Raw genomic sequence first — 144,179 nt, 5'->3', positions numbered from 1 at the left:
CCGCATCTACGCGCACAACAAAGCCTTTGAGAATCAAAACATGCGTGTTTTGTAAGGGAAATCACTACACAAGTGATTGCCAAGTTGTCACCGACCCGAAACGTCGCTTAGACATTGTCAAACGCGATCGTCTCTGTTACAATTGCCTTGGAAAGCATCGCGTGAGCGATTGCAAGTCTCGTTACACTTGCAAGATCTGCAAGCGTAAACATCACTCTACCCTTCATGACACCAAATCAGCTACAACGTCTGAGAAAAAGGGAACTTCTGAAGTTCATGTGGCATTGGCGAAGACAGACGACACAAAGGGGAAATCTACACCCAACGGATCGGTTCTCCTCAAGACGGCAGTCATTCCTATGTCGGTCGGCGATAGGAAACCTATCAACGCTACCGTGCTGTTCGACGATGGGTCCAACAGAACTTTTATCACGCAGCGATTTGCTGACAAACTCAACTTGAAATCGGACACTCATGAGAACGTGAGCCTGTCAACATTCGGGGACAATTCGAAACAAATTCATTCCATGAAAGTGCAATGGTAACTTTGCACGAACAGAATGGGCATACCAATACTGTCAACGCCCTGATAATTCCCGAGATTTCGTCCAACCTATTCAACCACGTGTCAGCAGAAATACTCAACTCAGACCATCTACGGGGATTAAAGCTTGCCCACCCAGTTTCCAATGTTAAACTATGGAAATTGATGTACTCATCGGAGCTGATCAATATTGGAACTTTGTTGGAAACCATATCGTGCGCGGGGCAGGTCCAACTGCAATATCATCTAAGTTCGGCTACTTGTTGTCCGGTCCTACTGGAAAGCGTGGGAAATTGGACTCTGACATTAATATTCATCACGTGAACGTAGAAACACACACCGACGATGACATACGAAACGGTGGAATTTAGAGCTCATCGGAGTGAAGGCAGACTCGCAAATGATGAAAATACCGACTTCGAAACATATCGGGACACTCATCTACGTGTTGAAATGGTAAATACATTGCCCGTTTACCATGGAAAACTGATCATCCCCCACTGCCTTCAAACTATGCGGCAACTGAAAATCGCACGCGCGCTATGGTTCGCCGTTTGACCCCTGACTTAACGAAGAGATATGACGATATCATCACCGATCAACTGCGCCGAGACTTCGTCGAGAAGATTCAAGATGACAACAAAACTGAAGGACATTATTTGCCGCATCGAGCTGTCAAGAAGGACTCAGTTACCACTCCGATACGTATTGTATACGACTGCAGTAGCAAACAAAATGCTGACTCGGCAAGTCTAAACGACTGTCTTCAAACTGGGCCGTCATTAATCAATGATTTACCTGCCATTTTGCTACGATTTCGCGCTAACCGAGTCGCTTTCGTCAGTGACATTGAAAAGGCATTCTTAAACATACGTCTAGAGGAAGACGAGCGTCAATACACCAAATTTCTTTGGTTATCGGACATTCGTGATCCCGAAAGTCCATTTGATGTTTATCAATTCAAGTCTGTTCTGTTTGGGGCGGCTTGTTCCCCATTCATGCTCAACGCTGTAATCAAGACCCACTTGGAAAGTAACGCCTCCATACCGATTGCTGATGACCTCAAACATAATATTTATGTTGACAATGTGATAGACGGTGCAGAGTCTGATGAGAAGGCCGTGTCATATTACAACGACGCAAACCACCTCATGCAGTCGTGTGGGTTCAAGCTACGCTCATGGACGTCCAACAGTGAACGACTATGTGAACTCGCAAAACAGGACGATATCTACGAACCCTCTCGTGATGTACCAGTACTCGGCCTGCGTTGGGAACCAGAAAGCGACACGATGACCTACTCAGAAAATAATAGCGAGCCTATTCCAAATGAATTGATAACGAAACGAGATGTTCTCAGTTCCTCCGCTACACTGTACGACCCACTGGGCTTCGTAGCTCCAGTTCACATCAAAGCTAAACTCTTTGTGCAGTCACTATGGAAACGCGGGCTCCCTTGGGACGAACCGCTCGATGCTGAATTGAACTCTCAATGGATACAGATCGCAGCGGACTTGAATGCTACACGCAAGACGACAATAAACCGCCAATACTTCTCAGGGAATAAGATAACGACGACTGCGAAGTTCATGTTTTCGCTGACGCCACAGCACTACCGCCTACGGAGCTGTAGTTTATCTCCGCAGTTCAAGTGAAACTTCTATCGTTATGGCCAAGGCACGCGTCGCCCCAACGTCCGATTTGTCACTGCCTCGGTTAGAACTGATGGCCGCCCTGATTGGCACTCGACTCAGCAAATTCGTAATAAATGCTCTCTCCGGCAAGATAAACATTACACAGCGGTATCTCTGGTCGGACAGTCAAATTGCGTTGTATTGGATCAACAGTGTCAAGAAGCTGCCGATCTTCGTAAGCAATCGCGTCAGAGAGATCAATGGTTTTCGTCACATCTACAAATATTGCCCCTCCGCTGACAACCCAGCTGATTTGTTAACTCGAGGCATTACTTCTGATCAACTAGCCAATTCTACTCTATGGTGGAACGGCCCTACTTGGTTGAAAGAAAATGGAGACTGGCCAATCTGTGAACTGTTTGATAGCGCAGTGCACCATATCGCTACAACGGACGACTTCATGATCGAGCCTCACACACAAATCGATGCTGAGGTTGCCGATAAAATGCAACACGTTGAGGATCTTTCTCGCCGATCCACTGAGAACATCGGCTCATCAAACACGGAAATCGACCCCGCAGTTGACGTTGGCATACAATACGCGGTGGACATTACTCGTTTCAGCTCGTTAGACAAACTATTCCGCGTTACTTCGTATGTATTTCGTTTCAAATCTCGACTGCAGCGAAAGAGAGACACGCCATCAGGAGCAGTCTCACCGGACGAGATACGACATGCTGAACAGATCTGGATTAAAGACGTACAATCTGAGATATATACAGACACTATTCATTCCATAATGATGAATGTGAAGAGGTTCGGACCGTTGGTTCAACAACTCAACCTATTTCTCGATAACGAGGGCACACTTCGATGTGGCAGCCGTGTACACAATGCAGCATTGGACTATGTCACGAAATTTCCAGCGTTGCTGCCTCCTCACCATGAATTCACTAAACTGGTCGTTCTGAAAGCACACGAACGCGTATTCCATGGAGGAGTCCAGTCGACTGTAACACAAATTCGTCAACAGTACTGGATACCGAAAATACGACGTATCGTTAGCAAGATTCTTCACAACTGTGTTACCTGTCTGAAAGTTGAAGGAAAGCCGTACACTAACCCAGTCCAAGCTCCGCTGCCTACATATCGCGTGAACATCACCCCTCCATTCAGTGTGACGGGGGTCGACTTCACGGGGGCTCTCCTCACCAAGGCTATTGATGGTAAACAAAACAAGGCATACGTGTGCCTGTTTACCTGTGCGGTTACACGGGCCATACACTTGGAATTGGTACCGGATTTGACGACTAAAACATTTCTACTCGCGTTTCGCCGTTTTGCTGCAAGACGATCCCTGCCTAGCCGAATGTTATCCGACAACGCCTCGACGTACATCTCTGGAGCCGAGGAGATACGCTCCTTGCTCGACACGCCTGATGTTCGAGATTATCTCTCATCTCAGCGAGTGAAATGGACTTTCATACCCAAACGTGCGCCGTGGTTTGGCGGCTTTTGGGAGCGGCTCATAGGTCTCACGAAGAATGCGATTAAAAAGGTTCTCGGTCGATCATTCATCACGTATGATGAGCTTGCTACCGTCGTCACCGAAATGAGACTGTATTAAATGATCGCCCACTCACCTTCGTTTCATCCAGTGCGGACGATGACGTTAGCCTGACCCCAAATCACCTGTTACATGGTAGAAGCTTAACCTCACTACCATACATCACAGTCTCCGATGAAGAAATCGAAGACCCGACTTTTGGAAACCACAATGATGTTAACAGACGTTACGCACATTTGTCAAATCTCCAACAACAGTTCTGGAAGCGGTGGTCAACCGAGTATTTGACAGCTTTGAGAGAACGTCACTCCGGTTCCGGAAACAAGCACAATGTAATTAAAGTGGGAGATGTGGTACTGATCCATAGTGATATCGATCGTAGGATGAAATGGCAGCTCGGGACTGTGAAGAGACTTGTTTATGGACGTGACAAGTTGGTGCGATCAGCTGAAATCTCCACCGCCAGGGGACACACCAACCGCCCTATACACAAGTTATACCCCCTTGAGGTAGCCTCTCAAGAATTATCATCATCTGAAGACAAAGATGTGAACGAGCGGGAAGACATCCATCGGCAAGAAATTTCTACTGAGAAAACCAATGACCCGCCAGAGTCGGGGAGACCGTCCAGAGATGCAGCCATTGCAGCCAGGATGAGAATATCCGAACTTTCATAAATTGTTGTAACTGTTGAGACAATTAACTCTTTGAAATTTCTAAGTTTTTTGTTCAAACGAATCATTTATTGATAATTCATATTGAAAGTGTTCAAGATTATCTTTCGTCGCCGGGAGAATGTCGGAGAACAAATGACACATCATTTGAACATTATTAATAGGACTAAGCAGAGCCTATGTGTTATCTTTCTACCAATCAGACTCTTTGGTAACTTTCATCCAATGACTGTGGACTATAATCTCCCGCCAAAAAAATGTTTATCCTTTGGTGTTCTATTACATTCGGTGCATGCGCTTTGGCGCCTTTATATGTAATTGCTACAGTTGTGTTCCGGTTGGCGCCTTTTTTATCTCACGGCGTGTTCAAGTAATAAAGCTTGTGTTCTCAGCATGAACTGGTGTCGTTCGCAGTTCTGTGTATAAGTCAGACAAGAACCTTGATCATAAAACCCCATCACGACAAAGTCGTTCGGACAAACAAATGTCCGTCAATCAGTTTCGCAGCGGGAAGGACTTTTTTCTCCTTCCAGTGGGTATACGGAAACGCTATTTTTGTTGTTCAGAGGGTTATTTGAAAAGTCCAATATGCTGGGATATAGAGTATGGAATTCAGTCATTTCGGGAAGGGTAAAATGGCGTGTTAGGGTGAGGGATCGGTGTCGATGCCGGCAAAGGAACGAATGGCAAGATTTTTATTTGCTCAGATACAGGGGCCGTGGTTGTGACTCTTTCAATGTATTTTGTATGTAATTAGCAAACACATGGCTTTGTCGTACATATAAAGTAATATTCGATCGACACAGACGGGCAGTTAATAAACCTAGTCTCGAAAACATCTTCCCAGCGGGCGAGGCGGGCTTTATTCGGCAGGCAGTGAACTTGGCCGGATGAACAACATAAATTGTTTGGTCTTTCAGGGATGAGTTCACCATAAGGAGAGTAAAATTGCGGCGGGAGAAGTACACTGATGAACGTTTGTCATGGCGAAGTAGCATTCCGGGTGAACATCCAAAAAGGGGCAGGGACCAACTGGGCGGTTTTACTGGTTGAGAAAGGGGTTTGGCGGCTAGGACTGTAAACTTCTAACAACTTTCACCCTTCCTGTCAAATTTAGTTTTCTCCCAAAATGCCTTAGAATAGTACAATTTTATAAAAAAGCTCCGTAAACAATTTTTCGTTAGACGACCGACTGACTGTCCCTGATATCGTTTTCAGTATGGTTTGGACTAGTTGAGCAAGTAAGGTGTATTCAAACATAAATATATTTTAGCAAAGATAAAAGTACATATTGTGGCACTTGAGTCAAGGTCATGTACAGGTTGTCAGATATTCTTTAGGTGGGAGATCAGCGCGAAGAAATCACGGTTTGTAATACACGTTACAAATATATTAGGCCGCGTTCAAAAAATTGCTTAGGGGGACGGGGCCGGAGGAATTGCGATTGAAATTTTTTTTTTCAGACCCCCACACCTCAACACCCTAAAAGAATTTCAAGTCCCACCGTCTATATGATCAAAAATTTTCAAGTCCCCCCATTATCATACAGCCTCATATTTATTAGGAATGCACGCAGAGTAAAAATAAACATGTATTGCGTACTTCTGCACGCAAATGTTCGACACTACCTCTTTTCGGCAGGTTGTAGAGCCATACATGTATTCCTAAAGGCAAGTTCTTAAATTGATTCATTTTTAAATGCATCAGTAGACATTTTGCAATTATGATCTGTCTAAGCCGACTTGAGTATATCCAACTCTGGCTAGGTGAATGGCACCAGCCGAACAGCACACAAAATGACAATCATGAGAGAGTATGCAAATTATGAATTCCTGGCTACATTTTAGCAAAGTGTGAAAAACTGAGAAAAGTGACCTACCGATAAAATATTTTTTATCAAAAGTGCAAGACATATACAACTTAGATGCTACTTATAAATATTTTACAAAATTGACAATACTGGAAGGTTTAAATATCCCATCAAATAAATGTTTTAATCTCAGAAATTTGGGTGTAATAATGGTAAATTTGGTAAAAAAATAAATAATTCCGTTCAGTCACGCGTTTTTTCATTTAAATTAGAGTCTGATTGTTCAAAAGTTTACTTTTGTGTTATTGTACGATGAGATGAGAACATTTCATTCACTGCATGAACTTGAAATGAATGGTTTTATATATTGATTTTAAGTGATTTGAGAAAAACCCTGGCTTTTCACCGTACATTTATATGAAATCAAGCATGGTGACCCATTTTTTTCTCCAACATTTGATTATTGTCTAATTCTCATGGGTCGAAATTCAAAAGTCCATGGTACCTGTCAAGTCTCCTAGTCTTCTATGTGTTGCTCTCTGGCCTGATCTTGTGTACAAGTACATGTATGTTTCACTGTCAATTGAGTGTCCTATGACCTATAATCTTCTTAAACTACATCAGAGTCAGAGCTACATGTATCACTATCACTGCTGGTGTGCAGTGACAGTGACACTGTTCATAGGCAGTAGCAGGGCAGTAGCTGTATTAACTTTGCATTTTGACAATTTTTTTGTTCAGTTTTATAAACTGCGTTCCTGATCTACTCCCTGCAGCGTGTTGAACTGTCCAGTATTCAGCTTGCAAACACAGCCTGTGAATATATTGTATATACCCCGCATTTGTATCATTGACAAATAACTCTTAGTTCGAACTTTAATTCAACTATTACCGATATTTGGACAGACGGGCTTTGTTGACAAACTGAATATTGTGTATGTCAGCATGCTGTTGAGAGACACCAAGAAACTGTATTTGATACATTGCATAGAAATATTGAAAAAAATTATCAACAGTTGCAGTTCCTGCCCCGTAACAAGGCCAACTTGTTGTTTTTGCGAAAATCAAATGGCATTCATACATTTTTAGATTTTTTCGACATTAAAGTAATAAAATTCACCAAAAGCCTTTTAGATTTTGTTCAGTTATTGCTAATATTAGAACCTTTGGACGACATCAAAATGTTAGGAACCGAAATATTTTCAGGTCCCCCTAGAGGCAGAGCAAAACTTTCAAGTTCCCCCTCGGCAACCCCCAGAATTTTCGATCCTTCCTGAATTCCTCCAGCCCCCCCCCCCCCCCACCAATTATTTTGAACGTAGCCTTACAATGTCGATGTTTGGGAGTTAACCTGAAATTTCCTCATCTCGATCTCATCTTTTCATTTTGCAGGAAATGCTCATTCCTACAGCGGAAAACTCGACGGACATGCAACAAACATCGTCAACAAGTCATCAATCATTGACGGCCGCAAGAGCTTGTCTTACAAACTCGAGTTTGACGTCACTAAGCCGGTCAAGGAGCCCCCAACCTACCTGAGTCTGCTGAAACGTAAACCAGTGATGCCACTCACGGCTTACGCCCTCAACGCTAAAATCAAGAGAGCGGAGGAGAGGCGAAGAAAGGCCGAGGAAAAGAAGAGTGCTAAGGCAGCGGCCATGAGCAAACGACTTGGTGCTGATGTCGTTGAAGAGGATGGAGAAACGGCTATTCCGAGAGCAGAAGTGGAGAGGAAGAAGATGGAAGCTGAGAAGGAGCGACGAGATTACTGCGAGCAACTAAGAAACCGAATCCAACAACAGAAGAGAACGCAGGAGATCAAGAACGAGGACGACTTCTTTTCATAAGACGTTAACGTCGCGTGCGAGAGAGAATGGATGATACTGAAGAAGGTACACAGGAGCGATTAAAATATCAACAAATGAAAATATACAAAAAAATTGTAAAAGATAAAATGGCAAAAAACACATGAAACGGCGACGGGGCGCCAGTGTTTCAGTCTGGAGTGAGTAAGACTCTGTGTTTATATGATCCACTTCTCTTGCAGAAGATTGTGAGTCAGACAAAGAGATGATGTTCGGGAGCGATGTGAAAGAAACAGAGAGAAGCCTTGGGGAACCTATCATGGAATAGAGGAAACGGCACAGCAGTGTCACTGTTCCAGTCTATAGTGAATGAGACTAATTGTTAGTACCATCCACCTGTCTTAGACAGGATAATGAATCGTCGAAGTACATGATAATTTGGAGAGATGCTGAAGAAACTAAGCAAAGTTGAGAGGATACTGGTCTAAGAAAATACGCAACGGCACACAGTGCCCCGTTCTCAGTTTGAAGTTAATAAGAATCATATTTACACCGTCGTGAAGAAGATTGTGACCAGATGCAGAAGAAATGGGGAGAAGCTGAAAGAAAGCTTATTTAGTGAGAGAGGAAACAGCGCAGCAGTGCGTATATCCCTGTCTGTAGTGAATGAGCCTCAGTGTTAGTACCGTCCACGTATTTAGGAGGATGGTGAATTAGAGAAGGAGACGATTTTGAGGGTAGGATGCGACAGAAACAGAGCGAAGCTACCAGAAAGGTGATCTAAGGAAAGGGGAACAGCGCAACGTTAACAGTGCCACTGTTTTAGCTTATAGTGAATGAGATTCAGTGTTTGTACCATCAACTCCGAGAGGATTGTGAATCAGAGGAGATGACGCTGTGCGAAAGATGCAGAACAGAGAGAAAGAAGTTATAAGTAAGCCAATCTAATAAGATAAACACGGCGCAGCAGTGCCATTGTCCCAGTCAGTAGTGAATGAGACGCAGTGTTAGTACCGTCCACTGAAGGAGGATAGTGAATCAGAGAAGATGTAAGAAGACAGCAACCAGGAGTTCATCAAAAAATATAATAAGCAAAGTTAACAACAAAATTTCAAACACATAATCAAAAATATTGAAATGGCGCAGCAGTGCTACTGTCTCAGTCTTTTGTGAGTGAGATTCAGTGTTTGTACCATCAACTTGTCCTGGAAAAATGGTGAATCCGAGGGAAAGATGAAGGAGAGATGAAAAAGAAACAAAAAGAAGCTGGAAGAAAGCTGGTCTAAGCAGAGAAACAACGGCGCAGCAGTGCCACTGTCTCAGTACGAAGTGAATGAGATTCTATGTATACTGTCTTCTCCAAGAGGACTGTGAATCAGAGAAGGAGATGACGATGTGTGGGAGGTGTAAAAGAAAAGAAAGAAGCTGAAAGAAAGCCGATCTAATAAGAGGGACGGCACGGCAGTGCTATTGTCCCAGTCTATAGTGAATGAGACTCAGTGTTAGTACCGTCCACTGGAGGAGGATAGTGAATCAGAGGAGGAAATTATATTGAGGAAGGGATGCAGGAGAAGCAGAAAAGAGCTGAAGTATCGAATGAGACAGGAAATACCGCGGCAATGCCTATGTCCCAGTCTGTGGTGAATGAGACTCAGTAGTGTCCAGGGGAGGAGGATAGTGAATCAGAGAAGGAAATTATATTGAGGGAGAGATGCAGAAGATACAGAAAAGAGCTGAAGTAAAGCAAATTTAAGGAAAATTATAACTAAAAATATAAAATATAAAATGAAAAAAATTGAAATGGTGTGAATGAGACTCAGTATTTGTACCCTCCACTGGTCTTGAAGAGGATGGTTAATCGGTGAAGGAGATGACGTTGAGGGAGAGATGCACAAGGAACAGAGAGAAGTTAGAAGAAAGCTGATCTAAGGAAAAAGGAAACAGCGCAGCAGTGCTACTGTCTCAGTATGTAGTGAATGACACTCAGTATTTGTACCATCCACTGGCCTTGAAAAGGTTTTTAATCGGTGAAGGAGATGATGTTAAGGGAGAGATGCACAAAGAACAGAGCAAAGGGGAAAGAAAATGGTTCTAAGAAGAGCGGAAAAGACGCAGCAGAGCCACTGTCTCAGTATGAAGTGAATTAGACTCAGTATTTGTACCCTCCACTTGCCTTGCAGAGGATGGTAAACCAGGAAAAGGGGATGAAGTTGAAGGAGTGATGTACCAGAAACGGATTGAAGCTGATAGAAAACTCTTTATAGAAGGGCGGAAAAGGCGCAGCAGTGCCTCTGTCTCAGTCTATACTGAAAGTGATTCTATGTGAATAGTGAATCAGATAAGGAGATGACGATGTGTGGGAGATGCACAAAAACAGAAAGAAGCTTTAAGAAAGCCGATCTAATAAGGGAGATAGCGCAGCAGTGCCATTGTTCCAGTCTGTAGTGAATTAGACTCAGTGTTAGTACCGTACACTAGAGGAGGATAGTGAATCAGAGAAGGATATTACATTGAGGGAGAGATGAAGAAGAAACAGAGAGGAACTATAAAAGCTGATCTACGAAGAGAGGAAGCTCCACACAGTGCTACTGTCTCAGTCTCGTTCTGTGTTTGTACTTGCCACTTGTCTGAAGAGGATAGTGCATGAGATAAGGAGATGATGTTGAGGGAAAGATGCCGAAGAAACATAGCGAAGTTGGAAGAGATATTCTCCTACAAGAGAGAAAACGGCACATAGTACCAGTGTCTCGGTTTGAAGTGAATGAGAGTAAGTGTTTGTACCATCCACTTGTTTTGCAGGAAGTCGTGAGGAGATGCAGAGGAAACAAAAAGAAGCTAGAAAAAAGCTCATCTAAGAAGAGAGGAAACGCGTACCGGCGTAGCAGTGCTACTGTCTCAGTATGTAGTGAACGAGACTCAGTATTCATACCCTCCACTGGTCTTGAAGAGGGTTTTTAATCGGTGAAGGAGATGAAGTCGAGGGAGAGATGCTCAAGGAACAGAACAAAACGGTAAGAAAACTGATCTAAGAAGAGCGGAAATGGTGCAGCAGAGCCACTGTCTCTGTATGAAGTGAATGAGATTCTTTGCTTGTACTGTCTTCTCTCCTAGAGGATTGTGAATCAGAGGAGATGACGCTGTGCGGGACGTGTAGAAGAAACAGAAAGAAGCTGAAAGATTGCTAGAGTAATGAGAGAGGAAGCAGCGCAGCAGTGCCATTGTCCCAGTATGTAGTGAATGAGACTCAGTGTTAGTAGCGTCCACTGGAGGAGTATAGTAAATCAGAGAAGGAAATTATATTGAGGGAGAGATGTGAAGAAGCAGAGAGGAGCTGAATAAAAGCAAATGTAAGGAAAATTATCAAAAAAGCCTCTAAAACTATAAAATGAAAAAAGAAATGGCACGTCAGTGCCACTATCTCAGTCTGTAGTGAATGTGACTCAGTACTCGTACCGTCCATTTGTCGTGAAAAGATGGTGAATCCGAGGAGATGGTGTTTAGGGAGAAATACAGAAGAAAAGAGGAGAAGCTGAAGAAAGCTAATCGAAGAAGAGAAGAAAGTGTACACGGTGGCACGTACTGTCCCAGTGTGTTGTGAATGCGACTCAGTGTTCGTCCTGTCCATTTTTTAAGAAGACGGTGAATTGGAGAAGGAGATGAAGCTCAGGGAGAGATGCACCAGAAATGAAAAGAAGCTGAAAGAAACTATTCTAAGAAGAGCGGAAACGGCACAGCAGTGCCTTTGTCTCAGTCTATAGTGAAAGTGATTCTGTGTTTGCACCATCTACTCCAAGAGGATTGTGAATCTGGTCAGAGAAGGAGATGACAATGTGCGGGAGATGCAGAAGAAACAGAAAGAAGCTTGAAGAAAGTCAATCTAATAAGAGGGATGGCGCAGCAGTGCCATTGTCCCAGTCTGTAGTGAATGAGACCCAGTGTTAGTACCGTCCACTAGAGGAGGATAGTGAATCAGAGAAGGAAATTATATTGAGGGAAAGATGCAAACTGTCTCAGTCTATAGTGAAAGTGATTCTATGTTTGTACTATCTACTCCAAGAGGATTTTTGAATCAGAGAAGGAGATGACGATGTGCGGGAGATGCAGAAAAAACAGAAAGAAGCTTGAAGAAAACCGATATAATAAGGGAGATAGCGCAGCAGTGCCATTGTTCCAGTCTGTAGTGAATGAGACTCAGTGTTAGGACCGTCCACTGGAGGAGGATAGTGAATCAGAGAAGGGAATTATATTGAGGGAAAGATGAAGAAGAAGGAGAGAGGAGCTGAATAAAAGCACATGTAAGAAGGGAGGACAGAGGAGTTGATCAAAAACATATAAAGGAAAATTAAAAAAATTAAATACAAAATGACAAAAATGGAAATGGCGTGGCAGTGCTACTGTTTCTGCTTGTAGTGAATGAGACTCCATGCTGCTATCATCAACTTGTCGTACAAAACGGCGAATCAGAGGAGATGATATAGAGGGAGAGATACAGCAGAAACAGAATGAAGCTGAAAAAACTGAACTAAGAAGAGAGGAAGTGCCACACAATGTCACTGTCTCAGTCTCCAGCGAATGAGACTCAGTGTTCGTACCGTCCACATGCCCTGAAGAGGCTGGTAAATCAGAGAAGGGGATGGTGTTGATGGAGAGATGCCGAAAAAACAGAGCAAAGCTGCAAGAAAGATGATCAGAAGACAGGAAATAGCCCAGGGGTGCCGCTGTCTGAAAGAAACAGAGCAAAGATAGTGTCTCATTCTATTTCTCTTTGACTTTGGTTTGAAGTGAATGAAATTCAGTGTCGAAGCTGTCCACTTGTCTTGAAGAAGATGGTGAATCAGTGAAGAAGGTGTTGTTGAGGGAGGGATGGGGAGATAAAGAGAGAAGCTGAAAGGAAGCTGATCTAAGAAGAGAAGAAACGGCGCAGCAGTGTCATTGTCTTAGTTTCGTGATCAATCGTGAGGAGATGCTGAAGAAACAGAGAGAAGCTAGAAGAAAGCTGATCTTAGAAGAGAGGAAATGGCGCAGCAGTGCCACTGTCTCAGTGTGTAGAAAATGGAACTCAGAATTTGTACAGTTACAGTCTACTGGTCTTGAGGAGGATGGTTAATCGGTGAAAGGGAAGAAGTTGAGAGAGATGCACAACAAATAGAGCTAAGTTGACAGAAAACTGATCTAAGAATAGCGGAAATGCGGCAGCAGTGCCACTGGCTTAGTTTTAAGTGAATGAGATTCAGTGTTTGTACAGTCTACTCCAAGAGAAAGAGATGAAAATATGCGGGAGATGCAGAAGAAACAGAGAGATGCTCAAAAAAGCTGATCTACGGAGAGAGGAAACGGCAGACAGAGCCAATGTCTCAGAGTGTAGTTAATGAGACTTGGTGTTCGTACAGTCAACTCGTCCTGAAGAAGATGGTGAATGAGAGAAGAAGGTGATGTTGAGGGAAAGATGCGGGAGATACAGAGAAAAGCTGTAAAAAAGCTGATCTGAGAAGAAAGGAAACGGCGCAGCAGTGCCAGTGTCTCAGGCTGTAGTGAATGAGGGCCAGTGTTCGTATCGTTGTCTTGCAGACGATGGTAAATCAGAGAAGAAGGTGATGTTGAGGGAGAGATGCGCGCGGGAGATACAGAGAGAAGATGAAGGAAAACTGATCAAAGAAGAGAGGAAACGTTGCAGCAGTGCCCCATTTTCAGTCGGTGGTGAATGAGACTCAGTGTTCGTACTATCCATTGGTTGAAGAGGGTTGTGAAGCAGAGAAGGAGAAGATGTTGAGGGACAGATGTAGAAAAAACAGAGTGAAGCTGAAAGAATGCTGATCTAAGAAGAGAAGTCATACAAAATCTCTAAGAAACATTCATATATAATCAAAAATATGGAATCAAAAGGTGCAAAATAAAATTTGAAAAAAAAAGAAGAATGAAAAAATATCACAAAAATACGACAGGACGATTGCGATCTGATGAGATAATTTATACTAAGTGGACGTGCAGTAAAAACACATTACAAATTGAGTGTGTATTTGTGTTATAGAATAAGAATAAATTAATAAGGAAATTGTTTCAAACTAAAGCTTGTTTCTCTTTAACATTCAGAATGTTCATGGTTGTCGGACTAGAAATTGCATTTTACAAATAGAACGCAGCAGTCCGTCATAAAAATGTTAGTGGAACTTTTCGACACTATCATTGAAAGCGCACTTGAAATCGCGTCGATATAATGGTACTTTATTGCCAATCCCTTTTGCGCTGTTTATAAATTCAGTTTTCGGTTCTGCTCCTAAAATCCTGTGGAAAATGTATTTTTCAACGTGTCTTCAATGCATGTTGTATCTGTGAAATGTCTAATATTAATGTTTACAACTACATGTTAGTTGATTAGTACCTCCTTCGTCGACAAGAAAAATTACAGAATGCAGTATGCTGGCAAGGTCGATATTCCGTACTTCAACAGTCTGTAAGGAGAAAGAAAAAATATACTTGTTTTATAAAGCCAACATTTTGAAAATATTGGAAGCAGCTACGTACAGCTACTATCCCTCTAAAATCACATAAAAAGCATTCTAGTGCGGCTTACTGAGGCTTCCCGACAGTAGCGGCCATTAAAAACTATGGCAGTCTACTGTAATTTAGAAAGAATAGACGACGCCCTGACCATTAACGTTTATTTATGGGCAAGGGTGAGAGGAAAGACAAATATTAACGGGCGATGCCTGTCGAGCCCGTTAATTTGGCTTTCCTCTCGCCCGCGTCCACAAATAAACGTCAATGGTCAGGGCGGAGTCTGTTATTTCCATTATGTTAGCAACGAACCCAGGAAAACTGTCAAATTTAGGAAAACTTCCCTCGCAAAAGACAATGGGGCCTCAGAACTTGTGCACTACGCAGCACACTGTCACGCGCGCTGTAAAATTTTACACATCGGGAGATTTTTGGAAAAAAGTATCAAACTTGGCCCATAAGTGCTTCATTTTGTTTTGTGATTGATTATGATCTTTGTATAATAAATCACGATGTACGTTTTAACTGTAAAGTTACGATGTTAGCATTATTATTCACATTCACGGACATGTAAACAAACTATTACTGTGTAATTGTGGTTCAGCTTGACAAACTATAAAATGCGACGGACAGGGCGTGGTAATATACTAGTAATGTCAAGCAAAAGGTCGAAAGAACTCGAAGGCGAGGTTTTCGAGAGTTTATGTGCAATCTTGTTCGATACGTATACGTTGTGACTTACCAATCAAATATCATTTGCTTTGTCGTAAGGACCTCTATTGACAAGTGTATTTGCATGGGTAAGTTCATTTTCCTACAAGGGCACCCTGACTTCATTCGTATTTGTTTGATTGCGTGGCCAAGAACATGTAGTCGATCCGAACAAAACTCGAACCTCTGTGTTGAATATCACGAGCGTTGAAGTACAGTACAGTTTCCTCTCGTATAAATGTAGCCCGTTGTGCATTCGTATGCGCATGCCATTCTGTAATGTTGGTTCAAGCCCTTGCCGATGAGAAAAGAGCTCCAGAGCAGACTAACTCTGAAAACAGGGTTCACGTGAAGATTATAAACAATGAGTGTTATATTTAAGGGGGAAATCGAGGGAGGCATGCCAGAAGTATAGACCGCGAAGCTGAAAATAAAATCTGCAAGGTAGAGCCAGAGGTGCATTTGACGTACGCACGGTAGTCTGAGATCAGTGTAAAAGCCCAAGGAAATCTAGCGGGTATACCGAAAAATTCATGGATCATATTTATGTCGATACAGATTTAGCATGTACATATGATCTGCAGGGTAGTTACGGTGCTCTAATCAAAGTCTAGGATGATTCTCCGACATCGAAATGTCATGAACTAGGCCGTACACAACAAGGAATACTTCTCATCGTCATCGTTGCCTCATCTAATCTAAAATGGCATCTGATAAACCATCATTGGGATATACAGTTAGCTATGATAACTTGGTAATGTGTAAATAGTTTTGCCCCTTCATATTTATCGACTGATTTTCAATAGCTTATTTTTTACAAGATCTGCTGTCAGTAACATCACTGGTGCCCGTTTCCCGTCTACAAAAGGGTAGAATCACTTTTCTGAGTAGAGGCACTAGTCTATGGAATACTCTACCCTCTGATATAAAATCCCACAAAGAAATTTGTAATTTTAAATCTTTAGTGACGAAATGTGTTTAATTTGTACGTATTGATATTGTGATTTTGTGATTTGTCAATTTTATATGTACATTTTTTTCAATTTTTTGTTATACTTGTCAATTTTATTTATATTTATTTGTTGTGTACATTTATAGTTTTTATACAGGAGGTAATGGGAGATCATAGAACACCTTTTGTGTGGGAAATGAATTAACTTTATCCTGTTAAATAAAGTAAAATAGATAAATGAATAAATAAATAAATAAATAAATAAAATTGAAATGGGTGAAAAAAGTAAGATGCTGAGTATTATATAGTGATGACCGCTGAGAACATTGGCTACATCAGTTATTTTTTTTATTCTGTGATAATCAAACATAAAACATATCCGCCGATAAATAAGTAAAATTTAAAATTGGACGTCTTGAAAAAGTTAAGACTAACTAGCTATCACTGCCCTGATATTTGAGACTTAATACTTCTGCGATGAAATCTGAAAATCGTCGACGGGTTCACCTGAAGAACTTACGGCTCAAGGATCATGATGAAGAGAATCGGATTTTCTCAAGAGACCCTGTTACAACCGATAACGTAGTAACTAACCGATAACGTATCAAACCCGATAACGTAGTAAAAAATTACCGATAACGTAGTAAATCAACCGATAACGTAGTAACGAACCGATAACGTAGTAATTTTTTCTAACCGATAACGTAGTAAAAATTTACCGATAACGTAGTAATTTCTCCTAACCGATAACGTATCAATAAATTTACCGATAACGTATCAAATTGAAGTATACTCTTTTCGTGATATTACTCAGACATCACGAATCGAATTTCATCAATTTGGGAAATGCGAACTAATTGATAAGTATTCCTGCAGAATGAATTAAAGATACAACACATATGAGAGTGTCTTTATCGACACACTTTCTAAGTTGGGAGGACTTGGAAAAGTTTTCAATATGACCGATTATAAAATTTCGTTACTTACAACGTCAGTTTATCAAAATGACAATAAGCCTTTACAAAATAATCGTAATCATACCCATCCGTAATCTGATAACACTAGGTAAAAATTCGTAATACACTAGTCATAAACATAGACACAAAACAGAACAGACAGTAAAGCACCGGTACACACTCATGTAACTCCTATTCTGGGACTGAATTACAGGTAAATCTGGACTCATTGCTCAATTGAATTCCTTATAATCACTATTTGCAAATTACTCCTGTAAGCAAGCCGAGTCAACAGATTTTGTAGACAACGTATTGCTTTTTCTTTCCTTTTATCCTTTCTGTTGTGATTCACGTCGATTCACATCTTATTACGAAGACATCTCAAAATTATTGAGTAGTCATACATAGTACAGTACTGATAGAAAAAAATCGCTTAGGCCAAGAAAAATCAAAAAGTTGTTTCTCATCCTCGCGCGTGTCAATTGAGACCCGCCACGTCAACTTTTTTTTCTGCTCATGAGGAATATGTATAAAACAGAACTGTAAACAAAATAACTGACACTAACATTCCATTCAGAACAGTACACATATGTCACTGTTATATTAAGCTGGCAAAACTGTGCATTGCTGCTCTAAAAGTCAAACCGCAGAACTGTTGCTGTACAAAAATACTAAACAACACTACTGTGCATTTATCTCTGCGTGCATTCCTGTGTCGTTTTCATGTTTTTCGCGCATTCTTGTTGGTTGAAGAGTAAAAGAAATGAGAAGAAAAAAACTGCGTCACCGCATCAGTTTTGCAATATGTCTAGGATGAGAAACAAATATATTTATAACAATTTACGCTAAATGGAAAAAAATAATAGAAGAAAAATAAATTGAGTAAGAGACAATGTGATGACAAATCGGTCTATAGATCTATCTATTCACCTATCTATTGACCATTTAATCGAATTGATCGATCGATCTATCGATTAATTGATATATCTTTCTATCGAATTGATAGATCCTTCGTTCTATCGATCGATCTGCCCATCAATTTATCTATCGATCGATTGATCGATCGATCGGCCGACCATCTATCAAACATCGATAGATAGATCGGTCGATCTATCGATTGAGTGATTGATTTATCTATCGATAAATTGATCGACCTATCTATCTATCTATCAATCTATCTATCTATCTATCAATCGATCGATCTATTGCTCCCCATGATTCGCTTAATCAGATATTATCAACTAATTGATACGTTATTGGTCGTTTTGATGTGGTATTGGTTGACTACTCTATATTGTCAGTTGGTTTAATCCGTTATTGTTCATTGATACGTTATCGGTAAATTTGTTGATACGTTATCGGTTAGGAAAAATTACTACGTTATCGGTAAATTTTTACTACGTTATCGGTTAGAAAAAATTACTACGTTATCGGTTCGTTACTACGTTATCGGTTGATTTACTACGTTATCGGTAAATTTTTACTACGTTATCGGGTTTGATACGTTATCGGTTAGTTACTACGTTATCGGTTGTTCTCAAGAGACCCTTAAATAGCTTTGGGAATCAACTGGATTTTCCAGGATTACGCTGATTTGTAAAAATTAATCAGCATGGGCCCGGTGCTGTTCAGTAATTGCCGGTCGACGTCGAGCGATGGCGATGTGACGGCAAAACGATTCCCAAGTAGTTCTTGTTAAACCATCACTGCCACAAAACTGCCCTGCCCTCTATGGGCCATGTCCTGGACCAGAGAAGTAATGCGTGCATTGCTGCGGGACTGTGGGTTTGTTGGTCCGAGTCGCCTGCAAATAAACCGTTTGGAGCGACTCACATGTGGCCTGGCGCGACAAACAAAGCAATGCTGTTGCACAAATTTATTTAGGGACTGGTCAGTTTCTTTGGCCGGGGGGGCCCGGTGGATTCATGGCGGGGGTCACCCTGTTTTGACTTTGGTGATAGGGGGGGTCACCATGTTTTTGAAATGCCCAATAGGGGGGGTCAGTGTGTTTTTGAATTTCGACTCAGGCTCATCATTGCCTAAAATGCATCATGTCAGCCATAAATTTTTCGGCGCGCCCTTCGGGCGCGTAATTTTAATAATCAGACATATTTTTCAGCACGCCCAACTTTAACATATCAGGCATACATATATCAGAGATATATGTATGTTCAATATTTTTTAGCGTGCTCTTTGAGCGCATTACTTTAATACATCTGACATTTTTCAGCACACCCTTCCTGTGCATTATTTTAATTGTACAAGACATATATATCTGAGATATCAGGATGTTTCATATTTTTTTACGCGCCCTTCGGGCGCCATACTTTAATAAATCAGAGATATATGCCAGAGATATCTTGATGTTTGCTAAGTGAAAGTGTACTATTATGAAATCTGCATTTCATATGAAAAGCATGACAAATTCCTGATACTTTTCTGTTCTCTCTATGAGAATTCAGTATGAGAAAGCAACATGCACAAATATCAATGTTACAAAAAAAGGTCATCTCAGACTCTGCACACATCAGATTTGGATAAAATGCCTCTCTATGGTTCCTCAGGAGATTTAATTGGATGGCTGGCAAGTCTTAACACCCATCAAAGTTTTTGATTTACTGCTTTTTCCTGTTTGATATTAATGATTGACATCCATTTCTGTACAACAGTTCAGGACATCTGGTTAAGCATAGAAAGTGTGAAATACATTCACAGCTCATTCAAAATGTACTGTATTCAAACTTTAAGATTGACACTTTGAAATTCCTATCTTACAACTGACATGCCAACAATTTCATTAAAACACAGAATGACTGTTGAAATATAAATGTATGTAAAATATAATATATATATATATATATATATATATATATATATTACAGTATTATATAATTACATATAACAGTTGTCGCGTGCAGGGGGGGGTCACCCTGTTTTCAAAATTTGGAATAGGGGGGGGTCACCCTGTTTTCAAAATTTGGAATAGGGGGGTCAGCCACTTTTGACATCGGCAAAAAATAATCCACCGGCCCCCCCAGGCCGAAGAAACTGACCAGTCCCTTACGTATGTTTACATTTGTATGAAATTATTCCTCTGTTTTACTTTCATTTATTTTATTACGTAATGGCATTATTAGACCAGATATATGCTACATGAATAATGTACTTCCTGACACTTTACACCACGAGAGGGCGCACTGGGCTCCCGATAATTCCACCCAACTGAAGCCAATCGTCCACGAGCTGATCAGAAAATGGTTGGTTAGATAGATATCCATATGAAACTGAAAAAAAGGCAAGTAAGGAAATGTTTTGAAGGATCTAGTGTTGAAAAATATTTCAATGCATAAAATCTACACTAGTTCTAACAATTCATGCAATATTTGCAATCAAGTTGATTAAAAATGGACTCATGTCTTTTGAACAAACAGATTTCAAGGTAAATGGTTGGAAGTTAATTGTTTGCAGCATTTAGTTCGCTGTCAGACATTTACAGTGGCTTTCTGAATGAAATGAAAGGAGAATGAAACGAGAATGCTTCATATATATATATATATATATATATATATATATATATATATATACACACACACACACACACACAATTTCAGTGAACATCAATCTCTTACATTTCATGCGTAAATTAAAACAAAGTAGCCAAAACTTAACCCGTCGGGGAGTTGCATCACCATATATATGTTACTTATGTAGAAATTATAGATTTTGCTTCGGTTATTTAATTATACAAGTCAAATTGAATGTCATCATTCACATATTGAGCGTAAACGAATGACGTGACATTTTAAATCTTACGATATTGTTAAGAAAACACGATTTGAACTAATTTGGGAAAATTGGTTTAATCTGCCAATGTAAGCTCATTCGCTTTTCTCTTTAAGAGATGCATTTGTTTTTATTTGTAATATTGCAACATTCAGCTATAGAGCACCAAACACTTTTGAGAAATTTGAAAAATATAAAGATCCAATTCTCCCAAATTAGTTCCAATCGTGTTAGAAGCAGATTTGAAATATTACAGGTACGATGTGCTCGTTTGAGTTCACGATGCACCTAAATATTATTCTGTTACATTTTACTCATAGTATTGTCGTTGTCCAACTTGTCTTGGACCTACAGTCTATAGCTTAGTGGATTCTTCTCTGGAATGACAACACCCATCTGTATTCTCGAGTTTCTTTCGAATCTTTCGAGCAACGTGCCTGGTCTTTTCCACCGAGAGAGCGAAGCAGGCGGAAAATATTATTAAACCGACGTAGGTGAACAGAGTGTAGACAATAGGGCCCAGCACTCTCTTTTCTCTCAGTACGCCGGCTCCGGGAATCAGGTCTCCAAATCCAATCGTTGCCAGAGATATGAAGGTACAGTAGATCGCATCAATAAAAGTCCAGTCGTACTCGGTGTAGTACATAAACACGGCGCCGAGAGCTGTATACAGGACATAAATCACCGACAGCGTTCCAAGGGCCTTGCCCTTGGCGATTGGGTCTGAGTCGATTATCGGCTCATTATCGAGATTATTATCATCGCCACCTTTGGTGGCTTGTTTCTCAACGTCCTTACAGTTAGGCGCTTTTTCGGAGAGAGGTCCCACTGAAAGTTTCTTCTGCACCGGTGCGGTCGCTTTGTAAGAGCTCCGACCGTTCGAGAATGTGCCGTGTGGTTTCTCGTTCTTCCACTCCTTTGAGCCATCCACTGCAAACTTATAACTGTTTCGCCGAATGGTGTTCCTTGCTTTCTTCACGACTTTCTTGAATTTGTGGGAAGTAAAGGCCGCAAGTAGGACGCCGAAATTTGACAGAAAGAGTATGTTTAGAGGTACGCCAAAGACCGAGTATATGAACATCAGTAAGCGACCACTTTGGGTTATTGGTGCAATATCACCATATCCTGAAATTATAAGGAAAGCCGTGTTAGTGGACAACGATATAAATACTGATATAAAAACTCGATTGGTGCAGTTCCGGTGAAGGGTTTCACGTAGCTTCAAATCGGAGTCGTGCAACTACATCTCTTAGATGTATATTGTGATTAAGGTATATGCGCCTCGAAAGTGAAAGTTTTAAAGCTTTGCTCAAACATTGCTCAATGAAACTTTCAACGATACACTTACAAACTCAAGAACAAAAATCAGGGATTACTGTGCACATTTTTGAACTGCAGAAACGAATTATCTGACATTTACCGGTATTCAAAAATTCAAAATGGCCGCCATCCCTTTGTTAAGTCTCCCGAGGCGCATACTACCTTAACCCGAATGCGTGTGCGCGTACGGAACGCGTAAACCAAACCGTGTTATTACGTTCTCGCTACTTGTGAAATCTTACCCTCTTTAGTTAACAGCATTCTTGGACTCTATGGGGTAAAATAAAATTTTCGATTTTCGAAAAGCTAAGACATTTCTCAACTTGAGCCTCCACAAGTGGCAGGTCCGAAAAAAGTTGCAACAATTTGAGAGTCCGAATATCTGTCCCCGAGGCGCAGTCTATCTTAATACTAAATGGATTGAAGCCTCCTAAGTCAAAATAATATATTGAGATTTGTGTCTGTTGTGGATACGACTATGTAGGTAGATACATGGGTATATGTAAGTAAGGGCCTGGAAAGAATTGCTGTCGGGGAGGGGGGGGGGGCATTGTGCGATTCAAAAAATGGGTGCATGGAAAATGGTGACCCTCCCTGAATCTTTTGCATGAGAAATAGTGACCTCGCCCAAAATTCCTGCACGAACACGCATCATCTTCCCTGTCTTCATTTCAATGCCAGCACATATGTAAGAGTGATAATTATTATTTTCTAAAAATTATTTTTATTATTATTATTATTATTTAACAACTAAAATTGTGAAACGGAACTAAACCTTTCCGCAACACAGGAAAAAGAGATTTTTTATAATACGAAGTGGTACAATGCAATCATGCAGTGTTCATCTTGGGGAGGTTCCCTTCCTGACGTAGAAACTTCTGAAAATTTAGCTATTTAAATAATGTCATTTAGTGGCATTTTCGGTGAATTTTGAGACGTGCTGGCCATAAACATGCAGTACAACATTAACTTTCGTGCAACAGAATAAAGAGAGATATATTGTGGCAAAAAGTGGTGCAGTGCAACCGTGCAGTGGTCATGTGTTTGTGTGTGGGGGGAGTCAAAATGGGGTGTCCCCCAGTTAAATAATTTTTGAAAAACTAGTAATTGAAATGAAATCATTTTGTGATATTTTGGGTGAACGTTTAGACATGTACCGGCCATGTGTCCAACAATTGTGACAAAACGATTAGCCTTAAAGCGGGTAATACATAAGATCTTATCATTTTGTCTAGGAACACAGACAAATTAGCTTTGTCTGTGATATAAATGCAAAATGATTGTGGGAGAGATTTAGTCATCTTTGATAACAATAAAAGATGAAGGCTAATATTCTATTACCTGTTTTAAATCATATCACGTATGAACGGCAATACATGTAGTGGTGTTCTTTTAGGACAAGATAAATGTCATATATGCCATCATAAATGACACATAAAAAATTTTACATACTAATACTTCTTTGTCATGTTATAGAGTCTCCTAAACAATGGTGTTATCGGAACATTAACGCGGGCCTGAGAAGATTATTAACGGTTAGACTGTGAGGATTATGCCCCATTACAATTGAGTTTTTTGCAATTATGGTGACTAACAGACGTTTGTAAATTTGACCATCTTAATGATATCTTTTCAACACAAAGAAAGGGAAATCTTCTGATTTTTTGTGAGCTAAAAGCCATATTTTGATATTTGGGTGGCTGTCTCCAAAATGCTTGCGCAAATTGTAAAAGTGCGCCAAACACTTGCTTGAAAATTAGTGACCCCACCCAACAAATTGCACCTGCCCTCCTGGTGTTAATTCTGCGCAGGCCCTAATTATGCTTATGGTTGGGTGAAAATGTCTTTGTGAGCTTTTGTTGTAATGCTTGTACCTCAAGGTGATGTAGACGTGAATTTCAAGAACTAGCACTATTATAGCATAATCATTCTTCATGCAATACCACTCCAGATTATGAAGCAGCTCTTAGAGACCGTGCGGTTATGTTGTTTAACTGGAACTGTACAGTAATATGCCAAAATAGAACTAACACTGAAGTAAACAACATCAATCCCAGCAGTCAGATACGAAAACTGAACACGGGAGCCGTACACTTGAAAGGTATACGCATCATCGACAATGTGCGAAAATTTGTTGTACAGTAGTATCCAGCCAGAGTGGGCCGCAAATCTATTAACTATTGCCCAGACAAAAAGAAAGAACTAACTCATCCACCGCCATGTTTACCGATAGCGCAAAGGTGATCGGAGCAGGGGAGGAGGGAGGACGGCTGTGAAAAGGAATGACCAAACTGGGGAAAATATTTCCCACACAGATGTTTTGTGGGTCTTCAATTTTATTCAAAAAGTGTGCAAAACATTGCACTAAACTTGCAAACATAATCTTCGTCAAGAATGTTAAAATTTGGCGAGTTCGTAGTGGTGTCGGTCGATGGCCCATAATCGTAGCCGTGTATGTACAGTAGCAAACGTTTGTACGTTTTGTCGACACGTATCAACAGCTAGGAAGGCAAGTTACCAGTTCACAGAGTAGCAGTGCAACTCTTGTGATCAGTCAACACACCTTAGGCTCACGTGGTATCTACAGGCAACAATCACAAATACTGTAGAGTTTTGTGTGAAATATGGCTTGAAATTATGAGTTCGTTACACTATCTTTCATGATATGGCCTGGCTACCAGGCTGTTCCATTTAGCAGGGTAATTGTGTGTGGTCATTGGCCTAACGCAGTCAGGTCGACTTTATATTATCTGATTTGTATGACATCTTGAACTTTTCGTTTTGTTCCCTCTGTAATACCCCTGTCGTCTACACTGCTTTCTCACCAGTAAATGTATGAATAAATGGAGTAGTTTTACAAATATCTCTTTAAATGTAGTAGAGGTCTCATTGCTTTGGTATTTTAATGTGTGTACATCTTTCCTCCCTAATAATCCTTTCTTACTGACATTGCTGTGTCACGAGCCGTTCTACCAATGAATAGAACCTCCTCAGCAACACAACAATTTAACGGATTAAGCAGACAACCTTTACTGCTCTGAGCGTTTCAAGTATCCCTTCAACGGGGGTTTTAAAACATGTTGGCCTGGTCTGACGAGAGGTCGGCTCGATTTGGTGTCGTAAACGTGCTGTGAAGCGAAGGCCATCTGTACTCGAGGTCGTTCACAAAAAACCACAAACAAACAAACAAACAAACAAACAAACAAACAAACAGAAAAAAACGGCTTAGGTAAACCATGGTTCTTCCATCGCCGTTGGTAAACAATCAAACCAGGTTGAGTTTATGAGGTTGTTCTACGAAACTAAATGAAGTTTTGTCTGAAAGCCGAATATAGCTAGATTAGCGTACTTCAAAATAGATTTTGAAAACAAGCCAAATGCAAAAAGGGAAAGTGTCCTGAAAAACTTCAGACAATCCGAACTACATTGACAGTAAAATACACAATTTTACACCATCGCAGCAACTCCGTTAATTTGGGTTCCTGACAGATTTCTTCGGAAACTTTCCTTGAGGATATAAGTTGGCCATATAATTCATATTTTTCAAAGAAAACTTCCATGTTTAAAGGTGCCCTTGAGTCTTCTGAGTCTCTTGTTCTCGCAAATGTATGAGTGAAAGGCAAGTTAACAGGTAATCAATCTTTTCCTCTTCATGGAAAACTTAGTCTAGTCTTAGGCTAGTCTTAGTCTAGTCTTAGTCTAGTCTTAGGCTAGGCTTTTGCTAATCAATAAATTTCCCGTCACATCTGATAGGGGTCTTGAAAGACGACCAAGCATAATGTAGCAACTATTCAGGGAAAAGTCATCATCTTTCATAAAATATATTGTTGGTTATTTTATGTAGTTTCTGTGACATGTGATTTACATTATTGTGCTCACAAAGTAACGCTGCACCCGCGTCCCTCCTCAACGACCGTAAGTTCTCCGGCGCGGCGTACCAGGGTTCGAGTTCGGGACAGGATGCACAAAACACGTCAGTGAACTCACGAAACGGATATATAATCATAAACCATCGTCTGTGCCTAGAACTTCTTCCCAGTTTTAGTATGGTTGCAACCATACCAAAACTGCGAAGACGTTTTAGACTACCATCGTTTTTACTTCTACACTTTCAAAACGTATCAAGTACTAGGTATCAGCGAGGTACATAGCTGACAATAAAGACTTTGTATTGCTTGTAGCCAGGCTGTAAGTGCCCAGCAGAAGAATCTGGCTTCATGCTGACCTATGCTATAGCTTGACTCAAAAGGTTAAATCCTTGTCCAATGATATATAAAAGTATTTTCGGTTAGATATCTCGAGGGCGACTGGCATTTCATAAAGGAACTCTACAAGAGCTACGTGACAGCACAGCTATATGAAAAGATGCCAGTACCAAGTGTGTGCTTGCACAAATATACATCTCTGCCATTCATGCGGTTATTTCAATCTACGCCGCGGTGCTCTTTCGCCACCTTTGACCCGACATTGCACTATTGTGTATGTGGTGAAGGTAATTTAATGATGGATAAGATAAGAGTAGTCTTTTCATATAACTCACCTATAGTCGTTATTGCCATCACTGTCATATAAAGACAAGTTGGGAAATCCCAAGGACGCCACGAAGACGTGGCTTCGTAGTCAGCGATGACGGCTACTTCATATTCGCCAATGGCAGCATCGACCTCCCGAGTCCAGTTGTCATGGTCTGCGTCCTTTAAATTGTGAAGTTTGCTGAGAAGCTGGATTTGTGATTCAGTCTTGTTACCCGTCATACCTTCCCTGTACTCGGCCTCGAGGACCAAGAACATGTAAGCACCGCCGCAGAGATAGACAGCAACAGACAAGGTAAGGAGGAGGTTGACCTTGCACGTGGTGGAGAATCCACAACTTTTCCCGGACGCCTTCATTTTGCCTGATGTTGTTGGCGATGAATGATGCAAGCTCCAGAAGTTTGCTGCCTCTTTTTTCTGAAACAAAATTCCAACGGTAGAGTTACTAAGTTTTATCAATACATAATAGTCATCGACAGTAACATTCTTAAAGATAGTTAACGGCGGAATGCCACGGATGGAAATTTATTTCAAAAAAAATTGACAATCCATTTAGTTTATCTTCCCTAGTTCACCGTACAGAGAAAAGAAACGAATAAACTTGAATGAATGAAGCCATGTAAAATGGCAAAAACCATATGACATTGCATCGACTCAAGTTCTCATTGCTGACGGCTAAGATGCCGTTGCCAGTTAAAATTAAAAACTTCTAAAAGCTATTTGGGAAGTGTAACCGAACGTGTAAAGACGCCAACATTTATCTCAGCCCTTACAATCTTCCACATTAAAGGTAGTATGCGCCTCGAAAGTGAAAGACTTAAACGTTTGCTCAAACTTTCCTCAAGGTATCTTTCAATCATCCTCTTTCAAAATGAAGAATAATAATCTGGGGTCACCGTGCAAATTTTGGAACCAGAGAAACAAAGTACTCAAGATATTTGAAATTCAAAATGGCCGCCATCATTGGGTTTATTCTATGGAGAGAAAAAAAAATTTTTTTTCGATTTTCAAAAAACTAAGGCGGTGAAAAGTTTTCTTACACCAAGAGCTTTAAAATGAACCTCCACAAGAGGTAGATCAGAAGATAATTGAAAAAGTTTTAGAGTTTGAATATCTGTCCCCGAGTCGCATTCTACCTTAAACTTTTGCTGGACCCTATCTCAAAATCTATCTCAATGAAATTTTCAACACCTCTCATTCCATGACACCACAAGCATTGGATCAGAAAAGTTTTAGAGCAATTTAAGTCCAAATATCGGTCCCCGAAGCGAACTCTACCGTCAGTAACTACTCGACCTTGAGCCATCTTGGGGCCGCAGGCTACAAATAGAAGTTATTGAAACTCTTGAATCAACCTATATATTTCCTCGTTGACAGCAGCCAAAAAAAGCAATTTTCCCATTTGATTGATATAATGGCCATGCGACGAAAAGTTGGGGAGAATTTTTTGTCTTACTTCCTCCATGAAGATTATTTTGTGGATCCGCCATCGGTACTTTTATTGGATACAACTTACAGACACAGAATCATAAAGTTTTTTTTTAGCAATATAAGTTCACTTTAATGGGGGATATAAAAATGCCCAGGAGTCAATGGATTAGAAGTTAAAGTGACCTGGTTGGAGAGTCCAAAGTTTAAGGACGACTATGATTTCATAATCGCTCGAAATAATACTCAAACACAAACACACATACACACACATACACTCACGTCGCCGAACATCCTGATATCACCCCCTCCCACACACACACACACAATATTGATATCAGGTAATCAGTGATATATTTATATATATATATATATATATATATATATATATATATATATATATATATATATATATATATGACATATATATATATATGTCATTGATATCAGGTAATCAGTGATATATTGATATATATATATATATATATATATATATATATATATATATATATAATAACATTCGTAATCCAAACATCTTGAATCTAATATAATTCGTAATCCAAACATCTTGAATTCTAATTTAATAGTTGTCGTATACGACAAACACAGCACATGAGAGAGAGAGAGAGAGAGAGAGAGAGAGAGAGAGAGAGAGAGAGAGAGAGAGAGAGAGAGAGAGAGAGACTTTTAATGTAACTCTCAGTGGGAAGGCTTAGCTTACTTCTACGAACAGTGAACCAATTAATTTCCCTCTAAACTTATCAGGAGTGGGTGAATTGTTCCCTTTGATTGCCCATGAAATTGTTCACAATACTCTTTGGACTGCAAGAAGAGAATGTCCCTGATCCAGTTTTAAGGTCACTTGCACAAAGGTGCAAAAAATGAAGTCGTCAAAGTCCAGATAGGGTCGTCCCCTCGGTAAGGCTGGAAAATTTATCTACTTTTACCAAACAAAAGAATATACAATGATGTCTTTATGACAGCATAAAATCATTGCGGTCAGTACCGGCCAACTTGTACAGTTACCTATTCAAAGTACAAGTGTCATATTAATCAAAACAATAACCAATCGATGTGATGTTTTTAGGAGAAAGGCCAGAAATAACAATCTAGAGAAAAAAAAATGTCGGCATCGAAATTACAAGATAGATTCAGAACAGAGTACCTGCCCCCACTTCCCGAATAACACGCCTTTTAATTAAAATTTGAAGGGAGGGGTTGCAAGCAATTCAGAAACGAAGGAATGCGAAGATCTTGATCATGCAACTTGAAACGCATGATGCAATAATGATATACATTACGGTGGTCATTTCAATTCATGGCAACCATCGAACTAACTCTTTATTTTCTGTGTCTAGTATATAGAGTTGTATGGCGAAGTCACTCTCGGCAATGTCATTGCATAAATTAACTCAATAATGAGCCTGTTTTCTGGAAAAAATAATTCATTTTCATACAATGTTGATATGCACACTATTAAAACATTTTTGATGCACACGAATTGATTTGTGTTTCTTTTTCTCAATGTTATAGAAATAAAAATTGACTTGGATGCACAGTAAATTTGCTTTAAATACTCAGAAGTTAAAACTAAAGATGCGTTAGAGTCCTGTTGTACATATAACATTAAATAAGGGTCTATATGCTGTAGAAAAAGAATTTGTTGGACGAAGAATCATCGAACTTAGAGTGTGTTTACAGGACAGTTCAATGTCTGATTCCTCTAAGCTGTTTGTAGCACTCACTCGCACCCTACGAAGAACATGCTATCATCCAATAATCCGTTCTTTAAAATGTAACCAAGGTTGCCCAGTCTTCCAGGAATAGTTTTGGCCCTTTAAATTTTGATCGTAAAATATATATTACTGAAATGGAAAGAAACAATATTTCTATTTTGTGTCACATGAAAGTTAAAGCTGTTCCAGATACAATCATCTCACATATCTTATTTTCATTGTCAACTTTGAATCGATTTGGGCGTCGAAAACAGACGAACGCTGTACTGTCAAACACAAACGAACGTAAGCAAACTACCATATGTAATATTTTAACTCCAATACCTAGGAGAGAATCTCTTACTTTTGTTTCTATTCTTTTTCACAGTATAATGTGAAGAAGACAATAACGTTTTGCGGAATGGCACTCAGAATAAACAAACTTCATAAACCAATAAAAGTCAGTGACTTTTTTCTGTGACTCTCACTGTCCTTGTAAAAAATCTATAAATCCTATCTATATCGAAAGAAAGCCAATTACTGTCCATATTAGAGTACTATTCATTCTGAAATCAGTGCCGTTAACTCACGAGATCTTCATGCGCGTCTTGGGTTTCGTGACAAATCGTAGATGCAGACGTGCCACCTATTGGAAGACAGCAGAACGCTTATTTGGCAAAACGTTTGAATGCGCGACAATGTTGAAACTCGTTAAACGTTACAGAGGATTAATATTATTGCGATCGAGAAAAACAGAAAAGAAAGCAAGCTCCATTGTTAAAGAATCTGAATGATCACCGCTATTTCTCTTCGGGATACCTTTTCTTCCGCAATTGCATCAGATGGCTCAACTAAAAGGCTCAACTAAAACATGTACTTAACTTTCAAGATATTCCTTCAATTAGCTATATACTTTCAGTACTTGATAATTCTGTATTGAAAAGGCATGGATTTTGAAATATGAAACGAACGTTTCATGGTCAAAAGTTACTCAAGAAGAAATTCCATCGCATTAACCCTCTGTGTCCTGTAATTTTTCCCACCAAATTTCAGTGTAACATTTCACCAATATTTATGAATTTTTCTGTAATTTTTTATATAATTTTGGAACAAATGGACATTGCATTTCAATGACTGCAATTTTTGACCAGAATTTTGGCAAAAATCTGAAAAAAACTTGTCTAGATCTGAAAAAAGGTTGCTGGCTATGTCATATTCTATAAAGGCAACAAAAGTTGACTTTTGCACTCAAAGGGTCAAGGTAGTACATGCCTCGGAAGTAGAAGACTTAAACCTTCGCTCAAACTTTCCTCAATGAAACTTTCACCTATTGTCTCACCGAACCAAGAATAGAATTCATTGGTTACCTCGAAAAGTTTGGAATTAGAGTAGCAAATTACCTAATATTTACCGATGTTTGAAATTCAAAATAATGGCCATCCCTGTGTTAACTCTGTAGTCAAAATCAAATTTTCAGTTTTCGAAAAACTAAGGCGGTAAAAATGTTTCTTACTCAAAGAGGAAATGATTCCTCACAAGTTGTAAATCGGAAAAGTATTGTTAAAGGTTAAGAGTCCTAATATCTGTCCTCATTCAACGTAAATATTCAAAAAGAATTCTCGATTGTTGACCATTTCTTACCAAACTGAATGTGCTTATCTTTTCAACAGCTTTTAAAACAGGGTCAAAGAACCTCTCTTACAGTACTTCTTGTTTTTTTCGAGTGGCAGTCGTTCACTTTATTTGTATCGTTCTATCTGAAACGACGTTTTTATTTTCATGCCATAAAGTCGATTGTAAAAAGATAGACCACTTTCACTAACAAACAAGGAATAATTGTTTCAGAACCAAGTTCATTAAGCGTATTTAATAAAAGTTTTGATCATAATCAGGTCCATCTCAACACCAATATTATCGCCTGCTTTGTGTGCGCGCAACCCAGACGCACCTTTCTCCAAACAAGCCCAGGTCAACACTAAAAGTCTGACAAGAGCCGTCACATGACTTGATTCAATTTTACGACTTTTTAATTTAAATCATTTACTGCCATGGTTACCTAACTTTATAAAGTTTTAATTGAAATAGGTCATCCTGACCATGCCACGTCGACACACGCACTGGTCAACTTAAACTTCGACACCGAAACATCTCCATTGATTCATTTCTTTTACTGACGTGATTCTTCACTCACACACGCTGACCAGGTCGTAAAAACCGGTATTTGAAAATGTTTGCGGAGAGATATAGTTTTCTTCAGTTTCTCTCAGGTTTGCCAAGGTCACCGTTTTTCAAAAAATCGTGACTCGACACATCGAGAGGAGGTGTTCCCCAGAAGAAAAATTACATACTGTCGTCGTCTTGGATTGTTTGAAAAGTTCTAGTTATACCTAAAATCATGAAAATGGTTGACGCTAGAGAGACTATGCTGCTTAGTCGTATTATTTTACGAGTCTCTCAAGTGCAATGTTTGCTAGGTCTTTTTCCAAATAACAAGAGCGTTTCGTAGAAGAAATAAATGAACAAATATTACGACAATGGCGTTGTTAGAAATTCGAGCTGTATAGTCTTGCGAGAAAATTGACATAGTTGATGGAGAAAAACGACTCTAGAAAAATTGTCGAGACAAAAGCAAGTTTTATAAATTCAATGCAAAGTTTCGTAAGAAGCTAGCACAGTAAGGGCATGCCCGTGTTCCAAGACTATCTTACCTCGTTGTCTTTAATAATTAGACAAGATTGCACGGAGGATTTCGTTAGTTCGGAATGGAGCTCAAGAGAAGTTTATCAGACAAGTTGTAGAGTGATCCCCCCTCAAAGAAAATCATTTCTCGTCACATTGTCAGAGAAACACGTAAGAACTTACTTTTTCAAAAACAAACAAATACCTTTTTTGACCGAGGTAGTTCTGACTTACCGTGTATAGGAGCCAATAGCTGGCAATTTAGAGGCACCAATCGCTGACCCTGCGTCGATTCTCAGTCTCCGCCGCTATGCTGCTTTAAGTAACCACTCCGACTCTAATAAAGGTGTGGCCAAGTACGGAATACTGCCCGCTATTGAAAGGGCACAGGAGATTTATGAGTACATGGCTCAAAGCTGTGGCCACTTCAGTTCCATAGGCGACCAAGTTCCACATTGCTGAACAACATTTGTTGGCGCCAATCTGCGTTTGCGATAAATTTGTTTTAATATTCATTTCGACATTCACTACTGAAGACAATGAAAGCAGGACACAAAAACTTGCAACTTTGACAAATTATCCAAAGTTAAAGCCATCGGACGCGATCCCAGTGTCTGGGAGAGGCTGTAAATAATGAATGGCAAACAATGTTTAATGTGTAACAGGTGTTATAAACTAATATAAAACCTACTCCTTCAGGAAATCCTAATCCGAACAGTAATGTTTGAACACAAAAACTGCAAGCTGAACTATCAGACGATGGTACAAAAGTGGCATTGTAGTTTTCGAGACGGTACTTTCTAATGCTGTCAGAACATGTTCGTTACACCGTTGAGGGCCTTTTTATAAACTCCATGGTCACGATACGGAGATTGAAGTAAGTCCCGATGACACTCTTAAGTAATACCATAACCAGTGGTTCAAAGCCGGCGGTGCACACTGCTGGGGCCTCTCCGAGACTTCATGAACTCTAAATTTTTCATCATCTTTCGGTTACGATTCTGGACCTTGTAACATCGCCATACAACTAGAACGGCGTCATCATAAGGTCAGATGTGTTCATGAAAAAAACAAATGAATTTACAGTTCTAAAAAGTCGAAATACTTCTATTTGTAAGTTTTCATGACATCTTTAATATAATTCCAGTCAAAATAACACTTCAGGAAATGATTCTAAACAGAAAATTGTTTTCAAACTTCACTGAAATTGGATTATTTATATGGCAGTGAATAAGTTCTACACTACCGGTAATCTTCATGCAAAGTTGATGTTTCACCTTGTTTGCTTGTGGCCCGCTGAAACTGTCCTGCATGCTAATTATATACGTATAGTACCTCGTAGAGGTAGACTCAGCTTATAACTTTCACTGCCTGACCGTGCCTACGTCAGTGAAGGGATTTAAGGTTCCAAGACAAGAAATTGACCTTTTTAATCTAACAATTCTCTGGTGGTTAATAAGGTCAGGACCTCTATTCATAAGCCTAGATATAGGGGAACATTTTCGTAGCCACAGTATCACCATTGTTTACATAACTATCACGTGACAGGTAATTTGCATAACCTTTCAAGCATCGATTTCCCTTATGTTTTGTCTCAATACTTCAAATACCTGACTTAAACTTTTTGGAAGGCAAGCTGTCACAACGCTCTGCCAAAGTGTGTCTCAGATTTTTTATTCTAGAAATCCACTAGTGTTAAATTCACCGCTCTGGAATTTTTTCTGGCATAAAACTGATTTTTGAAAGGTTATGCAAATTACCTGTCTCGTGATAGTTATGTATACAATAGTGACACTATGGTAAACAAAATGTTCTCCTATATCTAGGTTTTCCGAAAATATATAATTTTCGGGGGTTCTGGGCTTATTAACAATTAGAGAATTGTTAGATTAAAAAGGTCAATTTCTTAATATCTTGGAACCTTAAGTGTGGCGCGGCGAGCAAGTATGTAACTTTGGTGTGGGACAGGTCTGGCCAAGGAAGGAAAAGTAGCAAGACGTTAAACAAAACTCGTTTAACCCACAAAGTACGTCACAAACTTCTGTGATTGGTCTTATATCCTGTACAAATGCCGTGAAATTCGCCGCCCTTCTGATGACCATCTATCTTGTTGCTGGCTGTGTTTCGGTTAGAAGAAGAAATTATATTTGACAGCTACCTTAAATTCGATGCAATGATGGACCTCCTTGGAAAAACATATGCATTGATGAAGAAAAAAGAACAATTTTGTTAACTCAAATGATATGTTAATCTCCTCCTCGTCACTTATTTCGTTTAATCTGATTGGTTGTGTCAATGTGTCAATCATTCACGTCAGGGGCAATTCCTATAGACCACGCCTACAATCAAATAGAAATTTGGATTTTGGATCGAGTTTGCGGTTTCCCTTTCAACGTAGCATATGCAGACAGCGATAAATCGAAATGTGATTTGATAAAAGACCTTCGGAGAGTTAAAAATTAAAATAAGTATCTGTTAAATAGAATTTTGAAATAGATATGATTTTCCTTTACTCAATGAAGCTTTCCAAGCAAAATTCTGATTGGCCGCAAAGTAGCATGGTCACAACAATAATCGGCATCGTCAATGTTCGATATAGTCCATCCATAAATTATCCATGATAGTAAAGTGAATTTGCTATTCAGTTCTATGCAAGATCGACTTGTTTACAATCTTTTACAATCAGTAATGATATATGGCATAAATTAATGAACTTAAGACCTTGTGATTCTGCGCAGTTGTGAAAAACTGACAAGCTCAGCATAGTTTTGTTTCCATCCAAGGCGTCAACGGCCGGTAGATTCTGGCCGGCCTGATGTATAACATATAATTTGTGTAATCAAAGATTCACTGGCATGCTAGTATGAAGACATAGTAAGTTAATTTGGGTCTTCTCCGACCAGTTGTCTTGCTTTCCGAGACAATCTCAACACAAAAGATAGCAGCCATTGTGATGTTAATTTCTAGTACCCCTAACACGATTGGAACTAATTTGGGATAATTGGATTGTCATATTTTTCAAGTTTCTCAAAACTGTCAGGTGTCCTATAGCTGAATATTGCAATATTGCAATATTACAAATCACTAATAAGAACAAGTGCATAACTTAAAGAGAAAACAATTTGGCTTACATTTGCAGATTAAACCGGCACTACTTCACCATCCAATTATCCCAAATTAGTTCCAATCGTGTTCTCCTTGAAAGACCTATCAAAATCTACCGCCAGTGTTTCGGATCCATCCTCGTCGTCATTTTAAAAAACTCGCGGAATTTCAGGTAATTTAGAAAATATTCAAAAAGTGTATACTTCGCATGCAACCACACACAACAAGTCAAATTGGACCTGTTATAGTGAGTGTGAAGCCATATCAAAATAAAAAAATAATGTAAACATTCGCTCATGAATTTTGGGTTAGTGTTTGCTGAGTCATTTAACGTTAAATTTTGGTTAAAAAAGAAAAATGATGTATGATAACGTTTTAACGGTATATTTGCTCGACTTATTGGTATATGCACCCGTGCTGCAACACATCTTTATGCTTTTCCTCTAATAATCGAATTCTGACTGTGATTACTCATCAAAAACTAAATGATCGAAACCCAAAATACATAAGCGGGTGTTTGTAAATATTCTGGCAAACCTGATCGTCATTAGAGATGATTGGAAATTAGATCGTCGGTCAGAAGAAAAGCGGTGATGCCACGATTGTGTCCTTACATCAAGTTTTTCATAGTTCCGCGAATTTCCGTCGATTTATCATTATCAAGATTTAAAATGCCCTCAAGGTAGTGAAAATGTTTTCAGTTGCCGGAAAGTCAAGGCTGTGAATTTTCGAGCGTGTACTTTGAAAGGTGCACATCACTCTCGGCTTCCTGCGGAAAAAAGAAACTTCTCGAATAAGAGGCAACCACTATAGTCATTACAGGGGGTGTGAACAACAAGAAAGCGAAAAAGATTTGACCAAAACTGCGAAAACACTAAGGCAAAAGTATGTGAAAACATTTCAGAAATTTTATTTAAAAAGCCGAATGATCAATCTATTAACTGATGTGATGGAATATAAAGGACCCTACTTTAGCTTTCTTCAGCGCTTTGGGTATACTCCCCCTCCCCCCGACCAAAATGCAATATTCCAAGTTACAGTTTTATCGATGTAGTTCTAAGCGTCTTTCTTTTGATTTGGGCAGCGATGTCCTTCCTTCGAGTGCGGGATGAACTTTCCCCCAGATCAATCTGTACGAAAAATCCTACAACATTTCAACAAAACAACTGCGATTGATATACACAGTTGAAACGGGTATGTCACGATTTGGCTAGAATGAAGATAATTGTATGATTGTGCTTACTTCAGTAAATCACCGCTTTAAAAACGAGAGTAGGTCAGTGATTTTCTTTTATTTGTCAATGTTATCAAATTTGGCCCCGGGAAAACGAAGATATTCTGTAAATTCACGCGTTCTTTTCTTAAATTCTAATTCTAAATGTGCAGAGTCGATTGGTGATAAAAAAGTTGGCCAGGCGACTAACTGGAAACACATTTTTCGTTCGACTTCAACATTTTGTGTGTCATTTATCCGAGCTTCTTTTGATAACTCCATGAATTATCGCTGTTGGTTTTGAGATAATCATCGGTACGTGTTGTGATAAATCTTCAACTCTTTGTCGGTATTCGTCCCCTCTCGTTGTAACCTTCACACCTACGCTTTGTTGACTGAATTCGAATTCGGTCCTATTTACGGTGACCCTTGACCTGGCTACCGACACCTACCGGTACTGATGTCTGCTTGCTTGATAAATTACACGCGGCGCAAATGTATAACCCATTAGAGGGGCTAACACGCTATGTAAAAGCGATCTACGTCACGATGTTTCGGCCCTTCGTTGATATGAGATAATTGAGGTTACTGACACATACAGTACATGTAACCTGCTCCCACACTCACGAGGTTGGCCGACAGATTAATTGGACCACTGAAAGGGGCCGGTCATTTGCGTCAGCTTATCTAGTATAAGGAAACTGACCACGTGACCTTGGCCCAAATTTTGATGGAAAACAAAGGGATAACACCTTGTAAATACTAAATGTCAACAAGTACTAGTGGGAGAACCAGAGATTGCGGATACCCCTTTCAGGTAGAAAGCAATTCAGGGACAGATAATCGGATTCTCAAACTTTTACAATACTTTTTAGGTCTCGTCTCGTCCTCGTGGAGGAACTTCAGGAACTTAACTATCCGCCGGCTTATTTTTGTTAAAACCGACAGTTTAATGTTCCCCATAGGGTTAACACAGGGATTACGGCTATTTCGAATTTAAAGTATGGGTAAATTTAAGTAATCTGTTTCTACGGTACCTAAATTTGCGCGTTGACCCCCAGTTTTTACTCTTGATTATGAAAGAGTATGGTATAAGGTTTCGTTATGGTGAGTTTTAGACAAAGTTGAGTTCCTCGATTTCGAGGCGCATACTACCTGAAACGAACACTCTAACTAGCCTGTGACTTCTGGTATGCCATTCTGTCGTTCTACGTGACTTAATAGAGGACGATTGGAGCAGACTTTGAGCGGTTTGTGCACAGCCTGCTTATGACTGTTGCGATAATTCATTCAAGTCCGGACTGAGTCTCAAAGATTCAATCACTATGAGAACCCCGGCTGGCTGTGTCTGGAAAAGCTATGTGCTGCAGGACAGAGAGCATGGCGAACGGTAGAACAGAATAGAAATTAACCCTTTGAGCGCTAACATAAATTTTTCTCCCCTTTACAAAATGTATCCCAGTCAATATTTCTCAGATTTTTGTCAACGTTTTGATAAAACACTATAGCCAATGAAATATGATGTCCATTTGGTCTAAAATTATAAAAAAAAATCAGAAAAATTCATAAAAATTGGCAAAATATGGCAGTAGGCCTAAAGTTTTGATGAGAAAAAATTAAAGCACTGAAAGGGTTAAAGCTCCACGAGCTGTAACTTTTAATGTGTTTTTAATGTGTTTTTTCTAATAAATTTATTTATTCTTTCCACTTCCTCAATCACGTCGAAATGCTACATTTTTAACTCGTCAATACAAACTCTATGCACGTAATCTTTATGTTGAAAAGTGCATTCTAGTCCGTCAACAGTAAATTTACCACAATGTAGTGTGGTTGGAGGGAGGACGAATAATCTGTATTTAAACACATGATAGGAGAAGATGAGGTAGAGAACATGAGAGAGGAAAAATAATGAAAATGTGATCAAAAATTACAACTCTTTCTTATCATTCACGCAAATATTTATAAAGATCTACTGTTGTCACAGAGCATTATTTGAAAGATGTAGGCCAGTCTTTGCTTTCAGATAAAAGAAGTGTTTCACATGATATTTATCACATGAACTGGCCCGAATCGCCATCTATGTGACGTAGAACAGGACGGATAAAAATCCGCATTGCCCCTGTTCTACGTCATCAACCGGAACTGCACTTGTACCGTTCTTATATACATACACGCCGGCGCGTGCGTGCACAGACAAATCTGTCGAGATCTATGCCGTGCTGTCATGACATTTTACGAAAAGATGATGCGATAAATTCAGACATGGAAACATGGAAGGGTACAACGAAATTTCGAGTCGCTAAAGCTTTAGCTATTCCCAAGAATAGAATAAGGGTGCTAACGTCGCGGCTCCAGTCGTATGGCTCAATGTGGACGTTGTACCCGGCGATAAACCAGAAAGCTACACCTCAACGTGTAGTTCCATTGAATAAATAAGCACCGTATGACCTTCGGGAAAGCGAAAAGAGAAGGTATAAAACATCAAGTCGTTCGACGAACAACGATAAATTTCCTTCATCACATAAAAAATTCCGTAAATTCTCGATCGGAATCGAACCTGCAGCGTAGGGCTGTAGCGAAGACATTAGACTCTGCTCGATGTGGATGTATTATCGAAAGTCGATTCGAACAACAGAGTTTCCGTCAAGTGACAAAATTTGGAGGTATCTACGAGCGAGATATGTATAACTACAAGCATCAAAGTCCATAAGACATAAACATTGACGATCGGGATTGACGAGTTGACACCGACGGAGACCGCAAGTGACGGCCAGTTGTGCACGTGGCCGGGTACGTAGTCTGGGTCACAGTGCAAGTGGGTGCCATCGGACGGAACTTTTTAGGCTTGCCAAGATTGTAAGCTTGTGATATTTTGAGCTACTACACCCCCTAGAATAAAACCCACTGTTTAGAACTTGTCGTTGCCTTCCCTTCATAAATATAATCGAAAATATTCTAAATAACTCTGGTTATAATACTATGGTGGCGCCAGCGCCGTGAAGCCTCTAGATCCTGCCGGCCGATAGCAGACTTTCTTTAACTTCAGGACAGCGCAAGACAATGATTGACAAGTTCACGTTACTGAATCCGTATGTCTGACTGGTAAAGATGGCATTCGGGTGTATCAGAATTTCAAAATTTTGAAAGATAATGGTTGAAAGATTACTCAAGGAAAGTTTAAGCAAAAGTGTAAGTCTTTCACTTTCGAGGCGCGAACTAAAGCCTTGGTGTCGTTCTGAGTAATCCTGTCGCTTATGCGAAGGTGAGGTAACTGCGACTGTAATCTATCCAGAAGGACATTCTACCATGTATCATTAAAGCTACTGGACGAGTTGTTTCCTAGCATTGCGTGAATAATATGTTCAAACCTGGTCTTGAAATAAATGGTGCTGTCATCAGCAGATACGTTCAAGAACAAACAGATAATTCTGCAGCCACAAATGGCGCTTCCTCAGCTATCAGGGACAAACAAATGAAGAGAAAAATACCTACTGCCATAGCTGCTGTACTTTCTTTACATGCTTTACCTTCAGCATCGTCAAAGCAAATATCATGAAGGAAAATTAAACAACCAAACGTGCTTAAATATTAGTAAGATAGGAACGTACTACAGTATTTTGGGCGGAAACAGTTAAACTATCATGAATGATAACGCTACCCGATGTTCAAATTAAACATTGCCACACCATTTCGATATTTCGAACTTTCCTCTCCATCGGAAATAACTTATTTGGAATAATAAATAACTTTTAATCTTACAAACATCCCTTAACTCTGGTTTGTTAATATTGAATTACATAAGTACTTTACGTTTTTCTTTAAAAACAGTGGTTTTTGAGTCGATGGGTGTTTTCTGTTGGACTCTTTCACAACATTATTAAAATAATCTATATTCACGGTCAAGGTACCACTCAGTCATCACGTCTTTCCTCTACATGTTGTGTAAGATCTTTGGAAAGTTTACGTATTTTATGTCGTGAAGGCCAGTGTCTTGCCTAATCTGCACTGTCTGAAATCTTGATGGCATAAAATGGGTTCATGCCAAGTGGACAAATCGTTGTAGTTGATAAAGATGGCTCATTTTTGCTGTGACCGAAGTGATGTGAAAGGTACTTGCTGAGCACTGAACAATAGTAAGAAATATGTTATACATTTTGATCTTAAAATACTCTTTGCAGGGAATATTATTTAAAAAAAGGATTAACGTTTGTCTTTAGGGAAAAATTACCAAATGCCATGATAAGACTGATTTGTGTTCTCAGCAAAATTTACACCCATTAACGTATTCAATGAGGAAGTAACATACAACTGGAATTCACTACAACTAGAAATTCACTTCTTCATGATAAAACATTAAGAAGCGAATTATAAGTTCTTTCCCTGTATTTATTCAGAGTTTTCTACTTTCCTATTGCAATATGAATACCGTCATATACTCTGTTGTTTCGTAATCGATTACGTAAACAGATACCGATCAACCGGATGCTAGCATGTTCAAACATCATCTGGGTGATGATTGGTTCTATTCTCGCTGATGGCAACCAATAAAACTATCTGTTCAGGAAGTCACGCCAGCACGTCATTTCAAAATTAATCAGTAACTGCCCACGGGAAACTTTTTCATAAAAAGAGCGGCTGATTTTTAAGATTGCATTGCTCGTTTTTACCAGCATCAGACAGAATGACGAATAAAGGGAAGAAGTCCGGGAAAAGTTGTGGATTCTCCACCACGTGCAAGGTCAACCTCCTCCTCACCTTGTCTCTTGCTACATATCTCTTTTGCGGTGCTTACATGTTCTTGGTCCTCGAGGCCGAGTACAGGGAGGGTATGACGGGTAACAAGACTGAATCACAAATCCAGCTTCTCAGCAGACTTCACAATTTAAAGGACGCAGACCATGACAACTGGACTCGGGAGGTCGATGCTGCCATTGGCGAATATGAAGTAGCCGTCATTGCTGACTACGAAGCCACGTCTTCATGGCGTCCCTGGGACTTCCCAACTTGTCTTTACATGTCAGTGATGGCAATAACAACTGTCGGTAAGTTAAATCTACCACGACCTTTTCTTTAAATAATACCTTCTGTTAAAAGTGTATTTTAAGATCAAAAGTTGAAAAAAACAACATTCTTCTTACCCTAATAATGTTTAAATGACCATACGACAGAAGAGCGTGCACTGTTGCTACCGGCACCTTTGTGATCGTTAAGTAAGAGCTTTGTCTAAACTTCCAGTTACTGTCGAGACTACGTCTAAAAAGTGAAGTTCTCTGTCTGTGCCAAGTGCATACATTTTCAGTGTTTGCCGTCGTTCATGTGATTTTACCTCAGGCATCTGCGTAAGGCACATGTAAATCGCAGCTGTCCACTCGCATAGAACGTGGACCACTGCCTTTAACTCCTAATTTTGGAACGTGTATTTCGAATGATACTTTGCTTAAGTGCTTACTTGAAATGACGTCAGGGAAGAATTAACCGATTCAATCTAAAGCTTGGGGTATGGATAGAGGCCTAGACACCAATGACGAAGCAATATATATATATATATATATATATATATATATATATATATATATATATATATATATATATATATATATATTTATATGTGTGTGTGTGCACTTAAGGGCTAGTGTCAGGATGCTGTTATCGGCAATTCAAATGATCCGCTATTTCCTTCCTTCTTATCTTATCTCCAGATCTTATTTACTATCACTTCATATTTCATTTCGTCTCGTGTTGCTGGAAAATGATTTTGTCCGACATTTTCGCATGAATATTTTCTCCATTTCTTAGGTTGGTTACGTTTCGTTACTATTACTATTTTTGAGTCGAACCAAAATTTCTAATTTTCTAGGTTTTGAAATACACGTTACGGTAGGACAAGTTTTTTCTCAACCCCATAAATGTAATCAGCGTACAATTTTGAACTTGGCTTGATTTGCACTTATTTATGAACGACCGCGAACGGGCATGCCCTGCGCTGCAGAGAAGCGTGTAAAGACAATTAATAGATAATAACTGCATACAGGTGTATAGGCCGAATCGGAATCGAGCGCAATCTCTATATCTTATCAGAATATCCCAAGTTAATACTATTGAAAAACACTTGACACGCTGGAAGCAACGAGGTGTATCTGTTAAATCTGCCAAATTGTTGTGTTGTTGAGAAAACCTTCATCAACACTTATGATTCGTGACGCAGCATTTTTGAATGGAAGGCGGATGGTTGCAGACTGAGGGAGAAAGACTAGGAGATAAAATGTCATACCAAACAGGTAAAACTGTAATAACACAACAGATACCAAAGTCATCCATTTACTAGAGTAAATTGGATATGCATTAAGGTACACTGTAAAGTTAAGTGTTCAAGGATAGAACACCAATTAAACGCCTTTTTGTAACACTTTTTGAACGCGTCTAGACGTTCAGAAATTTAACACTACGTGTTCAACCAATGTTCAATTTTTGAACACACGTGTGCAGATTTTGAACACTCCGTGTTCATCAGACATTATATTGAACACCATGATGTTCCATATCTGAACACACGTTGCACATGAAATGTGTTCAAAAAATTGAACGCATTTACGCGTTCAAAGGGCTGTAACACTTTTTGAACGCATGGACGCCGTTCAACGATAAGTGTGTTAAAGGTTAGAACACATGATATGCACTTGTTGAACACCCTAAATTTTGGGCGTTCAGGGAGTGTTCAAGCCTGGAAATAAAAAAACAGACCACTGATATTCAGTAAAATTATTTTATTTAAAAATACACAAAAATTCCTTGAGTAAAATACAATTATTTAGTGTAAAATGGGAAAATAAACATGGGCACTTTGTAAAGTTTGTCAGAGGAAAACACCAACGGTGTTAACACCTTCCTATCAAAACATAAAGAAAAGAAAATACATAAACACTATAGATCGTTTTCAAACAATATGAACAAAGTAATGGCAAAACAGGTTTTACTTAAATATTGTGTATTACGTTGTATGTTCATACTTGTAAAAACGTACAAAAACATCTGTTCTGAAAAAGCTCAAAATTTGACTTACTTGAATATATCATATCTTGATAATTTCTTATGTCTTAAAAATGTCTGAAATGTCTTTAATGTCTCAAAAATAGGAATCGTACTGGCCATTTTGAACAAAAGGCTTGGGATTTAAAAATTTGAGGACGATGCCACACATTCACCTATGATATAAGCTCTGCGTCCTTAACAGCAAAGCTAAAAACAGAAACAAATCGAGAACAAAAGACGTGTTGATCTACAATACAAAATAATCTAAGATTTGGTAGCAGGCTATGATTAACTAAATATTACTGGAGCATAAGCCTTCAAAGACGTAACGTCTCCTTCATCAGATGCAAGGTGGAATGAAGAATTGAAGCAGAAAACGACAGAAAATTCAGAGTGAAAATTTCAGAAAATTCAGAAATTCAGAGTGTACATTTTTCACTCTGAATTTTCTGTCTCTTTCTGCTTAAATTCTTCATTCCACCCTTGCATCTGATAAGGGAGACTAAACATATTTGAAAGCTTATTCTCCAGTAACATTTAGTTGATCATAGCGTTCTACCAAAGTTTAGATAAATTCAGAACAAAAAAAAAGAAACCTATCAAAATTCAGTTACTGACCCTCGAAAGTTTAAATCAACATTAGAGATGAACTGAGGTTCTCAAGCTTGTTTCCAGACAGCTACCTGTACACTCATCTTCTTCAATTTCTGTACCATCAGCTTCTGTAACAACTCTTCGATTTCACGTTAATCCAACTTTTCACATCCTGAAAATAATGCAACAATAGGTAATATGGCGACATGAGACTTCAAATGAAAGACAAGGTGGCCTTATTAGGTCAAGGAAAAGGAGTGACTTTGGTATACGGTACCTCTTTTCGATACTGTTACAAAATATTGGCTTCTTCTTGTCATCAACTGATGAAAAGTTAAAGAAAAGCCAACTCTCATATGCTGAAACAATAGAGTATACACTCTGCAATATTTAACTAATGTTTTTCATGCGATTGTGCCTACTAAAAGACATGTGTTAGTGTGATTACGCAGCGGTAATGTGGCATATGGATCGCACTCGGCTCAAGGGTCATCGCTACAGTTCTGCAGTGACCCTTGACCCGAGTGCGATCGATAGACCATGGCCCAAAACACCGCTGCGTATTCACAGCTAGTGTATGGTCTACCAGCTACTGAAAGAAAAAAAGGTTTCTTCTCGTATACAGATAATTTCAAAGGATAATATTACAGATGCTTCAAAATTTCACACCTTTTACTATTTTGGCGAGAAAACTTACCCTTTCTGGTCTTGCTTCCGCACGATCACGACTTCAGCGTGCGTTTACAAGAAAAATGTCGCAACTTCCGTTTTGATGCATGACGGGATAAGAAAAGGCACAAAACTTGAACACCAAGTGTTAAGGAGTAGAACGCCTCTTGCACGCCGATGTTAAAATTAAAACGTTCATGGTGGTTATCTGATTTTCTTTTCCAAATTTTCAAATTTTAACCCGTAATAAACGTGTAAAATTATTTTTTATACTTTCTTTTTTAGGAAAAACATGCTTTCAGTAATTTAAGACCGGAGATATTTTTCACTTAGTGGGAAATTCGTTACATCAAAATCCGTGTACGTTTGCCTAACATCGATGCAGTAGTAAATTTAATATAGCCATTGTAAAGTAAAAAACACTAAAGATTGTTAATTGTTTTACAGTATTGCAAAATTTCTGTAATGCTGAGTTTTTGAACACTTGAAGGAGATGGTTGTTAACACTACGTGTTCAGGTTTAGAACATCATTGTTAAAAATATGAACACTAGTGTTAACAATATGAACACTAGCCGTTCAAATTTGAACACCGACATCTACATTTTGAACGCGTAAAGACGCGTCTGGCATCCGCTATTTTTACAGTGTAGCTACATACCTTTTAGACACTTTCAGATTTTTATTTTTTTCTCAATTGAACACGTCCCAAACCCCAATAAAGTATACATTTTCTGAAAGCCCTGATATAGAGCTATCCGACCAAGCACAGTACACGGTCATTATTTGCATAGGAGTCACGTGACAAGCGTTTTGCTGAACCTTCCAAAAACCGGTTTTCACGCCTTATGCGAACACGCTGCAAGATTTCCGGTTGGAATTTCTTCATTGACAAGCCTTGACAATATCCTTCAAAACCGTGTCTGGGATTTTCTTTATATGCCTTTGTTTTTTTTTTATGCGCTCTTAAAGGTGTTAGATGAAGGTGCTTTTCAAGGAATTTTAATTATCACGCCCTATAATTTGAATGGAGCCTCCGGGAAAAAATCGCAGACACGGTTTTGAAGGATATTGTCAAGGCTTGTCAATGAAGAAATTCTAACCGGAAATCTTGCAGCGTGTTTGCATAAGGCGGGAAAAACCGGTTTTTTGAAGCTTCAGCAAAACGCTTGTCACGTGACTCTTATGCAAATAATGACCGTGTACTGTGCTTGGTCGGATAGCTCTATATCAGGGCTTTCAGAAAACGTATACTTTATTGGGGTTTGGGACGTGTTCAATTGAGAAAAAAATAAAAATCTGAAAGTGTCTAAAAGGTATGTAGCTACATGTAGTTCATGCCTCAAAAACTAATGACGTAAACTTTTGCGCAAACTTTCCTCAAGCAAATTTTAAACCACTCTCTTTCGGAAACAAGAATACAAAATAGAGTTTACCGAGCAAATTTTCGTACTAGAAATGCAAATAACCCAATATTTACCGACATTTGAAATTCAAAATGGTCGCCATTCTCGTGTTATCTCTATGGAGAAAACAAAATTCCCAATTTTTGCAAAACTAAGTAGGTGAAAACTTTATTTACTCCAGAAGCTTAAAAATGAGCCTCCGCAAGTGGTTGACCAAAAGAATAATGGTAAAAGTTTGAAAGTCTGAATATCTGTCCCGGAAGCACATTCTACCTGGAGGGATCCGGTTTATCCATAAATGACTCGTGACGCAGCATTTTATTGAAAAGGGTAATTGCAGACAGAGACAAAACAAAGAATCAAAATGTCATCACATTCAGATAACACTGTAGGATAAGGTGATCAAAATGACACTAACATGATTCTTTATCACTCAATGTCAGCAAAACCAGGGCTTATGTGGCATGCTGAGTGGTAGTAGTTGGCACGGTGATAACATGCAAGAATCATGGCTGAGATAGGACAAAAGACTAGCAAACGTCTGTGTGTTGAGAATTTACCAAGTGTGGCACGGTATTAGCCAATTCCATGGAGAGAATGTGGGGTCGTTTTCTTGGAAATGATTCTATATTGGTATTGCATAATTTCTTCTTTTAACATTTTCTTATAGATTTCATTTTTTTCTACTTTCAGCAGAACTTACACGAATCATTCTATTTGAGGCCAAAACAAACTAACTCTGTAGAAGATACCGAATTCAGAGATGCGTTCCATTGCAATTACCTTATCACTTTTCCGGTATACTAGTATTCATTATTGTTTGTAGTATCTTTGTTTTATACGCCGCAAAAGCTGTCAGCTTTATTATTGTATTAATCTCTTTTATCTCACTATTCGAACTTTTAACTACACACTACGTCTTTTCAAACTAGTTGGACTTTTTTCCAAACCACATTTATAATTTCACTTACCTTTTGCAAGACTTTAGATGTGGTAGTGCATTTAAACGTAAAATGTTCGTAATCTGCTATTGTAACACATGATTCACCTTCCAAATGATCTGTAATATTTCAGTTCCATAGATTATAACGAAATATGACTTATCATATAAATATAAAACCATATCTTTTCAAACTTCTACGTTAATTTGAAGAATCTTTCCATAACTCTACAAGCAAATATGGTTTATGTTTTTACCATCACAAAAATAACAATCAATATGTTACATTGGAAATATGATATATGTCTTTACTTGCCATCGTTACATGTGTCTAATTGATTTTTTTTAATGTACTTTCCTCTGTACGTTTTTCACCCAAACATACCAAAGCTTTAGAATGGCCATTTTTAGTTCGAATAAATTCATTTTTAAAGACGTCTGATATATTAATTACTTCAGCGTTTATCCAATCTTTTGTAAAACAGAGCCATGTTCTTGTATTTCTATTTATATATATATGCTTGGTCTTAACTTTCGCTGAATGTCTTTTGCTAATTTGTCTTCAAACATCAACCAGGAACACAGCATTTACTTTGTTGAATGTCTGTAAACTCTTTGCCGCAACAGAAAGCACAGATTTGTCTATTTCATATGACAATACAACATTGCTATGGTAAACTACCTATATTTCATTCACTTTACTCTCCAATTAAAGCCCTACTTGTCATCCTATCGGTGTGATTAGTTGATTTGATTTCAAATTTTCCTTCGATATCGGACCATGCCTGGCTATAGTGACACAGCATTTTAATGGATAGGGTGATAGTAGACGAATAATCAACATGCCATGGCATTCAGATAACGCTGTAAGATAAGGTAATCAAAATGACCCTTTCGTAAACCTTTACTACCCAAAGGCAGCCAAATCTGAGCTTCCAATGGCATGTGAGAGGTAGTAGTCGGCACGGTGTAATATGCAGGCACCTTGGTTGAGACAGAACCAACAGACGAGCAAAGTCTACGTGTTAAGGGAGAGGAATTCCATCAGATGGTTCAGTATAAGCTTATTCCGTTGATGCCAATGTAGAATTTATTTCTTAAAAAAATTACTTCATTTGTATCTCATAATTCTTAACATTGGCACTTATAAAATATGCTTTTCTCTTTTGCATATTTGATGAATTTTTGTAATTAGAATGATATGTCTAGAAATACTGCAGCAAATCCCTTGGTACAAATCTTTAGTTTACAGTTATATAATAGGGTACAAAAACATTTCACAATATCATGTTAATTAATTGCTGATTTGCGTATTTAATGAATTTTTTTAATTAGTGGTATATGTCCTGAAATACTGTATAAATATGATGAAACGTGGTACAGATGTTGATCTCTCAGTACTGTTATACTGTGTGAAGACACTGAGCAGTATCATGTCAATTAATTGCTAATTTGTATATCTAATTAATTAATATTTCATAAAATCGTGTGATATGTCTAGAAATGCTACAGCAGATTTGATGATACTCGATACAAATGCTGATATCACAGTTTTGTGATAGCATGAAGACATTTAGTTGTATCATGTCAATTAATTGCTGATCTGCATATTAAACGAACTTTCGTAATTTAATAAAATACTTCATCAAATTTCATGAAACTTGGTACAGATGTTGAGCTCACATTGCTATTACATTGAATAAAGACAATTATCAGTGTCATTTTAATTAATTTCTAATTTGCATATTTAATGAACTTTCCTTATTAATTCGATATGTCCAGAAATACTGCATCAAATTTGATGAAATTTGGTACAGATGTTGATCTCATAGTGCTGTAATAGAATGCAATGACATTTAGCGGTATCATTTCAATTAATTGTGTACATGATGAATATTCGTTTTTAGCTCTGCTGTCAGCGATGCGGAGCTTATCAAATAGGCTGACTTTCCGCCATCGTCCGTCTGTCCGTCCGTCGTCCGTATGTGTCAGCCGCCAACACTTGCCTTCTCCTCTGAAATCGCAAGTCAGATTGCTTTTAAATTTGGTATGCAGTTCATTTTAACTTTTTCAAATCATGGTGAAATTTGTATATTTGCATTTTTATGGCTTTTCTTGTTATTTTTGGTCAAAAATTTATTTCACCAAAAACCAATTGTCTAACAGTTTTTATATTTGATATAAAGGTTTATAGGTAGGGATAAGCAAAACGTGATACGTTCAAGTTACGATGAAATCTACAATTTTGTATTTTGGGGGCAATTTTTGCAATTTTTGTCACAAACTGTGATTTTCAAAAAGTACTTGTCTGATAGCTTTGATATTTGGTATACAGGTTCCTACAGATGAATTAAACGTGATCCATTGAAATTATGTTGAAATCTGCAGTTTTGAATTTTTTGACAAATTTTGCCACTATTGGTCAAAATATTTGATTTTCAAAAGACTAACCGTCTGATAGCTTTGTTGACATGTTCTTAGGGATGATCTTAATGTGATATGTTCGAAGTATGATGGAATCTTCAATGGTGTATTTTGCAGATATTTTTGCCATTTTAGTCAGGCCAATAAAGTGATCTATATAAGATTTCCACCTTCTTCATCGACACATGTGTCACATATAGTTATTCTCTACTTAATACAGCGGGTCTATATCGGCCGCCAGGTCGCTTGTTAGGGTGAATATCCAGAAACACTGCATCAAATTTTATGAAACGTGGTACAGATGATAATCTGTCAGTGTTATAATAGGATGCAAAAATGTTTGACACCAACTGTCGATTATTTACTAATTGACTTATTTAATGACTTTCATAATAAGGTAGCAGCCCAGATTGGCTTTACGTTTTCACCATCACGGTATGGACCAACGCCATTGTTTTCCATAGTAAAGTCAGGTCTCTCAACAGGGAAAGAATGTTTGTATATCCTGGATGAGTGCCCTAAAATTGATGACACTTGCTGCAGATGTTGATCCTATGAATATTTAAGTCAAGAAAGGCATCGCTAATTATAGTAAGTCTCTTCTGTACTGAACAAAGGGGCATTTTTGGTTCATATCTGGCCTTCTGATTTTTTAAGTCAAGAGCCATAACTCAGACATGTCTTGACCAGTTTCTTTCAGATTAGTTAAATTTCGACATTTCTCATACTCTCATTTTGTTTTCATGCGCACCATATCGACTTCAATTTAATCACTTCCACTGACAAATTCCCAATTACAAGCGGGGACTATGTCATTGTCAATGACTTGCTATTAGGTAGGTTACGTTTTGCAAAACAGTTTTGAGAGCGAACTAAGATCTAAACTTTTCTTGCAAGATACATGTGTTGATATTATAAACCTTATTCTCATGACTCCTCAATCTTATCACTGTAGAATTTTGAATTTGGATTGATTTTCAACCTGTTAAACGGCTATCAACGGACATTATCTTCGCTACAGAGGAGTGTATAAAGACAACCAAACGGTATGCTAGTGGATATACCAAATCGATCCAAATTCCTCATCTTATCAGAACATCCCGTGCTAACACCATCGGAAACCACTTCACGCGCTTGACGCAAGGAGGTCAATTGGTTGTGTTGATGTGAAAACTCAATCAACCCCCCCCCCTTACACTCGTGACGCAGCACTTTTGAGTATAGAAAGAATGATTTATTGCACATTGATAGAGAAACGTCGAAGTGTTAAAATGTATAGTAGATAGGAAACTAAATGTCATAGCAGATAGGTGACATGATACTGAGATAAGAGATAGCATAGTAAACCATTTACTATAAGAAAATTGGTTCTCTTTTACAGGAGTACTATTTGCCATAAATGACTTGTGACTCAGCATTTTACTGAAAAGGGTAATTGCAGATAGAGACTGAGCAAAGGATCAAAGGGTCATCGCAATCCGATTACGCGGTAGGATAAGGTTACAAAATGGAGCCGTCATAAACCTTTGTTAATCAGTAGCAGCAAAATATTAATATTACCTTCATATGACGCGCGACTGGTAGCAGTTGGCATAGTGACTACACACAGGCAACCAATGACCAAAGGTCTACTGGTTTAAGATAGTACAGACTCCCATATATATAAGTAGTGCAGGGTTAGCCGATTCTTTTCAATTTAACGTAAAAATGTACAAAAGCGTCAATGTCACATTTTAATTTCCTTGTAATGTCAAAAAACTTCTGAGAAGCAATTTTGAAAACAAAAGATCTAAATATTGGTACCACCATGCTAGGCACAAGTCACAATGGCGAGATTATTTCGTCTTTGCAAAAGAATCTATGGATAAATGCTGGCATTGCAATTTTTCTCAGTGCTTTGGAAATACGGGAAAATTACAATATTTTACCTTGTGAATTAGTCCATCTCATGATCCATTCTGTCCCTATATTAAGTTTAAAAAACTCAAATGGAATATTTGCGACTGTCTTCTATCAACCCAATTGCCAGGTTGGCCTAGACAGTTATTCACTGACATACAATGTGAATTTCCGTCGAGCATGAATGTCAAGCACATTAAAGGTATACAGTCACCTGTAATCTAAATATGCCCATATATGGTCAAAAGGGCGTTCCTTGGTATTCAAAATACCCATGTGAGGGCGCTGTTTTTAAAAAGCGGCCACCCACTTAAAATCTGTGATTGGTTAGATTTTCTCTTTCCATGGTAACTGTGGCAAAATTGAAACAGGTGACAGTATACCTTTAAGGTACAACGCACCTCGGAGACAGATAGTCGGACTCTCAAATTTCTACAATTCTTTGCTGATCTACCACTTTTGGGGTTCATTTTAAACCTCTGGAAGAAAGAAAAACTTTCACAGGCTTAGTTTTATGAAAATCCAAAATTTAATTTTTCCCCATAGAGATAACACAGGAAGGGCGGCTATTTTAAATTCCAAATATCGCAAAATGATGACTAATTTGTTTCCCTGGTTCCAAACTTTTCATGGTGACCCCCGATCTTCTATTGTTGATTTGATAAGAGAATTGTTGAAAATTTCATTCGGGAAAGTTTGAGCAAAAGTTTAAGTCTTTCATTTGTTCAAGTTGTGAGACCCGACTTTACAATGGAAAACAATGGCGGGCGAGCTAATGTGCCTTGAAGATGGGGGTACAAAATGCTAATCGGTCTATTTTCATTCTGTTTCATTCGCTTTTCGTTTATACAATTGTGTATTTCAGGTTTTGGTGATATTGCGCCAGTTACACAAGGTGGTCGATTACTTATGTTTATCTACTCCCTCTTTGGCGTGCCTCTAAATCTTCTCTTTCTGTCTAATTTCGGCATTCTTCTGGCGTCTTTCACTTCCCGCAAATTCAAGAAAGTAATGAAGAGAGCCAGACGGAGCATTCGCCAAAACAGCACTGATAGAATCGACCCGCAGGAAACGCCTAATGAGTTGAAGGATGAAGCAGTAAACGGCACCATCAATTATTCCAACAGCATCAGTCCCAAAGCACGTGACACGGCAGAGACTGAACTTTCCCCGGTACCTCCTTGCGAAGAATTACCGAATATCAGCGATGTTGAAAATCAAGTTGCCAATGACGACGTGGTAGAGAATCCTGATAACTCGCCTATGATCGACTCAGACCCAATCGCCAAGGGTAAGGCCCTGGGAACGCTGTCAGTGATTTACGTCCTGTATACAGCTCTCGGCGCCGTGTTTATGTACTACACCGAGTACGACTGGACTTTTATTGATGCCATCTACTGTACCTTCATAACTTTATCAACGATAGGTTATGGGGACCTGATTCCGGGGGCAGGCGTACTTAAAGAATATAGGGTCCTTGGACCTGCTGTCTACTTCGTGTTCACATATGTTGGACTCATCATATTTTCTGCCTGCATTGCTCTGTCAGTGGAAAAGATCAGACACGTTGCCGGAAAAATTCGAAGAAAACTCGAGAAATCAGATTGTTTATTACACTGCCACCGGGAAGTCAAATGCCAAGAAGACGATCAAAACCACCATGGACAATAGACAAGTCCTATTGGACTACAGACAAGTCCTAATTGACTATAGACAAGTCCTGATTGACTATAGACAAGTCCTGATTGACTATAGACAAGTCCTAATTGACTATAGACAAGTCCTAATTGAACATAGACAAGTCCTAATGGACTATAGACAAGTCCTAATGGACTATAGACAAGTCCTAATGGACTATAGACAAGTCCTAATGGACTATAGACAAGTCCTAATGGACTATAGACAAGTCCTAATGGACTATAGACAAGTCCTATTGGACTATAGACAAGTCCTAATGGACTATAGACAAGTCCTAATGGACTATAGACAAGTCCTATTGGACTATTTCCATGGTCTCACCTCAAATGCTAAAATAATACAATGTTATCATTGTAGCAATCATTGTTAACTTGTTTTGTGAAAATATAAGGACCAGCAATTGTACGTTTTGCTCTTTTTTTCTGATGAAATAATAAAGATTGCATTTTTTTCGTGTGCTGACGTCCTCCGCCTCGAAACACATTCTAATCATTGTTTTCAATATGAATAGTCTATGATTGTCAATACAAACATTTACATTTAGGATATATACCGAAGTCTTTACAGATTCGTTAACGTTGCCAGCTTGTATCATTAAAAAATATCGATATTGGTGAGTAAATTTCCTGTGAACAAACCATTAAAGCCCCAATAGCTGCGAATTTTATGCATTTTTTTTTCATGATTTTATTTTCAAACCAGAGTTGGTCTATGTAAATGTACTAACTGACGGACATGTCAGTATCACTGTTCACTGATTCGGACCATGCCTACGCGTTTTAACAGGTTAAATAATAAACGGGTGCCGCACTCATAAAATGGCGCCCCCATGGAAAAGTACAAAAAACAGTAAGCTTATTTCCTGCACACACACATCGTGTGTTAAACGAAACAAGCATGATGCCAACTGAAAGTACAACACACGATAGACAAAATTTTGTTGTTGGAATATGTTTTTCTCTGTCATATGATTAGTTTTTGAAAATGTCGGGAAATCTAAAATGATGTTCAAACGTTTGAATTTACATGTAATTTTTGACACTTTTTACAGTGTTATTCACATTTTTAGTTTTTAATGGACATTATTTAAAGAAAACTCTTGGAAATCTGGGGATATTTTGAGACAGGTTTATTACACATTCGCGACTATCGGGGCTTCAATCGTAATTTGGGGTTTGTTTAGTCAGAAAATGATACCAAGTTGCCGTGACACCAAGTTGGTGTCACGATACTGAATTTAATGTCTTAATCACAACGGCCAAATTTGGCTCTAACGGCTATACAATAATCGATATCTACCAAGAATTACGTAAATTGATCAGATTAAAACTTTGATAAATCTCAGTATCTGAAACGATGTAAACATTTCCACATCACGTTTTGTTTCTTGTATTTTTTTACAATTTTCAAATGTTTTGTAAAAAAATCAAAGTGCATTTCCGTAGTCCCTGTATCATTCTTTGATATTTTAAAATTCCATCGGTGTTCAAGAATGGGCCTTTACATTGCATTTTGGAAAGGTGACACGTCATGACGACAGCTGCCTGATATGTTTGTGCTCTAATATTTTACCTTTCCCCAAGAATTTCACATTTTTCAGTTTTAAGCAACATGTGTGTCAGATTTTAAATTTACGAGAGCAAATAAAATTAGGAATTTGAACATTTTGTTTGGATTGCTGTTATGCTTTTCAGATCACACTTCTGCTGTTGTAAGAGAAAGTCAAAGAATTTTATGAAAGCTTATAAACCTGTTAAAGAAACATTAACAACAATCTCTATTGTAGTCTTTGAAGTATTTGAATTTATTTTGAACAAGTTCAAAGAAGACGCCCGCACTTCAATTTTGCCGAGGATCAAGTGTAACAGGCTCCATTAACCCTTTCACCACTATGGTTTTTCCCAAATCCATTGTTTTCTATGGTAAAGTTGGACCTGTACACAGGGAACTGGGGGTGAAAGGGTTAAAAGCAACGTTTTCATATTCTGTACTCGATTATTATTGTTTTAGCAGTATTATTGTTATCTACGTAATGAGACTTTGGGGGACATATTACAGTTATGCTCAACGGAAAGTAGACGATGAGATTAAATGATACCTTACTCAATTACTAATTTACATCAGACACTTTATTTCTAAAACTACACTAGTACCTCACAATATTGCTTGCGAGCGGCAAGTTCTCAAAGACAAGAATAACAAATACCAGACCTAAATGATTCCTTAACATAACAGTCGCTTGCCTGCTTCTCTGCCGACATGAGTGCCTTATCTCTTTCCACTGGTTTATTGCCGTAATCTTATACCACGATACTAATTACACAGCGACAAAAAGACAACTGTAAGTTGGCTGAAGCATGAAGTAACATATATGCCTCTCAAAGAGATATATAAAAGGCAAATAATGAAACATCTTCATCATTCATGAATCAAACGTTTTGTCTGAAAAGCTCTTGCAAAGATATCTTGAGACAGACAATAATTATATGGTTTCTCTGGTTTGGCGAGTAAATCTTGTAGAGGATTATACAAATCTGTAATTGACCCTCATCAATTTTGAGCCATTGAATAACAGATAGACAAAGTCTCATTTTATTGGATATAATAAACAGAAAACATTAAACATCCCAATCAAATGTACTTGGAAGAGTATGCATGAGAATAGTTGCACCACTGTTTGACTGCTAGAAGAGATACACAGAACAGTGGACACATAGACAGTATTTCACATTAATCATCAGTAGCTTAGGTAATTGTAAAGTTGGCGATATGGTACATAGCTAGAGACCCCCATGCGTGATAACATTGCCAAATTAAGTCAGTTTTATCCAAATGTTTTTGTCCACACTTATCTTCACTCTAGCACAAATTACAGAGTGGCAGTTGATTGTAAAATTTTCACCACCATGGTTTGGCAAAATACCCATTGTTATCAATCGTAAGTGTGGACCTGTTTTACAAAGAATTAGGGGGGTTAGGTCGAGGCATTTTCATACAAAGAATTAGGGGTAATCTGTTTTAAGGCATTTTAGTGTCAAAGAAAATGAAAATTGGCAAAAGCAGAAGTCATGATTTTAAAGATTGAAAAATCCAATCTACTTGACACTTACTGAGCAGTGTCTCAACAATGTCGGCCGGTCTACCCCGGCGATGACGTTCATTTCAGCAAGAACTACAGTTGTCTTTTTGTCGCTGTGTAATTAGTATCGTGGTATAAGATTACGGCAATAAACCAGTGGAAAGAGATAAGGCACTCATGTCGGCAGAGAAGCAGGCAAGCGACTGTTATGTTAAGGAATCATTTAGGTCTGGTATTTGTTATTCTTGTCTTTGAGAACTTGCCGCTCGCAAGCAATATTGTGAGGTACTAGTGTAGTTTTAGAAATAAAGTGTCTGATGTAAATTAGTAATTGAGTAAGGTATCATTTAATCTCATCGTCTACTTTCCGTTGAGCATAACTGTAATGGTACTATTGCCTTCCTGCAGGTTACTATGAATGAATGAAGGAAGGAAGGAAGGAAGGAAGGAATGGAATGAGCGAATGAATGAATGAATATTTTTGAGGAAATGCGGATAGTTTTGAATCGGGTTCGAACCCACAACATACGACATCAGTCGCCTAGCAGAGAGGCCACAGAGAGAACCGCTCGGCTAAATCTCCACTCCCAAAAAAGAGTGGTTCAATAGCCGGCTAAGTTGTTACATTTTTCTGACTGAGACCGCTCCACACGTTGTAGAGTTCGTGAAGCACTCACGCACGCATGCTCACTATCACACATCGCACATACAAACTTTAAATCGAAGCGAAGAAACGAATTCATAGCTTTAACTGGGTGAACGATAAGTGGCAAATTACAATAATCCATTAAATAGGGTTTGCTCAGTAGAATGTTTTCAGCTTTTATTGCCATTTCATAGGATCTAATTGTCATGATTGAGTTTTACTCTCGAGTTAAAAACTTATACGTTGAAATCCCTTCAAAACTTGGCTTCGCCATTGAGCATTGAGATGTCATTGAGTACATACGGTGTTGAGAGCGCTCCATACGCTCCAGTATAGTGTCGCCGCTCATTTCTATCCCCCTTGCCTACATTATATATGGCGATAACTGTTTGCACCTTGGAACTTGTTTTCGGCACGATTTCAACAAGGCTGTAAATCTTCCAGTTATAATTGGAAAACTACCCTCTTGATATGCCTTCTCTAAAAATATTTGCGATATTTTCGCTCAAGGACGTTTCTTCGTGTGGGAACTGATATACTTTTTATAACCGTGTACCCGGCCCAGAAAGTTAACAGAGCACAGACGGGGTGGGCACGAGACGGCCGCGGGGGGGCCCGGGGGAGAGAGAGAGAGAGAGAGAGAGAGAGAGAGAGAGAGAGAGAGAGAGAGAGAGAGAGAGAGAGAGAGAGAGAGAGAGAGCTCTACAGACGAGCACGAAGCTAAGTGCAGCTGTGATAAGTTACCTTGTATTTCACTGGGCTCCTTCGGTTGACGATGAGGTGACGTACTTTGCGACTGACAGTATTTTCGGCACAACGTTGATGTGACAAAACCGCACTCACCACACATGATAGCGCCATCACCGGCATTTCGCCCGCATGCAAGTATCAATCCTCGTTATTTTTTATTTTTCTTGATCCCTAAGTTGATGTTTTTGGGGCAAGTTGGTCGACAGTGGTCTTGGAGGGAAGTTTCTGTTCGTATATTAAATCAACATTGTAAAGGGCAGACAGATACACGAAGCTGTCTTTACAAAGGGTTTTCGCTTGCATGGTCCAGTGCATGGCAAGCTAAAAATTACTAACAAGCTACCTCCTGTAATTTCTCTCAGACTTTAATGTTCATGAGTGTATATTTCGGAATTAAAACTCAAATTTCTTGCACATGAATGCTTTATTCATCACCGTACGCTATTCAAGGTATACTTCTCTTTAAAATAATCGCAATCATACCAATCCATAATCCAATAACACTAGGTCAAAATTTGTAAGACAATAGTTGTAAACATAGACACAAAACAGCACAGAACAGACAGTAAATAGACGGTACAAACAAAGTCAAATTCATGAAAGAAAGATATATGGACCTCTGGCCAAAAGACCAAGAAGTGATGTCAGGTGTTTCGAAAATAGTAAGCGCATCCTGCCCCACATGTGGCACCCGCCATATATCAATCTGTAAGTCAGATAGGTAGTGGTCACTAACTAAGGCCCAATGTCACCGATGCCATCAGTGATCATTTGTCGAAGAGAGATATTGTATTTATCTACCAGCTTGCGATACCTGCCAAAAAAGCGTTTGAATGTAGAGACAAGTCTTGCTCTGGTGTAACCTTGATTTAACAGTTTGAAAGAGAGATGGCCATGTCTCTCTACAAAATCACCATATGAACTGCATGCTCTTGCATATCGTATAAGCTGGGAAATGTATATACCCATAAGCAGGTGAGAGTGGAATATTACTGATGAGGTGTGGAAAATTAATTATACTAAAGTTGAAATCATCTCTCTTGTCATATAGCCTAGTAGAAAGGTGACCATTGGAGTCAAATTCAAGTAAAATGTCCAGATATGAAGCAGAAGAGGCCGTTTCTGTAGTTTCTTTAATCTCCAATTCTGGAGGATAAATCATAGCGAGATATTTACTGAATTCAGAGTTATTCAATGAAATAACATCGTCTATGTATCTAAATGTTAGGTTGAAAGTACGAGCTACAGAGACCTTTTTCTGCTTGATAAGGTTCTGGATAAATTCTGCCTCGTATGAGAACAGAAATAAGTCGGCAAGTAAGGGAGCACAGTTAGTGCCCATGGAATTCCTATACACTGTTGGAAAATGTGTCCTCCAAATTCAACAAATATGTTGTCAATGAGGAAATCAAGCATACTGATAATGTCTTTCTCGGTATAAAACACTTTAGCATTAGTTGTATTTTTAACAAAATATGTAGAATTATACCCTAATACCACATATTTGTAACGGCGTGAACCGTTTTAAAATTAACAATTCTTAGTATAGCTATTATATATATATATATATATATATATATATATATATATATATATATATATATATATATATATATATATATATATATATATATATATATATATATATATACACTTATAGGTGAAATGATCAATTATGGTCAGTTACTCGACTCTGAAACAGAAACAGAACCTGAATCCGAATCGAATCTTAAAGTTGCCTTCGAAACGTCCGCCCGACGACTGAGGGCGTATATGGCAATGGACCTCAGGTATGAAGTGATTAACACGAATGTTCAAAGGCCTGAAGACTAGCATAATGCTCTAAATTATTGCTTCACTTATGGCTGTTCCTTTTCATGTGATTTCTAGTTTTTTTTGTTCTCTCTATTCTTCTACTCGTCAAATATAATGTCGAAATCTACGCCGTAGATGTCACAAATGCATATTGAACATATATTATCTGTTCCATTTTCAGAGCATGTTTCGCATATTCAAAGCTATCTGTATGTTATCCCATGATTATTTTTCTCTGCTTGACGTCATCGTATATGAGTGTTTTTCGAGGAGCCGTATAACTTAGAACCGAACTTGACGGCGAGATGTTGAGATGTTGTGCGGTTCCGCGAAATACACGAGTATACAATGACGTCAAACAGAAAAAAAAATTCATGGGATTATATATTTATCACATTAACAGTCTTCTTACTTTTCGTTTGATGTGTATGGATCAAATTTATTGCAAAAACATTTTCGCGATCTGGGTTTTATTTTCTTGTATTGCTTTCATTTAATAAGTAAAACGGCCCATCGCCTTGGAGATATGCAAATGATTTACTGGGTACTTTCATTGAAGTTTAAATTTTGATACTGATTCTCCGAATGCCATCTTTACCAATCAGTCATTGGGATTCGGTCAATCATTGTCTCGCGCTGTCCCGACGCCAAGGAAAGTCAGTCTGTCTGCAGCCTTGCCATCGGCAGGAAGGGAGGCTTCACCACCGCGCTAGCGCCGACAGCAATCGTATTATAACCAGAGTTATTTAGCATATATTCAAATCGAATATATTTATGAAGAGAATGAATGAGATCGGAGCAGTATTTCTTACTCTATGAGTTGTAATGGCTTTCAAAATATCACAAGCTTAGGATCTTTGCGAGCCCGAAAAGTTCCGTTCGATGGGGTTCGATGCACCCACTGTGACCAAGCCTCCCCGGTCGTAACCCTGCTGCCACCGGTCGCAAGCGCCGAGGATGTCAACTCGTCGATATTACTGACTTTGATTTTTGCAGGTCACATATCTCGCCCGTAGATACCTCAAAGTTTTGTCACTCGACGGAAACTCTGTTATTTTGTCCGAATCGACGTCCGAAAATACACCCACAGCTCTGCATGACAGTGCAGAGTTCAGGCTCTAGCTGACAGCTTATGTCTTTGCTAAAGCCCTACCGGGAGCCCTACGCTGCAGGTTCGATTCCGATCGAGAATTTACCGAATGTTATATGTTATGAAGGAAGTTCATCTCTGTTCGTCGAATGACTTGGTGTTTTGTGCCATCTATGTCGCTTTTCTGTACGACTGGAACCGCGACGTTACCGAACTATTAAACAGATCGACGGCACCCCTCATTCAATTCTTGGGGATAGATAAAGCTTTAGCGACTCGAAATTTAGTGGGACATTCCTTCTATCTTTCGATCGCATCAATTTTCGAAATTGTCATGATGAGACCGAGAGCACGGCAGATCGGTCTGTGCTCGCAACCGCGCGGGAAAAAATCCGGTGGAACTACAAAGGGTTTTTATCCGTCGTGCTCTACGTCACTCTTGCGGCTATCCGGGCCGGTTCTTGAATTGTGAGAATTCTCAAAATTTTCAAACCGAAAATGGGCTGGAAGACTAGTATTCAGGTGAATGAACTCTGAGTGGCGTTGCAAGCAGTACCCCACGGGGGTACTCCGATAGAAAAGGTATACGGGTATTGTCTCCGAAATGGGTCACTTTTATACTAAAAAATCCCTAACCATGGGTCGATTTTCATTGAAAAAACCCAAACATTGGTCGATAACAAAGCAAATGTCCCATGCTTTAGTAAAACCTTTGCATCTAACAGAAAAGAGGTGAAAATTCCCAAAGAAATCCCTAAAACAGGGTCATATTTATGGAATATACATAAGTAGATATTTTTTCAACTTGGGCGGCAGGCTACACCCCATATGAATATACCATTAAACCCCCCCACCCCCACCCCGCAGGGTAAGCAGCATGGGGATCGCTGCGATGTGCCTGTATGAACGGCACTAGTGTAGGAAAAAGGATCCGGTTGATGACATGGAACCCCGGGGGGGGGGTAACTCCATGGCTAATAGTACGGGGAGGCTCCGCACGAACATGGAAACCCAAACTGTTGTGATACCAGTCTTGAGCAAAAAACCCTACCCTTTCTGATACCTAGTTGTCGAAACGCAGCTATCTCTTGGCGGGGTAGCGTGGGGTTGACCTTTGACCCGCATAGCACCTCACGCTACCCTGCCAACATACAATACCATACGTATACAGATACGACTCACTCGCCTTGCGTACCAGGGGTACCAGCAGTCAAACCGACAGATTGGAAATATTGATGGTAGATCTGGGATGTAGATACATGGGTTTCCAGTGTTGACAGCATGATTTTTTAACAAATGTCAGTTTGTGTTTAAAACCGGACCCTTTCTCATACCAACACCTCGTGAAAAGTATACCCTTTCTGATACCAAACAGTGCAAAAAAACGACCCCTTTCGCGCTGACCCCCCCGTATAGCCATCTATGGGAGTTACCCCCCGGGGCATGGAACGGGGTAATTGGAATTTTTTATCTGTCCTGCTTACGTCACACAGTTCATGTGATAACAGGCATTACTCTGATTTCATTAGACATTGAAATGGCCATTGTTAGGCATTTGCAATAACACCATTGGCATTCTATAGCATCATGTCGGGCATTCCCGATACCTTTGTACGCATTCAATCAATTATACGTGGTATTTTCATAAATTGTATAGACAATTTAGCTGATCGTTACATGCGTTTAGTTTATTTGGCGCATGTCAATCACTGATAAAAAAACTTGCATAATATTTAGAGGTTATTACCCAATATCGCCTGTTCCTGTGTCGTATATATATAAGCATGAGTGTCATTTGTGCTGCGTCAGACACGAGACGAAGTCGAGTGTCTGACGCCGGGGTCTGACGCAGCACAAATTACACGAATGCCGATACGACACAAGGAACAGGCGATATTGGATAATAACCGATTTATCATATACCCATGCCCATAATTTTAGGGAATTTTTACTAATAGAACGAAAAACCTTTAATTTTGAGGCTTTACTTTATTACGCCTTGCGCATAAATATCAGAATGTTTATATGAACAGGCTTCATTCATAAAGTATACGACGAAGATGTCAACATCAAGCGCGACATCGCTGCAAGTCGTCCATATCTCAATGAAACCCAAGAAGAAAGACACCGGGATACAAAAATCGTCATACTGAAGGAACATTTTAAGGTGCAATATGCTATTACAACTGTAACCGATCAAAAACTGCTCAGCTTTAAATCTATCCTGATTTCGATCGTCGTACGGCACGGAGCTCGCGCGGAGGGGGACGCCATTTTGTTAGTTTACCTTTAGAGTTGCCATGTCAACAGTCGTCGCGCGCGCGACATCGCTGTCACGCCACGCGCCCACTACCTGTTCGGTGGAGACTGTGCACAGTGCCGGCGCCGTGCGAACGGCAGAATGTTTGTTAGAACTTGACCAAAAAAATACCATGGGAAAACATTTCAAGACTCAACGTGATATTTCCGTATTTTGCAACCAGAAATACCCGTGTTCCTCGAAGCCCTTCAAGTTTTTACGTCGGCGACATCGCTTCGCAGGCGGGGAGCAGCAGCCATTTTGTTGTTTACGTTGTTTACCAACAAACTGCTAATGTAGTTCGGGAAAACTCTAAAACCGATGACGTTCATCGTGCATATCTCGACGTTTACCGTGAAATATTTACGTTTATTTTACGTTGAACGTCACTAGGATGTAGCAATATGGGCATGGGTATATGATAATAGGCTATAGAGATTATTTTTTGTTATGTCCATGTGGCTGATATTATAAGGCGTTTACTTGGCCATATCAAGAATTGTTGATAACTTAATAGGCTTTTGATTAATTATACAGGCTGCGTTCACAAATATCGATTGGGGGGCTGGAGGAATCGTGATCGAAATCGTATTTTTTTTTCAGATTCTACCTCAGTACCCTAAAAAAAATTCAAATGCCCCTCTATATGATAACAAAAATGTTCAAGTCCCCTCCCCCGACTATTTGTAAACGATGTGCGCGCAGAAAAAAATAAACACGTATTGCGCCATTCCGCTCGCAGGTGTTCAAGACTACTTGTGATTTGCACTTTGTAAAGTCATAATCCTAAGGCTAGTTCTTTTTAAACGCATCGGTGAGCTTTTTGGATTTATCAATCCAAGCCAACTTGAGTTAATCCAACTCTAGCCAGATCAGTTGCTCCTGCCGAAGTTCACACAAAATGACGATCATGAGGGAGTAGGCAAATTGTGAATTCTGACTAATTGCCATATTGTAAAAAACTGAGCACAGTGACCTACCAAAAATTTTGTTTCATAAGTACAAGACATATATGAATTAGATGCTACTCAAAATTGACAATATTGGAAGGTTAAAATATTCCATCAAATAAATGTTTTCATCTCTGAAATGTTGGGTGTAATAATGGCAAATTTGGTTAAAAAATAAATAATTCCATTTAGTCACATATTCTTTCATTTAGTCTTTACTGTTCAAAGTTTTACTTTTGTATTATTTTATGACGAGAATTTGAAAATTTAGAAATCAAGCATGGTGACCCCATCTTTTTTTTTAATATTTGATTATTCTCATATGCTTGAATTAAAACATCCCCGATTGCTTTTCAATTCTCCTGGTCTTCCATGTGTTGCTCTCTGGCCTGATCTTGTGTACAAGTATGTTTCACTGTCATGAGCGTCATTTGACACAAACTCTTTTTCAACTATCATGTACATCAGAGTCAGAGCTATCTCTTTCACTGCTCAGGTATGCAGTGACAGTGGCACTTCAGTAGCAGGGCTCTACCTGATGGTGACACTGCCCGTAGGGAGTAGCTGTATTAACTTTAATAATTTTGACAATACTTTTGTTCAGTTTATACAACTGCGTTCTTGTTCTACTCCCTACAGCATGTTGAACTGTTGAGTATTCAGCTTGCTATCACAGCCTGTGTATGTGTACCATGCATTTGTATCACTGACAACAGATTGTCAGTCTGGATTCTAATTAAATTATCACCTAATACACATTTACATATACAGATTTTGTCGACAAACTGAATATTGTGTATTTGAGCACATTGTAGGGAGACAGCAAGAAACTGTAGTTGATATATTGCAAAGAAATATTGCAAAAATCATCAACAGTTGCAGCTTCTGACTTGTTACTAGGCTCAGGTTTGGTTTTTTATGACAAATCACACATGTGTAGATTTTTTTCGAGATAAAAGTCATGAAATATGACAAAGTGGTTCTAGATTTTGTTAAATTATTACTAGCATTACAAAAAAGGGATGACATAAAACTGGTATTCATTTATTATTGAATTACCCACAAAAACTTGGAATTGGAAAATGTAAAGCATAAGAGGGAACCAAAATATTTTCAAGTCCCCCCTCAACTACCCCGAAAATTTTCGAATCCCCCTGATTCCTCCAGCATCCCCCAAACCATTTTTTTGTGAATGCAGCCTTATCAGTTCAAAATTTTTCAAGGCATGTACATAATGATTTTAAGAATCAGCATGTTATTTGAGATGATGAAAAAGTCATTTACCTGATTATTTTAGGCATTTCCAAAACATTTACTGGCATTGAGCACACTGTTTTTAACATTTTCAGTTCATGCTTGGCAATGCACTTATATAGTAGGCATTAATATCGACGTTGTAGGGTTTTGAATTGATGTTTATGGCTCTTAAGCTAACGTTTTAGGGCATTTTAGTTGGCGTGATTGTAGACATTTGCAATATAATAATAGGCATTTTAATAATCTTTAATAATCTTGAGAAATTTGTAATCATGTGACATTGAAATGATCATTTTTAGGCATTTGCAATAACACCATTGGCATTCATTCGGGCATTCCCGATACCTTTGTACGCATTCAATCAATTATACGTAGCATTAATTGAATAGACAATTAAACTGATTGTTAAATGCGTTCAGTTTATTTGGGGCATGTCAATCACTAATATAGCCATTTGCATAATATTGTAAGGATTTTTATAGTGTTATTCCACCGTTCCATGTGGCTGATGTTTAAGGCGTGTACTTAGCCATATCAAGAATTTTTGATAGCCAATTAAGGCTTTTAATTAATTATTTATCAGTTCAAAAAATTAAGACATGTACATAATGATTTTAGGAAAACAGCGAGGTATTTGTTAAGATGAAAAAGTCATTTACCTATTATTTAGGGCATTTCCAAAACCTTTTACTGGCATTGAGCACACTGTTTTTAACATTTTCAGTTCATGTTTGGCATTGCACTTATATCGTAGGCATTAATATCAACATTGTAGGGTTTTGCATTGATGTTTATGGCTCTTAAGCTAACGTTTTAGGGCATTTAGTCGGCATGACTGTAAACATTTGCAATATAATATTAGGCATTTTAATAATCTTTAATAATCTTGAGAAATTTGCAATAATGTGAATGACATTTATGGAACGCCGTAGTTGAAATCATAATCTTTATTTCTTATATAGCGCATTACATATTTAAATATCTCAATGCACTTGACATTGAAAAAAGTGAAAAATGGCAACAGTAAAAATAAACGTACTAACAGCTTGTAAATATCATGAAATAGTTAAAATAAATCAACAAATAAAACTCAAGTATAAAATGACTTAAAAACGTAAGGTTTTAAACCGACTAAAATTATCAAGTGACAAAGTGCACGAAGGTGGGACGGTAAAGAAATCCACAAACGAGGCGCTCGAATTGAAAACGCTATATATCTTCGCTGTGCGACCAATGGCTTGATGTAACTTAATTTCCCGTTTTGAAAATGAACGCAAGGATTGACTCTTACTACGTCTAATCAATGGCTCATCAAGGTAAGATGATAAATAAATGCACATTAGACATATTGTCATTTCCATTTTCAGAACAGATTTCGCATTTTCAGAACATGTTACGCAATCACGTGCATTACATAAGTAATACTGTCAGATAAGTGGGCATTGAGATGGTTATTTTAGGCATTTGCAATATCGTCACCAGCATTCCATTGTTCATGGTAAGAATTTCGGACAATGTTAGGCCTATAGGTAACTTAGCTACTTATGTAATACACTTGATTGTTCACTTTGCATTCACTGTTATATAGGCATCATCAACAAGAGCCATATTGCCGACATGTTATTGCAAATGCCTAGCATTAACTTAAATAAATGTCTAAAATGTTGATGCCAATGACTCCCATTGTACCCCTAATGTCATTGGCATCACTCCAAATTTCTCAAGGTAAATAAAGATGATAAAAATGCCTGTTATTGTATGTCAAATATACACAATGCCAACTAAATGCCTAAAACGTCTCCTAAACTGTCGTAAACATCAATGCAAATCTACATAATGTTGATGTCTATGATATGAGTGCAAAACCTAGCGTAAACTGAAATGTTTAAGACACTGTGCTCAACGCCAACAAAAGGTTTTTTAATACTCAGGTAAATGACTTTTACATTATCACAAATACCTGGCTGATTCTTAAAATAATTATGTACATGCCTTCAACATTTTGTAGACTGGTAAAATTATTTGTAAAAAACCTATTAAATTGTCAAAGAATTCTTGATATGGCCAAATAAATGCCTTAAAATAATCGCAATCATACCAATCCATAATCCAATGACATTAGGTCAGAATTCGTAAGACAATAGTTGTAAACATAGACACAAAACAGCACAGAACAGACAGTAAATAGACGGTACACAAACAAAGTCATAGAACGCACCTTGGGGACAGATATTCGGACTACGCTCTTTGTGTAAGAAACTTTTCATATCACATTTGCCCACAAAATGGATGGCATATTTGATATCAGCGCCCCAAAATTACCCAGTACTTGTAAGTTTCATGAAAATTGAAGCTATTTTTCGCATTGTTATTGCTGTACAATAGTTTATTATTATGATTATGCTCCCTTGTTCTAAGAGATGCCTTTGTCGTGCTTAGTGTCTTTGTTATGCTAAGTTATCTGTGGCAGTGGTGAAAGTGTTGACGATAGGTAATTTAGTCACAATTTGGATCACTTGATCTAATTAACGATTCAAAAGGACCAGATCCGGCATGCAATTTCCTGTACGAATGAAAGAGTAAGAACAAGTATTGTATTAGTATGCAAATCAATAAGTCAATCTAAATGGTAAATTTTCATTGGCTTATGAGTATTATATAAGGTCCTAGTGCGTTCTACATCTCGACGATAAATTCAGATGTACATACCAAATACTGACAGTGCAGCCTCTCATCGCTTTCAGCTCAGAAGGACACGAAGATAGGTGAGTGACTTATTAAATTAGGAGACAAGTAATTGTCAAAGTTTTTAAATGAGTGGAATATAGGCTGAGTCAAAAAGCGATACTTTCTTAAAGTTAATCCAGTCTAAGCTTCATTGACAGAATTTATTTATTCTTATCTTTGCAACAGTTGTTCATGCTTTCAGAATTGTGTTTTAATGCATCTTCATTCCGTTCTGCGATTGATTGGTCATGACTTGATGTTGGCAGTTACTGATATGTTTGTGTGTTATATTACTGATAGCATCGCTTTTATCAGTATGTATTGATACGGCTGAAATACTCTCATGTTGAATATTAAAAATAACTGTACCTCGTGATTTTATGCAAATCACAACATTCCGAAATCTTGAAATCTGAACTTCAATGAGATCGTCGTTTGCAGAGGTTTACGTTCGGAGCAGTTACAAGTCTGTTTTTTTTCAGAAATCCATATAGTTCTTGAGTTAGTAATGCTGTCTTTTATATCATTTCTTTCCGATATAGGCCTAGACTTTTGTTTTTGATAAATTTTTACCGATAAAAAGTTCGGAGATGTCTGTGCTAGAGATAGTCAAGTCCTCTGAAATCTGTTGTCCTATTTATTTCATCGTCATGTTTGCCGGCTATAGTAATGCCGATTTTGTACTTTGTATGTGGACTCGTATTGACCACAGTAACTGTATCAATACTCTGTGTATAGTGATGGTGTCAGCAAGGATTCTGGGTGTGGTCACAATACCAGAACGTGCTTCAGTAGCTCAACAATTTTGAACTTGAACATACTCACTGGCAACATCGTCCTACAATTGTGACCTTTTCATATCGTCATTTTTCATTCATCCATTTCCCATATATGTATGCAGATGACTCGACCTTGCACACGTCAAGGGAAACAATCATCGAGCTTGAGTCTGCTTTAACAGCCGACCTTGCTCATTTGTCATCTTGGTGTAATTCAAACAGGATGCTAGTTAACTCAGCAAAAACAAAAACTATGTTGATTACTTCTCATCAGAAACAATCACGCTTACCTAAATCATACCTGGATTTATCTTTAAATAATGATCCATTGTCAAATGTTAGCGACGAAAAACTCCTAGGAGTAATTCTGAATTGCAATCTTTCATGGAGCGCTCATGTGAATTCCTTGCGTGGTAAACTATCTAGTCAATTGGCTTTGTTACGACGAATACGACATCTCTTGCCCTTACGGGCACGGAGATTGTTCTATACATGTTATATTGAATCAACCTTCGACTACTGTTCGGTTGTTTGGGGAAATTGTGATCAATCCTACTGTAACAAACTTTTTCAGTTGCAAAAACAAGCTATACGTTTAGTTTGTGGGACTAAATGGGATCAACCAACTGGTCCATTGTTTAAAACTTTGGGCCTACTTCCACTTGGTAGTCGCTTGATTTATCAAAAAGGGGTCCAGATGTTCCAAATTGTCAATGGCTTGTGTCCAAATTATTTGAGTAATCTTTTTCAGCCTGCTAACGTTCATTCATCCAGGTCTCTGCGCTCAACTTCAACAAACAATTTGTACTTGCCAAAAATTAGAACGGAAATAATGAGAAAAAGCCTTTCATATTCTGGTGCTGTCCTTTGGAATGAACTCCCCTCATCTTTGAAAAACAGCCCAAATCTGAGATCTTTCAAGTGGCAATTGTATAAATTTCTCATGGATCGGGTGTGATATGTTCTTGCCTTATGTTGTAGTGTTAGTTGTCTTATTGTCCTAATTGCTGTTTTTTCTTGTTGACCTGATGTTTTACTGGTTTGTTGCTTGTATTTGTATTTTTTTTTCTCTGTCATTCTGTAAATTTTTTAATGTCGACCTTGTGGAAGATCGGCCTTATTGGCCGAACATGTTATCGACAGTAAATAAAGTTAAATAAATAAATAAATAAATAGATAATATTCTTAAAAAGTTGGATGTCAATTTAGGGATATGTTCTTGACTTTTCGTTTGTGGAGAATGAGCATATACCATCAGATCGTCGGTCGTTTTAATTTTTAAAAATATTTAGCATACAGCGTAGCAAGGAAGTTGTCTAATCGGGTCGATTCCAGTGCCTTGAACATTTCCATGTACAGAAAACGTAAAAGCGGCGAAGTAGTGTAATGAGGTGGGGAGTGTATACGAGGGCCACGCCCTTCCCACGTTTGGTGTACGATGATATCCACTTGATATATAAGCGTTTCTCTAATGGTCAAGGTTGAGAAATCTCTTAGATGAACTTGCTATTGTTATATATCATACATTACTAAATTCAGTAGCAGCCTTGATATTTAAAGACGCTACACTCCATCAGACAATCCTGAGAATGTAGAGTGATGTATTTTAATATAATCACTAACAAGCTCGGCCTTTTTAGAACAGCTTATAAATGTTTTGACAAGCTTTAGTTTGGTTTTGGACACTTTTGACTTTCTTCCGGTACTTATGTAATTAAAGTAACAAGTCTTATTCATTCATTACAATATGTAGATTCGGAAATGATTTAAAGAAGCAATTTTCAATCTCTGGTTCTCGCATTGGTGGTTGTTGACATTGGCTGTTTATGTGGTTTTAGTACTTTATGCTCCTTTGATGTTTGTGCGCAGTTAGTCTTTTTGCTCCGTGATAGAGCTAGCTGGTAGAGGCATCGGAGAAGTTGACTTTGGAATCGTCTCCGTTTCTGTTTAGTGACGAAGATTTAATGTGGTACATATAACAGACAACTGGCAACTTGGTGTCAGCTTCAGTTACTTGAAAGCGTTACGATCCCCGATCAATACTTCTCAACTATATCGATCCGTGAATTAGCAGCGTGACAGTAGTACGTAGGCATGGAAACGCATTGCGTGCATGTATTGCCCTATTGCTTTAGCTGCATCTAATGCTCCGTATCCTCAATAATTACATTCATGTATTCAAAATGCACTGAATAGCGCTGTTATGAAAATCACGCAAAAGTTCTACCGATGTATGATTAAAGTGGCACGGATACTTTGAACATGGAGCTACAACACTGCCCATCCTAATCCATATATCTCTTTCCCTGTCTCTGATTAGATTTATTTGGTAAACGTTTGATTGAAGACTCTTTACAAGATGGAGAGGACAAGATTGGCATTACTTTTGTGTTTGGCTGTGATGATGAGTCTTCTGATAAGCGGCTCCGAAGGTTGGAGAAGAAGAAGGGGGGGTGGTGAAAAGCTTAAGGATCGCAAACGCGAGGGAATTATTGATGCGGTTATGTGAGTACAAAATTTCTGCAAGCATCATACTTGACCTAGACAAAGGAAGTTGAAATAAATTACATACACGACGATAGATACAATTAGTGCTTAGAGCAGGCTTATGGCATTACTTGTGTTGTTCGCTGTGACAGTGAATTTACTGCCCAGTGGATAGTATGATACTTTAAAGCCCCAATAGCTGTGGATGTGCAATAAACCAATATTAAAATATCCCCAGTTTTCCGCGGGTTACTTTGAATAAGACCCATTAAAGACTGAAAAGGTGCATAACACTGTCATAAGTGTCGAAAGTGGCATGTAAATTCAAACGTGTTACCATCATTTTAGATTTCCCGCCATTTTCAAAAACCAATCATGTGACAGAGAAAATAAAGATTATGACAACATACTGTTGGCCATCGTGTGGGTGCATTCAAGTAAATGACATCATGCTGTTTTTTGGATGATTACAACGTGTATGTACACGAAATGTTGCATTTTTGTACTTTTCTATGGGGCACTATTTTACGGGTTCGGCGCCCGTTTATTATTTAACTTGTTAAGATATGTAGTCGTGGTCCAAATCAGGCAGCAGTGATACGTCTATACATGTCCTTCAGTGAACACATTTACACGAACCAACATTGGTTTGAAAATAAATCTTGAAAAATGTTCATATAATTCTTCTTGTACTCTCGCAAATAGAAATCGTTCTAGAACAGAAAATTTCCATTACTTTTGGCAGAGACGAGGTGAGAGAAGAAATGGAAGAACAGCTGATGGGAGAAATGGGAGAAAGAGACATGAAGGAGAATTTCATCGAGAAAATGTATGAAGAAATGTTAGAAGATTCCAAGAAGTAAAAACCAAAATCACTAAAGTGGACGAAAATGCCACTCGAACGTTATAGTTCATAATATGTAACCGATAGTGAAATTTAAGGGTGATGTGACATCGTAATTATCGTCGCTTTAATAGACAGTAGTTCGACATCAGTGGCAGGGTTTTTCATTTGTTGACATTTTTTTGTACTGAGAATTTTCAACGCCTTCGCATATTTCTTGTCTTTGATACAACTCCAGTTAGGTTATCGTTCCCAACGTGAAGTTGTGGCTATGACGTTAATCTCGTTGGAGCGCCGGTACCTTTTGGATTATGATTAAATGCACAGCAGCTGCGCAAGTGTGATAAACCGATCTCAAAATATTCTCAGTTTTCCAAGAGTTTTATTTGAGTAAGACCCATTAAAGACTGAAAAGTGTATAACACTGTCATAAGCGTCGAAAGTGGCATGTAAATTCAAACGCTTTAACATCATTTTAGATTTCCCGCCGTTTTAAAAAACCAATCATGTGACAGAGAAAATAAAGATTATAGCAATAAAATGTTGGCTATGATGTGTTGTGCATTCAAGTAAATTGCATCATGCTTGTTTCTTTTATGATTACGATGTGTGTGTGTGCGCAGGAAATACTGCATATTTTGTACTTTTCCATGGGGGTGCCGTTTTACAAGTGCGACACCTGTCTATTATTCAGCCTGTCAAAACGCGTTTATAGGCATGGTCCAAATCAGCGAGCAGCGATACTTCTGTACACACCTTCAGTTAGTACATTTACACAAACCAACTTTGGTTTGAAAATAAAATCACGAAAATAATGCATACAATTGGCAGCTATTTTGGCTTTAATATGCATGATGCCATTTCAAAACATAAGAAAACGGATATCGATAACGATGCTAACCCCATAGTTAGGATCTGTGCCGACGCAAATCCATTTTGTGATTATACAGAGCTGGCCCCCATTGGCTCCTAATTCAGCGGTGATTTCTTGTCATTTACTCATTATCTACATAACATCCCGCCTTCTACGTCACAATTCATGAGCTATAGTACATGATAATTTAGCGTTACCGAGCCTCTTGGGGGAAGCAAAAATGAGAGACCAGTTGGTTGACCTTTGACCTCTTTCTATTGACCTTAGAGACACGGTCATAATGGAGGTTTAAAAGCCCGAAACCTGTCATCTTCGGAAAACAAAGGTTCTCTTACTGCATCAAAGGGTCAGATAAAGGGAAAACAATTCGATTTCAGAGGTGGGGATTGGGTTGAGGAAATGGCGAGGAAATGTTTTTTGTCTTAAAGGATCAGATTATTTCTTCTTCTTCTGCCCCTGCCAACAAATCCTTTCCCCCTGAACCACCCATCCCAACACATCAAATGGTTCCCCCGTCAGTATCATTCCATGTATTATTAAATGGATTCAATGAGCAGCAAGACTGATGTATGGCGCGTAATTAAGGCCAATATTCGAACTCCCAATTTTCAACTATCGAACTCCACATTTTCAACTTTCGAACTCCCAATTTCCAACTATCGAACTCCACATTTTCAACTCTTTCGAACTCCCAATTTCCAACTATCGAACTCCTTATTTTCACATTTCGAACTCCCAATTTTCAACTTTCGAACTCCACACATTCAACTTTCGAACTCAACATTTTCAACTATCGAACTCAACATTTTGATTCGTATTCCCCATTTTCAACTATCGAAGTCATAGGTCCCCCTAGACCAATAGCCAGCGAACACAAGCCAAAATGAGCATACATATAGTCAAATACGATTTAAAAAATCGTCGGTGTCATTTTACATGAAACTACATATCACTTTGTTAGGGAGTCCCAAACACATGGTGACCTCGCAGTTAATTTTGAAGATGGACGACACCGAGTTCGTTAGTGACCACGTGAGTGGTAGTTTGTCTAGGCTGCTACTTGACCTTGACCAGCCCGACAGACGGGGAGATGTGTCACGTACGTGTGAGAGTCTTGTTAGACTTTTGTCACAGTTATTAAAGTGGCATTAGAATGTGTAGTGAGCGTATTGCCCAGCTAGTGCAAGCCGCTCAACGTGAAATGCATGATGTTGAACATAGTGGTCACGGTGTAATAAAGGGAAAGTGGCTTCACACATCAGCCATCTCGTCTTGTATGTGCTTTGGTGTGTTTAGTGTCTGAGTTGTGTTTTGGCTGTTAGTGTGGAAATTAATAAGCGAGTCGTTAACTTAAAATAAGCCATGGCATGGCGAGCCACGCACGCATGCTCTTGTCATTAGACGACATGATAGCGACCGAATTAAGTGATGGCGGAGGTCGGCGGTAAATCTTGAAGTTATAGCATCACAAGTGTTTCCGGTTCATATTTTTGGACCCTCACATATGAATAACTCTAAAACTCCGAAACGTCATGTGACGTATCTATGACGCGTTCTGATGGGTCCCAGACACTTCGCACCAAAACCACTTCGCACCATACCATCTCGTCCCATACGATTTCGCACCAAAACCACTTCGCACCAAAACAACCTCGTACAAAAAACACTTCGCCCCGAAAGTCATGTCCCCCAAACCACTTTGCCCGAAACTTATCGCTAACTGGTAAAGCTGAAAATAACCACCTTTCTGTCATCCTGGGACTGAAATCTTGAAAGTGTACGCATTTCGCGACATCATGCAATTCCGCGCAAGGCCCCTGAGTTGTAGCGTGTTTCTATTTTCTTATTCTATCGTCATCATGGCTTCATGCAACAATAAATGGTTCGTGGTAGCCAAAATGTCCTAACACATTAATGCTTCCAAGTTGTAGGTAAAAACAACCTTGTGATACGTCGTGATCGTTGTTTCAGGACGAGTTGACGGTGCTATACTTTGGGCGAAGTGGTTTTAGACTTTTAGTACGATGTGGTACTTGGGGCGAAGTGGGGTTGGGCGAGTAGTACTTGGGACGAGGTGGTTTTGGTACGAAATGGTTTTCGGACGAAGTTGTGTGGGGCGAACTGGTTTTGGTGCGAAGTGTCTGGACCCCGTTCTGATGTAGTATAGCCCAGAGGGAAAAACATGGGTAACTACAATGAAGCAAGTTAGGGATGCCTAGGGAGAATACGAATCCCAAATGTTGAGTTCGAAAGTTGAAAATGTGGAGTTCGAAAGTTGAAAATGTGGAGTTCGATAGTTGAAAATGTGGAGTTTGAATCTTGAATGTTGAGTTCGATAGTTGAAAATTTGGAGTTTGAAAGTTGAGTTCGATAGTTGAAAATGTGGAGTTCGAAAGTTGAAAATGGGGAATAGGAATCCCAAATGTTGAGTTCGATAGTTGAATGTTGAGTTCGATAGTTGAATGTTGAGTTCGATAGTTGAAAATTTGGAGTTTGAATATTGAATGTTGAGTTCGATAGTTGAAAATTGGGAGTTTGAATATTGGCCTTGATTACGCGCCATACTGATGAATATTTGATCTACGCTGAGTCGTAAAACAATGGTTTTCTCGGACGAAGAAATACCATTTTGTTCAACGGGCCAGATTGTGTCAATCTGTTGCGGGTTTCTTTTTCTAAGGTGACAAATAGTGAATTGTCAGTCACACTCTCTCTCATCTTGTCTCGTGGAGGGAAAATGTATTGCAGTAAAGGGTAACTAAGCTTTCAATAAACACAGAAACTCAGTTTTGGTTTAAACTACAGAGTCCAGACATTTGTTGTGCTACTAATACAGAAAATCAGAACTCTATAGAGCTAACAAGTATGACTACATTTAATACTTTTCATCATTGTTCTCATCGTAATATTTGAAACGTTGTCGTGCATCCCATGGCGATTTATTACTGCAGAAAGTTGCAGCAAACACTCCAAAACTGAAACTCTTTGGGGCGACTCACCGTCTTCATCGGAGTCTACTTTAATCCTCCTCGGCAAGTCAATATCGTATATCCTCCTCGGCAGTCAATATCGCATATCCTCCTCGGCAGTCAATATCGCATATCCTCCTCGGCAGTCAATACCGCATATCCTCCTCTGCAGTCAATATCGCATATCCTCCTCGGCAGTCAATATCGCATATCCTCCTCGGCAGTCAATATCGCATATCCTCCTCGGCAGTCAATATCGTATATCCTCCTCGGCAGTCAATATCGCATATCCTCCTCGGCAGTCAATATCGCATATCCTCCTCGGCAGTCAACACCGCATATCCTCCTCTGCAGTCAATATCGCATATCCTCCTCGGCAGTCAATATCGCATATCCTCCTCGGCAGTCAATATCGTATATCCTCCTCGGCAGTCAATATCGTATATATCGGCCAGTGGACAGGCACCGTGATGAAGCTCATGATCGATATCAGGAGGTCACGTAGTCATGTAAAGAGGGTAACAGGCAACCATCGGCCCACCGGAGTCATTACTTATGACAACGAGAAAAAAATGAAGAAGATATGATGTGATCATTTTTCGCTGGATTTTCCATTTCGTTTTCTGCAAATTAATGAATATTAAGACATAAAGCAACAGTAAAATTGAAGGATTCGGTGATTTGCTAAAATAATAAAAAAAACAAGTCCAATTACTTCGTTCCTGCGGAAATAGAACGTAATGAACTTCACCTTCACCTCAGTATTGTTTTGTCTATGTAGAACAATGCCTCACCAATTTATACTATAAACCTTCTTGGGCGGTGGAGTCCTCCATTCGCGTCTATGATAAACTCCCCCCCCCCCGCGGTGAATGTTCAATCTTTATGAAGAAATCTGGAAAGACTTCAACAGAATAATGCGGTTGATACGTGCAGTTTTAACAGTTTATCGCTATTTGGCCAAAAAGAAGAAAAAATGAGTGTAATTATAACGGTGAATTTGCAAGTTTGAAAACAGGGGTAGGTCAGTTGAGATCTTATTTCTTTTATTTTATTTTGTTTTATTATTATTATTATTATTATTATTATTATTATTATTATTAGCTGATGATGATGTTAGAAGATAAAACTACGCATTTTTTTTTAGTCGGGGAAAATGTTAAGAGTTTGATTATATTAAACGCAATTGGCCGATCTGATCACGGGGAAAGCAGTTTTCTTTCTACATCCATTTTTTCCGTGTCATTTATCCGAACTTCTTTTAAATCCCGCCACGTTAATTTTATCAGAATATAAATCTTCAGCAGTTTTTAGGTTTGCCTCCCTTTTGGTCATGACCTTCACACCTATGCATGCCTTGTGGACTGAAATCGGTCACATTTGTTGTGACCCTTGGTCGGGCCACCAACACCTACTGGTACTGACGTCTGCTTACCTGATAAATTATACGCCACACAAATCTATAAACCGTTTAATAGATTAAAACTAATGTGTAGGTGGAAATTTCAGCTGTTGTAAATGCAATCTACGTCAGCATAATGACCCCGATAAAGATGTGACAGCCTCCCCGGAACACGTGACAAGCGAGGTCGCGACATTGTTACCTGGTCCCGAACTCGTTTTAGGATGGTCGATTTATTGGACCACTTATAGGGACACCAGCCTGTGACTTCTGAAGGGGGACAAATATACCTGTCCGTCGTTTTACGACGAATGGCGCTGACTTTGAATGGTGAGCGTTCACTGTGTTTGTAAATGTTGCGACGAAGAATTTAAATCTGGACGGAGTATAGGCATCGCGAGAACGCCGGCTGAGCCGAAATTAAAAGCTGTGTGCGGGTCTCGAGTGATGTAAACCGTTGTGAGCAGAAAAACTGAATTTAAATCTCCATTAGCTATCGCTTTTGATGTGTTTCCCTGTCGTTTTGTTATGTCAATGAAATACCTGGTCTTCTTCAACCCCTAAATTCATGTCAAAATGCCCCCCCCCCCCCCCCCCGGGTTCAAAAATACCAATACAGACTGTTTGTTAGACTCAATGTTATTGTTGCAAACTTAATTCTAGTCCGGTGTTACAATACAATTCCACACAGTGTATAACATGATTACAGTGAAAGGTGGCTGAGAACGAAATTGATCGAAATGTTATCACACTTGTGCATTTGCTTTGAGAACGTGTTCCTGAATTTGCCACAGGAGTGGAACATATGAGATATATTGACCCACAATAAAACATACACCGGGGAGTATACTGACTGGTACACTTTAGAAACAGGTAGTTGTATAACATTGTTATATTGCTCCATGTTACATTACGTAGCAGCTGCCTCAGAGTCAAGCTGTACTCTTGTCTTTGCCTTTGCATTTCTTGAAGCTTTATTCCTAAAAACGTTAAAGTTCAAAAGAGATACCTGATTATTTTAGCAATGTTCTAATATCTTGAACCATACAGTTTCATTTTCCCGAGAAAACTACACACAAATCACTTCCTACCAGGTGACTGGTTTTGTTGCTATATCCAGTCAATTACAGTGGAAGTCTACTGTGAAACAAAGCTATCCTCTGTCTGTTGAGAGCCGCCACTTGAATGCAAGTACTGGTTCTGTACTAACATTTGAAACAACTTCACAAAGCAGAGAGAGAGAGAGGGGAGGGAGGGAGGGAGGGAGGGAGGGAGGGATGCTAGTCTCGAGGTAGGTTAAACGATATTTACAATTAATCAAATTACACGATCCCAGGTGAAGTCTAATTGACGTCATTATCTGTTACTCACAAGTCACATAATAATGAGAAGCACTCGAGTTTTCTCTGAAGTGAACCATCTCTTCTGTCTCGACGTTTGTCTGCATACGATACAGCGACACAGGAAACGATACAGGATTGTTGAAGAAGTTTCGCGCTGAAGGAAATGCGAAAAGTCCTTGCCCTAAGGACGAATACATTTCTTTCTACCTGAATAAGTAACTGATTTGCGAATTATAATGAGCACGCATACGGTTGGTACGGTACCTAGTGGTTCAAGATGACTCTGTTGTTTTTATCGTTTTCTAGTCGTTCCTTGGACCTGGTATATCACTTATTTACTGTGAATGATACTTCTTATTGAACATGTTTTGATGTTTGGTTGTAGAAGTCCTGTTGTTGGTGCGTTAGTGTGTGGGGTGTGCGTGTTGGTGCGTTAGGTGTGCGTCCTCGCAGTTTGCTAGGGGCGTGTCGTTGACTGTGTCCAAATATCGTATGGACGTCGACACGAGTTCCATATATATGCAGTTTTGGACACAAGCATAAACAAGTGGTATTAGAGCTTGTTTTTTCCTGCTGCGTTTTCATAAACCAGTGCGTTTAAAACAATTTATTTGATAATAAAGTTAATCTCTGGCGAGCGACACTCTGCCATACATCATTACAATCATGAACCACGAGACAGGTCTGAAATACATTATGTTAAAGTAAACTTGGGCGTCAAAATTATATTATGATAAGCTTTTTTTTTGTGTGGCTCCACCATGTAAAGAAAGTATTTGGTCTCGATTCTACTGTGTTGCCATAGAAAGACGAATTCAAGAAACGACGAGCAGAATATGCCTCAAGCTGCAAACGATACTCCCGGCTGCTATGGACAAACAAAGTAACGAACGAACAAACAAACACACATAATTCCTCCGGCCACTATGCTTCCTTTATCTGCTAAGCCCTCGTCGAGGAAAATACTTCAATGTCAGTTTGAAACGCCGAATTGTATGAGAAGACCAGAAACGGTGGTCAGTTTATGTGCAAAAACGTTAGCTTCATTGCCGAAACAACCATGGATGGTACACGACTACAGACTATCCCTCAATTAGAAAACATTAACTCTTCCCAAACAATAAATAACTAAAACCTACACAGGTCTCTCAGCTGTCATCAGAATATATCAGGTCCGTGCTCCTTATTCACGAATGTTTTTGAGTCGACGTGTCGTCTTATGGGATCGTTCACATCATTAACCTTTTGAGCGTTACAATTTTTTCCCCAACAAAATTTTAGTGCAACATTTTTCCAATTTTTATGAATTGGTCTGTAATTTGTTTTACAATTTTAGACCAAAAGGACATCACATTTCATTGGCTACAGTTTTTTATCAAAATTTTGCCAAAAATTTGAAAAAATTGGCCGAGGTATATTTTATAAAGGCAATAAAAATGACGATGGCGCTCAAAGTAGACAAGGCACGACTGAGCTATCAAGCTTTCCCCCAAGTGCTCTGCGTGATTGTCCAAAATTGTATGTATTTTTATTAAACTTATCCTAGAGGTCGACGTCTTAGTGAAATCTACAGGTTTGAAATCTCCTTGATGTCATGAAAGGGGTCCCTTGAGAGCAGAGAACTCACTATTGCCGACAAAAGTGCCTCATTTCTCTGTAACTTTTCTGACTCGAAAAGAACTTGCTATGACTTAATAATATTATAGCGCACTTCGGACTGAAAGCAAGGGAATTTTAAAAAGAATTATGGCATTACAATGGCATTGTCTTGTGTCACAGTTTGTCTTAAGGCAAATTTTCTCTTAGTCCTTTTTAAAAAGTTATCGTCTTTTTAACAAAATCCCCACTTGTTACCTTGCATAATAATTTCATTGAAAATGCAGTAAGAATTCGTAATCGTTTTCCCATGTCAGTAAAGAGTATTCCTGGTTCCCTACTTTTCTTTTAAATTTAACTATTTAATCTGTCTCGTTGTTCTTTCTTCAACTATGTAGACAGACATCAATGAAATGGATAACACCAGAATTCAAACATTATTTTGTTACTGATTAGTTCTGCAACCTTTAAAGTCCTCCAATAACGCTACCTCTAAAAGAATCGAGCCAGTACGTCATTCAAAAAGTTAATTAGTAACTTCCTGCTGGAAACTTTTTACATAAAAAGGGCGGCTGATTCTTAAGACTGCATTGCTCCCTTTTCACCAGCACCAGGCAGAATGACGAATAAAGGGAAGACGTCCGGGAAAAGTTGTGGATTCTCCACCACGTGCAAGGTCAACCTCCTCCTTACCATGTCTGTTGCTGTCTATCTCTGCGGCGGTGCTTACATGTTCTTGGTCCTCGAGGCCGAGTACAGGGAGGGTATGACGGGTAACAAGACTGAATCACAAATCCACCTTCTCAGCAGACTTCACAATTTAAAGGACGCAGACTATGACAACTGGACTCGGGAGGTCGATGCTGCCATCGGCGAATATGAAGAAGCCGTCATTGCTGACTACGAAGCCACGTCTTCATGGCGTCCCTGGGACTTTGCAACTTGCCTTTACATGACAGCGATGGCAATAACAACCGTCGGTGAGTAACGTCCATGTGCGAATTTTGCTATTTCTAAAAAAAATACGCATTGCAGAAAGTGAATTTAGGATCAAGGATGGGAAAACAGGACACTTTTCTCTTCTCCTCGTCCCAATACCATTCAAATGGCAGCATGAACTAAGATACGTACGTGAGCGCTTACTTTTGCTACCAGTACCTCTTCACTTCATGGGCAGCTACGATACTCGTACTCTGGATCTTTTATAAATTGCCATGAATTGCCACGTTAAAACTGCCTGTCACTCTGGAGATTTCGTTCAAAAAGTCGACTGTTTTGTATAACAATGCATTATCTTTGAGAGCAAGTCGTGGTTTTCTTTAAGGTAGTATGCACCTCGAAAGTAAAAAACTTAAAATCTTTTGCTCAAATTTTCCTTAAGGAATATTTCCACTATTCTCTTTCAAATGAAAAAATAAAAATCGTGTGTCACCGTGCAAATTCTGGTACTAGAGTAACAAATAACCCAAGGTTTACCATTATTTGAAATTCAAAATGGAGTTGGGACCTATAACTTACATTCTTTCAGGACATGTAGTAAGATATAATTCGATAAAAATTAAAATCCAGTGTGTTATCAGACATTATGATTTTCTCAAACAAATTCTGGAAATGATAGTACGGTCCATGAATAGCTTGGCGCACGTGATGAGTTTGGCGACCGAAGACTAAGCACAGTTTTGAAATAAAAATCATGTTCGGCATCATAGAATTTTAAAAAATTTAATAGAAATTCACTTCATTCGCGTATAGACCACCTCTTTCTGGATTAGCTTAAAATGTCGAGTAACAGAAATCTTGAGAAAAGTGTGATTAATTTTATGCCTCAACTCTTCACATATCAGGCCTGTCACCCCACCATCTACAAAGTCAGTAAAAAGCGGCATTTAGCTGAAACCTATACGTATTTTTATTTACTTGGCATGATATGTTATAGCAGACTTAGTAAAAGTATATTTAGGACAGAGATAACTTATTATTGTTCCTCCATTTTCGTTTTTGGCAAAACTACAGACGCAGCGAGTGACTTTTTAATTTTTTTACGAACCGGCAAAATCCCCCACAAGTTACATTGTTGTTGATGACTTGGAGTCTAAGTTTTACAAATTGTTCACAGTAATAGAAGCATTACTTATACAGGAAATGTTGACAGAACAAATTCTGACCATTTCCACCCCCCCCCCCTCAAGAAAAAAAAGTAAAATATGCACCATAAAATGCCCTAAAATGTTCTTTTCAACGTCCTCAAGGTGGATTTCAGATTTGCGCTTTTTCATAATACAATGAAACCATATTTTTTAGCATGTTTACCACTGCCTCGACACACTTCACACAATGGTATTAAAACACTATGATTTGAGTAAAGTTATATAGTCATCATCAAGTAGGTTGTATTGTGCTCCGCAGTACTAATAACAATCTTCAACTGACGGTGGTTGCGCTGCAGTTAACTGTCTCCGAGGACTTGTACTGTCCACGCTGCTTGTCATACAACAACATCATTATGAAATTCATGGTTGCTTGGGTGAAGAAGCTTTCCCCATTAAAGCTGCTGCTCTTATGCGGAAGTACATATATTTGCCGCATTAAAAATAATATTTCGAAAGCGGCTGAAGAATAGTTCGGAGGGACCGGAGGGACAATTTGATTATGCTTCCTTGCCTTACCGTATATATCTTTCCTGGTGCCTTCAAGTGTTCAACCCTTTGTTAAAGGGAAACATGCAGAAAATGCTGTTTTATCCGTTGATGTGATGTGCTGGGTCGGTCAGTATGCCAATGTGTCTTTTTGAAAGACCCGCTACTTTGCACCACTCGGCTTAGTTTCACCATTTGTTTGCCGTTGTTATGGGTCGCGAATTGATGATCGGTGTGACATTGACAATTGCTTTGTGGGTACATGTCCATTCATTGACGGTCGAAGCCAAAAATTGGTGAACCCACGAGGTGGCCTCGTCCCAGGACCGCCTCAAAAACGACCTCGAACCCCGCCACCTTTTTACTACAATAAAACAAGTATTATTGTACATGATAAAATGCGACTTGTTGGACATTTTATGCCTTCATGGTTTTCACCAACAGGATATGATAATGACATGTGAACTTGGCAGGATAAAGGTTAAAACATGTAAAAAGGAAACGTTCTCTGCAGAAGTGAAAGATTGTGCAAAGAGTCCTACAGTCAATTTACCAGCACCTCATCTACCATAAAAGATTATGTATTTCGCTTCATTCCGTCTAATCTGCCGATCTTATCCTCCGTCAAATCTAATTCTTGATGATTCTAGTCGTTCAATTGATGAAATCCTTTTCTCTGACGTTTTTGGTTCAGAATTTTTTCCTTCTCTCAGATTGCTATGTTTTATTAAAACGACTATTCGCCTGGTGCCATTGTTTCCAAAGTTCATCTGTACTACCATAACTGACAATTTTAAGATACAACCTGTCTATCGTTTGTTTGAAACAGTCTGGCTTACTTGTAAATCCGACAGTTTTTAACAAGAGAACTGGTAAGCCGGATATTTTTTTAAAGAAACGAACGAGAACAATTGACCTGATTAACATGCAATGGCTGCAAGAACGTATTTCACGAACAAATGCTTTAAAAATATAGGAGCATAATGGAAGCCCAAACTGACAATTAAAACTCAAAATACAGCATCAAAAAATTATAGAAATCAAATTACGAAACCTGTACAAAGCTACATTATTCTAAATGACGTATCCATTCCAAAATGCTACTTGCGTCGAAGAAAACAGTGCTGTGCAATTTACATATTTTGAAGTTATATGTGATGTTTTCTTTCCCCCTTTCGAAAAGGTGACATTTACAGGTAAACGCGTAGCATCACACTTACTTTTGTTATATTACTAATGTTTTCTGTCGGGAAATATATAGAATGTATACATTACTTGCGTGTCCAGAATGCCTAGTGTAGTGGACTACAATTCATGCAATGATATCATCGACAGGTTCCCCAGTCAATCGTTGCTATGAGGGGTTCCGTCATACCGACATACTCAGAGCGATTCGTATCGTAAACGGTAGAGTAAAATTCTATAAACCTTCTCCTACACGCCCGCTTACTATTAGTGAAACTAATGCAGACATAGAACTAAAATCTCTGGTTTTGCTTGTCAGTGACATGTCAGGTTCCGATAAGCTATATTCTAAAACTCGCCAATCATATCAATAATATAAATTTAAACTTGACTTGATTTTGGACTCTTTTTAGCTTGGCCGTGAACTTACATGTCGCTTGCTTCAAGGAAGTGAGCAAGCACAACAACACAGTACTGCCAAATAGACCAAATCGAAGCGCTCTCAATATCTTATTGGAACACCCCGTGTTAATATTTCATTGAACAAGTATTGGCACTTTGAAAGCAACGAGGTACAAATGTTACACCTATACCAAATTATTGCGTTGGTGTGACAACTTTATCACACGCCTGATGACTCGTGACGCAGAATTTTCAAGTAGAATAAGGATGACTGCAGAGAGGGAGAGAGAAAGACGAGGATGTACAAATGTCATTGAAGATAAGTATCATGGAACCGAGATAACAGATAACCTATTTACTGCAGTGAATGGTATCTCTTTTAAAAGGACCCCATTTATCCATGAATGGCTCTTGTAACTGTAAAGGCTAATTACAGAGAGACAAAACAAAGTATCAAAATGTCATCGCGCTCAGATATCGCGCTAGAGTAATGTGTCCAAAGTGACGCTTTCAGGAAACTTTTATCACCCAATGAGCTTCCTATGGCGTGCCAGTGGGAGTAGTTAGCTCAGTGGCCAACACCCTGGCATCCTGGCTTATGCAGAACTAGCGGACGAGCAAACGTTCACTGAGTTTATTGAAGGTGGAGTATTTCCCACGGGTAGAGAGTAACCTATCCTATGCATATGTATGTGGAAGTGCAAGAAAACGTCAGTGTAATATTGTAATATTACCTGAAACTTCCGCAACAAGACAAATACGAGAGGGAATTTGGAACGTGTATTTATGAAATGCTGTCACCTAGCTAGATTTCAAAACAAAATGGCAAGATTATTTTAGGCTGGTGCTTTAGTGACTCCATGCTGAGTTCTAATCTGATCGAGAATTTATCGAATTCTTTCTTTGCAAAAGAACTAACTACCAATAGATGATGACAGTGCAGTTTTTCTCGGTGCTTTCGACTTATGTAACATATTGCGCATCTTCATTGCTTAACCAGCAAGCAACACGTTTCCTGACCTGAAAGTCGAAATCAATGATGAAAAGAAATGACAGTGTTTCAGTTGTTATGATCTCTCTACTTCTATGAAGCGTGAAACTTGTCACAGAGCAATTTTAAAAGAAAGTGACAAGTGCCGTGCGTTTCAAAAATAATCTTTAGAACACTAAACCTTCTTGTTGTGTTTCTTGTCTACTCGCTGTTACCTGCAACACGAACAGTTTCAATTAAAATGACAAGATTTTTTCATGTGCGTAAAATTCCTTCTTCTGGATTCTGTCACCTTTTCATAACAAAAAAGACGCCAGTGGCATATTTGTGACTTAAGTAAGTGAGCTTAATTGTAGCCTAGATATGTATTTATTGGGAAACAACATCGGTTTCCCTATTCAAGATACGATGTACGGGATCGTTAGGCAAAATTATTATGTCAAGAAATTACTCAGGAAAAATTGGTTGTTGTCCGAGAATCAAGTGAGAATAATAGAATCGCACATGGCTCGTGTGAGACAGAAATTTCCCCAACTCGCGTGAAACATTCCATTTCAAATATGTGTATTGAATATACTTCTCACGTCCCTTCAAAACTTGAGAAAATTGCAGTTATAGTATTTTACTGTAGCAAACACCAGTTCATAATGTTTTTTTTATTTATATCATTGCCACGTTCAATTACATCATATACACCGATAAAAGATTTCTTTTCACTGCCATAAAACTTTTAGTACATATAATTTGGCGATGAATTAGTCAAAATGGCGTCTTGCTTTGACCTATCTTCTTATATTTATCTCCGACTTATAGTGGACAAGCCGGTTCACTTTGAAGTATGTCGTCTTCCAGCGCTATAGTTCTAGTATTATAGTACACGACCGCCCATTCATCAAACAATACTTTGGCCCAGGGAACCAATGAGCATTCGTCAAACGATAATATCGAAGTGGTTAATTTTCAAGGCTTGAATAGTGGCGTAGTGCTCAGCTGTATCATAATCTGTATAAAAGCTAACAGCACTAGTATCACCCTAAGTGTGTGTATCTGTATCTGTATATGTGCCTGCCTGTCTGGCTCTCTGTCTCTGTCTGCCTGCCTGTCTGTCTGTCTGTCTGTCTGTCTGTCTGTCTGTCTGTCTGTCTGTCTGTCTGTCTGTCTGTCTGTCTGTCTGTCTGTCTGTCTGTCTGTCTGTATGTAGTGTAGGTAGGTAGGTAGGTAGGTATGTATGTATGTATGTATGTATGTATGTATGTATGTATGTATGTATGTATGTATGTATGTATGTATGTATGTATGTATGTATGTATGTATGTATTATCTATCTATCTATCTATCTATATGTATGTATGTATCTATATGTATGTATGTATGTATGTATGTATGTATGTATGTATGTATGTATGTATGTATGTATGTATTATCTATCTATCTATCTATCTATCTATATGTATGTATGTATCTATATGTATGTATGTATGTATGTATGTATGTATGTATGTATGTATGTATGTATCTATCTATCTATCTATCTATCTATCTATCTATCTATCTATCTATCTATCTATCTATCTATCTATCTATCTATCTATCTATCTATCTATCTATCTTATCTATCTATCTATCTATCTATCTATCTATCTCTATATATAAAGTATCGTTTTCTGTATTTCAGGTTTTGGTGATATTGCTCCAGTTACACAAAGTGGTCGATTGCTGATGTTTATCTACTCCGTCTTTGGCGTGCCTCTAAATCTTCTCTTTCTGTCTAATTTCGGCATTCTTCTGGCGTCTTACACTTCCCGCAAATTCAAGAAAATCATGAAGGCGGCCAAACAGAGCATTCGCCAAAACAGCGCTGGTAGAATCGACTCGCAGGAAACACCAAAAGGGTTGGAGAATGAAGCAGTAAATGGCACGGTTAACCGTCCAAACGGCCTCACTCCCAACGTAATCGACACGGCAGAGACTGAAATTTCCCCGGTACCTCCCTGCGAAGAATTGCCGAATACTAGCGATATCGAAAATCAATCGACCGATCGTGGCGTGATGAAGAATTCAGAGAGCACGCCTATCATCGATTCGGACCCCATGGCCAAGGGCAAGGCCCTGGGAATGCTCTCCGTGATTTTAATCCTGTATACAGTTATCGGCGCCGTGTTTATCTACTACACCGAGTACGACTGGACTTACATCGATTCCATCTACTGTACCTCTATTACCCTTGCTACGATAGGCTTTGGAGACCTGATTCCGGGGGATGGCGCACTAAAAGAGTACAGGGCCCTTGGAGCCGCTCTCTACTTCCTCTACACATACGTTGGGTTGATCATATTTTCCGCCTGCTTCGCCCTCTCGGTGGAAAAGGTCAGACACGTTGCCGGAAAAATTCGAAAAAAACTGGAGGACTCAGATTGCTTCTGTCGCTGCTCCCGAGAAGTCAAATCTCGATCACGTGATCGAAACCAAGGGTCGACGATGCTGTAGACGATAGAGCTAAGACTTATTGAAGACTCATTTCGATATATTTTTACAATTTGTAGAGACATGAACTGACTGATGAATTTCTCAATGCAAACATCAAGGATGAAGACATATAATGTGCTTTTTAGTTATTTTCCAGAAATAGTCCTTTATAAACTATTGAAATCGCTTGAGAATGAAGACGACAGGGCGTTCTCAAATCTGTTCGGTCGTGAAAAGACAATTTATTGTGCATGGAGGAGTAAATGAATTTGGTTAAAGGGAGGCAGTCGTCGGAACTCCACTCAAAGATTGCCAAGAACCCCTACGACTGATGTAAACATCTAGGGTACGTTGGTGATAGATGAAAGTTAAAAAATGTTTGTTAACAATGAATATCGTAAAATTTAAATGTTGCAGCTATGTTGGCTTAACGCATCTAGATATAATGCATGAAATACATTGTTTGTAAACAAGAAAGTCGCACACGCGCAGTTCCGACGACTGCCTCCCTTTTACCATAAAACATTTCTACCGAAGTTTCTTACTGGATGACAGTTTAAAATTTCACAACATTGCCATGTATGATTTCAGCTTAAGAATAAATCCTTGAACCCTGTCATTGTCTGAATGACGTAATGCATAAAAATGGATACCAACTAATAGGCACTCTGCAAGACACTCGTAACTTGAGTTTTGATCCCATTGCATAAAGCCTCAAAATTGCTAGCGCAGTACAACGGTCAAAGGCCATGTGCTGACTGAGTCTCACATGTCAATTCCTTCCACACGCGTGGGTTGGATCTCAAAAGTGATTTGAATCTTTGGAAGCAATGGGCGAATTGGGACAACAGGTTCATCGCCATGGCAACTAAATAGTAGATTATCAATGTTTGCTCGGAGTAACCAACCATTGGAATCATCGCTCATCAGATGGTATTGTTTTCAATGTTTAATCGTCTATCGATCCCGGCTGACTTGCAGCGTCTTTGCAGAGTTTATATGTGATTGGCTGATTGTCACTATTCACAGCAACTTACGGAGTTTCGATCCCGGCTGACTTGCAGCGTGTTTTACAAGGTTTATATCTGATTGGTCGATTGCCGCTATTCACAGCAACTTAGGGAGTTTATTTGTATTATTCAATTATAACGGTAAGATTCTGCCAACCAAGTGGATTGCAGCGTCCGATTCGCTGCAAGTCGGCCCATCGATGGAGCCAGGAAATCAAAATACACTCGTCTTCGTCTCATGAACACGGTTTGTAATTCTAGATACAATCACATCTACCTCAAGGTAGTATGCGCTTCGGAAGTGAAAAACTTAAACTTTTGCTCAAACTTTCCTCAAGGAATCTTTCAACCAGTCTCTTTCAAAATCAAGAATAAACATATAGGGAGTCACCATGCAAATTTGTGTACAAGAGCGACAAAATACCCGAGATTTACCGATATTTAAAATTGAAAATGGTCAACATCCCTGGTTAACCCTATGCAGAAAAATAAAATTTTCCATTTTCGAAAACTAAGACAGTGAAATTTTATCGTACACCAAGAGCTTTTAAATGAGCCCCCATAAGTGGTAGATCAGACAATTACTGTAAAAGTTTGAGAGTCCGAATATCTGTCCCCAAGGCGTATTGAGCCATGTTCCGCACTTGTATTGCTGTAGAGGTCGATATGAACGTGTAAAAATCATAATGACCAAATTGTACCCTTGCCTCTGCAAAGAGGCGTGTTTCGTTGAACATTGATGCTACGTTAGTGTACGGATACGTATAAATTCTTTGAAGTTCTAATTGACCGTCGAAGCAATCTATTTTGACGACTATCTAATACAACAATCGGTATATGTCAAGAATTTAATGAGTTCGATTGTCGTATATTTAAAACGATCTGATAAACTTTATATCAAATTTCTTCCACTGCCCTGGCAATTTTCTAATCTCATATACCGTTAGCGTTAGCTATCATTTTTCAAAGAATATTTGATACGTTAAGGTTGTTGAAAATATAATATCATTTATTTATTTATTGATCGATTCATTCCTTCATTCATGGCAATAAACGGGAAGGCAGGTCCCATTTACAGGCTCCTTTAAAAGTCTCAGTGCATTGATGAATATTAAACAATATTGATAAACAAACTACTGTTAACACGCACAGATATGTAGCTCTGCGAAACCAGTTACACTTGATGCTGACGAAAAATTGCAGAGCGAATGCTCATTTGAACTTTACACCATTAAATGTCACTTGATGTGTGATGTCCGGTTAAGGATACTGATCATTTCTTCACTTGAACTTGGGCAAAATACAAGAGACGTACACAAGATTGTACCTCATTCCCAGCCGATTAATTTTAATAAATCGGGACAGAGACTTGTACAAATAAATGTGACTAGAAATATTCGTAAAATTCTGGGCATGCCAAGACGACACATTACCTGGGCTGCGCATACGTGAAGCTGTTCGTCCAACAAAGGGGAAATCCGATTAATTGCTTTACGTATTAAAAGTGAATTTTAGCTTATACAAATGTAAATTTGTCTTTTAAATATAAGATTCTTGTTTTGTTATTCATAAAATACAGTATATCATTTATCTTTAACAGTACTTTCATGAAGACTAAATGACATCCTATTATAAAGTATTGGTAGTACACGATGAATCGCAACGTGACAAGATTTCTTTGTCATTTATAATTGTATACATTTACAAACGTTCATCACCTTGACAAATGAACCAATTTGAACAAGTTTAGGTAACGCTACCATGCCACAGTATAGTACACCACCGTTTGGTCTTTTCAGTGTTTCATCCGCATGTGGAATATTTTTAAATTATTTTTTTCTTCACAGCATATCTTGTTCATTGTGTCAGCCTAACACCTTGCTTATATCAATTGCTAATCCACTATGAAAGCCAAAGAATTGTTTTATGGCGCTTAATTGACTATAAACTGTGGACATGTCTAGCAGATGAAGTTGAAGCTGATTTCTTCGAGTATCACTCAGCGTTTTCAGTAGATATCACCCTGATCCAGTTTTCTTCTGGTTAAGTATTCCTAGATGTAGATTTCTTTGCGAAGCAGAAGTATAACACACACCATCCGATATCGAGAGATAATCGCGGACTTGAATAACATAACCATTACATAAATTTCTCTCAATGCAGATCACGGATTCAAGCTAAACCGTGAACATTCATTACTTGTTCTTCGTAAATAATAACATTATCTCTAGGCAGCTTTGTTGGTGAACTGTTTTCGATCCTTCTTCATCTCAGTCAGCTGTTTGGTGGCGCCGCGCATTAGCTTCGTGAACCAGAGAATGTTGAGACAGTCCAGTGTGACGCTGACGACAAGCCATGTCAGCCTGACGTCCCAGGTCAGGCGGAAGAATTCGGGAGTACCCAGCGTAGTGTACACCATGAAGTAGTAAACCGGCATGGCGGCTATTCTGCACAGGAAGAAGGCAAAGGTCATCGCAATACCAGTCGCGACGGCTGACGGATGATTTTTCGGGTATCCAGATGTTACAATAAATACCCTGAAGCAAACAAAAGAAAGTATAGAGGTAGTATACGCCTCGAAAATGCAATCTTTCTTACCCAAAGACCTTTAAAATGAGCCCAACAAGTGATAAATCAGAAAAGAAATGTCTGGCCCGATGAGAATGATATTGTTTCGATAGTCAGTTAGGAACCAGCTCATCCAGATCTCTTGTCAACAAAGCGTCTATAATACTTAACATAATGCACTGTATTGCATGCATTTGAATCCTAGTCCCGTTAAGAATTCACTTGTCAACAATAACCATGCAGTCAGCACATGATCAGGATCACACTCAAAACAGTGGTGGCCAGCGCTCTCACTTTCGTTGCAAGTGAGAGCGCCACCACTGTTAATGTTTGGAGTGTGGGTCAGGATGAGTTGACAAGCTGAAAAGTGTGACCTCAACATGCTATTGGGAACAAAACAAGACATCGTACTTTAAATTGTAACATATATGGTGAAAAAAATCATCAAAAAATACTGCTAGTGATCCTTTTGTAGGTTCACCGTAGCGATCAATGAACAAGACGGCACAGAGAGGTATGCCCGTAACCTACCATGTATTAATGAATGGATTCGAAAGCTCTGCTAACAGTCTGTACGCAGTGAAGTATGGCAGGACACCTAGAAGCTGCCAAGAAAGACGAGAATGGTTTTGTTAAGTCGATTGGCTTTATCTGAGCGCTAAAGGTAAGTCAAATAAAGCACCTTAACATCACAATACAGATATTACTAGGTTCTTGAAGTATCATCAAATGATACAGTATGAATACGATCCAGATATTTGTGTCATACTGCTAGCATGGGACAAGGATGATCACACTGTCTTCAAAATCAAATTTTGGTGTCATACATGTAATTAATTGTCATGGTTCCAGCCTACTTAAGGGGGACTAATACTGAAACGGTTTATAGCTTTAGTAGAAAACTATGGCTGAGATTTTCCTGAGATTCTGCTCGGATTTTTAAACCTATGAACCAATAGAAAACAGTTTTCGTTAAGGTTTACGTGCTGAAACAGAAAGACTAAAACTTTTGCTCAAATTTTGTCAAACTTTTAACCATTCTTTTTTCAAAATCAAGAATAAAAAATCAGGGGCTCACCGTGCAAATTGTGATATATCAGAGAAACAAATTGCCCTAAAAGTTACCGATATCTGAAATCGCCGCCAACCTCATGTTAACTCTATGGAACACGATTGGAACTGATTTGGGATAATTGGATCTTCATATTTTTTTCAAATTTCTCAAAAGTGTTTGGTGCCCTATAGCTGAATGTTGCAATATTACTAATTACTAACAAAAACAAGTGTGTAACGTAAAAAGAAAAGCAGGTTAGCTGACACATACAGAATATACAGACATTACTTCACCATCCAATTATTCCAAATTAGTTCCAATCGTGTTGTGGGGAAAAACAATTGCATTTTCGAGTTTCAAAAATACAACGGTGAAAACTGTATTCACACTCCAAGAGATTCAAAGTGAGCGAGCCCACACATGAAGTAGATCAGTAGCGAATTGTAAAAATGTGAGTCAGAAGAATATCTGTCCCGGGGTGCATCCTACCTGAAACTCATGTTCAATGGATGGTTTTGCTATGATTTGATCGTCGAGTTATTTACATTATCGGTTACCCACACTGCACTGGGAGGGACCCGGATGACAGCCCGAAGTGCAGTCTGAGTAACCGAGACTAGCTTGTTTTAAATAATGGTCAGTGATGGAAACTATCAAACTTCTATTCAACCAAACTGCTTGTGTTACTTGTATACTCACAACAGTGTATGCCACACCCAATACAACAACCGCATGATGAATGCTAAAGGCAACTGCTTCTTGGAAGGTAAAGTCTGTCACAACAAATATCATATCTGAAAGGGCAATGAAATTTCATTCTATAAATATTATGAAACGAAATGAAAACTTTGCTTTGTAACAGCGATTACACCCACACACAACTCTACTTGCAATATTTATTCAACGGCGGCAGTTTAGATAAGAAAAGGCGCCCTCAGCGATGATTTACTAAAATGAGAGGCCAATGTATTCGGATGATCAAGAATTTTGAAAACCGGCGAATGAATATGATGAACGGGACAATGGATGAAAGAAGATCAATATTCATAGGTTTATGCCGATGCAAGGGATAATATTAAGATGTGAGCTCCAAAGCAATACATATTTATTGCCACTTCACTAGCACTAATCCCTCTGAATAGGGAGCACAACATCATCAGCAGCAGCATCAAAAACAACAACATGACGAGTTAATCGTAAAATAAATTCCCAGCAGGGGACTATCCATACAAGTATTCTGCATGAGTCTCTTCTGAGTGCAGAAGTTCACCAAACAAACAGAAATATTTTCGGTTCGAGATATCATGTAAAAAATACCGACCAATGAGGAAAATAATCAAAACATTCAGCAAAAATACAAAATTCAAGATATCTTCACGATGCACATATATCTGTATAAGGTTCATCTAAGGTACTTGCACACTAATTTTCAAAGCAAGATCACAACAGCGGTTCTTGAGTTATTAATTCTTGACCATTTTCACATCTTTAAGCTCATTTGCATAATTTTGGCAATGAAAACTTAATTTGAACAAAATCCCATCTATAGCCCAGGATGCATCCACACACCAAATACCAAGCTAAAGCGTGCAGTGGTTTGTGTGTTTTTGATGTTGACGGACATACTGTACGTACGTACATAAGCACACAAATACATACAGATGCCATCGACTTCAGCTTATACGATAACCTCACATTAGTATACCAAATGTGAGCTAAAAAATGTACCAAAGTCACAGGAAGTAGGTGGAAGATGTTTGAAGAGGGCAATGACATACTTAGCTGTGGATCCATAGCCGTGGTGTTTTCTGACAGGATTTCTGCCTTATACGGTCTGGTTTTGACTTTTACGTGTGGTGGCGGGGTTAAAAATGAAAAAGTCAAAACCAGCCCGTAAAAGGCAGAATATTCCGTCCTAAAACACAACAGCTATAGACCCACAGCTAGGGCATACTCACCGGCTAACATATACCCCGCCATAATGGAGCACGCAATGTTGGTCGCCCATGCGTTCGAAGACCTGTAGTAACGATAGATGACACGAGATTAGCTGTAACGGCGGCAGCCAGGGCAAATGCAAAGAGATTGTTGATCCACAGTGTTTTTAATGGTCAATAAAAATGAAGAAAATTTGTTCCTCGAGTGCGTTGCGTCCACTCCCCGGGTACTGCGCGAAAATCAGCTATTAAACAGGCAAGGTCGTATTGTCACGACAAACTGCTTAAAGACAGAATTGTAACGCACCGCGTCCACGTCCAGCCGAGAACAAAGTATGGTGAGAGAAAAGTTCAGAAAACCGCTTATTCTGGCAACTGATCTTTCCCGTCAATTGGTTATGATAAACTGGGAACACGATTGGAACTAATTTTGGATAATTGGATATTCATATTTTTCAAATTTCTCAAAATTTTTGGGTGCCCTATAGCTTAATGTTGCACTACTACAAATTACTCATTAAAACAAGTGTATGACTTGAAAAGAAAAGCAGATGAGCTTACATTTGCGGATCAAACAGACAGTACTTCACGATCCAATTATCCCAAATTAGTTCCTACCGTGTTTGGAGAAAGTATCTGTCCAACTTTGACGGTTCGCGCATGTGGACCGAAAATTTACATGTGCGGTACCCATCAAAGTTCTTTGGGTAAATACATGTAACATTCATATAAAAAGCTCTTCGTTTCCGACATGGTCTAGCCATCCGATAACAAGTATTATTCGATGGCACAATGTGTCTGTGTCATTTCGCTGATTGTTGCTTGTGACATCATTAGAACAGAAGGCAGTGGTTTTTCCCCGCCGGATTCACTGGTGAAAAAGGCTTGCAGAGTATGAATCGTAAGCCATGCAGAACAAGGAGTGTGTCATGTCAAGGATGTGTCCTCTTCACAGGGAAAACTAAATAAAGTGCGAAATATCCTATTGATAATGAGTTTCGGTTACCCAGACTGCTCTGCGGCCGGAAGAGCGTCCCGCAGAGCAGTCTGGGTAACCGGGACTAATTGATGATAGAATGCTCCTAGGGAACAGTTACTTGGACTCTCAAACGTTTCCAATTCTTTTCTGATCTACTACTACTGGGGAACACATTTTGAAGCCCTTTGAATAAGAAAAACCTTCACCGTCTTAGTTTTTGAAAAATCGAAAATTTTATTTTTCTCCATAGAGTTAACACAGGGATGGCGGCCATTTTGAATTTCAACTATCGGTAAACCAAGGGTAATTTGTTCCTCTAGTACCAAAATATTTGCTGGGTGACCCCCAATTTTTATTCTTGATTTTGAAAGTGAACGTTTGAAAGGTTCCTTGAGAAAAAAAAATTTGAGCGTACTACTTTAACTTGTTAAACAATGTGTATCAATGCTTACCAGATAGGGTTTGCTTGCAAGTCGCGATTCCAAACCAGGTCGTAAATACAAAACGCGCTGACCAGCAATGAATTTATGGTTGAGTAACTCCTGAAATAGATCATATTATATGTTGCAAATTGTAACACACAAGGCACAAAAACTCGGTTTTCTTGACCTAAATTCCTGGTTATCCCATCAGTGGATGTTTGTATAGATGTGCTCGTTAACACTTTGTCATTATTTTTGTTGTTCTCCATTGAAATAGGCCTATATATAACTGTTAGGTATTAGTTAGACAGTGTAAAATGGTCCTTATCCGTGCGCGTGCCCATGTATATATGCACATACCACCAAAAGCGTTGACAAACGATTAAGTTCGACCTTGTGCCACTCAGAGAGAGAGAGAGAGAGAGAGAGAGAGAGAGAGAGAGAGAGAGAGAGAGAGAGAGAGAGAGAGATTGATTTACAGACGAGCACATCGCTACATGTCATTTTGTACCTTGAGTTCCAGTCGGCTCTTTCGGTCGACGATAACGTGACGTACTTTTGGCAGTATTTTCGGGACAGCATAGGTGTTACAATGTAGTACGATACCACAGTCACAACAAATGACAGCGCCATTATCGGTATGTAGTGCGCATGCAAGTACCCCTCATCGCTTAATTTTTCCATATCGGTAGCTCAAAACCTAGATGCCCTGGAGTAAGTTCGTTGTTAGTGACCTTCAGGGGAGGTTCTGTTAAATACGAAAAGCAATATTGAGATTAAGGCATACACATATGGGGAGCCCTCTTTGGGAAAGGTTCTCTACTGTATACTAGACAAAAATGGTCTACACCGGGGTTACGTTCTTTATGCAGCGAATATACCATAATGACAGAATCTTGGTTTAATACCACTCGAGACGCAAAATGCACAAATTTAAAGGGAGGCAGTCGTCGGAACGGCGCTAAAAGGTCCCTAGGGACGCCTAAGACCGATGTACACACTGTATACAAAGTACGTTGGCGATTGATGAAAGTTAAAACATGTATGTTATAATGAACATCGTAAAATGTAAATGTCGCAGCTATGTTGACATGATGCATCTATATATAATGCATGAAATACATTGTTTGTAAACAAGAAAATCGCACATGTGCAGTTCCGACGACCAATTCCCTTTAAATGTCATGAGAATATGAATGGACTGATATTTAATGTTTTTTTTGTGAGATGAAACATTCACTTGGTGAATTACTTTTGCTTTTTCTACGCAAATTATTTCCTGTTGATCAGTATATGTCTTGCAGTAAACATAATACGGCATAGATACAGTGTCAGTGATCCATCAACTTACGGGCTGCAGCCTTTTGACCGACAGTTTTCACTCGGCCAAGAACGGATATTTGCGGCTTAGCGTAAAATCCAGAAGGCTACGACGGTTTTGTACACCCACAGGACGTCTTAGCCCTACGTGCAGCCTGCATGCCCTCATTCCCCGACACACGGCAACAGATAAGAATCCCATTTTAACATTATGAACAAATAAACAAACGATTTCGTGGGTCGCAGACAAAAATTCGGTTGCGAGCACCATTTTTACGAACTTACAGCCTTGCTGGCTGCCCCTGGTTTATATTGTAGAGCAGATCTCGAATGGCAGCGGACCATATGACAGGTGAATCTCCTTGCCTGCAAACGGAGTAATATAGTCCAGGACCTCTCCTCGGTTACGCAAATACGCCACTCTTCCAGCATAGGTTTCGGTACAAGCGCAGCTGTATGCTACGGTTATGCTTTACAAACTGTCAGTATATGCTTCATGTTAAACATATAGTTTTAAAGAGTTTGTTGTACAAGAACCTGTCTGCTGTCCACACTTCCAGCAAGCTATTTCGGCAATGCAGTGCGTTTACGGAAAGTTGACATCATAATATTCTCATGGTAGGATACTTCCTAATTTCACTTTGGGAGGCAGTTTTAGGTCAAACACGGGGAGATTCGATTCCGTGCATGCGCTTTATACATGATTCAGCAGTGACGCATACATCGATAAAAATTGATCGAGAAATCATGTTAAGGCATGACCTGTCCATGAAATGGCCTTGCAGCGCGAAAGGGGTCTTCGATCATAAAAGCTGACTCACTAGAAACGAAATTCCTTAATTTTGACTTTTGTGTCAACCCCAGCCCTCCTCAAAACGAAACTCTTTACTGTGAAATTGGCTTCAGGAAAACTTCTTTATAGAGAATACAAATCTGTCTTCCACGCACACATTGTACAATATGTTCACATGAATAAATATAAACAAACTTTACATTTAAACATTTTCAACGTTCAAACTAGTCTATATTCTTCTATCAAAATTCAAAGTTTGTTTTCTTGGTTTTTTGGTGATCGTACTTTGTGTTCCGTTTTTTCTCGATGAACGCGGATACAGTTTCTCTCTTCCGTTCTGCGTTTATTGTTTCGCGTTCTGAATCATAATAATTTTAGTTTTTGTTACAGAATCTTTGTTGCGATTTCAACGCGCGCAAAACAAATTGGGGTCTTATCCCTCCCCCCTGAACCATTAAAGGAAGTAAGCTTCTAGTGCGTCAGCTACTATGGTTGACGGTCCCTAATCTGCTAATACTAGGCGCGTCTGCAACTCTTGATTCAGTATTGTCACAGTGCCAGACGGACTGTGTTATTATGCATGGCTACCTCACAAAACAAGGTTACGCAGTGAATAAGTGGATGACTCAACGTGCGAAACTGTCTAGCCGCAGTTGAAAACGTTTCAGTTTGATCTTGAACATCCATAAGAGTAGAGATATTCTAGGTGAATGCATATAAATTTATGGTATGCATTGATTTAGCGCAATCAAATTTACAAGTGTCCCGAAATTGTCCACCGTTGTACATGCACGACTCGGTATGTTCTCGGACGATCAGATCTGATCATGATCAACGAACAATGCATGAGGTTGAAAGCGTACATCTGCGTACACGTTACGTAATATTATAACATAAATCTACACGCCACTGTACACTAGTTCTGCCTGACCTTTCTTCGCCGTTACATGCAAATGCCATGCGTTGATTTTATTTCATTTTTCTCGACAATATTTTCCAAAGGAATTTCATTCGCCCAGTAGTTGGCAGCCAAAGGAAGTTTACACCAATGGCATTATACATGTATATCCACTGATACACATACAACGATCTGTCTTTCCGGGACGTATCATTTAAGTGTCTGTTTTCCATCTTTTTATTATCTTTTACAGTGAATTGAAACGAATGTCGTATTTTTAGCTTATGTTTACTCGTAACATGTTGTATTAGCGCAAATACTTGCTGAACGATCAAAGGAACCTCGACGTGTAAGCTTATTGACTTGGGACTGTCTACTCTATCTGACCGCAGCGCCACAGTTGCGAGTGGAGTGATACGTACCGGCCGCCGCGTACTATGCCTATGCATAGTACGCGGCGGCCGGTACGTATCACTCCACTCGCAACTGTGCGCAGCGCTACCTTCATTGTGCAGGTCGTGCAGCCGATCGATTGCCCTGCAGTGGCATTGTGGGTGAAAGCAGACAACTTACCTCGCCTCTGCGAATAGCAATCCCTGTTGTAGCAAAGCCAAATATGTCCAGATGTTAAATTATTTCTGTTAGAAGAGTACAAACTTAGAGCACCGCTTTGTGGATGAAGCTCTGCTTTACAACATCTATCCTCTGAGTGTGCGTGCTGGAGTTCTACACCAACCTCGTCATCAGCTGATTGCTTCGGTTGATTGCGTAAACAGATACCATTCAAACTGCAGCGGCCGGCCGGGCAGAAGCTGGCCACGTCCCTCCCACGTGACATCCATGTTTTGGAGAAGCATAAATAATGCAATGATATCGCACACCGTGTGAACATGAACGTTACAACACTGTACAGTATGTACTTACCAAGCTACAGAGACTGTACAGCAGATCTTTTCCTCGACAATGTCTTCCATGGTTCGAAAGAGCGGTGAAAATTTCAAATGATTGTGGATGAAAGGGTGATATTCTGACCTGACGTGACCGCCGCATGATGATTAACAACGGGCGTTGCAATGTCATTTTATTGTTTATTGAGACAAGTAAATTTCCTGTTGTTGACATACAAATCATTTAATAGCCTTCCTAGGAAGGCTGGCGCAGAGAATTGGCCTTGTATGCAGAATATGCCATATGCGATATTGTTGACAAATAAATGCTACTCCAGCTTAGAATAACCACAGACAATGAGATGTAACCGGACAATGCCAGGTATTAACCTTGCCGACATTGTGTACAATACACAATATCATTGTTGACAAGTGAATTCTAGTTTGAATTCAGTTTCCAACAATCACATCAGGACATCATACACCTGCGCATAGACTTGGTTCAAGTCGGTGAATTAATAAAAATAACATCATTTATAATAGTTTCTCTTGTGTCTCTCCTATTTCGTACAACCGTATTCCGAATTCGGCAGCCCTGGCCAGGTTTTCGCAGCGATTGAATGAATTACCTTTGAGTCTGCGCAGTAGTGAGTTAGTTTCTGCAGGATTCACCAGGTGAAACTCTTCTGTATAGCGTTCACCCCACTCACGCGTTTCACATGAAAATAAAACACAAATCGTCGCGTTCACTCCACTCAAACATTCGCAAATCACAGACTTGAACCAAGTCTAACCTGCGTACTGTGTTAATAAGTTGATTTTAGGGCATTGTAATGTGCTTTGGGGAGTAGAACGAGGAAAGCGGAGTATTTTACAACAAAACAAATATAATTGATACAGTGGAATTTGATTGAGTGTCCGGTTTGCCTTGCAGAGCTCGACGAGTCTACAAGTTGCTTATCATTAGAAAAGTAAACATTTGCAACAAATTGAGTCTTCGTCTTTGGTTGGTGTTAGATTACAGCGCGCGGCAAACGTTTCCCATACACTGTCTCGTCACGATCACTGCAGTCGTTTCAGCATGTCACTCACAACAAGCATAACACTGCACTACATGCACATCACCAGTTTTCTTTTAGGTGTTTACTTTTAAATTGGGAACTTTATGAAGAAACAAGTAAATTCTTTTTAAAAAAACTTTTCTTCTCCTCTCGATGTCAGCAATCACGACAACAGTTCCTTCAGCATGCAGTCTGTAGCATTGCCAGTGCAGTCTACTCTATCAACAAGTTTGACACGATACAACACTGAATATTGTCAACCAGAAAATGCTAACACTCCTGCATGAAACTTTAATCCCGCTTTCTCTTTTGTCTCAGCTAAATGAAACTTTCTCAATTGACACTTCTCTGAGCTACAAAATAGACTTGAAGAAAAGTGTTGATTTTGCACATGCAAGTGCAATTCAATCAACACGGTACATAATTTTTGTGCCATTGAATAGCACACCCAGTGTTTCTGAAATAATTCACTGTATTTTGGCACTTAAAGCGCAGTGGTCGTCGCGCTGCGCGTGCGTGATTTTTTTGTTGATAAACATAAATTTTTGTAAACATAAGTCTTCTCAACTTCAATAGGAGTGAGATGGGAGCAGTCCCCCACTTTGTTAAGGCCTTTGTAAGACTCAACATCATGCAATAGTAAAATATTAAGATCGGAAACGAACTTCAGTGGTGTATTTCTATCTATAAACTCGTGTAAGGCTACGAACATTGGGACACTACACTCAGCACATTATGTCGCTGAGTTTACTGCACGCAGACACAGTGAACAAAAAGGTTTGATCGCGCGCGATCACGTTGGTTGTACACAATGCTATGTACAGTACAGTGAAAATACATAACTAAAATGATCAACATTGCCTATATATGTAGACCAGCAACAAGCACAATGCCTAACACAAAAATTACACTCAAGACCATGATCGGCAAGCCAGAGCAGGACACCAGAGATGTTGTTGGGAGACGGTCACCGCATTGACGTACACGGATATAGAGAATTCGGTCCCACCGTACCGGCCCGGACGACTTGGCCCACAACCAACTGTTGTAACCATGTCTTACTTCTCCTAGTATAACGTGGTAAGAAACAGTACAATGACAGGAAACAATAGACAAAACGAGCGGGTTTTCGCGGCATTTGGCGGGAAAATTGCACGGCTACACCGTGCATAGACGTATCGAGAGATCCTATGCCCCGGTCCTGTGCACGGTCATGGCAGTGATCCAACCGCTAGCTGGTGTAGGCCTAGCGGTGATGGGCAAACTTCGTTGTTGTATACGTACCTCCTGATTGCCGGGTAGGTCTGAATCCTCTTTCAAGTGAGATAACCCCACACATAACAAGAAGACCTATGAAAGGTCCTTCGCTTGACTTGATACCTGTACTCGGAATTCTCGTTTGCACCCCCAAACGGGGTAAACATTGTGTTGAGTTGGATTCTCCACAGCCGAGTGTAGCGCGCCATATACCCGGTTTGACACGGACATTCATACAGACCACGGAACGGAACAGATGCAGAGATGCTTCTTGCTGCAGCGGGTATGGCTCTGCGAGTTGTAAATTTCTGTAGTTTGGGTTGTTGTCTTTGTACTCCTGTCGGGCCTCTTGAAATGAAAGCTCTCGTCCTTGCTAGCGATGTCGAAAACTAGAGCCCGGTCGTTGATAGTCTGTTGGCGTATACATGCGTACATGCGTACGTCTAGCTCTATGGCTCGAGCGATAACAGTAGCCGAGCCCAATTCAACTGATTCAACAAAATCATGAGCAAATGTGATCTCAATCCAGCGTGCAATTATTGTTCAATATTCAGCAGATATTTAACTTAGATTAATTGACCTTTTATTGCGTGTTACATTTGGTTAGTTGGTATACTTGTGACAGATCAGCCGCCATTTTAACAAGCGGCAATATCGCAAACATACAATCAACCCGTAACATGTGCGGCGTTCTTGGATTTGTTTACAACAGAGGGGGACCCCTCAGGAGGATGCGCAGCGCGACGACCACTGCGCTTTAATTTCCCGGACGGCATCATACACGGCAACGGGTTAGCATGGAGGGGACGGTGATATCTCTCTGCCTTCAAAATATTCTGTACCTTGCTGAAGAAATACAATGTTCTACTTAATAAAACGCCCAGAGTCAGTCCGGTTGATGTTGAGGACTTTCCTCGAGATATAGATCCGACACTCGAAAAATATGCCAGTGAGTTTTGTCTGAGTTGTATTTCCCAAATCAAAGTACACAAATAGCTGAAAGAAAACTTTGATGATATGCAGTAAGTAAGGGCGGTGTCAAGCTTGTTGTGCATGAGTGGCATGCTGAAACGACTGTCATGATTGCAGACGAGTGGGAAACGTTCGCCGCGCGCGCTGTATAATCTAACATCAAAGACTCAATTTGTTGCAAATGTTTACTTTTCTAATGATAAGCAACATGTAGACTTGTCGAGCTCTGCAAGGCAAAACGGACACTCGATCAAATTCCACTGTAACATACGTGTAGCCTACAGCTTAGACTCTCCACAGTCGCTGTGCCTTGTTTTGTGCGCGCCCACGGTGGGCCTGCATTCGAAGGCTGCGCTGTGCAGCTGTGAGCACGCGCTGCCAGACACAGCGACTGTCCGTTTTTGCAAGTATATGAATATTCATAAGGGTAGTGTCGTCAAAGAAACACCTATCTAACTGGGCGGAGATAATTTTACTAGTAGCTGGTAGACTTATATACGCAGTATGTTTTTATTTTGATTTTTAATTTTATTTGGCTATGCTACCTGTCATTTTTGTTTTGATTAACGGATTTGTGGAGTTCTATAAAGTACCCGGATCAGGCAGAAATCCGACCGGTCGCTTGCAAGAACGTCCAGACCCTGGGATTCGCGTCGCGTCTCTGAAGGGCGCGCGCGTGTTCCAACAGGGAAGAACGCGAATAGCAGGGTCTCTGCTAGACTACCTACAGCTCTACGCACAGTATACTTAAATCCCCGTCAGGTCAGACAATCTTACCGCTAGCGGTTGTATACATGTGGCTCTGCATGGCAGGCTGTGTGTTAATAGGCCTTGTGGTTGGAAACACACAGCGCTGCTATGCAAAGCTCGCGGTTGTAGTAAAACTGTTCGCCGTAGAAAATGCCATGAGTTTCTGGAATTTGGTAAAGTCTGCTCCCAACATTGCAATTAAACTTTCATCACTCCACAACCGTGACGATAGGCATCTTGGCGCAATGTCATCACTTTGTGCTTTTAAAACTTGCTCACATTTTTGTTGTCTGCCATGCGTGGGACACTAAAATAGAAACATACGCCCTAAGATAATAATGAATTGTACTATGCCTTAATACTAGAATTGGCCCGGCGATCTTCACAACATCTGTAACACGTGCATAATGAGCTATTTGTTTACAGATGTTTAGGAGGTACAATTAATCGAAATATGATAGGCCACGTCCTTCTGTGAATTAACTACTTTCAGACAGTCCATAAAGAGACGAACATTTATTAGGCTCCTTTACACCCTAGTTTTTGTCAAGCATTTTACGGTACTACAATACGTTAAATTTCAGAAAGCTGTATAATTTTAGATCGTGAAACATGCATACCTCTCCTGGGCTTCTCAGATCAGATGTACGGAATTTTGGCGAGAAATATTTCCTTTTATTCGATTTTTACAATACTGTTTCCCTGACAATATGAAAAGGCTGGTCCGTTGTTCTCAAATACTTTTGCTGTAAATATTGACTATCTTACACAGTCGTTTTTTTTTGTTGTTAAGCAAACCATACAAAATGTTAAAATACTTTCGATTGACCACAAGCGCTAACTTGACCAGAACAGTTAAGACCTGCTTTACATATCACGGACTTTTATCGCGGGTTATACTTTTCCGGTTTCATTTCAGAAGAAGACGAGACGTTTGCGCCAGCGAAAGTAAGGTGATAAATAGAACAGAAATAAAGAGTTATTCGAAATTTATGCAATTTAATGTTTCTCGTTCAATTTACATGTAACCAAACTGACTACATTTGCGAAGAAGTGATCCCACGCTTTCTACCGAAACCATTCGTCTACAGATTTATAATGCTCTAAAATTTCCTAAACCGTAATATTCGACAACTACGCTGCAATTTCATGATTTTTCCCATTTGAATGTACTATATTGAATAATATATTGTAGAGTATTTAGGCGATAGATCGAGCAGAAAATCGATCGATCTAGCAGACTACCCAACCCACGGGTGCCTGTAGTTTCACCATGGGCTGAGGGACAGTTTCACACCCCCCCCCCCCCCCCCATGGACGACAAAAATTTTGAGAAAAATAGTATATAAAACTACTGAACAACCGGTCACTAAAGTCGTTCGGTGTCCCGCTAATAATGAACAGCCGGACTTCGTTCCGTGACCGCATTTTTTACAGCCCATCGGAAAGGCTATTAACCAGTGGTTTTTGCGACCCTCTGCCAAATTTTTATCCCCGTTGCTTTGCACGCGAACTACATTGCATAAGAATTTGACCTCGGATATGTAACTTCGGTGCAAAGTTCAACGTCAACATCAAATATGAAACCCTCGAAGATTTGCCGAATCTCTGTGACCTAAATTTATCAATGGTTGAAAGCACTCAACAAGGTTGGAAATAACAGTTGTTGTTACATGACGTAACAAACTGTGTAGATAATGCTAGGCTCATGTGCTGGCATGCGACCAGAACGCATTTCCTTCAGAGAGCACGTGAAAAACAGGTGAATGGCAGGTCGGTGTCTTTCCACTGTTGAAATAATCTACTTGATAAGAAATACTTCTTGTCCGATCTTTCTAGACATTAGTATATGAATGATGTACTTATTTTTGTGTTGCAAGATTTACTGAACTGCTTGTGACCTACCTCTTCGGGAAATTATTATTGTGCAGAAACATCGCTTTCTTTGAATACCGAAAATAAGTGGCGTTCTCGGTATCACGATAGCTATGAACAACAAATACCAGCGTGTGCTTGTGTATGTATGTATGTATGTATGTATGTATGTATGTATGTATGTATGTATGTATGTATGTATGTATGTATGTATGTATGTATGTATGTGTATGTGTGTGTGTGTGTGTGTGTGTATGTATGTATGTATGTATGTATGTATGTATGTATGTATGTGTATATATGTATGTATGTATGTATGTATGTATGTATGTATGTATGTATGTATGTATGTTTTTATGCATTTATGTATCCACGTATGTATGTATGTATGTATGTATGTATGTATGTATGTATGTATGTATGTATGTATGTATGTATGTATGTATGTATCTACAATATATTTATGTATATCTAATGTGGATTGATGGATGCATGAATGGATGCACGTGGGTATTGATTGATTCATGGATGGATGCATGTTGCATTGATGGACAAATAAACAATGCACGCACATACATGTGTAAATGTGTTTATATAAATAGTATGTACAATAATTTATGATAAGAGAGTATGAAGATCACCGGGTGAACACGCGTGAAAGGGTTCATTGGCTTAGAGTGGCGCCTGGATCTGACATAGTATTTACTGGCGTTCAAGCACAATCACTCAATAAGTAACCCTGGCATACGCAACTTCGCTACCGGACGGGGACCTTACCTCAAAACAACTACGCTTACCTAAACTAGTATTAGCCGTGCAGACCAGACTATGTGGCTGAGGAAAATTTGGAACCCTAAAGTCACGACGTCATATACAAAGCCTGAAAAGGCCACATATCGAGCTGATTATGTCAGAATGAGTCACAAAGGCGTTTTTGTGACTTACACAGGTAAAGATTCGGTATTTGGAGACCAGTAAAGGATACGATTTTGGCCATAGTAACTTTTGGGGTATATCATGCTATTACTAACTAGAGACTTTAGGTGGAAAAGGAAATTGTAAGTAAATTTCCTTTGGAGGTACACATGCAGGTTTTGGAGGTAACGGCTATATATTAGCCCCTTTCCCGGCCTGCGTCCAGCAAGAAGTGTCTAACGATTTTGTTTATGTTCTGGTAGGCCCATATGTATACGGATTACGCAAAGAGTTTGATTGAAGGTGTTTATCTGTAAAATATAACAATCTCATAGAAAACAGTGCAGATTTGAAATGTATCATGTTTATCAACTGATAGAGTCAGTAAGCTTAAATAGATTCAGCATCAGGTATTCAATGTCTATATCCTTGCCAGTTGGAAGATAATTTGTGATATCCGAGCACCGTGTGGTGCTGTGACTGGGCGGGCTACATGTGCATATGCATTGGGGATAAGACGTTTTATCTCAAACGAAGAAAATAGTCGAGGAAAAGACAAACAGCATTTGTGAACGTTGTGTGATCGTCACTATCCTCCCTTGCTATTTATCTTTTTGTGTCAACATGCAAAGATTAGGTCGCTACAAACGTTATACGTATTATATTGCAAGTACCGTGCGGGACCAGGCTATCATTAAATGATAGAAACGAAAGGTTTACATAAACTTCTCTAGAGGGCGTACTACATTATCACTGTGTCGATCCCATCCGATCTTGGTCTGCACACATTCGAATGGCAAAATTATATAAACTCGCATCTCGCGTATCCATCAATAAGACAACAGTATGAAACAGTGGATGTAAAGACAGAGTTTTTAATAATTGCAGTCTAACGATTCAAAACAACTGCAGCTGAAGATAAAGTGGTAACGTTGTACAATGCAGGATAAAGAAAAAAACATAAGTATCTGTCAGTAAATCTGGGAAAGCTTGCTCTGGTATATGCACTGTACTGTAGCAGAATATATTTACCCAAGTCTATTCACAGATATATCCCGCCAAAAGACATTTGCGGCAGAATAACATTTAGCTGCTGATTCAATCGTCCATTTACAGGTGAAAGGTTTCAGCAGAACTCAGAATGCTTGTCAGAAAAATTTTACTGTGAGAGAAAAACTGCAGTTGTTTGGTTTCTGTGAAATGGAACTGCTAACAATTCAATATAAGGATATTGTATGAGCGACTTCATTCTTGGCCATACATTGCACTTTCTTTGTCACTTCCATTTCTGACTGAAAATGAAATTTTTGGGCTATTATGGTTTCTATGCAATAAAACTAATACGGGTAGTACATTTTTTCCCTTGGATGAAATCAGTACATAGAGAGAAAAACTTAGTGTCAATGTGATTTTGAAGATTAATTTCTATGGGTAGGAAAACCACTGAACTTCAGGCTTCACTTAACTACGATGCTTTTATAAAAACCCAGAACCTTATATCAATTTCATGTACATCACAATGAGGAAGAATATAAAAAAAAACACCATTGGTTCACAAATTACATATACATACAGCCATAAAGTGGCAAAAACTATATTTTGGGGTTCGTTTTTACTAAAATCACAATTGGTGAAAGTATTTCACTATTCAGGGCGGTATTACTGTTAAATTAAGAAAGACAGAACAAGTGAATATGGCAAAAACACTGGTATTGTGTAAAAAAAAATTGTTAAGATTCATTTCTGATTATTCACAGCTTGAATGGGTTCTAAGGCCAGTGACACCCCCAACAATTAGGCACTGGACACTTACATACTTGGACAATGGCGACCATACACTATACCCCATCCCTAACGGTTGCCCTAACAGGTGAGTGGGAAAAATCCAGTTGTTATCAGTCCAGGGGATAGCTGACCTGATAACTTCAGATAATATTTTGGTTCACATTTCAGCATGGACATTGCACTGTTACACAATTTGGCGCAAACTTTATATTTGCTGTTGAAAATATGATGCAGTTCCATTTCTTAACATCTCTTGTTCCCTGTGAAGCGAATTTTATATCTCTCACAAAATGTATAATGTGAAAATTGAAGTTGAGTTCATTGAAGGATAATTTCAAACAAAAGCAAAGATAATAAAGGGAATAACAATTACAACATTGCACTACACTGAACTTGATCTATGACCAAGTTGTTATGAATGCAAATAGCAAAAAATATCACTTATAAAGCTAAAGTCGATTACATGCAAAATGAAAGAAGTTTTGAACTTCTTATAAATATGATCCTTCTCTCTGTAATGCTGACAGCCTAAAGTGTAAATCTCTTCAAAACGTCGAATTTTGGGGTAAAACATTAAAAATAACTACAAACAGGGAAAACTTGAATTTAAACATGGGGAAAAAAGCTCTAAAAATTGAAATCACGAGTATATGAATTTTACGACCCCATGTTTTCAAGAATTGAATAATCTTTAACTTTCACACAATTTCTTCATTTTACGTATTGTCTTTGCGGAATGTCAAACTTAAGACAGTGGTTCATTGTAATCCTTAATTCCATTCAACCAAATAATAAAAAATCCGGAATTGCTTCATTGAATTACAATTCACCATGACATTGAACTCAGACACATGGTCCCCTACAATGTTCATGCATTTCCAGTCACACTGATCCAAGTGAAGATAACATTCATATATATGACGTATTCTGGTACTAGATCAACATAAAGTGTTGATCTGTCATGGTGCAAATACTTCCCCTTTTATTTGCTTCAAACAATGAGCCTTTCCTGTCTCCTCTCAGTACCGTTTTATGGTCTACTTGTAACACACGGTTACTAGGCATGAATAGTCTAAGAAATATTGTATATTATAATTATGAATTATGAATATCCTTTATAAAATAGTTTTTGATGTTTCACCAGGGTTAAGCTTCCTTTCTGCTCTGCAATACTTGAAAGTCATTGAACAAGTACAGATCACACTTGACATAGCTGCCTTCATTGCATCCAATATAGTAAAGTGTATCAACAACCATAGTACCATGTGCCCGTTGATGGCTTGTTCAGGTGTGATCCATACCCATTGAGTAAATATCCACGCATTGTAGAGCTGAAAGGAAGCTCAACACTGATGTAACAACAAAACTATGTTATAATCATATATTTCATAATTATAATGTTTCTTAGACTATTCATCACGACCAGTCAGCCCGTGCTTGTGAAGCATACTGAAAGACCTAGCAGCAGCCTTTGGTTCATCAACAAAGATTTTATACATTAAATTTTGTATATCAGGGATCATATTAACTCCATATTATACTTCTAGGCTTCTTCAATTTTAAGAAGTAATCTGCTATTTTTTTTGATATGGAGGGTCCCATCTCCCAAATAAATCCAAAGGTTGGCATTTTCTATCTTACATTCCTCACCATAGGGACCTTCAAACAGCAGAATCACTTAAAAAATCATACTCTTCCATTGTTGTTATTGATACATGTAATTTAATTCACCTACAGTGTGACATTCTGTCATTGACAATTTGTCATGAGTATGCAGTTTATCTTCATAGCTTGAATACTGGGTATTTTAACATGCTTCTGAGAGTAGACCAGAAAAAACCTTGGGTGGATATATGGTTTGCAGAGCAAATCAAAACTTCAAAAAACGTTTAGGAAACTTGAGTTTTATAAGCTATCAAACCATGTGAAGTCCGCAGTTTGGGTCAGTTCTCTTCTTCTTGTACCTTCTGATACAACCTATTTTGGACATAAACTTACAAAGGAATATTGAAAACTACACTCCGTAATTGTTTTTTAAAATCAAAATGAAAACAAAACTTAGCCTACATGACAAGAGAATCTCATTGCAATTTCAGAATTTGTAATGGAGGGAACAAAGCAATTACAGTACCCGATGTAGTCTAAAGGTGGGTTGGTTTATCGGAAGTATTGCAGTTGTATTTTCAGCCAAGTTGCCTTCTTATATATTTCCTCATCTTTTAACTGCTGCTTTGCAAAAATGTATTTGCACCTCTATCGTGTATTATTGGTATTTTCATACAGGCGTGGTTTCACTGCTAACAGAAAGGGTACAGGTACTCATGGAAAGCAAACATTTTGTGTGGCGACCAAATTTTAGATTTTGTACAAGTTAAGCCTTTGAGTGCTGTATTTTTTCCCATCAAAACTTTTGTGTATCAGTTTTCCATTTTTGAGAAATTTTTCTGTAAATTTTTTGACAATTTTGGACCAAACGGTCATATCTTTTTATTGGCTACAGTTTTTAATCAAAATTATGGGAAAATATGAAAAACAAGTCATCGTTGATGACACAGTCCCCACTTGTTAATGGGTACTTTGATTACAGGTCCTCAGAGAGGATAGAGTCCTCTTCATTAGGTCTGTGATAAAAATACTGTGATAAAAATACTTTTGAATAAATTCGCTTGATACATGTCTGAGTTCAGGACATGAAAAAATCATAACAAAATGGCCGCACAGCAGCTATATTGAATTGTATCACAAAACAAATTAACGTGCAAATGTGTGACCAATCCTATCACAAAGCAAATTAACGTGCATATGTATGACATTGGTCAATCTCCTTTTACCAACTTTGAATAAAATCGCTTGATACATGTCTGAGTTATGGTTCTGGACATGAAAAAACGCAATAAAATGGCCACACGGCGGCCATATTGGATCGTATTACAAAACAAATCAATGTGCATGTGTATGACATAGGTCAATGTCCTTGTACCAAGTTTGAATAAAATCGGTTGAGATATGCCTGAGTTATGGCTCTGTACATGAAAAAATCGTAATAAAATGGCCGCACAGCGGCCATATTGGATCGTATCACAAAACAAATTAATGTGCATAGCTATGACATTGGTCAATGTCCTTGTACCAACTTTGAATAAAATCTGTTGAAACATGCCTGAGTAATGGCTCTGTACATGAAAAAATCATAATAAAATGGCCGCCTGGCGGCCATATTGGATCGTATCGCAAAACAAATTGATGTGCATATGTATGACATAGGTCAATGTCCTTGTACCAACTTTGAATAAAATCGATCGAGATACGCCTGAGTTATGGCTCTGTACATGAAAAAATCGTAACAAAATGGCCGCACGGCGGCCATATTGGATTGTATCACCAAAAAAATTGAAGTGCATATCTATGACATTGGTCAATGTCCTTGTATCAACTTTGAATAAAATCAGTTGAAACATGCCTGAGTTGTTGCTCTGTACATGAAAAAATCGTAATAAAATGGCCGCCTGGCAGCCATATTGGATCGTATCACGAAACAAATCGACGTGCATCTGTATGACATATGAAGTAATCCTTGTACCAAGTTTGAATGAAATCGCTCCAGGCATCTCTGAGATATCTGCGTGAACGGACGGACGCACGGACGGACGCACACACGGACGCACGCACGCACGCACGGACATGACCAAACCTATAAGTCCCCCCGGACGGTGTCCGTGGGGACTAAAAATTGTCTAGATCTGAAATAAAGATAAGGCGACAAAAATTGACTTCGGCACTCAATGGGTTAACCCTCCACTGTGTATCACACAACTGTTTCCTTACAAACCTGATGTGTTTATCTCCATTTCATACCCTTCCATATACACACCTTTGATCTAGTCACATTTTTTCAAGTGACATGCTTGGATCAGAACACTGATACACTGGGGTGATAACTTTACAGAATGACCAAACTATCTCCCAATGAGGAACTGGTACACGTGACTTGCTCAAACGGTGTCTATCTTCATTTGCCTATTAGAATGTTAACTTAGTATATAAGCTTGCAACTGGATAAATGTAATAAAATGGTTCTTCTACAAACATTTGCCTAAATCTGCTGATATTGCTCATCTATTTATCATCTGTACATATATGCAAGATATTTTTTTGCATCAATTTGATAGTATACAAACTTATCTTTTTACCCTATCAAAGTTTCAAAGTTTGAAGATTTGAAGCACTCATTCACATCAGCCATACTGCAACTTGGATATTGAGATTTCCTTGAAGCAAACTTTACGATTTCCACGGTTTAGGTGTGAGTATGGCATTCATCAAAGACATGGTGCTTCTTTGCTCCTTATCAATGGCAAGTTAAAAGTAATGAGAGGTTTCTATATCCAGTTTGAATCTCCAACTTAAACTATTTTGAGGCTTGTAAATGAAAATTTGTTCATCCTTGATGTCACTTTATACATAAAATGAAAGATTCCTCTTGGCGTTATTGCAATATTTTGTCAAAATATGATCGGTATACCCCAACAGTACCTAAACAAGAGTATGTATATCTTGTCCTTCAAGACTCAGCTTTTATCCCCAGAGATTTAAGAACTTTGCCAGTGCTTTATGCATTATGTTTGATGTTTGTTGATAAGAATATGAGATGTGAGTGAGGATTTGGTGATAAGTACAGTATAGCTGAATACGACTGGAATTTGTGTTCTTCTAAAGGAAGTTAACACTAGTAAATTATCCTTTCCTATAAAGGGGAATTACTTATCCTTTCTGAACACTATCAATTGGCAAGCTAATATTAGAAGAAAATCTCAGAAATCACAAAATCATGGAACTTGTCGAGTTCATTACTTCATTGAAGTCACATGTTTGATCAGGTGTGTAGGTATCACTGGTGAATTGCACAGTAAAACCCATACACTGCATCATGGGATATGCCCTGATGATATTTGACAACACGTGTGAAGGATGTCAATGTTGTGTGTGAGATGGCTTATACAACTGTGATGTGTCATGTGACACAATGTAACATTATATGAAGCCAATGTAATGTTGAATGAAGCTTGTGCACTGCTTTGGATATTTAGATAAGTGACTATCACAGGATATTTCAATGAATGTATATATGTCACCTGTGAAAAAGTGAAAGTTTCTAAGTAGTTCAGACAAGTCATTTTAATATCATGCAGTTTTACCATGTATAAATCGGCGCCACATAACCCAAGGGGCTGAAAATGACAACAGTGCTACACTTGCTGTCTGTTGTAAAATGTTTGGCTGGCACTTTGCTGTGTAACATACAGGTGGTAGTGTCCACTATCTGACATGTTACAAAGATATACTCTCTCATACAATGAAAAATAACAGAAATTGTATAATGTAACTCAAATGCACCACACTACTTGTGTGTGCATATTCTATCTTCATCAACCTATATAAAATGTACGTTACTTTATGCAAAACAAAACAACATATGAAGCACGGCTGAAAATTTTATCGCAATAATCCAGGCCTGCAACTGCTACAACATGATATTATAAATGATAGGGCATGCATCTGCACATTTTATTAGATGGGACAAATTACATGGGGTAATGCATTATAGGAGGATGTGGACATATAGTGCAAAATCTTAGGCATGTGAATATTCTCAAGTGATAATACCGCATTATCATATAATTTGCATACATTAACAGTAGTTATTCACATACTTTGCGAACACTGATATTGTTGTGTCAAACTTCAAGCATTAGATGGCTGCAGATATATGGATTCTTGTACTATTAAAAAGTGTTTAATAATAAAAACCAAGAGATTTTAAAAGTAAACATATGTTATATATGCCGGTTGAAAACACCATTAGTTGTTTTATAAGTACAGCAGGGACATCAGTGTTACTTGAGTTGGTTGTAACACAGTCACTCCACAAAGTGACCGGGTTTGAAATCATCACTGACAGTCAGGTGACATAGCATGTAAACAGTAACAATGCGTACAGTACATCTATAGCAGGGACAGCCAGCCACTACGTCATAAATGTGTGTAGTAAAGCGTGAGAAGTACTGTACAGGAATGAAAAGTTCATAAAAAGTAAGAGTAAAACACAACAATGGAAAAGAAGTGGTCAACACCTGCTATTTAAAATTTGTGAGAGGAAGTTGCATTGATCAACATTTTTTAAGTTTTTTTTTTTCAATTTTTTGTTGCTTTGTTTCTTTTGAGAGAAAACACTCCATCTGAGAAGGTTGACATCTGAAGTTGACGACGTGACCTTCTCTTTAGGCAGCTTTCTTGTTATTTATACTTGGGTTGTTCTTTTTTAGCAAAAGCTTCTTGAGACCTCTGTAGATCTTCATGAACCAGTAGACGTTGATGACGTCCAGGATGGCGCTTGCCAACACCCAGGCCACACGCATTCCCAAGGACAGCTGGTAGAACTCCGGTGTGGCCCATACCGAGTACATGGTGTAGTAATAGATTGGCATGACGGCTATTCTCACCAGGAAAAAGGACACGCTCATTGCCACTCCGTTGAAGATCAGGTAGGGATTGTTCTTGGGGTAGCCTAGTACATCCAAGAACCATCTAGGGATCAAAAGTAATATATGAGTATTTAAGGTAGAATGCACATCACAGACAGCTATTCAGGACTTTATCACAATTATACAAGTCTGTACTACTGCTTGTGTGGGTTCATTTTGAAGCTCTCGAGTATATAAACTTTTCACTGTCTTATTTTTGTGAAAATAGAAAATTCAATTTTTTGCCAAAGAGTTAAAACATGAAATGGCGGCAATTTTGAACTTCAAATATTGGTAAATTTAGGGTAATATGCTTCCCTAGTACTATGGTACAAAAATTTGCATGGTGTTTCAGTCTTTCACTTTGGAGGTGCATACTACCTTAAATCCTGCTATATTAAATAGAATTCTGACTACTTTGAAATTTCAAGTATTCCTTCTATTGTTGTGATCATCCTTACATGAATCGAAAGAGTTATCATATGGCAGAATCTAGTATGATGTAGCGTACATTCATTTCAAATTTGTTTCCACGAATGTATCTCAGTCACTTTACAAGCATGTAGCTGATGTTATTAATATTTATTCACACACAATAGGCAACTAGCGTAAATGTATTCATATAAGAAACTAATCTTTCAAGACACTGAATACAAGCTATAGATAATTTCTTCATGGCAAATTATAACATAAAATGAAGCTTTTCATTGCTCTTCATCTTACCTTTCATTGACAAATGGTGTTGACAGTTCAGCGATGAGTCTGAAATTGGCAAAGTATGGCAATGCTCCATATAGCTGAAAATAGACAGGTAGAAAAAAAGAGATACTTCTTTGAAAACCTGATGTTGCACACACAGGACACACTGATAGCTGACAGGAATGATTGTGACTGAATTCAGCATTGAATAGTGTACATGCTGAATTAACCTGTGATATTAAATATTTAATAGTCAGCCTAATTACACACTTCTGATCAATGCAGCAGCTATTCTTTAGTTTCTGTGAAACCTCATTTCATTTCTGTGAAATTTCATTAGAGTTGACATTGGGCCTCAGTGTGAAAGCTAATTTTTCAGGTGTCCTGTTTTGAGAACAAGAATCTAGATTTTCAGGTGTAGACTTTCCATATATTTGTGTCTGAAAGGAGGAATTTCATTATAATATAGTAATAAGTAATCACATATAGATTTCTCGAAACACATGTAGTAATGTGTTGACAATGAATTCTAACCATCCTAATAAGTTGGGGGTAAAAGGATAATTTATTGCAGTAGTATTACAAAATTCCTTGCAGTGGTATTACAAAATTCCTTGAAGATTGATTTGCCAATTACTGGCACTCCCCTTTCTACGCTTTGAATCAAAAAGAGATTTTTCATTGTTATACTGCATAAAATTGTTTGGGAATTCTAACGTTGAAAAAAAAAGGACTTAACAGAACATCTGAAAGTTCGAGAGAAGCTATAAATTGAATGACATCAAAAGTGTTGTTATTGTAATGATAATACCTGTAAGTTGGCCAAACACAAAGACACTGAGAATTTGGTGAAAATGGTTGTCATGATTGTCAGAATATCTATAATTCCACAATATGAGCTGATGCATTGCTATTCTCACATAAGTGCTAGTTGAAACATCTGTTGTTCAACCTTAATAAATATCAGTACGCACAGATGTACAGTGCAACATGCAGTTGCTTGTGGCGAGGTATACACAGCACAAGCCCCTGTGATCCAGCAAATATGATCTGCTGTGTGTTTTTTGGCTGATTTCTGGGAAGAATCACACTTTGTATGCATTGAGTTAACATTCCTTGTACCTCAGCCATGCATTTGAAAGTATTGATCTTGTGATTTGGCTATCTACTGAAAGCATGTCTTCAGTTGAAGTATATAAATTAGGATATATGCCAAGCACAGCATCAATTCTTTCATAAGTAGGCCAAGGTAGAACAAAGTATAAACTCCACACGAACAAAGTATATGTCATCTGAGAAATGGCCAAAAAACAAACAGATGCTCACTTTTGATGCAAAAAGGTTAAATAGTATGAATTTTGACATGAACTAGGCGGCATTGATGCCGATTTGTTGAATAAATTGTCCCTCCTTGAGAGTGAAAATAGTATCTGAACTCAGCGGTACATGTTTAGCAGCAAGTTAGTTTAATGACTTCCATTTTTCTGGGTCACAGGAGCTGCCTGCTGTGTACTTAACCACAAGTGGCTGTTGTACAGCGCATATACCAAGGTATTGACATTATGTTTAAAAGATACCATCACACATCTACAAGGACACTTCAACTTGCAAGAGTTAAATGCCAATATAATATAAACTAAAAAAATAATATATGCAAACTTATATCCCACTTCAGCATTACAATATGTACCATGTTAAATGAGGTAGGTTTATGCTTGAATTACAACAGACACTTGCCAAAGGACACATTCAATGACACAACCTTGTGCTATTATTAGCCACATATTATTATTTGACACGTCTGTAATAAAATTCAGTTTGTCATTGTAATTGTGCCTTTCTTGTCATTTCAGTTGTGATTGCACTTCTGACTTTCCCCAAAACAGAAAACCTACACTGTGTGAACCTTATTTACAAGACAGTATAATTTTCTACCACCTTATTGTTTTTTAAGGTAGAATGCGCCTTGGGGACAGATATTCAGAATCTCACACTGTTACAATATTCTTTTGGCTTACCACTTGTGGGAGCTCATTTTGAACCTTAAGGAATAAGAAAAGTTTTCACTGGCTTAGTTTCGTGAAAACCAGGAATTTTATTTTCCCCATAGAGATAACACAGGGATGGCAGCCTTTTTGCATTTCAAATATCAGTAAATATCAGGTAATCTGTTTTCCTGGTACCAAAATTATACATTGACCCTCAATTTTTATTATTGATTTTGAAAGGAAATGGTTGAAATTTTGCTTCAGAAATGTTTAAGCAAAAATGTATATTTTTAAATTTCCAGGCATGAACTACAAGGTACCTTAATGGACATGCTCGGCTTGTTTGAATAATATTGAAATGGGTCTAGTGAAGGTTATACTACATAACACTTGCTTGGGTATTGATCAACACATGAATAATCACGGTGTCCGTGGGTGTGACCTTAGTTACAGCTTTTATGCTAATCTCATTGACATTATTACACCTATCAGTTTTCAATTTACCCAGCTTTCAATATTAAGATCGAGATTTATTGAGCACTTTAATATACTGGGCAATTGACTGGTAATATTTCATAATGTCTAAACCATGGAAACAGTTATTGTGCAGACTCTGAAGAGTGACATCATTAATGACTAAGGAATGAATTTCTTGTACCTATCTGTATGTTTGACCATGCTGGTGTCAATACCTGCACACAGAGAGCAGTCTTTCTGGACTCAGAAATAATGTTATTTGGTTTTGAGCTAAAGACCTTAGTAAATAACTTTTCTCAAAAAGAAACTATCTGTCACAAAAGAATCAAAAATACTCAACCACAACCTCTTACTACTCAGCATTTTGAACACATTTCATCTTCCCCGTCACTGTTTTTAGGTGTAACTTTTAAACTGATCAGACTAGGATTAACCCTTTCACCCAAATTTCTCAGTGTAAAAATCCATCAAACGTACTGAAAACGATGAAGAAGTAGCAAAGTCTAATGACGCAAGGGCCTCACCCCTTTTTTCATATTTCGAGACATCTATGATGGATCCAGTCACTCTATTGAAAACAAGATGGTTGTACCGTACCACAGAACCAAAAGAATGGTAAATGGGGATGTACCAAGTCTGATTATAATACATGTATGTTTAACCCTTTGAGTGCTGTAATTTTTACCGCCAAAATTTACGTGCAACATTTTACCAACTTTTGTGAATTTTTCTGTAATTTTTCTTATAATTTTGGACCAAACGGACATCACATTTCATTGGTTACAGTTTTTATCAAAATTTTGGCAAAAATCTGAAAAAATTTGACTGGAATACATTTCATAAAGGCAACAAAAATTGACTTAGGCGGTCAAAGGGTTAACATGTTCACCCTATTTTTCTGTATACAATTACCATGGATAACAATGAAGTTGGGCTAAACCATGATGGGAAAGGGTTAACTCTATGTACAGCCCTGGTGAGAGAAGATCTAACCCCTTCACTCATACATAAATGAATATACTTTAAACCACTCTATGGATTTATACCACAGAGTTTAAGAACTAATGGGGAATCTACTTGGGTACTATACTTACCAATGTATATGTGTAAGCATAGACTGCAGCTAGATGGTGAAGAATGTAAAACAAAGCCTCTGATAGTGGAAAGTGGCACAGCATTATCATTAGATCTGAAACAGAAAATGACATAACCTTATCGTGAGATCTAAAATAGAAGCAAACTGGAGCAATTAAACATATCTCCAGTGCATTTGAAATGGCTATTAGTATGGTAAATTGATAACATCAGCATTTGAATGCACATTTGTCCTTGGCAAATATCCTTTACAGGACATATCCTGCAGTCTATGTCATGTTCAATACAGCAGCTGTATTTGAATTGCATGTGTTTTGAAAGAGCTACTCCTTTCATAGAAGAATACAGAGTTGACAAAGATCAACAGCAGAAGTCTGGACGAGTTTCTTCCTCTTCTAGAAAGTAGGATGCTTGAAATAACGATAATGGGTCGGCAAAGGGTTTTAGGCTGGTTTACAAACCTACACATGACAGAACATTAAGTGTTTTTACAAATATAAACCTGCATGTACTGGTATTATGCAAATCATATATCAAACTGACCTAGCAATAATTACATGCTACATATAATATACATGTCTGAGGAACAAGCTTGTCAGAGTTTTGGTTTCTTATGTACATGCTTCAGAATGGGACAGGTTCACAGATAAAAGGATGCATCTTCCTGTCTCATATTGAGGATGTCTTGTTTCTCACTGATCCTTACCTGCCAGAACATATCCTGCTGTGATTGCACAGTTATACTTTGGTAGTTTGCATTTACACCTGTATAAGTAAAAAAAATATGTAAATGATGACAGCGTGCTCATACATTGTTACAATCCATCAGTCTGGTCATGTCAATTAGCATTTGTGACTGTACTTAAAACCCTGAAATACTCTAGTTGAAAACCTGAAATACTCTACTTAAAGTCCTGAAATAGTCTACTTGAAACCCTGAAATAGAGAAATTTACTCTATAACTGTACAAATTTAGTTCACTATTTTGTTTTTTCAGACATTGTCATCCATATGTCATATATACTTCACACTGAACCTAAACCTGTTTGTTTAACAAAATACTGTAATTCTGTCAAGCATCCATCAAGGATACGTTTAAAGATAAACTTTGAACATTGTTTCAATCATTCCAGAGAGCTTTCAGAGTTTGTCTGAATAGTGACTGTGTTATGTACGATGACACACCATACATTGTAGATTCTGCAGGTAAAGGATTTTACTATATTGACAGGATGAAATTGCAAATTGCGATATGCAATGCAATCATTAACAAACTTGATCTCTGAGCAATTTGTAAGGGATTTCTCTATTGACAGTAGAAATTACAAATTGCAATATGCAATGCAAACATTAACAAACTTAACCCTTTTCCTGCCAGACAGTATCACTTCCCCATCAGCCAAGTCAGTATAAAAGTGGTATTGAGTCAATACATAATGTATTTTCACCCACTTGGCTTGGTCTGTTATAGCATCTTTAGTCCAAAAAAATCAAGTTTAATTACAGCATTTATGTTTTCAACAGCTGTCAAATGTACAGTATTATGTTAAAATACACCATATGGAATACGTTGTGTTTCATTAATTTTAACCATCTTGACCTGGTGGTGAAATACAGACTTAGCAGGAAAAGGGTTAAAAGTCGTAATGCATAGTGTTTGGTACATCAACCTGAAACAATAACCTATGACAGTTACAAAACCAAAAAGAGTACAAAGAACCATTCTACGAGACATGCAATACATTTTATACTTATAATGCAAAAATGAATTGATATAGATGCCTGGTACATAAAAGAAAATTTCGTGTCCCGTAATTTATGACCATGAGATAGTTTGCCACTCTTGAGGAGATACCAAAATTCCAATTTTGTACAATTTGCACAAGCACAGTAGTTAATAGCTTGGCTTTAACACAAAAATGTTTTGAAAGCCATTATACTTTTATTGAATTAATAAAACTTCATTTGTGTTCCTTATCAATGGAACATACATGATGATCTGTCATGATGGCTTCACATCTGAAAACATGCTGTCATTTATTGAGAATGGTTCATGCAAACACAACAGAAGTACTAACACTGGAAACCCACACTTCTATTAATTGTCAACACTATTAATAATTCACTGTGTAGAATTGTAAAAATGAAGTTATGCCATGAGAGTAACCAGAGATGGGTAATTTTATGGCTTCCTTTTTCATAAAATTGGAGGTTCACATACCAAATAGGGTTCTTTTGACTGTCTTCGTCATACAGCAATATGTAGACACACAGAGAGCTCACTATCAGGGAATGTAAAGTTGATATTGTCCTGCATAATGACAATAAAGACAGAAAGCAGAAGTGAAATTTACATGTGAAAGTTAGATGCATGTGCCCATCTGGTGTAAGATATTATATCATAGCAGTATATTGATGACGCAAATAAAGTAATCTGATTGGTTTCGATGTGAAAATAACTGTGCTATATTTGTGATATAGTACCGTTGGCACACGCACAAACTCTTATGTAGAGAAAATGTCCTTTTTTAACGTTTCAAGTTAGAATTTTAAATTGTGTTATGATACATCCTAATAGCAATGAACTACCCCAGCAATGGGTAAAACACGCTGTTTTGACAAGTTCACTCCATGTATGCACTCGCTATCGTTTATGGATGTACTGTATGTCGATCGTGCACTGGTCAAAATCTTGTGGTATACCGTTGCTCAGCCTGGTTTATTGCTTTAACATAACAATATTTTGCTGGAAATTCAGATATTTGTGTTTCTATATCAATTTCTGAGATTGAGAATACCAGCATGACATGCAATCAGCTGCAAATAAAACAGAGTACCTGGTATACACTAGGTTACCCATTAATCCATTGCAATGAGGAACAGTTTAACTACCCTTTATGATGAGTGATTTTAATTACTTCTATTACTTTTGTTGCATATGGATAAAAAAATTCTGTACTGGGAGTCGACTCCAGTGCAAGTACATTATTTGTACGTATATCCAGTGGTCACATCTGTTGGCTGGCTTGCTAATGCTGCATTGATTCTTTGTGATACCACTAATTCATTGGTCTGCTAGATCATGTACAGAGGTTCAATTCTAAAAATATTCTCTGAGACAGTCATACAGTTTTGTGTGCACTTTACAGTGTGATGACAAGGGAATTCAAAACCACACTTACGGCATGCAGACATTGGACAACACCCTTATAAAAACATCTACAGAAATTCTATTGAAATTGTTCAGAAAATTCTATATAGGTTCCATAGAATTTCTGTAGAATTTCTGAAGAAATTCTGTTGAACTTTTATAGAATTTAATGGAATTTTTGGCCTCTTTTTCCATAAAAATTCAACTTAATTTCTATAGATTTCTAGGGTCACTGTCCTGGATTACCTTGTATTCCAGTCAACCTGTTGCTCCTGTGTTAGTTTTCTGTAGCCGCTACAAATATACTCCGATATCATGGGACTTATAAAGTAGTAAAGACTGGCAGAAACACCAAACGTTGCCACTACCACTGGCAAATACTCTAAATCCATCTTGGACGACGTTAACCTATGGGAAAAATGAAACAACAGCATGTTCATCAGATTAAGCATAAAATAACTACCGGTAAAATAAAACATGTAAATAATATGAATTTAAAGTATTATGATTATAATAAATTAATTATTTACAAATTTTGAAAATATTTTCTAAGTTCACATGACCTTGACACAGCACAGTGAAAATTCGTGCTCATTTTTTGACATTAGCAAAAAAGGGAAATACACAGTGATACTGTAGTTTTGTTACATCAACTTGTTCAATGATTGAATTATTTAAGGTAGTCCACTTGGGATGAAGCCCTAACCCTTTGAGTGCTGTAATATTTCCCACCAAAATTTTACTGCAATATTTTACCAATTTTTATTAATTTTCTGTAATTTTTTTGATAATTTTGAACCAAATGGACATATTTCATTGGCTACAGTTTTTTATCAAAATTTAGGCAAAAATCGGAAAAAAATTCACTGGGGTATATTTTTTTAAAGGCGATAAAAGTTTACTTTGGCGCTCAAAGGGTTAATACCAAGGTACATTTTCCCTGCTATTTTGTTGTACATGTACATGTAAACACTGAATCATAGATCTGTCATCGCCACTTGCCACAAATTATTACAGATATTGTTACTTTGGGGGAATCTACAGATTTATTGATTTCCAACTCAAGACTCTTTGGCAAGAATGCATAATCTACAATAACATGCCGTAATAACACTGATTTTCACAATTGATAATAGGTCAACATAATTTAATTGAAACCTTCAAAACTATCAATTGTTCAGAACAGCTCATTCATTTTCAAACAGTCAGGGTCATCTCCAGGTTTGGTAACCCCCGTCTTAAGTTAAACATAGTGGTAATTTGAAATTCTGTCCCACAAGAAAAATCTGCCTCATTCTTGAGACAACCAACAATCTTGTCTAAAATGGCCTGACCTCTTAGATTTCTTGGGATCAGCCTTCCCTGTACTTGATAATTATCATGTTCCTCTTACTATTTCCTATTTCTTTCAGAACATTAAATCATCCATATTTTTTCAAGTCCACTTCTCCTTAAGTTGAAGTACTACGAATTACGTCAAAATTAAGTTGTGGTGTCATTTTCTTGAAACTTTGCACAAATATTCTTGGAAGTTGTGCAAGTGCAAAAATGAAATAAAAAATGGGGGTCACCATGCTTGTTTCCATGGAAATGGACGTTAAAATGGCGTCGTTAGAAATAATAAAAATGATATAATTCACTTAAACTAAAGAAAGCAATTATAAAACGCTTAGCAAATGAGTTAATTTTAATAAATACCAAGACTTAAGATCCATATCTATCGAATGTATAGTTTTCATGATGTTTGTGAAGAAATTTTAACATAAGTATCGATTACAAAATGACGATATCGAAATTATATCACTACATAATTTTCGAACTTTCTTCCTGTCGCTTTGAATGGTGTCATTTTGACCAAACTTGGCGAATAAACTCCTGACATAATACCATTTAGTTTACACTTTTAATAAAGGGTGTCACCACGCTACTTTTACAATATCTCCAGGTGAATGGGTAATTTGCGCCATATAAATGGGAGAGAAATGTTAATTTTTCGGTCATATTGAATAAAAACCAGCTTCCTAGGGGGTCAAAATATGACAAGGTTATAGTTCACATGTATTTCTAAGACACTGGGTCAAAAAATTAGGTAAAAACGCAATTTCAACAATGACAGGTGATGTTAAATACATGCGCTATAAAATAACCCATTTGCAGCAGGCTGGAGTTAAATCTGCGCAGAAACGTTCTGAAGCGTGTGCGCGTCCGAATTCGTCGCCCTTCTCCTTAACTATACATCTTGACTTCTTTCTGATACGAGAATGGGTTTGCTATGTATTTTGCTGCGAAAAAACTTTTTGTGTGTCTGTCAATTTCATGATGAAAGTAAGGAATGGAGTTTCATTTCCTCTCTACATTTTACCGAGATGATTCAGTGTTTGAAAAAATTAAACTGTGCATAGCAAACCAATCTAAAGCAATTCTGTTTTTCCCTTCTTCCTTGATATAAGTTTTGATCCAAACCATTAGATGCAATAGAAATTTCCCAGTACTTTATATTAACATACAACTTCAAGAACAAGAATACCTGCTGCTCTATACTGATTACATTTCCCTCACTTCTGTAATACATAGTTTTACACACACCAACAATGAACATAGATATGTCACATTGGTTTAAAAAAGGTCAGGAATATTCAGATTTGATAATTACTTTACCTTTCAATTTCAGTAATACCAGAATGACCAAACCTTCAGGGGCCCAAAACTAACCCATATGTAGTAAATACAGTGCATACAGAATGACGAAACCCAATCCTCCCTGGCCGGTGTTGATCTATCAAAAATGCAATTGCATGCTTGCATATATGAAACACTTTCTGGGTAACAGGTAACAGCTGGTTGGCATTTTGAATATATGTATAATCACACCATTTGAAATTATGGCATAATATTCTTCCCTAACAATGTCCACAATTCCAGTACTCATGATCTTTTCACAGCCATGGTACACATCTGATGCATCTGTAGTGTTTACTTTCACTTTATTTCATCTATATGCTGTAGCGTCACTTCTCTTTCGGGAGCTACTGATAATAAGATCTATGCCTCTCATACACATATAGTTTTTTCTATGTGCAATTGTAAGGGTAATGTTTCTGTTTTATGGGAGACAAGAGAGGATAAATCTCATTTTCCGTACATCAACAACACTAAAAGAATAATACTATGCTGAAATCAATTTTCTGATATTTATTAGTTGAACGGAGGGCTGTCAGCATCAAAACTGAAGATATTACATCTTGCTCATGTCAGATTTTATGAATGATGCCCTGTACTCTGCCAAGCAAAAATACAATAGTTTGTCAAAATCAAGAGATAATATACACCTTTTCAGCAACTAAGAGATTTTATCAGTGGGCTATATGGACTCCATCGCCGCATCATATTTGGTAAAAACATCTTGTTTAATTGGTCAAAAGTGAACCCAAACAGAGAGAGAAATGGAGTGAAAAGGCACATTGCTGAGTCTTATATTAGTTTCACAAATATCTTCGATAGCTGTATAGATGATAATAAATTCTGATTTAACTCTGAAAGTAAATATCATATTTTGGCAAGAGCATTGGATGAAAATCAACCAACGACTATTTTTTGGATCTAGAATTCACGTTATACAAGAATTCAATATGGCAATCTTCCAGTGCCTTGTCCACACACGTTTCTGTTTGAATATCTGATATAAAATTAAAGACAAGATAATAGCACAAAAAGAGGTCTATCATAATACCATAGTAACATAAATAAATTAATAAATCTGGGAAATATGATTATGTTATAGTGTATTGATCTGCAACCTGTTTTAGGCATTTCATGACCTATCTCTAGAACATCTGTATTTGTGTTTTTGATTGACAGTGTTTATGTTAATTTTGTGGTGGCAATATAACTGATTGCCCCAGAGCAACCTGGCATGCATAAGCTTTATATATATATATATATATATATATATATATATATATATATATATTATATTATATATATATATATATATATATATACACCAAGGATCCAACACAACAGATATTCACATTCAACTACTACTGTTGAGCTCTACAGACCTGACAGAAAGTAATACTTGCATCCTGATGAAAAATTTAAAAAAAGGGCAATCAAAGGATAAATGTGTATCCTTTGCTGATTATACAGAGAGTAAAATGTTTTTGTAAATATTTACAAGAAATCAGGAAATTTACAAGATGTCTGTATAACTGTATTATAAACATAACTTAATTTTGATTTTGTGCTCAACATTTACAGACAACAATTTTTTCAATATATCGTTTGATCTCGAGCCCCTACAGTGCCTTTCTTTCCAGGTATCATGTACCGTCATTACGAGTCATGAGGTAATAGGATACGGCTGCACTGACATCAAAGAGCATCTTGATTGACAGACTCCATGAAGATTATAGCAGTTCACTACAGTAACATTCAGCATTGGTAATTTTCTAGTCTTTGTTTGCATGTAGATTTTGGTCCACTGTTTTCACAAGACTGACTGACTGGCCAAAAATGTTTCACGACTGCGTGTTTTTGCCATGACGAAATTGATATTGAGCCTGTTTTCTTCAAATGACAAAACTGATGAGCCAAAAATTTAACATACAAATTCTAGTGTTTATTTGGTATCATCAATTTTTTAAAAACTCTGTTATATTTATTTAAATTTCAGGCATAATATGGTCTATTTTGACATCAAGCCCACTGTGCTATAGTTTCCTATAAAGACCATTCACAGGAAGTAAAAATTTTTGACAACAAAACACAAGATGGATTTGTATAAGCTGCATCTATAAGCTAATGTAAAAACGTTTAGCACTTCGTGATAACATCTGTGTTTTGTAGACACACATGTCCTGAACATTCATGAGCACTACTATGAGTCATCTTCAGCTGGTTTACATAATGTTGGAGTCTTGACGCCATAATGTTTCAACATATCCCATTGATAATTTGATTATTATAATCTGCTTGTGTCTAATTTTCTTCAATCAGAGTGACAATATATCCCCTTAACCGACCGCTCCTCTCTGTGCCAGTCATAGGGTCCCATAACAAAGACAATGAAATGCTTTGTTCATTCTAACGGTCATGCTCACTGCATTTCAATATTTTCTGCTTACGGTCTCATTGACTCATTTGTAATTTACGATGACTGCATCCCATACTTTCAACTGTCTGCATCGCGAATCAAAATTTACATGCATACATGAACAGAATAATTCTCTTGATATCCGAAGTCTGGGAAAAAAAATTTCAAACAATGAAGTGCTGAATTTTTTTTCAAATATTTAAAACACATATACACATGTATACACAGAATATGAAAGATGGTATAGAAAATAATTAGTAAATAACAAACTAAATATGGATACAATTAATTTGCCAGTTTTTATAGGTATAGAGAAATGTACACGCACATACATACATATGTATAGTACATAGACACACATACACATAAATATATTTATAAAGAGGTTTGAAATACATGGTACAACACACAAAGAGGTAGCATGGTGCTACACACACAGAAGTACAAGTAGAGAGGTATGTGAGACAGAGAAGTAGGTAAGATATGATGCATAAAGCTGAGTTTAATGCATACCAAAGACCACTAGGGAGCATATTATAATTTGTGAAGGTAATTGACCATAAAGTTATTAATATTATCAATATGGTATTTTTCATTTCATGAGAATGTAACAGACCGAGATATGATTTTGATGACAATCATGGCCCCAGTGGGGAGACTGCAGCGATGTATTGACTTGGTTTACCTGTTGGCATTTATTGCTCTGCAAAAGAATATGCAGATGACAGAAAACAATTCTTTCTATAGTTTAGAGTTATTGACTACAATAACTCATGCTATTACATGTCTGCAGCTGTAACCTATGGAGTTTAATCTGACAGTCAATTTCTGTATCAATTCATGGACATAGGGTCAACTTTTCATATAAAGTTTGATTGTAAAAGGCACTGTAACAATTAGGATATTTGCAAAATACGGTGATTTATGTCCTTGTACATTGTACGCTTTGGTATTGTCCTCCATGCTTCAGACAATGCCTCCGCTGTATGATTTACTCAGAAATAAATCCCTCTACTTTGTGAATAACTCTATATTATTAAAATGTTTGTACTCTGTGCAAATGGTATCCATATTATTGAAAATAAAAATAGCAGAATTTGTAATGATTTTTACAACAATTTTTGAATTTCTGCAAATCTTGGAAAGTCAGCTCTCTTTAATATGTGTTACATGTGAATTTTCTGGTGTTAAGCTACTGTGTTCAGTAAGTGGCGTCAATTTAGCTCAGAGTGCTGAACAACATATACTTATTCAAATATAACTAAAGAATAATTGCTTCATGTAAATTCCCTCCAACTGTTTTATGGCCAACATTTTCCCTTACACACAGTGGTCTAATCAGGCACTAAAGCACCATGCATCAGTAAGGATGCAACAACAAGGTTGCTTGAGGTCTATATCACCTCAGTTATCAGGGTATTGATATTCAATATGGTTAGTTCTTAGAAAAATTGCTGTTTTCAAACCTGTAATCCTCTTATTCTTGTGTTCAAACTTAGAAGCATGTAAACGTGACAGCAATACTGTTTTGATTCCCAAACTTAGGCAGTACAACATACAGCAATCTACAAGTCTGTATCAATCTCCCTTATGATAATTAGCTTCATACGACCAAAAGCACCTGTGTTTTACACAGCACCAACAATATTGATACATGGGTATAGCATAATTGCTCATTAACCTATCAAGTCTGCAGAAGGCAAGAACTGATTTTCAAAAGTGGTACCCTCTTTCATGGCCCATCCACTGCCTGATCAATCACACAGAATATCTGCCACCAAGGGACTAGTACTCAAGATTGGGGGGGGGGGGGGGGGGGTTATATATAGTATGATCATGGGTATTTCCATACCACTCTTGCAGATACAGGTATATGACATGATATGTTAATGTAATGAAAGCTAACAGTTCGCTGTACTTTATTTATGTTTTTAAGAAGGTTTCCAGACTCATTCAACAAATATGAGCTATGTCCATTGTGTGATTATTTATGGCACTACCTCACTTTGTGCATCAATGTGATTAACTAGGAGCCTTTATATTTATTCAATCTTAATAGTTGACTTTCTGACATTTTTTTTTCTCCAGTGGTATATTATCTATACAAATACAGTCACATCACAAAAGGCACTAAACATTTATGACATTTAAAAGGGATGATGCTAGATATGTAGCCCGAGGATTTTGCTATTTTTGTTCACAGCAACTGTTATTTTGTTTCAAACATTTGACACAAGCATGTTAGGATCAGTCCACAACTTTAGTTGACCTGATAAACCATCATGACCAGAAACCTTGTGACATTGGTCATTGCAGGTAGTACTTTGAAAAGGTGAGACACTGCATCAGCAAGTGAACATTTTACGAAGCAAGGACATGGTATCAGAATAAATCTACTCTCCGATTTTGTATGCTCAAGTTTTAGCATAAAACCTGTATGGTTGCCTTTACATGTAATTAGTACTGTAACAATAAGTAACTATATATATGTAGCTTCATCTACAAAAGCAAAGGCACTTCAACAGCATAATGTATACTACAACAGTATGATGTATCCATGCTACAACAGCATGATGTATGATGTATACTATACTACAACAGCATAATTTATCCCACACTACAATAGCATGATGTATCCTATATTATATCATAACAGTACATTGATTGGTCGAGACGAGAAAAAGAACCGTGGTATATTGGTGCTATACCACGGCTGGCATATGCGCGAGCTCTAAGCTTGAGCAAAAATCCGTGTTGGACATTCCACTCCAGAATTTCAATATACTGTAGTCATAGCAGTTATGATACAATAGCAATAAATCACAGCCAGCGGCTGTATACCACTCGATTTTGACCAGTTCACTCCATATATGCATTCGCTATCGCTTGTGCATATATGTCGGGAACTGGTCAAATCTTGCGGTATAACGCCGCTGGGTGTGCTTTATTGCTTAACTATAACAGCATGATGTATCCTATGCTCCATTACAAAATACGAAAGTAGAATTTTACTGAGTAGCAGTTCTATACAAATGAAAATTTCAAATTCTCTATCTGAAAAAAGAATTACCTTTTTTAAATATTATGTCAAATGTCCTACTTCTGTCCTGTAATAGTGCAATGTTTTGAATACACATCGTCAGTTATATATTGGTAAATTAAAACTTTTAAATGACTACTATATTATAGCTTTGTCAATACCAGTGAATTTTGTGACATCATACCCTCAGAATAATTGTAATTGATACTGTATCCTATTATCAGTATCCAGCATTGTCGCCATTGATGTTTTCCACATAATTTAATGGCTTGGCCAAAACTATAAAACAATTGCAAGGATGTGTTTCCTCCCAGCCCATAATGAACTCAAGCAAACTTTGCACTCCATAATATACTGGGCTTTGCCTCTTACGCTATGGAGCGCAAAGTTTGCTTTCGTCATAGGCCGGGAGGGGTACATGCTTAAATAAAGCACTCTAGACAATGACATTATGCCATTACATAGTACCATGCATTGAACGTATATCACAATTATTGTATCACAGGAATATTGCATTTGCCACAATAGCACTGTGGTTATTGGCTAACATCTACAGGTATACCTCACAAGTTATTTACATACAATGCATGATTGTAATTATGATAAACAGATCAGCCTTATTTGACCTTCATTCCAAATTCCACTGTGATTTGTGACAGAGATTACTCTTAATGATCATCACTGAAAATAACCACAAGATAAGATTGCAAAAGACATTTCAACTTTGAAACAAATTTAACCTTCCATTTTAGGGAAAAAGTTTTTCAGGGAAGTTAAGTTTTTCCAGAAAAAGTCAATGATGTTCCATCACTAAATGACAATGAAACAGTGTACCTTTTTTAACATTTGGTTTACACAAGTAAGCCATGACTGATGATGTGCCGTACATTGCTGACAAACGACCATGTCAGCTTTTTGTATTTGAAGGACACATTAATTGAGCAATGTCATTAAACTTGTACTGGTTATCCATTGTCACATATTACATCACCTGTATGGTGCTGAAAAGTGCATAGATCCTGTGTGGAGAGACCATTCACTTTAACCCTCAATCTATCAATGTTCTGGACACTTAACTTTGCAGTGCCACCAACCCTAACGCCCAGACAGGCGCATCTATCTAACAACCTAATCAAGTAGAGCAAATTCAACGTCTGCAAGCACAGGAATTTGTTTACAATCTATAAATTATGTGATATTGACATTGGCATGTACATGGTATATCAATTACTGATATGATATTTATCTACACATTATTGGACTACAGCAACTGATGGTGTATGATTGATAGCAACAGCATCTGGAGAGCTTTGTGTGTTAATGTACTTTAGAGTCAATGAGAATCATCTATTGGCTTTTCAAACAATCATTGATCAGAATTATTTTAAATGAACACCCTAAATAAACATACTTTTGATATTAAAGCTCAGCTGAATTGTTGTTTATCTTATCCAATATTTTGCAGTTTGAAGGGTCCACATTTCTAAAAAGTCAGTAACATCGACATTTTTCATCAAGGTTGGTATTACAAGCACTATCAATACCAAACTAGAAAATTTCTGGTGATTTTGTACGTAAAATGTTTTATAATTTTCACTAGCATGTAAGAAGCACATAAAATATTGTTATTAATCATATTTCATGTTTAAGTCATGTATGTGATAAAATCTGTTAGTAGTTATTAAATCATTTTGATCTATAATGACTAAGAAACAGTCGCTTTACATTTACAGATATTTTATGATGGTTTTCAGATACAACAGACTCTGTTGTATTTGTAAAACTTGAAAATATACAGACTCAATCATTTTGAGTGATAAGATCATCAAATTATTCATTTTTTAAGTACTGTGCACCAATCTTGTACTATTGTCCTATTTTTGACAATAACGGGGGAAAGTGTCAAATTATTTGTGCTTCACATCGATATCTTCTGTACATTATGAAACAGATAAGATGGTCATAAAGGGTCTGGATTTTTAACATGACAGAGCATGGCTATTTGTTTTTCAGTTTCATGAATGAGACTGCATTTGTGCGACGTCACTTTCTTCAAATCATGACTCACAACATTGACTATTCGTATCAGACACTGCTCACATTTGACAAGTATCTTCTACTTCCATTAGCATATATATAAACACCTGTTTTTTTAAACTCAAGGTTGTTTTGTCCTCAGGTAAACATACTTTACGCCTTTTCTGACAGAAAATCGAACTTTACATCCATGTCAAAAGCACTTGAGGACAATTATGAACAGATGTTGGGACAGATCCAGTTCTCATAGAATTAATTTATTATGCCTGTGCATTGTGAATTCTCATTGTAAATGGCACTAAAAATATCATAATTTTTTCTGAACATCACTAGGATTCTTTGGACACTACTGTGTGGTGCCAACTCTCACTAGCAGCCCATTTTCCATGATTTTGCTACTAAGACTTGATTTTCTGTTGTTATCAAAACGTGAGAATTTTCAACAGCCTAGTATCAGAAAAGCAAATACGTCAAATGTATGTTTAAAATATGTGGGAGATTAAATCATAGTACAAGTCCCAAGTTTTCTTTCCAGCACAATTGACATTCAAATTTGGTAATTTTGCTGCAGTTTCATGTACGAGTACATTGGAGAAAAAGACACACATATGAAAAAATCACAGCTTAACATGCAACATCTGTACATCATTCTACATAGAGTGACTGGCCCTATCCCACTATCCATGGATCAATTTAATTGGACCATTGGAAGAATTATAAAAGAACTGGCCTGGAGGACTATCTGGGTTCATTTGAGATCAAGCATTACACATGTCAGGCTGTTTTCCACATTCATGTAATTCTTTGTATTGATCGAGAACAAACTGAATGTCTCTAGCCCAGACACTGAAGTGAAAGTCCTTCACTTACGGACCTAAACTGATGCTAGTAACAATGCACAGCTAAATCACAAACATGACCAGTCATACCATGGTAGAAGCTAAACTATTCTGTATGCCCAATTGAACAATAGATATAATGCTAAACTGATTTTACAAGCTCTATATTCCTTTTCCACATGAATCGAACAGGTCCTTAATAAAGAAATACAATATGGTGTCTGACTCATATGGTAGACATTTCAAAGAGTTAGAAATGGGTCGGAGGTGATTATGAGTACCAGCTAGGATCCTCTGTACCATTAGAGACAGTCTCAGACTGTCTCATAAGTTCAAAAAGCGAAATTCGTTCATTTGTGGGGAGAGGGGGTTTGACCTCCATTCAATTAATGAACTTCACTTTCGCACTTTTATTTTATGATTACAAGTTCTCTTTACATTGTGTGTAAAAATAAAGAAAAACTGAACACTTGTCCAAACAAATTTTGCTGTAACTGTTTCAAACTCGATTTGTGTCATGCTATGGCTAGAACTCAAATTTGATTGATTACTGTAACGCGGTCAAGGGATACTACATTGTCCTCTCAGGCAGACATCAACATTTCACTCTTTTGAATTTTTGTTTAAGGGGAGGGGGAGGGGATTTTGATGTAAACGAACGAATTTTGTTTCTTGAACTTATCCGACAATCTGAGACGGTCCCATATTTAAAGGAAACAAAACATCAATGATTTCAAAGTGTATCTTTCATGAGCTTCATAACTGAAGCGACACATCTGTAAATCTCTGTTGTTGACCTTTTGTTGAAAGCATAGGCTGGGAAGCAACTTGTGTATGTTTACCAATAAAGTCTCCATCAATCCCCATGAATAGACAACGAGGTCGATAACCTGCCACCGGTTCAGTGTACTGCCTAGGAATGTGCCAACTTCAAGGTCAAACTTATAAAGCCATATAGGCATTTAGTAAGACTATCATTTACATAATTTATTGTAAGACCCGAGCTGAGATTTTTTGACAGGGTACAAGTACCCACTAATCAAATCTGGTTCATCAACCACTTATACCGTTGAATAACTGGAGTAATAAATTGAAAAAAAGTATGCTTTTTTTATCTGTTTGTCTAATAATAACTAACATGATAGCTCTCCTGCATGGTTTATTAATATCTGACCTTCCATCTTGCTAATATCCTCCAAAAGAATACATGACAAATAAAACAAATAAATAACAAACAATGACAGAGATGGTAAAATGTTAAAATAGTTTTAGATTTTTGTTAATATTTTTACATGCTAGAATTAAAATTTACTACACAGTGCTTTAACTAATGCACAGGTTTCTTTGCAAAAAGTAGCCTTATTCTGATAGTCTTGGTGTCAATCTGTGTTACTAAGACTTTCCAAGAGATTGAGGATCAGGAAAAAAGGCAATGGGATCAAGTTAACATAAAAGGTGTGCTTAGATATCTCTGTCGAAAACGTCGTTTGCACTGACAAAGTGTGAACTCAGGGTTTAAACTGCAAACATTTTACAATGACAAAAATGCTGTCTACTACACTGTATTCATACCCACAATAATTTAAACTCATTACCCTAGGCAACTTTAATAAAATTCTTTGTTTGCCACCCACAGATGGGTAGGTTTTCACACAAAATGATGAAAAACAAACACAGTGTTTGAGGTATTACAAATCAAAAATAGCAATTTCCTTTACCCCATCCAAAAAAAATAAGAAATACATTGAGACATAGTGTATGTATTTACATTGTGTTTTATTTCTGCATTTGTTTGTTTTTTCACCTGGTGGGAGGGATGGTTTGAGGGAAATTCAAGGACGGCAAACAAAGAATTTTATTTACTTTTAGTATACTGAATTTCAAACAGCCTTACTAATTAAAAAAGTAAAGTATAACATCAATCATCTTATCCCTTTTGTAGGAATCTCCACATTGCCCTAGATAGTGAACAATGGGTCCCAGTGAACAATGGCTCATTGGATGAGTGTTGAGTCTTGAAGTATCATATCACTCAGACACCTATCTGTCTGTAGAATACAAAGGTCAATGTTCCTGAAGGTCAAAAAACTTTCCTTCGCTTTGCCATTACATCATCATCTCTGTTGTGCATAGAAATTCATCTGGCATGTTTAACATAAACAGACTATATTGATGAACAAGCTTTCCTTTCCATTTTTTTTTCATAACAATCAGCATTGATCAGTGAAATACCACACCGACTGTTCTTTAATAAAAGCCTACCTTGTATATCATGATAATTGATTTATCCTTTTATTGGCTGCTTGCAGCAATTTCCAATGTATTTGTTTCAAATTTTGTCATCAACTTTAGGGGTTATTTCATAAACTGAGCATGTTTCCACAGTAACATAGCGCATTTTGAATTTGATAGAAAATTATAATTATTGCCTTCATGTGTGAATGCATGTCAAAAGACATTGTACTTAGTGTTACTGTGCAGCAGACCATAAAATTCTACATGTGGCAGATGAAATCTTTTTTGAAACCTTTCATTGATGAAAACAGTTATCCACACCTACATTATGCAACTTAGCAGATTATAAACAATGAATTACGTTTACAGTATAAAATAACATGAGACAATTAGATATAACATAAACGTAAATTTGTTCTGTCATTCTGCTTTGATGGTTTAATTACACAAACCAAACTGTTCTTTAAATTAACCATGATGGCTATTTTAAATATTACAGTGCAGAGTAAAGGTATGGAATGACTAATGCTTGTCTGTGCCATGAGTTCACGTACAGTGAGTAGATACCTCATAAATGCAGTATACTGAGACAACATCCAACAATACAACAATTGTGGAGAGTCACAATGTGCCATTTGTACTCGCACAAAGTAAAAAGTGCGACCGTTAACTTGCCATACCAAATATTTCCTCGTTTTCTGGTGCTATTGCCCCTATCTCACAGTATATCCTGCACTGAAATATTGGTGTTTACATCGAGGAGGCACATTAGCATACAATAGCTGAGTGGGCCTTGAAGTGACTGAGACCCCAATGAATGTACTGGAAGCTGTATGCATCGCTCTGAACATAGGACAAAGATTTAGGGAAGCATACACGCATATGCCCTGTGAAACTAATTTTGAATCAGAAAATAACATAGCATCACTAAAAATAATTTGCATCACACCGCACTTTTGTAGAGTATATAGCACATACTTTCTAATATGCCGAATTTACCAAATATTGCTACAGTCTACAGCCTGGGCTTGCGCTTGTCGCCTGCAGGTCAATTAAACGAAAATCAACTAGAACGTAGTTATCATCTAGGATACCTCAATGTGTACAATATTTTCATCGAAAGTGATCTTCTACACTTCCCATCCTTCACTTTGCAGTTTTCTGTATATTAATAGCTCACCTCCGATATCTGTTAAACGGGATGAAACGTCATACAGACAAAGCGTGTTTACGTCACTGTCACTGCACTGCCACTACTGGTCGGTCGATGGTCGTTCACGTCTTCTCCCTGTCCTCAGGATAGCCACCAAACTTTAAGCAGTCAGCAAAATTATGAAAACACTTTCCTCCCTTTCTCAGTTTGAAATATAAGCGATGGACTACAGGTTACTTTCCATAAAAAATAACTCGATACGGATGCCGTTTTTGTCAAATGTAGGATAAACGACCACCAGGGCGTACAGAGCCAGCTGTGCGAATCAACCTCCGCCGTGTGTGCCGCGCTGTCAACAAAACTACTCCTAGTTTGGACCCTCTAAGCTACTGTTTTATGAATCAGAACCATTTTGCTCTAAATAATATGCTAGGATGTACGACAATAAAAAGCACAATTCGATAATTTTGACATTAAAAATGTGTTTGTAGAAAGTGCACGATGCCATCAACATTTCATAATGATTTGATTTCGAAATCTCAAAATCTTTGTGGAGGACTATTTTTGAGCCTTGAGGGGTCTTTGGGGTTAAAGGTCATAACATGGCGACATTCAGTGGCGAAGCGCAAGGGTTTCCTGTGAATTTTATTCTGTATACTGCTTTATTCGTGTCTTTTTTGCTTGCTTTACGGCTATACATATTGATGAAAAATGTAGGCAAATGCAAGATTCCTGAAGGCGGTCGAAAAGAGGCAATTAAAACCATGCTGATCATTGGCTCAGGTAAACAACCTTCGAAATCTTTCAGCTGCACGCCGTTTCACACAAACCATTCACGGCGTAAAGGTTGTACGTGTGTATGGCTTCACTAGACCATGCAAAATAAACCCCTTGAACCGTACACTCTGTTCCTTAATCGATACTGCAGTTATGCGGCATGATATCATCGTATAATTATAATGCTCGTCTATCCAGTAGCACAAGATAAACAGTGTCAAGCGTGGCATAGGGATACTGCGGATCCGTAGCCCTACCACTCCCTTTGCTGGTTATGTTCCACTCCCCAAACATAACCAGCAAAGGGAGTGGTAGGGCTACGGATCCGCAGCAAGGCATAGGGATACTACTAGTATTACCAAAAAACAGTAATCCTACAATGTGATCCTTACATTTTTGATTTGTTGTACAGAAAAATGTGATCCCACTTAATCGTTTAGCTGTAATAATTGCAGCCCTTTACTGGCCCAATCCAAGCTTTTGAGAATGGCCAATAGGGCCTAAATTACAACATTTACTGCAGCTAACATCAAGTTATAAATGTTGCGTCAGATGATAATTTATTGGGGGGGGGGAATGATGCTCTATTTTGAGTTTTTTTGATGATATTCATTTTAATATGATTCTTTAGTGTTGTGTCTTAGTATTGTGTAAGTATTGTTTTTGATGACTAACAGACAAATTTAAACAATAAATACCTTCATTAAGGAATGGGGTCAAATGAATGAATGAATGGATGAATAAATGAATGAATGAATGAATAACTACAGGCCTTCCTATGCATATTTTATCGACACATTTTTGGACTTGCAATCTGGCAATATGTCATTTTCAATGCTGCCACCCAAGATATGGGAAAAGTCACAACACAAATGTGAAGGCACAAACCACAGGTTTTGGTGGTGTATATTATTGCTTTATTCCTGGGCATGAACAATACCGTAGTACCAAGTATTTTCCTTTCAACACACCCTGTGTTGATGCATTATATGAAGTTATAATAGAAAAATAAATTCAATTCTGAATATTAAGTCGATTGTCACCAGTATTGTTGCGTGGCACACAATCTGCTAGCTATGTTCACAAACTGAACACTTGAAAACGATTAGATCTAAGAACTACATATATGCTAAAAAAATTGTCCAACGTTTGCATTGATATACTGAATATACCAAATCTATCATCGTCGTTATTTCATTGTTTCTGTATCCCATTCAGGTGGTCACACCTCTGAGATGTTGCGGCTGGCTAGTGGACTTTCTGAAATGTATTCACCCAGGACGTATGTCATCGCAGACACTGATGTAATGAGTGAAGAGAAAGTGAAACGCTTTGAAACCGAGAGGAAAAATCAGCAGGGTAAACAGGTATTAGTCCATGCTTATATCCATAAGTCACAAGTGAATGCATACTCAATAAGTGAGCCCAAAGCAAGCAGGTGTAAGGTAAACAAGCAAGATACTCGAACTCTGTGTGACAATTACAATATAACAATGAAATAATGTGTATAGAGTAGTCTAGCTGCCATTCAGTGGCCTTGCATCGCTGGGATGTACACTTCATCATATAGACAGAGGACAGCTGTGTTGTTCCAGAAAAGACAACAAGCAAAACACGGTATCCAAGAAATGATGTAGATGCGATAATTAGCTGCATTATCCTCTTCTTTCTCGCTCTTCCATCTTTTCCCTCCCTCCCTTCCATACTTCCTCTCTTTATTGCTTCTTTGTTTTTCAAGAAAATTTTCAGAAAGATGGCCACTGCATCATTCCATGCAATGCAGTGAATTATTCACACAAATTTATTTAAGATTTGCCTCAGAAAGTTTATCCTCCTAATTTGCTGCATACATAGGATGTAGACTTTTCCATATCCTCATGTTCACCTTGCTGCTCCTATCTGGACAATGTTCAGCAAGAGTTGGCCAGCTATATACGCAGACTGTCTCAGCACGGCTATGCTGAGCATTGCGTACTAGTGGTGTTTCTGTGAAGAGCCGTAAGCCGTGAAATTGTTTCCAGCCAGGGTTCCCTAGACATTTTACTAGGGTTCCCCTTGGTATATCGATACAATCAGATTAGGGGATCGGGCTCACAAATCATTTACCAGTGTTCCCAATCTTAGCAAAAACACGGTCATATAAAAACCAAATGATAGACCACATAGTGTAGACAACAAAGGTATGTGAGGGAGCTTAAATTTTAGATGATGTAATTAGTTTGCTTACCATTGGAGGACTACAGTGAATGTCAATGAGTAAAATGCATCGGCTACTCCCTCAGCAGGATTATTAGGCTACTGAAATAACCTCCACAGAGATCAAGAAAGCCTTTATTTTGGTATCCTTGGTTCATTTAAGGGATAGTTGAAAAAACAGAAAGAAAAAGCAACCAACCAACTCCTCAAGGCTAAGCATATCTGAGTTGTAGTACATTTAAGATTTGGACACCTAGTGTGTCATTGGTTGCTTGCATTGCCATGGCAAACCACCTTCAAGTATATAACTGATATTTTGCTTGTCCTTTTTATCCCAGTATACAATTTCAAGAATACCGAGAAGTCGTGAAGTCCACCAGTCCTGGATCACAACAGTGTTTTCCACATTGAAAGCCACATTGTATGCATTCCCGATGGTCTTCAAATCATCACCTGATCTGGTGGGTAACTAGTTCAAGTTAATCTATAGATTACTGTAATCTCTACCCTGAAGTAGTCAAAAGATCAGTGAATCACCATGTTTGATCAGGTTCATCTATACAGATCTCTATCTTCTTATCCTTCCCCTTAGATTCTTTGCAACGGCCCCGGAACATGCATACCATTGTGTGCTGCAGCATTAACTATGACTGTAAGTTACTGTATGCATATATTTCTGTATCTATGTGTATGTGTATACTAGTATATGTGTCTATTTGTCAACAAATAATTGTATGACACTGAATCACAATCACTTATACCTGCTTCATCAGCAAATGACATAGGCCACAGTACTTGCAAAGTGCATGTCCAAAGCATTGGAATTCAGTCTTTTTGTATGAGATGTTTCATCACAACTGAATCTGCCATGATATGACAACTTCATTACGTGCACAACATGATATGGCATCCATCCGAAAAGTAAATAAGACAGTAAGATTTTGCATGGACATGAACTGCATTGTACATTTTTCATTAAAACTAGTTGGCATGACAACTGAAGTGACCATCAATACAATTGACCCGCACGCATAGTTAAACGTCGGTTATCCATGAATTTGATAAATGTTGTCATTGTTCTGGAGTTCATGTGAAATCAAGCAGCCACAAGGAAGTGTCTTTGAACACAATGACAGAATGTATAGAAGTCACAGAATTGAACGTTTTGTCACTCTTCATTCACAGTTTCTAGGCCTGAAGAAAGTCTTCCTCATTTACGTGGAAAGCTTCTGCCGGGTTGACACACTGTCGCTTTCAGGCAAGATAATGTATCACTTTGCGGACAAAATGTTTGTTCAGTGGCCTGAACTACATGAGGCGTATCCAAAAACGACATACATGGGAAGAATAGTCTGAGACATCAGTGCTCTGGGATTCCTTCCCATGACCTTTGACCTCTATTACACAAGCAACTCTCTCCTCCAAGGAAATGTTGTCAACGATTCAGAATTATTTGATGGTATGTCTGCAATATTGAATGTATATTTTCACAAAGAAATACTTGTATATAGAAAATTTTTGAACAGAAATAAAAGTACAAAGACAATTAAGCTTTGAGTAAGCTCGTATTTTATTGTTTTAAAAGGAGACATCCATAATTTATGTAGAAAAATCTGAGTTGTGTATGACATAGTGTGATATGTACACAGTAGATTTACGGCACTGAATGTATTGTTTGTTGAACTAACATGTCCCAATTGCAGTATTCCGACACAAAGGCCAGATTTGCTGGCTTTGATCTGTCTGGGTAACTTGTGTGAAATATAGCCTTCCTATGCAGAAAAACATCCCATACTGAACACATGCATACTTGTCACCTCTGCAAATTCCCTTTATGAATACAAAAAAGCTAATGAATCATCTTTCAAGTGATAGAAAAAATAAACTAGCACTTTCAAAGTTGGAGTTTAAATTCTAACCACTGTCAATACATGTCTGGATGCTTGGGTATGAAGACCAGGACTTTAACTGTATGAGCATGAACACCTAGATGAAGATTTCTTGAAAGAAAATTGTCAGATTGGCAACTGAGATCAGAGGTCACATGGCATATTAAATGATTAGGGCTTTCTCAAAATGTATCTTGACAGCAACTTCCTGTTTTCATCATCAGAATGTTATTTGGTTGTCTTTAGTTGGCATTTAAGTAGACACAGATTTCGAAGAAGGTCAGGTTATGATATGTAATTACCATACTTATACGATCCTGTCACTAATGTGACATATGAAATAATATTTACAGGCAGTGGAGGCGAGACCTACGTGCCAAGGTCACATTTCCAAATTGTTGAGGACAGTAAACTCAACATATCCCATTGCTGTCCAATTTCTCAACATCGGGAGTTGTTGTTTAAACTTTTCTTGTTCAACTGGCTTTTATTGAAAAACATATACGAATTACGAAAACCGAAGCAACACAAGCTTTTCCTGCAGTGTTGCAGACGGGTGTAGATGTTTAACCCATTGAGGGCGCTATTTTGCTGAAAGTTACTCTGGTACCGATGGTCATGCTCTGTGCAACTTCTGCCATAGGCTGTACTCAGCTCTCTAAGGGGTGCATGTAGGGGTAGGAGGGGGTGGGGGAAGACATGACACTGCAGAGTCAGACAGTGGTGGTTGTGAGAGAGATTATTCCAGCTGTCTTCAAAGGACTACGCTTTAGAGTAAGCTCTCATTTTGCCAAGATCATTAATCAAATTTACACAAGCTGATACACCAGTGTTTATTAACAGTAAAACAACAGTTGTACTTATATGAAAATTTGACTTGCAACTTAACGGCACATATATTGTAGACAACAGCGAGATCCTTGATTATTGTTATTAGTGATATTTTCATTTGCTCAGTAATTTGTTTGCAGGAGCTTGATGTTTTATAGGATCAGAAAGTCACTTGATGTCATCAAACATGCGATGTGTTTCAATACATTGCATTATTAACTAGTTACATGTTTATTGTTAACTACTGCAAGTCCGAGTTTCAATCTGACATCCAAAATATAAAACCCCCTCCCCCAAAAAAATGTCATGCACACATGAAATCCACTTCACTGGCCTCTTTCTTTTGAAAAAAATCCCATTCAAATGTAAAAATTAGGACTCACGATAACTGTTCTTTTAATTTGTTAGTGACCTCTGACCTCCATGTAATTTTCAGCTGCCATATAAAATCAATATTGATTTTGAAAATTTGTTGAGATATGACACTCATTGAAAGATTGTTTTCTACAATGTTGTATCAATAACCACACACCAGTGTCTGAACAGTCAAGTTTTTTGTTCTACAAAAAAGGTCTTGCAAAACGGTCAACTTTATAAATGCAGATCAAGGTGGTATTCTGTCTCATTGTTTTTATTCAGATTTGCAAAATAGTCTGTGTTTTGTTTATTCTTCTAATTTGGGGATCTTTGATAAGCGTATGTAGCATTTCATCTGGAAAAGTGTGTAAAACTGATCGATTACTTGTTTTTAAACTCTACAAACTTCAAAATCCATACTTGCAGGAAAGGCTGTGTAACTTGGTTTGTTTGCTATACAAGAAATCAACATCCACTAATTCAAAATATATAGCAGACAGTAGTCATTTGCATAAAATATATTCAAAGATTGAAATGCCAAAAGCCACATGAAGTAGTGTGTGTGTGTCATAGCCCCTGCACATCCCATGTGCAGGGGCTATGACCTCAAACCTGACTGACCTTGGGTTAAGGTCATGGCATATACCTACACAAGACTGAATCTTTTAATCTGCCATGTCCCCAGCAGAAATAAAACATTGATATTAAAGTGGCACTCACACTTGGTAACATTTTAAAGCACATTTTTTTAAGGCCAACGGTCCATATTTGACGAGGTGACTGCGCGCAGATCGCGAGATATCGATAAAAACATGTCTTCAAAAAAGTAAAAGTTTGAATTCCTGTGGCCCACCTAAATGCAGCTTCCGAACATTGAACGTTCGGCATTGACGCCAATGTCAACTAAGCTATGGAGTACGAGTCTACGCTGACGCCGCTGCTGTACGCCACAGTACCACTGACGTCGGTGATCGGTCATGGCCTGTGGGAGAAAGCTGAGTCTTACTGACTTGGCGTATAAACGAAAAACAATTTTTGCTGATTCCACCAGAATTGGCAAAGGTGACTAGCACAGTTACGTGCGGTTGATACATAGCGGCCACCGCGTGATATGCATAGACGCATACCACGCGCGCGGCGTACTGTGT

The 144,179-nt window shown here is 38.2% G+C and overlaps 8 protein-coding genes and 1 long non-coding RNA gene across 11 annotated transcripts; 6 read left to right on the top strand and 3 right to left on the bottom strand.

The window, feature by feature from the left end:
- Positions 1-1,086: 1,086 nt before the first annotated feature.
- Positions 1,087-2,199, top strand: LOC139138045 (uncharacterized). The gene has a single exon (XM_070706267.1). The coding sequence runs from the start codon at positions 1,087-1,089 to the stop codon at positions 2,197-2,199; it is 1,113 nt and encodes a 370-aa protein (XP_070562368.1).
- Positions 2,200-2,212: 13 nt separating this feature from the next.
- Positions 2,213-3,805, top strand: LOC139138044 (uncharacterized). The gene has a single exon (XM_070706266.1). The coding sequence runs from the start codon at positions 2,213-2,215 to the stop codon at positions 3,803-3,805; it is 1,593 nt and encodes a 530-aa protein (XP_070562367.1).
- Positions 3,806-20,741: 16,936 nt separating this feature from the next.
- On the bottom strand, positions 20,742-27,194 carry LOC139137933 (potassium channel subfamily K member 6-like). Its single transcript, XM_070706178.1, has 2 exons — positions 26,792-27,194; positions 20,742-22,056 (listed from the first exon to the last, which is right to left on the bottom strand). The coding sequence occupies exons 1-2, from the start codon at positions 27,138-27,140 to the stop codon at positions 21,287-21,289; spliced, it is 1,119 nt and encodes a 372-aa protein (XP_070562279.1). The 5' UTR covers positions 27,141-27,194; the 3' UTR covers positions 20,742-21,286.
- A 14,410-nt stretch (positions 27,195-41,604) lies between these two features.
- On the top strand, positions 41,605-53,554 carry LOC139138043 (potassium channel, subfamily K, member 16-like). The gene is made up of 2 exons (XM_070706264.1): positions 41,605-41,965; positions 52,749-53,554. The coding sequence occupies exons 1-2, from the start codon at positions 41,605-41,607 to the stop codon at positions 53,552-53,554; spliced, it is 1,167 nt and encodes a 388-aa protein (XP_070562365.1).
- Positions 53,555-68,107: 14,553 nt separating this feature from the next.
- On the top strand, positions 68,108-72,666 carry LOC139138895 (uncharacterized). Its single transcript, XR_011553691.1, has 3 exons — positions 68,108-68,232; positions 71,294-71,478; positions 72,206-72,666. It is a non-coding gene; the product is annotated as an uncharacterized lncRNA (long non-coding RNA).
- Positions 72,667-81,107: 8,441 nt separating this feature from the next.
- On the top strand, positions 81,108-88,302 carry LOC139138042 (potassium channel subfamily K member 6-like). The gene is made up of 3 exons (XM_070706263.1): positions 81,108-81,468; positions 87,378-88,069; positions 88,246-88,302. The coding sequence occupies exons 1-3, from the start codon at positions 81,108-81,110 to the stop codon at positions 88,300-88,302; spliced, it is 1,110 nt and encodes a 369-aa protein (XP_070562364.1).
- A 2,197-nt stretch (positions 88,303-90,499) lies between these two features.
- LOC139138894 (TLC domain-containing protein 4-B-like) lies at positions 90,500-100,943 on the bottom strand. Of its 3 annotated transcripts, none has more exons than XM_070707475.1 (7): positions 100,074-100,943; positions 96,650-96,886; positions 96,169-96,258; positions 94,759-94,820; positions 93,500-93,594; positions 92,278-92,351; positions 90,500-91,715 (listed from the first exon to the last, which is right to left on the bottom strand). In XM_070707475.1, the coding sequence occupies exons 2-7, from the start codon at positions 96,820-96,822 to the stop codon at positions 91,406-91,408; spliced, it is 804 nt and encodes a 267-aa protein (XP_070563576.1). In that variant the 5' UTR covers positions 96,823-96,886; positions 100,074-100,943; the 3' UTR covers positions 90,500-91,405. The 3 variants fall into 3 exon arrangements, with proteins under 3 accessions (XP_070563576.1, XP_070563573.1, XP_070563574.1); XM_070707472.1 differs by lacking the exon at positions 100,074-100,943 and adding an exon at positions 99,723-100,059; XM_070707473.1 differs by lacking the exon at positions 100,074-100,943 and adding an exon at positions 97,744-97,915.
- A 6,782-nt stretch (positions 100,944-107,725) lies between these two features.
- Positions 107,726-137,344, bottom strand: LOC139138893 (TLC domain-containing protein 4-B-like). The gene is made up of 7 exons (XM_070707471.1): positions 137,009-137,344; positions 122,829-122,990; positions 121,653-121,742; positions 120,138-120,196; positions 119,431-119,525; positions 115,896-115,969; positions 107,726-115,236 (listed from the first exon to the last, which is right to left on the bottom strand). Exons 2-7 carry the CDS (start codon positions 122,972-122,974, stop codon positions 114,930-114,932), a joined length of 771 nt encoding a protein of 256 aa, XP_070563572.1. The 5' UTR covers positions 122,975-122,990; positions 137,009-137,344; the 3' UTR covers positions 107,726-114,929.
- A 227-nt stretch (positions 137,345-137,571) lies between these two features.
- On the top strand, positions 137,572-141,504 carry LOC139138891 (UDP-N-acetylglucosamine transferase subunit ALG14-like). Its single transcript, XM_070707470.1, has 5 exons — positions 137,572-137,764; positions 138,977-139,125; positions 140,293-140,415; positions 140,547-140,606; positions 141,140-141,504. Exons 1-5 carry the CDS (start codon positions 137,584-137,586, stop codon positions 141,308-141,310), a joined length of 684 nt encoding a protein of 227 aa, XP_070563571.1. The 5' UTR covers positions 137,572-137,583; the 3' UTR covers positions 141,311-141,504.
- Positions 141,505-144,179: the final 2,675 nt, after the last annotated feature.

This window comes from Ptychodera flava, chromosome 8 (genome assembly GCF_041260155.1).
Source record: "Ptychodera flava strain L36383 chromosome 8, AS_Pfla_20210202, whole genome shotgun sequence".
Classification (NCBI taxonomy): domain Eukaryota; kingdom Metazoa; phylum Hemichordata; class Enteropneusta; family Ptychoderidae; genus Ptychodera; species Ptychodera flava.
Note: the sequence above shows the minus strand (reverse complement) of the source record. Positions and strands in the feature narration are given on the sequence as shown.

What these genes read in the sequence shown, in the direction of transcription:
- LOC139138045 (XM_070706267.1), top strand. Translation starts at nt 1,087, where the DNA reads ATGGTTCGCCGTTTGACCCCTGACTTAACGAAGAGATATGACGATATC.
- LOC139138044 (XM_070706266.1), top strand. Translation starts at nt 2,213, where the DNA reads ATGGCCAAGGCACGCGTCGCCCCAACGTCCGATTTGTCACTGCCTCGG.
- LOC139137933 (XM_070706178.1), bottom strand. Translation starts at nt 27,140, where the DNA reads ATGAAGGCGTCCGGGAAAAGTTGTGGATTCTCCACCACGTGCAAGGTC. An exon ending in GATGGCAATAACGACTATAG is followed by an intron (nt 22,057 to 26,791) that starts GTGAGTTATATG and finishes TTATAATTTCAG; the next exon opens with GATATGGTGATATTGCACCA.
- LOC139138043 (XM_070706264.1), top strand. Translation starts at nt 41,605, where the DNA reads ATGACGAATAAAGGGAAGAAGTCCGGGAAAAGTTGTGGATTCTCCACC. An exon ending in GATGGCAATAACAACTGTCG is followed by an intron (nt 41,966 to 52,748) that starts GTAAGTTAAATC and finishes TGTGTATTTCAG; the next exon opens with GTTTTGGTGATATTGCGCCA.
- LOC139138042 (XM_070706263.1), top strand. Translation starts at nt 81,108, where the DNA reads ATGACGAATAAAGGGAAGACGTCCGGGAAAAGTTGTGGATTCTCCACC. An exon ending in GATGGCAATAACAACCGTCG is followed by an intron (nt 81,469 to 87,377) that starts GTGAGTAACGTC and finishes TCTGTATTTCAG; the next exon opens with GTTTTGGTGATATTGCTCCA. An exon ending in TCGCCCTCTCGGTGGAAAAG is followed by an intron (nt 88,070 to 88,245) that starts GTCAGACACGTT and finishes TACAATTTGTAG; the next exon opens with AGACATGAACTGACTGATGA.
- LOC139138894 (XM_070707475.1), bottom strand. Translation starts at nt 96,822, where the DNA reads ATGGAAAAATTAAGCGATGAGGGGTACTTGCATGCGCACTACATACCG. An exon ending in AGAGCCGACTGGAACTCAAG is followed by an intron (nt 96,259 to 96,649) that starts GTACAAAATGAC and finishes GATCTATTTCAG; the next exon opens with GAGTTACTCAACCATAAATT. An exon ending in TTGCAAGCAAACCCTATCTG is followed by an intron (nt 94,821 to 96,168) that starts GTAAGCATTGAT and finishes TCGTTACTACAG; the next exon opens with GTCTTCGAACGCATGGGCGA.
- LOC139138893 (XM_070707471.1), bottom strand. Translation starts at nt 122,974, where the DNA reads ATGGATTTAGAGTATTTGCCAGTGGTAGTGGCAACGTTTGGTGTTTCT. An exon ending in CAGGTTGACTGGAATACAAG is followed by an intron (nt 121,743 to 122,828) that starts GTAATCCAGGAC and finishes GTCATTATGCAG; the next exon opens with GACAATATCAACTTTACATT. An exon ending in AGTCAAAAGAACCCTATTTG is followed by an intron (nt 120,197 to 121,652) that starts GTATGTGAACCT and finishes TTACTTATACAG; the next exon opens with GTGTAAATGCAAACTACCAA.
- LOC139138891 (XM_070707470.1), top strand. Translation starts at nt 137,584, where the DNA reads ATGGCGACATTCAGTGGCGAAGCGCAAGGGTTTCCTGTGAATTTTATT. An exon ending in CATGCTGATCATTGGCTCAG is followed by an intron (nt 137,765 to 138,976) that starts GTAAACAACCTT and finishes TATCCCATTCAG; the next exon opens with GTGGTCACACCTCTGAGATG. An exon ending in AAAATCAGCAGGGTAAACAG is followed by an intron (nt 139,126 to 140,292) that starts GTATTAGTCCAT and finishes TTTTTATCCCAG; the next exon opens with TATACAATTTCAAGAATACC.